Below are 112,301 nucleotides of genomic sequence, written 5' to 3' on the forward strand. Positions count from 1 at the left end.
CAGATAATTCTGCAATAAATAATCTTAGTGATTTAAATGAGGTTAATACTTGTGACATGCATGAACATTTTTATTTGGTTTTGCTATTGTCATGAAAAATATTTTTTGCATATCTTAATAACTTCAACACAGTAAAAATAACGTCAAGGCTGCCAAATGTCCTACTTTCTTAGTGTGTGGCTTTTAGGACTTTCTGAGAGCTTGACGTTGTTCCAAGTGTATTATTTTGGAAATGAAATATGACAAGTGCGGTCACGCTGTGAAAGTTATTTAATGTACTAATTGCTACGTTTACTCAGCCACTGCGAATCCCAAATGCAAACAGATGTAAAGATTCAGCGGAAGCACCTTGTAATAATGAGGCATGAAGAACCGCAGAGCAGAGACGCCTCATGCACCGAATCCCATCCAGCAGGTCAACATCCGATAACTGCGCCATGCTGTGTGAAGAAAGTGTGAAGAAAGAGAACAAAATTCACAGGACATTAAATATGTGTCTAATAAATCAAGATGTAAACTCTGCATGCGTGTCACCATGCTTCAAATCTACTGCTGTGGTCTAATCTAATACATTCCTTACTCTACACACATTAATCTTTGTCTGCAAGTAAGATCTTTGTTGTAAATTGAAAAAAAAAACATTTATTGCATTGCCTTTTATAGTGGGGTTTGAACCTGTGAATTTGTGTTTCTTACACACCTGTCATATCAATGACTCCCAACAGCAAAAAGAAAAAATATTGTTATGGGACCTTGGATGAGTTTAAAGTTTAGTGGTTTAAAAGACCATTAATTCAATTAGATGGGAGCGTTGATGAAATGTGGCACCTCTCCAAGAGCTGAGAATAGAGGAGGTGAAAGTAGAGGAGGAATGTGTGTGTGCGTGTGTGTATATATGTGTGTGTGTTGGTATGTCACATTTCCAGCCTCGGTAAAACCCCCCCGGCCAATTTCCCAGTTTTGACCCGTCTGCTTGTCAGTAAAATACCTGGATAGGCACCTGGGAACACGACGGTTTGTGTTTTTTTCAGGGTGGAGGGACTGCTTATAAGATGCTCACTCTTCATCTCGTCACTGCTCAGTGACGTGTGCACCGTGGTGAGAGGTGGGATGGGGTACAGCCTGTTCTCCTGGGAACTGCCTCACCTTTGGGGGACAGTGTCAGCGGTTCATGGCTCCCGGCGTGTTGACTTAAGAAGAGATAAATAGCGAATTATAAGACAAATCATCTGAGTCCTTTCCCATAATTTGTAAAGACAGGAGCAGCCCATCCACCCATCCGTCACCCACCAGCATGAGCACCAATACTCCAGAAGGTTCTCATTTTCACACTGACTAAAAAAAAAACTGTGCAATTAACAGCAGAACTTGTTGTTAATTGGGGGAAAACAGCTCATTGTAGACAGAAAACTATATTGGTTGAAGCATAGATCTAAAAAGTATGTATTCTATACAGTAATTGGATTAGTTAGTGTCACAGTGCTTTTGTGTGATATATTTTTTTACATTTTAATGTTAAATTGTATTTTATATATATATATATACACACACACACACACTGTTTAACATTAAAATGTAACAGGTAAATGTTAAGATTAATCTAGATTAAAATGGCTCATTTGAATTCTGCCAAAGGCATTCAGAATATGTGTGCTACCCAAATAATGACTAAAATTAAGTCTTTGAGAACGGGTTTCTCAAGCCAGGTGGCGCATTAGACCAGGGGCTCATCTCCTGTTTCCAAAAAGCATCACAAACTGCTTGAGAAAGCTGTTCTACTATGATAATTGGTGATGGAAATAAATTATGTTCAATAAGATGTACTTGTGTTTACCAAGTGTTTATTCAGTTAAATAGCTGCATCCATGTTCCCACGTCACGTTTGATGTGGTCATTTCACAGTTCGAAGACTTGTTCTCACCCCCTACAGTGCAATTCGGCTAGGTATACATCCGCGCTAAAATATCAAGGTGAAAGTCATCATAGTGTAGCGGTTCTTCTTCTGCGTTGTGTAACTTTTTGATTTCGTTTCTTGAACCACAAATGATGAGCGTCAGCTCATCACAGAAAATCAAGAGATTTTCTGTGCAAAGTGTATTCTGTACAAAAAGCAAGGTCGCGTCAGAACATCGCCTCTTTCTACACCTCTCTACTCACGCCATGTGTCCAAGAGAACTGAACATTAACATAAAGCATTCACAATTTACAATACTGCATACCTGTACAAAAAGCAAGGTCGCGTCATACATCGCGTCTTTCTGCACCTCTCTCTACAATATACAGTATTAAAAGAACATAAAAAAATATTCACAAAATAACACACATGCAAAATATTCCTAATATGTACATAAATTAAAATGAAAGAAATAACTTTTTGCTCACAAACCCCAAGCACCTCACAGCTCACGCCATGTGTCCAAGAGACCTGAACCGGGTCTCAAAAACAAAATAAAAGTCTTTAGGAAATAAGAAACTAAAAGACACAAGAAAGAATAAATATATTTATAAATCTAGTGTAACCATTTAACTCTGGCACAATAGCTTGCATAGTATAGACCCAGCTCCCAACCCAACTTTGTGAATAGATTAACGATATTTTTTTTATCGCCCGATAAGAGTCTCACGTTAACACAGCACGTTAACACCGATAACGGCCCACCACTAATATATATATGGTCATTTTTGTTTTGTGTGTGCATGGGTTTTATGTGAAAATTTATATATATATGTGTGTGTGTGTGTGTGTGTTTTTATATATATATATATATATATATACACACACACACACACACACACACACATATATATATATATATTTTTTTTTTTTTTTTTTGGGGTCATTTTTGTTTTGTGTGTGCATGGGTTTTATGTGAAAATTTTGCTTTGCAATCTCTTCCTAATCCCTGATTTCCCGTCATTATGGGAACAGGAAACTGAAAAGCTTGAATGAACCTCTTATCTCCGTAAACAAATCAGGAACATCCCAGCAGCTATTAGGTCAGAATGTACTGGAACATAAAGGCTAACTGTGATCTGCCGAGGGTGAAATGTCACTCCAAATATTTGGCACACTGAGGTGGGCGCAGGTGGGAGGAAAGTGCTGAACCGGGACGTCACTGGGAGAGCATGTAAACTCCGCACACACTTGGATTCAAATTCTTTTTCATTTGAAATAATATTACCTTCTACAAAACCTTTTTACTTTTTTGTTGTAGTTGTGTGCAATGCATCAGTTACAAAACTATATAACAATAAGTGCATTTCTGACAATCTACACATAGTGTGCCATACAGAATTCTCATCCACCCATCCCAGGCGTGGGACTTGTGGAGGTTAACAAGTGGGCAGCAGAGACAAGTAGCCCTGAATGACATACTCTCAAAGAGCAGAGGGGACATTCTTCAGCATTTGGCATGGTGGCTTATTCATTTATCATCTGTTATAAATAAACTCAGAGTCCATCGTTCCTCAGCACCTTGGTCATGACACATAGTCCGTAAATTTCAGAAATATATTAGGCTACATTTTATTCATAATATTTTATTTATAACAGTTTTTGCTAATCTTATGATCTTCACATCATATCATGTTCTCTGGTTGGTCCCGTTCTGATTTTGTTGCAATTTGGACTATTTAGTCCCGTTCATACATAAAAATGCATCAAAAACAAGAAAGCATAACAGTAACATACGAAATTTCTGATGTGATATTTGGAGGATCAGGTGGTTCCAGCAGTGGCGCCCTCTTTCAGTCCTGGTCTGCAGGCCAGTTTCAGCCCACACGTGGGATAGAGTTGCTCAGGGCTGTTTTAGGTCTGCAAAGAGTAGGGAAAAAAATCCCACAGCCAGTGAAAATTACACAGTGGTGCTTTCAGAAAGGCTTGTTACACAAATACACAAACAAACAAAGCCAAAGCACCGAAATTGCCATGTGTGTAACCAACAAATTACAAGGTAACATAATAGTTTATGCAGCCATAAAGGCCATAATTATGTATTGCGGCTTCATAAATCCATTTGATCTCCAATTTAAGTCGCTCTGGGGATGCTAAATACCTTCCTGTTAATTTGCACTGCGCCTAGCTGGGGTTTGATACGCTCGCTGTGTTGAGATTGAACGGTTAAAAATAACAGGGTTCCGGACGGAAACACTGGTCTAAAGCACACAGAGGAGAGGGGGGGAAAAACTGTGGTGATAGTAAAGATTTTGCTAATAGGAAAGGAAACTTGGGGAAAGCCATGATGGATTATGCAGCAGGGTCCTTCGGCCTCCAGCCTCGTTAAAAATCATTTCAGTGTTCGTGCTAACTTTTCAACTTTTTTCTGCCTTGCTGCCTGGTTTAGAGGCAGGAAAGTATGACGTCGCTCACATATAGAGACACTTTTATATAACATGTGCCAGCTATTCCTACAAGCCTAAAGCAAATTACTCATGAGGCCGAGGGTATGTGCCACAATGTGGTTGGGGCTTGAATTTGTTCATTTCCAGAGCGCTGCCAAGTCCAGGTGGTGAAAAAAAAAACTCATTTCAGTGGATATAAAAAGTGTGCAAACGCAAACTACAATTTACACATACAATTCAATCGCAAAACACATGCCTGGCATTATACAGTGCATCCGAAAAGTATTCACAGCACATCAATTCCAAAATGGAGTTTTTTTTCTCTCAAAAGGAAACACAACACCCCATTAAAGTTTACTTGAAATTTAATTAAAAATAAAAAAAGTAAGAAAGCGCATGAGTACGTATATTTAATGGTAGATTTAATTGAACCGTGAGAAACATAACGATTATTTAAAAAAAAAAAATCCAGAAAAATGCCATTCAAAATAGATTTGAATTCATTCGTATTTTCATGAATGAAATAAGTATTTGATCCCTGTTGCAAAATGTGCCTAAGTAATGGGTGGCAAAACAGAGGTTAGATGTTTCTTGTATTTGGCCACAGCATTCCTCTCCCTGCAAAGACGAGTTGGGTTGATGCCAAAAAGCTCAATTTTGGTCTCATCTCACCGCAACAATTTCACCCAGTCCACTTCTGAATCATTAAGATGCTCAGTGTGGTCACGTGACACTGGAAACGGCTTTGCATTCTTGAGCAGCGTGACAATGTGGCCTGCAGGATTTCAGACCTTCATGGTGTAGTGTGTTTCCAACTGTTTTCTTGGTGACTATGGTCCCAGCTGCCTTGAGATCATTCCGAGTAGTCCCACACCATTCCCCTTATCACGTAGAGGTGAGATCTTGCGTGGAGCTCCAGACCAAGGGAAACTGGTACCAGTAGTTCTTTTATGGATCTCCCATTTGTGAACGATTGCAGCATCTGTTGGCACCTTCTCTCCCAGCTGCTCGCCAAGGGTCTTGTAGTCCATTCCAGCCTCGTGTTGGTCCACAATCTTGTCCCTGATATCCTTGGAAAAATTTTCGGTCTTAGCCACGATGTTTGGAATCTGGATAGATGCTTTTTTTTATACAGGTTGAGAAGATTTCAATGTTAGCGCCTTACTTGTATAAAGTCTCAGCCAGAAATCTTGCTTATTGATAGGGGATCTAACACTTAATTCATTTATGAAAATGCTCATAAATTTTTTTAACTTGAATAAATTCATGAATTTAAATTCAAAGAAATAAGGACTGCAAATGTTGGTTTATTTTCCTCATCCATACTCCAGAAGAAGCACTTATTCTGTTTTTGAGTGGCTCTGTTTGTCTAGGTTAAAATTGGCCGTCTTAACATTTCCCACCCAACCCCTGATAACCGCAGCGCCGTGAAGTGAGAGCCGACTATTCCACACATGCAATCACACTGTGATCAATCGATCGCTGTGCAAATACACTTATATGCGCATATCTAATTTCGTTGTACTTGTTACAATGACAATAAAGATATTCTGACTCTGAATTCTGTGCCAGTAGGACAATGAATGTTGTCTGACTGAAACCCCATAGGCTTGTGTGGGAAGGTGTGTATGGTAAAAATTGAATGTTGCGGCCCATGTTCACTTCTGAGTGTGAGTGTGTGTGTGGGGAGGGTGAAGAGGATGAAGAGGATGAGGGAGAAGATGAAGAGTTTTAATGTGCCTGGCAGCTGACATCAGACAGCACAATAAAGCCGTCCTTCCTGTTGCACCCAGAACACATCACCTGTCAGGGCGTTGCTCTCCTCCTCCAGGCAGTGTGTGAGTGTGTGTGTGTGTGTGTGCGTGCGTGTCTGTGTGTGTGTATGAGACTGAACAAAACATTGAACATGATTCCAATACCAGTTCAATAACAGCTCTTGTCCACAGTGACATTGCAAATGAAAAGACGAAAAAAACGAAATAGAATCTTGACCGTTAAAATCTGGTCTCAGCACTGGTGGAGAGTTGCCCAATGAGAGCCGCGTAGACATGTTCATGAGTGTGATGTTGCCTCGCTGTATCAGAGTTGGATTTTATGTGGGAAGAATGAGTGAAAGTGTGTGTGTGTGTGTGTGTGAGAGAGAAAGAGAGAGAGAGAGAGAGAGAGAGAGAGAGAGAGAGAGGTGTAGTGCAAAATCCTGATGTGAGCAGTTGGAAAAACAGCGGTGATTTATGGACACACCTGTCCCGCTGCCGGTCCCACCCCCACCCCGGGCTGGGCGTGGTGCAGCACTTCATCTTGTCCTTCAACAGACCCGGAGGGGGTGGGGGTCGATTGGCTTATGAAGTTATTTCTCCGTCGGAACCGAGAGAGGGGGTCCGGAGGGCCTTCCCATCATTCCTTCTGTCTGGTAAACACGCGCAGCAGTCTTTCTGGGATGGGAACAGAAGGGACAGAAGGATTTGGGGAAGCCTACAGGCACAGCAGATCAGTGGTTAATTCTCCAAGATGTTCAGAACATCCTACCAGCAGAGTTCCTTCAAAAGCTACACCTTATTCATCTGTTCATAAGTAAACTATTAACACTAATAAATTTTGAAAGCATTCTTGATTTATAGCACTTTATAGTTTTGTCACAAAGTGACAAAAACATTTTTGCACAGTACTGTTTTTATAGACAACACTTCAACAGGAGCGTTACTCATAGTCAAAAAGCGAAATTATGTCTTATTCTACCTACTTTACACACGCATTCCTTACATTTTTTTTATTTACAAAGATCGTTCCCATTAAGTACAGTAATGACATCTCGGATACTGAGCCCTCCCAGCTTTGGAGAACGGCTCCAAGATCAACAGCCGCAGCGTAGCTCTGGACTGAGGGAGGGCGGAGTCGATCTCTCTCTGTCTTCCTCCAGGTTACTCAAGCTCTAGAGCAGAGGAGACCACACACAGCAGGCCCACAGAGAGGCAGAGCAGAACTGAAAGGAGAGGCACGCTGGCACGATCGTGGAAGGAGATGCGGACAAGAAGGCAGGTCAGGGAGAGAGTAGCCAAGTCCTCTGTAAGCCAACAGATTCTGAGAAGGTTTGTCTCAGGAGGTCAACTGCTCCTCAACTGTTCTCAATTTTGCTGAAGGTTCAAACTCAGTGGGGCAGGTTCTAAAGCTGATCCAAATCTAAAACAATTTTGACTTTTGAAGAAAAGTCTCTCTGTTCCTTCGGCTGTTCCTGTCAGGGGTCGCCACAGCGGATCAACCGGTCTGGCTGTCCAAATAATTGACTTGGCAAAAACGTATGTCCTTCCTGACACAACTCACCCCATTTACGTGGGCTTGGGACGGACACCAAGAAACACACTGGATTTAACCTTCAATAATTGGCAGGTTATTTTATTGTATTAGTGATGCCAAAATACTATAAAATAGACATTTCATCCACTTGAGGGTTACTTCTCCACCAGAGGAGCGTTCCCTATTGTTTAATCCATGTGTTTTTTTGTCCACCAGCGGCCAGTGAAGCTGCAGTTTTTTTACTCCAACACAAGATGGCGCTCTATAAAGGCAAGGGACGTTGTTCTAGTAGCCACCTTCCAAAAACCCCACCTCTCTCTTAACCAATAGAAGGGGGAATTGAAAAAAATGATTACAGCTCTTAGATGGTTAAATTTTAGAATTTTAAATTTAGTGTATGTGTGTGTGTGTGTGTGTGTGTGTGTGTGTGTGTGTGTGTACTTGGTGATTAAACACCCCACTGTTCAGCCACGATGTGATGGCTGACTCACTCAGCACCCACAACGGCTCTTAAGCACTTATTAAGACCCGAACCCTGCTGTCCGGTGGCTTTTATGCCACCTTATGGTGAGATGCACACACACACAGCACCTGCATTGCTAAGCAAACTAAATATTCTGATTTCATGTTTCATATTCATAAGTCGACTCATATATGTTTAATTGTAGTGGATCATTCACATCTGCAGAAATCCTGAAAGTGAAAGGGAAGTGATTGTCATTGTGAAACAGTGTGTGTGGGGACGGTGCTTTGCTCAGTGGCACCTTGGCAGATCGGGATTCAAACCGGCTAGGCCACCACTGCCTTCCACCAGGCCATCGTGTTCTTATTAACATAAAAAAGATTGAAACGATGTGAAAGGGCTGCAAATGTCCTACTGATATTTACATATATTGGTTGATTGTTGATTCTTCATTCTGTCCCCCTGCGTGTGTCTCGTCGGGACGATGAATAAGATCTACAGGGGACACTCCTGCTCCGCCACTGTACCCTGCATGTACACATTTTATCCACCAGGAGGCGCGCACACCAGGACGAACACCGACACCTGCCCCATCCACCAACGGACTGTTACATGCAGAAATTAATAAATGCCTGACACTCAGAATGTTTCCAATGCACAATAATTCTTAGATAAAAAAAAACATGGCTGCTAATAAATGGTTCACTTAATAATTATTTATAGAACACTATGAAACAATCTGCTAATGTGTTCATGGATTGTTCCCCATAGTATGCTTTAGATGTGCAAAGGTAAGAAGGTAAGAACTGATCTCGTAGAAGATATGTTGTTCAAATCGAAATCATTGTTCTCCAGTCTATTCAATGAATGCATTTCAAATGTTGCCACTTACCACATGCAGTGCTTTCAGTGTGGCATGCTTTATCTCGACAGAGAATGGAAAGATGGTCTTTATCCTTCTAGATTTACCTTGTCCCAAAGTAAATTTCCAGATTTTTCGTTTTTAATATTTTAATTTGTCGAGAATGAAGAATGGATTTGTGGTTATTGTGCTAATCTGGAGTCTACTATCCACAGGGGGAAAACAATACAGTAAATGTGTGTTCCCCTTTCCAAAATGTGTTTCTTACCTTAAGGGTGAACGTTTAAAACGCAAAAATAAAAAAGGAAAGTAAAAAGCAGTTCAGTGACCAGCCGCTGGGTGGCCCTAGACGCCGTCAAATGGTGATAAGACTGGCTTCGCTAAATTATTTCAATACCTTTGTCCAGCAGAATCGGAGAAGAACAAATTTTCAAGGAAATGTGTTTTGTTGTTGTTGTTGTTTTGTAATTTTAATAGATTTTATGTCCAGCACATTAAGAGAGTGACTCGTTCACTCGAATCGGCCTCGGCTCGTTCAGAAAAATGATCCGTTCGAAAGGAGCCGTTCATTGGCGAGCGACACACCAGCAGTCGGAAGTCTTCCTCCTCGTCCTCCGCCACACGTTGACAATTCTCGCTCCGCGGCGGCGGCAGTGGCAGCGGCACCGGGAGCGCGGCGACAGCAGCAGGGCGACGCCGTCGCCGGCCGTCGAGGTGGTTCTTCGCGCCGGGTGGGAGCCGAGCACCTGGACCGCGACCTGCGGAGACCTGCAGGTGCCTTTAACCCCCATTACCGACATTTCCCCCAGCTGCGGGCGGGGAGAGCGGATGTAGGGGGGGGACGCGCTCGTCCTTTCACAAGAAACGCCTTTCATTTTAAATTAAAACCAGGAGAAGAACGTACACCGGTTCCCGCTGCTTCGCCGGGCGGCAACGATATCGGGGAGAATCGGTGTTCGGTGCGGGGCTGAGGGCAAATGACAGGGTTGCCAAGACCGCATATAATAAGCAACTTTGCGTTTGTTTTCTCGTGACGTCTCACGTGGCTATTGTTACGAATCGCAGGTTGTTAGTTTGTGTATTTTTTTCAATAGCACCGATGTCGACTCATCCGTGATTAGATGCGTAAGGATTTTTTCTAGATATGTCTTCAAAATCCACGTTCTGCTATATATAAATACATTTTCGAATGGATTTGATTTCGTCGCGCTTTACACACGTGAAACACATTTAATTAAAGTATCATCTTTTTTTCTTGTTTTGTTTGCCTGCGCGTTTCTTTGTCGAGACCTGGCAACTACGCGACAGCGGCGCTTCGGAGTGGGATTCGCCGGTCTTCCTCCCTAAAAACCCCGAGCAGAAAGTCCCGGCCGCCCGAGGAGGAGTCGGAGGAGGGTGCGGGGGACTCTCACTAACGCGCCCGGCCTCTTTTCCTGTCGTAGAAACCAAGATGAGAGGCTTCCGCCGTAAACTGGCCAGCGGTTGACCGGGGATGGGCTGCTGACGGCGGATGCGCTCGGTTGGGAATCCCGGGGAGCAGGGACAGCGACAGCGACCGCAGCCATGACCGTCTTCAACCAGGAGAATGTGGAGGAGCACTACGAGATCGGGGAAGAGCTGGGCAGGTAAAGGTCGCGCTGCTCCGAGGAGCTGGGTTGCTGGAGCTGGGTGTGGTGTTAAAAGTGGAAATGCATGCATGCATGCATGCATGCAGGATGCGTGACAGGATGCATCCCCTGCTCACTGTGTTTGAAACGTTCTCCGCGAGTGACAGCGGCCGCAGACCAGCCGTCTTTGGGTGGTGGACCACTGATCCGCTCCCAGAGTCCCACCACCATCATCACATCTGTGCAGAATGTAATGCTTTTTATTCATTGCATGGGCTGTCTGGAACTTGGAGATGTTCCACGCATGGAATTCCGTGGAGGTGTCAGCTTCCTTCTATATTCTGATGTCCAGGAATCGGGTGTTTCGCGCCTCATGCCATACTCTTTCCAGGCCAAGCGTTAGGGAAACGTGAAACCGTGACTTTAAATGCAGCGAAAGTAACACTTTTGTGAATAAGGGTTGAGGAAAAGGTCACTCTTCACTTCACACTTCATAAGAATACTGATCAGACACCATCAAACCATCCCAAATTGACAAAATGCTAGAAGACCTTTTTTTTTTTTTTTTTACCTTTGAACCTTCAAAGGTGAAAATGAAAGCATTTTTTAGATGTTTCTGTACTGTGATGGTTTGATGTTGCATGTATGAAGGTAATTAAATTATTATTATTATTAGTAGTAGTATTATTATTATTGGCTGTATCTGTGAATTCACGTGCTCAATAGTTGACTCTGGAAGAGAGTATTCCGATTTCACCGATGTGACTAACCAGCGTCCTTTTCCCGCCTGCGGAGTAATTAATAACCCAAAATGCAATTACTTCTCCTGACGGAGCGTTGGCCGAGGTGTGCGATGGCTGATAATGGGGCACCATTTTTCCACCCGCCGCCAAGCGGCTGCGTGGGCGGCGCGTTCGGCCTGTGTTAAGTCTCCTTTCAGCAACGCGCTCCGGTGGGGACGGTTGTGAAAGCGGCTCCTCCAGGAGGATTTTTGCCGGTTGCCTAACGCGCGCTGGCAGGCCGCTGTCTGTCCGGAAGCCGCGGTTCCTGCGCCTGATTGCGAGAGAGCTCGTCTCGCCGCCCGCCGAGGCTCCTGGGATCGCGGCACGGCCGGCGTTATGCAGCGCTGGAGGGGGTGGAGCAGTGGGGAAACCATATTGAGTTGCACGGCGCACATGGCAGAAAGCCCGGCCAGGACCGGGTTACTTTACACCCGGGTGTCTGATTCTGCACATATTCAAATTGGCATTGATTCTGCATCGGCATTTCGGACTTCATTTGCATGTCGGTTATTGATCCCCGTGTCTCCTTTGTATCTCTCTTTACTCGTGGGGTTCCTTGATTTGAGCGAAATTATTGGCTATTTTGATTAAGGTTTTTAATTATCATTGATTAAGGTTTTGTATGTTGAGTGGTAGTAGCCTAGTGGGTAACACGCATGCCTATGAACCAGAAGACTCAGGTTCAAATCCCACTTACTACCATTGTGTCCCTGAGCAAGACACTTAACCCTGAGCATCTCCAGACGGACTGTCCCTGTAACTACTGATTGTAAGTCTCTCTGGATAAGGGCGTCTGATAAATGCTGTAAATGTTATTATTGTGGCTGATGAGAAGAAAACAGAGCTTTTTTTTTAATTTTTTTGCATCAGCATTTTTTTGGGTTTTTCTACCCATCTGTAATTCTTCTAGTCTTAAGACCATAAAGCCCCTGACCTGCTGGGTTTCTACCCAAGCGGGCCAGAGCCCATGCTGAGGGTGGTAGTAGCCTAGTGTGTAACACACTCACCTGTGAACCAGAAGACCCAGGTTCAAATCCCACTTACTACCATTGTGTCCCTGAGCAAGACACTTAACCCTAAGTGTCTCCAGGGGGACTGTCCCTGTAACTAGTGATTGTAAGTCACTCTGGGTAAGGGTGTCTTGTAAATGCTGTGAATGCTAAACTGGCCTGTTGGATGGAAACCTCCTTTTTGCTTTATGGAGGTTCTCAGGCCTGCAGAAACACCAGGATCTCCGTGTGAACTGACAGCTTCTCCAGCGCCTGGCGCGGTCATCATCTGCACTGATGGAGTCTTTCTTAAAACTGATTTGTTGATGGTCCGCGCGTGAATCTGAGAACAGAATTCTGCATTACGTGTTGTCTTTATTAGACACAGTGCTTGTGTGTGGAGTCTGTGATTGGGGACGCGTCGGAGCCCGCTGCATGATGGGAAGGTGTCCTCAGCATAGCTCTAGCCCCACCAAATCAGCATTCAGGTCTTCAGATGATAACAGGCGCGTTCGTTAGCGCTCAAGTCTGCAGCCGGAGAGGCTGTACGGGGACACAAGTGACGTGATTGTCATTGTCAAACGCTGCAGCGTAGGAACGTGTCCTCCGCATGTAGTGAGCAGTTGGCTCTTGGAGGTTTTTGAAAAGTGTGCGGACGGTGTTTTGCCTCAGTGGCACCTTGGCGGCTCGGAATTCGAACCGGCAACCTTACCCGCTGTGCCACCGCTGCCCCTTGTGGAGAATGCAGGCATCCCATCCAGTGAGAGGAGAGCGCAACGATTCAGCAGGAAACCATAAAGAGCTAACAGAAGATAAATATATAAACAAGCGCACGTTAAAATAGGGGCGTTGCCATTGGACGCCAAATCCGAAGCTGTGGTGCTTGCTGGGAATTGTCCTGTGTGAACGGATCAGTGGGAATTACACCTTTAGTAAATATGGCCGCGGTGAAAATGCGAGGGAAGGAAGTCACTTCATCTCCTGCAGGGTGCAGGATCACAGCTTCAAACCTTTCCTCCATTGGACGGAGCTGTCGGGGTCCCGGGCCCCGGAGGCTCCCGGTTGGTGAGACACGGAACATAAGTTGTTGTTGATGCCGGCATCCTGTTGGATCATTTCCCGAACCCTCCACGTATTTCTGGATCGACCTGTAAGACCGCAGTCCCAGAATCCGGTAAACAAGGCCAAGCTCCTCCTCCGTCTGGTGTCTGCTGAGATGATGTCATCAGACTGCGACCGCAGCCTGTTTATGTCAGCGCCTTACATGCGGCATGCCTCGAATCCGGGGTCCAGGCGCCCCACTGGACTCGGCCTGCATGATTCCATGCTCTACGATGCAATCCGTGCAATGCGTCATGGGATACGTTGGCCACAGCCTTATCTTGTTTTGAGGAATCTTCCCCCCATTCCCAGACGCACCCAGAACCTTCCCATCTGCCTGCTGTCCCATGTGGGAATTTTTACAGGTTTTACTTTAAAACCAAAAAAATGTACGTGGCACCTGTGGGCCGGCTTAAGGTTCCGCGCCGTACCGCATCTTGCGAAGTGTGAGAGGGCCGCGTTGTGGCGGTTGTTAGCGCTGGATGTTAGACGGGGGACTTCCCTGTGCCGTTTATTTATAGCCCGGGCTGGACCACACCGCACGCCGACCGGCCGCACGCGTGCATGCTGGGAGTCTTGGAATGTCACCACGTTGACCGTCACCCCCCCCCCCCGTACCTGTTACGTCTCTGGTTGCGATGACGCCAAGGTGACGGGTCGCAGCGAGTCAGTCAAGGTTGTTGCACATGAGGAGCTGGAGGATAAAGTTGTGTTATGATTACGGTGACCTTACGCAGCACCGTGCCCGCATAACTGCAGAAGAGGAAGGCGGTGCAGTGATTGATGTTACAAAAAACAAGATCTTTTCTCGTTTAAGACTTTTATTTTTTGTGCATTTTCTTGGAAAAGAAGAGCAGTTGGGATACAGAGAAGGACTTTTGGGTGGAATAGAATCCAAAAATTTGACAGAAATATTGTGCATTGAAATCAACTCAAACTCAACCAGAAGCTAAAGTTGATCGTGTGTGTGTGTGTGTGTGTCTGTGTGTGTGTGTGTGTGTGTGCTGCTGTGCATTAGTCAACCACTGGCCCAGTGTGAAGCGGTCAGTTGGACGCGCTGCTGCAGCTCGCTGCTCGGTGAAGATGCGCGGTTCCCACGGGTGCGAGTGGGATCTGTGCGCCAATCAGAGGGCTGCAGAACGTCTTCAGAGCTTCAACTCGCGTGTCTTTGATCGCGCAAGGCTGCCGACGAGAACCCCGTTTAGTGGCTTGGGAGTGTGGGTCTGGCTTTTGTGGAGCCTAATGAGATCGTTTCTGAAAAAGAGTCGAGTGAAGACTGTCTGCAGTTAGATGTTCTGTCTGGAGGGTGACGCGTCCACTCCTCCCTTTGTTACTGAATTGTGGGTCCCTCACTTTTGACGTGTGAGTGTACGTTAAGGAAAATGCAGCCGTGTTGACAAGTCAATTTATTTCGCCATGTTAAAGATTTATTATTAATCACTGTAATAATAAACGCATACATTTTTACAGCCCTAATGTTTACACCAACCAAACTCTCATCACATACAGTGCACCCGGAAAGTATTCACAGCACATCACTTTTGTTATTTACATTTACATTTACATTTACAACATTTACCAGACGCCCTTATCCAGAGTGACTTACAATCAGTAGTTACAGGGACAGTCCCCCCCTGGAGACACTCCGGGTTAAGTGTCTTGCTCAGGGACACAATGGTAGTAAGTGGGATTTGAACCTGCGTCTTCTGGTTCATAGGCGAGTGTGTTACCCACTAGGCTACTCCCACCCTGTTATGTTACAGCCTTATTCCAAAATGGATTTAAATGCATTTTTCTTCCTCGATAACACCACATAATGACAACGTGAAAAACGTTGAGGTATTTAATTTTGCAATAAGCCTGTAACAAAACTAAATGTGGAAAAAGTGACGCGCTGTGAATACTTTTCAGATGCACTGTACATCCCAGCATGCACTGCACCACACATCCGTATGTCTGGGTTTTTCTCAGTGTATGTGTATCGTTTTAATATCTAGTTGTCACATGGGGGGTCTGTATGGATCCATTTAGTAGATTTATTTATTTATTTATTTATTTCATTAATTTGATATAATAAGATACCTGGGATGGATATTTATGTCCACAAAAACATTGGAATCTGTAAAAGAGGTTGTATTACCTTTTTTGGGGAGTGATGTACATTATCCCCACACGCCCCACAATGGTGGCAGATCCACACTTCGTGTACATTTACATGAGATGTAATATAATAAGGTCGGGTGGAGGTGGGCGACTGAGGAACTCACTCCGCACCCCAAGCCCGGGTCTGGTCGCCATTGTCTGCGGCTCCAGTCTGCTGTGATTAATGGGGGCCGGGACGGCCACAAAGATGGGGTGACGGGACACAGCAGGGGGCCATGTGGGGGATGTGCCACGCATCCAGAGTGATCACCCCGCTTGCACAGTGACAGTGCCCGCCACTGGGCTGGCACCATTTTGTGATGTGGTTGGCGCACCCTGTTTGAACTTGCGGCTCCATTTCCTTATTTATTCATTTTAAAGTGAAATTTTAACCTGCGTTGTGAAATACTTTTCCAATCGTATGATAATAATCGTGAATCATTTTTCCAGAAGGCTTTTTTTCTTCTGGTCTGGGGGTCAGTGGTGCAGAGTTACACAACAACTCGGCCCATCTGCACGTGCCACGCTCCCTTCAGTGCCACCCAAAGCATACTGCCAAGAGCTGGCCGCCAAGGACAACCAGTCACTTCACACTCGGCCAGACCGAGGCCGCGTCCTGTCCAACGTGCCGCCGTCTCACTTCCTGTCTCTCGCGGTGGGGCTTCCAGGCTCTGAGATGAAACGAGGGTTTAACCTCCCCTCCTAAACGCAGAGGGGAGTGGCGTTCACACCTCATCTGTTCGATTAATTATTGAAGAGGGGATATTTGTGGGATTTGTCACCCGTATGCATTCAATTATAGTACACAGCCACACACACACACACGGTCATGCATCATTGTATGTTAATAACTGGAACTGTTGTTCAATTCTTACCTATTACTTGAATTGTATACACAGTTTTTGTCTGTCTTGGCATCAACAAAACCAAATCCAGTGAGCAATGTTGTAAAATCTGATGTGTTGTCACTGATCCATGATTTACTGCAACAAAGTTTGGCTTTTTAAACTGCTGATTATTACACCCAAACTTTAACTGGAGATCAAGGCCCTGACTTCACTGCTCTGGACCTGAAAATGAAATTGTTTGTGTTTTGTGCTTTTATGGTGTGCAGACGTTGAGGTGGAGAGGGGTGGTGAGCAAGGAGTTCGTTTATCAGCGGTGCAGCAGCTATTATTTTTGATGCAGTAAGGAGTGACGAGGACAGTGAAACCCGTCCTGTTTTGACAGGAAGCAGATTTCCTCGAAACCAGGTTAATGTCAGTTTCAGTCCACATAAGGGCCCTTTCAGGTCGGGGTTGGGGGCTGCAGGGTGGGGGCTGGGCCTCCTACCCTGCTCGTCGTTTATCTCTGCTTTGCACGTCCGGTGTCCTGTATATTACTCCATTAACCATGTCGTGGTTTTGATTGGCTGAGCCCGGCGCCGTCCTGATGCCTCAGTCTCATTGTTGACTTTTCCATTCATCAGAAGGACATGACTAATGATGGCGACCCTCGCTTGCCACCTTCCCCCGTTTTTATTTAAAACATTTCATTAAATAAATCTCCAGACTGACTGTTTAAATGACTATAGAGAAATTCAACTTATGTTATTCTAACCAAACGGAACTTCTTACAGACTAATTTGCACAGAATATCCTGCATGGACCCAAAACCAGACTAGGCACTCTTCACATGCTCCACAGTTCCCCTCTGGACGTTGACCCAAAAGCATCAGCCTACATCTCTTATGAAGAATAAGCAATTAAAATGAACAGATCTGCAAAGTTGTCCAGTTCACTAATCGACTGTTAAATTGTCTGTGATGTAATAGGTCAGCAGGAAAAAGCACAGTGCTTACAAGAAATTAATTGAAACTGGACATAAATCAGTCAATAAATTGATATTTCCGTCCAGTGCATGTACACTGGGACAAGGACAGAAGTCTGGTTTAATGGCCAAGTCAAGTTATAATTATGTATATTAAAAATATATATTAAAACAGAGCTACTATGTAGGGATTGGCGATTTGTCCTAAAAATAATATTACAATATTTTTCAGCTATGTCTCGATACACATTATATATCTTGATTAGTGGTTGCCCTAGCTGGTAAGGAAACAGACCCGTTATCGGAAGGTTGCCGGTTCAAATCCCGGTCCGTAAAGGTGCCACCGAGCAAAGCACCGTCCCCACACACTGCTCCCCGGGCACCTGTCATGGCTGCCCACTGCTCACCAAGGGTGATGGTTAAAAGCAGAGGACACATTTCACGGTGCTGTGCTGCGGTGTTTCACAATGACAATAACTTCACGTTCACTTTGAAGAGGTTAGTTGTTTTGCCATCCGATGTGCAAACCTTTTCTCTGCAGACTTTGCAAATAATGACTTTTTGTTCTTTATCGTTTGGATAAAAGCCGAACCATGTCACCGATGTAGAGACGGATGTAACTCATCCGTTACGTTTTCTCGTCCAGCCATTGCTTCCCACTTTGAATCAAACAGTGTGCGGTAATGAGAACTGTACTTCACCCTGGTTGGTTGAGCACAGTTTCTATATGGCAGGCATTAAGCAGACTAGCAAATGGTGCAATTTGGCTGAGAAAAATAAATAAATAAATATATATATATAAATAAATAGGTGGATAGATGATACTATAATCTCTCTGTTTTGGCAGATCATCAACACATAGATCATATCGCCCACCTCTAATCTTGATGTGATGAAATTCCCTTTAAATCACTGTATGCTAAATTTAGCCCCTTATTGCATACAGTGACAACAATGTTATGAATTTGAATAAAGTTTTTCTTCAGAACATTTACATTTACATTTATGGCATTTGGCAGACGCCCTTATCCAGAGCGACTTACAACGCGCTTAAGTTACCATCGATGAAGAGATCAATTCCGGTTCACTAGGACCCCAACTATGAATACATCTATTTTATTCACTCTGTTGTAGATTCTGTACACAAAGTTCGACACTTTGTTCGAACCAAGTTGCCCGCCTCTGTCTCCCATGGATATGTTTGACATCGCGTGGACTTGAACTTATTCGCTTCTCTCCACTGTTATGCCTATTGCAGACTGACTGATTATAGCAGTATTTGTTGTAATGATTTCATTCATCTGTGTCATCGTACCGCAACACCACAAGGAAAAACGCGCATGGGCCGGGGAGCGAGCATTCGGCTTCGACAGGGAGGAGATGCGAACTTTGGAAGGGAAGTACATGCGTTGCGTTTAACAAAAATGTTAGGATTTATTCTCAATGGTCCCGATATACCATTGTCATTTACTACATCGCGCGCGGAACATGCCGCGATACATCGAGGATATTCCGTATGTCGCCCACCCCTACTGCTGTGTGTATTTACTGTAAGTTATTGCTCGAGGGAGCCTGGCTACGACAGGCGTTGGACGTGCCACAGTCTGAGAACAAAGGTTCTAAATAATTGTGAAGGAAAGGACCATGTTGTGACAGTAGCTACCTTCTCTGCCGATCCGCGAAGCTCAAAATTAGAATTCTCGGAGAACCAGGGAACCACTGTTGCGTGGGCTTGTGTGTTAGACGGGCTGTAGGGATTGTGTAACGGCGGGATGATGTGGGTTCTGGCAACAGTGTTTCTTTGGGAAGGACAGGAATTGAAACTTGTCCATTTTTAATTCCTCACACCATCTCAAGGACTCACGCACGGGTCCCCCCGCTGCTCAAGTCCTGAGATGTGTTTTGCTTGGTGGCAGCGCCGTTTCCTTGGTTACGCCAGAGTGGCGCAATTGTGGAGTCGTTGCGCAACGTGCAGAGTTCGAGCGTTTGCGATTCGTGTTTGATCATCCCGAACCGCCCTCCTACACTTGTTTTCTCCTGATGAACGTGTGCAAGTGACAATCGCAGTGGAACGTTCTTCACACCGGCATGAGAGTGAGCCGTGTGTGTGTTCTGTGTGTGTGTTTGTCGTCACGTCACGACTCCAGGCTGAAATGTGTGTGTGTGTGTGTGGGGGGGGGGGGGGCTGTAGCTGAGATTGTTCATTTTTAAAGGGAAACTCTGTCTTAAATTTTTATTTTTTATTTATTTATTTATTTATTTCAAAAAAATTATGCTTGTGAGCACGTGAAATATGACAAGATTCTCTCGGCCTGAATCCCTTTTGAATGCGGCTAAGCTCTGTCAAGATGTGGAGCCTCTTCAGTATTCCTCTCCCCAATCTGCGCCCTGAAGTGCAGCCGCGCGGCGAGCCACCACGAGCAGAAAGACGAGAACGTCTGCGTCAGGCGTGGGCAGAGTTAAAGAAAGGAGGCCGGTAGCACCGCCAAGAGAGCCGGAGTGTCGTGTCCAATCCTGGTATTGACTCAACGGGGGTGCATTTTATCGGCCTGTTCGACCTTCTCTCGCAGCATTTATTCATTTACTGAACTCAACAGATAGATCTGTTTTCTGCAGAGGGGGCTGTGTGATAGTTTGTACCTCTCACATACGCATACTTCCCCTCCCAGTCAAACGTTTCTCCAACGCGTTTTAATGTTCTTCAGGAAGGAATAACGTGCTGGAAGTGTTGAGCGCAGTCGTGGAGATGCAGGGCGCTGCTGCTGAGGTGGGTGCAGCTTCTGGCGGCGCACAAAAGCTGTTTTGTCGCGGACCTCGCTGGGGATTACGGGGGGGGGGGTGTGGGGGGTGTCGTCCGCAGCCCTTCATGACGTATGGACTGGGTCCTGTCTGTATATCTGCTGCAGGCCGTGCTGCGGGGGTTTAACTCCGCCCCCTTTCACCTGTGAGGTGTCCCCAGAGAGCAGGCGGCTTTATCATGTGCACGGCTCCGGGCGGCTCCAAACTCTCTCAGCTGTGTGTGTGTGTGTGTGTGAGGCTGTGTACTGTAATTGAAGTTCAGACTCTTTGGTTGTGTGTTTTAGATAAAGCGACCTCGTTTTGGTGAACTAAATGGAAAGTGTGTGTGTGTGTGTGTGTGTGAACAAGAGAGAGAAGCAGTGAATCATTGTGGAAGTTTAAATGCACCATGTGAGAGGAAGGAATTGTGTTAATTTGTGTGTGTGTGTGTGTGTGTGTGTGTTTTTTATATATATATATATATTTTTTTTTTTTTTTTTGTGCGTACACGCTTGTTTGATTTCTGTACCAGCGGTGATGTCAGCATGTCCCAAGTTGAGATGTGAGTTGAGGGTGTAAATGGGGTAATGGTCCCCCCACACCAAACCCCCCCAAAAGCGCCATCACTCACCACACGTGTCACAACATGAAGTGCACGATGTTGTTGCAAGACTTTTTTTTTTGCCTAATTGTTCTGCATTGCATCCATCCATCCACCACAACACACACACGCACACGCACACACAGCCAACCCGCCCGCCCGCACGTTCTTTCCAATTACTCACATGAATGAGCTGCTGACGTCCTGTGAATCTAAATGTAGGCAGGAGGAGACTGTGCCCATTGCTACAAGAGAGGTGTGTGTTCACGTAATGATGATTATACAGGCCGAGTTTTGTTCTCCAGGATTGATTATCAACACAGTTTTCACTTTAAATTTTTTTACAATGTAAGAAATATGCAAATCATTACAAATTGCTTTTCTTTATTGTGATATGTCTTGCATTATTAATTTGTGTCATAATGGACTACAATGTTGTGAAGAATGGCGGAAATTGCTGAGAGCGGCCTGATATATAAAATACCAGACAGGAAGTGCAGTAATAAAAGCTTATTTAAACAGCTTGAAGTGACTCATTGCCCAAAGTGAGCGTATGCAGCAATAAATAATAATTATACCCGCTGTGGTGCCACAGATGTGACACGCTGACATTTTAGACAGCATTAATGCTTTCATGCTGCCACCATTCGCACCGTGCTGGATTATAGCAGCTGGATTGAGGGCGAAGATTAGAAGGATGGGTGTCTGACCCGCCATTATAGTGCAGCCCCCCCTCCCAAGCCTCAGATTGGCCAGAGTCGTCCTCTAACGAAGACCCCCACCCTGCCACCCATGGGCCACTGTTCTCGGATCAGCGATGGCTCACTTTTGTTCAGTAGGCTTCCTGCCGCTGAGTCAGTGACTGCGGTGAAAAATCCAAAAAAATCTTAAAAAAATAAAATTAGATTTGAATAAAAACCTGAATTTTTCATCTTATGGGTCATGTGGATTTTGCACATTTAATTTAATTTTGAATTGGAAATTATGGATACTTGTTAATGGTTGGATGTATTTTGTTTTAATCGCTGCAGCTGAAGGGAACTTCACTTGCATGTATCTGTGTATCAGTGATTTGTTCTTAGCAGGGAAATTGGGAGGCTCCTCCGAATGTGTTGTATCTCATGCATGGAATCTTCAGCATCTCTATGCATCCCTTATCTATCCCATATATTTCTTGCCAGGGGAACAATAGCTGCGGTTGACAAACTAATGGTCTTTCTGAAAAAAGCTCTAAAACAGAATAAAAATGAATTTTATTCTCCATTAAAAATGTAATAGATGCCGAACACTGTGGTCCGCAAAGTCTAGACATTTCATAATGTAGTGTTAGACACTTTATTCACTAATGTATCTAAAAAGCATTTAACCAAGAGCATCTCTGGAATGAGGAACTCTTTGCTGCATCAACTCCTGTGTTCGAACCGGTTCCAAATTTCCAAGAACCATGGCTCCAGCAAGACTCATGCATTTCATCACTGGCATTTTCACATTTTATTTCTTCTTTCACTGACTCAGAAGCGTACTTTCTGTTTGGGCCCTTTTGAACAACTTTAATTTAGGCCTTAGTTCACCTTTTTTGAGCCATTTTGAGTCATGCGGTGCTGAGTGAGTGTCCTTCTTAGGCACAAGTGGCAGAAATACGGCTGTTTTCACAAACGTGAACTCCTGCACGTCGTTTCATTCTCCAGTGAACATAAACAGAACTCCCAAATCCCTGCTCACTGGTTTGGGAATGTCAGATTAGGGATCTTTCCTCAACACAATTGCTCCACAGTGGAAAGTGGGACTTCCTCCTTCCTTCCTTTTTTTTTTTTTTTTTTTTTTACTTTGCCTAAATGCACCAAGTATTTTGGTCTTCAAGATTTTTGTTCTTGAAATATTTCTCCAAAAATATTGGAAAAGAAATCATTATTTGATTTTTTTTTTTCCTTCCTGCTGAATGAGCCCGTCTCCTCGCCTGAGGGAGGTTTTCTTGCTGGAGAGATTTCCCAGAACCGCTCTCGAGCGCTCCTGGACTGTTTGTTGGAGGTGGATGGAGGAGACGCTGTGAATGTTAATGGCTGCCTGATGCAGCAAAGCAGGTTGAGCCACAGATAAGAAGCCAGTAACTGGCAGTACACAACATTACCAGCAGCAGAAAGCCGCGATCTTGCTCCCTCTGCACAGCGACAACAGGTTGTGTGTGTGTGTGTGTGTGTGTGTGTGTGTGTGTGTGTGTGTGTGTGTGCATGCGTGTGCATGCGTGTGCTCTTTTCTGCCTTAATCCTAATTTCCGGCAGGACTGTGAGGATTTGGCTCCATCAGCAGCAGGGATTGAAGCAGGAATCTGCTTTTCACCTGTACCTGGACCAATGAATTCATACGTTATTAGCAGGAAGTGAACGCACATGTTCTGGCTGACCAGTAATCTTTGCACAAGAGTTTTGAATCACGGATAACAAATCTGATGTTGTAGGGCCATGTTTCGTACACCCCTCACATTTCTGTAAATGTTTTATTATATATTTCCTTGCGATAACACTTACTGCTTTCCAATGTGTCAAAGGGTAATATCTTCAGTCTACAGCTTGTATAACAGTGTACATTTGCTGTCCCCTCAAAATAACACAGCCATTAATGTCTAAACCACTGGCAACCAAATTCCATCATCTTGGGGGTTCTGTTTGGTGTCGTTATCATCTTGGAATCCTTCGCTCTGGCCCAGTTTCCCAATGGACACAGATCATGCTCTGCTCCCACCACCATGCTGGACTGAAGACTGTAGTTTTCATCCTGTCCTGTTAAACCGCTGTACTGCCTCCATGCTGCAGATCAGTTTCAGGGTGTGGCAATCTTCTTATAGCCTTGGCCAGCTTTATGTAGAGCAACAATTCTCCCCAAATCCTCAGAGAGTTCTGCCATGAGGAGCCATGTTAAGGTGTCCAGTATGAGCGAGTGGAAGAGCAACCTGCTCACCATTCACCCCTGAGACAAGTCACATGACACCCACTAATTGGGCACAATCTGGCCATTTTCACATAGGGTTTTACTCACTTTCGTTGCCAGCGGATAAGACATTAAGTTGTGACAAAAGGCCGATAGACCATCCGCGTTCTGCACCCTGCGATTTTTCGGTAAAGTTGAACAGCATTCCTGTTGCATGGTCCCTTTCCACGCATACACAGCAGCGTCAGTACGGCCTTACGACCGCCCAGTAAGGCCAGTGAATATCGGCAGCCATTATAAGGAAAAGAGACACACAACAATAGTTTATCCCCACTTTCGTGCCAAACTCTTTTGAGACTGTTGTGCATGATCTGTGGTGGAAATGAGCAGCATTCCTGTCACACTTCTCTGCATGTTTGGTAACATGAAAGTAAAACTGATTATGTTTGAGTGTAGGAAGGGCTGAGAGAGGTCAAAATTGGCAAAAAAGTTTTGATTCAACAAAAGTGAGAAACACAAATTATTCGCACTGATTGGCTGAATTTGCCTTAATTGTTGCGTTCATAACTTTGTGAATTCCTGGAGGGACATATTAATGGCTCTGTAGCTGATACACTGTTATCTGTAGCAGTCGCAAAAAAGCATTTCAATGCATATCATAGCGTGTATGACTATGTATGTATTGGGTGGTAGTAGCCTAGTGGGTAACACACTCGCCTTTGAACCAGGAGACCCAGGTTCAAATCCCCCTTTCTACCATTGTGTCCCTGAGCAAGACACTTAACCCTAAGTTGCTCCAGGGGGACTGTCCCTGTAACTGCTGATTGTAAGTCGCTCTGGATAAGGGCGTCTCATAAATGTGACATAAAATTTGAATACAAGCTGTACACTACACTGATACATAGTATTGTCCCATGGAAATATAAAAATCTACTGTAAATAAGACAGGAGAGTCTCATTCACAACTGCACCCTTCAGAATGCTTGAATAAAATGCTTAGAATCTGTGGGTCGGAAGTCATTGGTTTCATCATTGTGAGACTGCAGCACAGTGCGTGGTGCACACACCAAAATGTACTTTGCTCAAGGGGACCTCAGTGGAACCTGGACTGTTCGGGATTTGAACCCGCCACTCTATTTGGATATGACCCACCATGTCTGAGATCATGTCTGTGACGTCCACTGACATACCCTGTGTACAAGGGGTACTAGTGTAGAAAGTGGAGTGTGGAAGTTGGGTGTGTGATAGCTGTCAGTCATGCCTATAGACTCCTCCCCTTTTAAACCTTGTTTATAAAAACCTAATTAAATTACAATTTCTGTGTGTCAGAAATAATTACACGCCAGCAAAATGGGCCCAGTGAATAATTAGAAGCTGTTTGAAATATGTAAATGAGGAGCTGTCCAGCATCCTTGGCAGAAGCCAGGCATTTTTAGCATTTGACATCACTAACCTGCGTTCCGGTTAGAGTGACTGATTACGGCGCCGTTGCATTTCTGACCCCCCCTCATAATAAGAACTTTCCCTTGGACAGGAGCCACAAAGCCATAAATATCTCAGCCCCTGCAGGGTTGAATGAAGAACACACACATGGTGTGTCTATATTTACACTTTCTTTGATGACACGCCCTCCCAGCAGCCACTTACGCTGTGTGATGCAAATCGGCGGTTTTCACTTATTGCCGGGTCTGAGGAGCTCTTCAGTAAGAGACTCAGTTTCATACAAAGGAAACATGGAGAACAAGGGAACCCCAGGCCACGGGCGTCTCGTGTTGCAGCCCCACCCCCCCTGCGGCTTGGCTCCGGTTCCCTCTGCCTGGGTGTCCCGCCCTCATACAGGTGACCGAGGGCAACGTGGCTCTGTCAGAAGTGACCAAGCCCAACCGTGTTTAAACTGGTGTCAAAACAGCCATCTCTGCACAGCCCTGAGAAATGTAAATGCTCCAGTGCATGATGGGAATGGAATTAGGTTTTCTGGGGGATCATCTGCGTATTTGCTGCAGTGCAGGAGAATAGGGTAATAATATTGGCGGCGGCGGTGGTGTCATCACATTCACCCTGTGATTAATCAGTAAGAATCTGGCGAGCTGCCGGTGGTTGTTTATGCCAACTCCAGGAGACGTTACCCAGGGCTCCCAGGCAACGCGCCACTGTGGAGGTCATGTGACCTGCTAAGAGAGCCTTTACGCTTGGCTGGTGGCATTTCTTGAGGCTTTGTCATGTTGGATCATGGTTGTGGTGGTATAAGTGGATAAGGGTGGTAGAAGCCTGGAGGGTAACACACAGCCGCCTATGAACCAGAAGACCCAGGTTCAATCCCAGGTACTTCTAACCCTGAGGGTCTCCGGAGGGACTGTCCCTGTAACTACAAGTCTGATAAATGCCGTAATGTAACTATGTGGCCATAATGAGGAAGCAAGTCTTCCACGTAAGTGGAAAATGTCAACCACAGGCAACATTACAGACATTTCCAGCATTTCCACATCGATTTTTGATAATTTGATAAACATACTCCCTCCAAAAATCCAACAGCACTCCAAATGATTTGCTTACTATATGGGGAAAATTGACATACATATGTATGTTTATGTATAAATTGAACACAGTGCTAAAAGAGGGAGGAGCCATCAGAACCTCCAGAAGCTGGGAGTCTGTCCATCACTTTGGTTGAGAGTGGGTGGTTAATGAAGAAGTCAGAAATTTTCATCTGGCCTGCCTACGCAGTTCTGAAATCAGCCAATCAAATCACTCCATGACCCAAAAATTCTAGCCAGTGCACTTAAACGACCTTATGAACTTTTGAGGGGAAAATTTCACAACACATAGTTCTTCTTCTGATTACGGGCCCGCTTCCTTAACCGCTAGGCCACCACTGCCTCTTTTTGATGCTAATATGAAATCAAATGAAGCATCAGTGTCTAATGTGATTTACAACATGCATTGTTTTGACAAAAGGAATGATGGGTAAAAGTAAAATGAATGTAGGAAAAACAGAAATGACAGAACAGCCAACTTCATCTTCGTCTCATTGTCACCAATCGGGTTGACTACAAGCAATGGCCCAGCGTCCTGCATCTAAAAAGCGTCCTTGCTTTAAAAAAAAAAAAAAAAAGAAACTGGGGCAGTGGTTGGCCTAGTGGGTAAGGAAACAGACTCATTGGAAGGTTGCTGGTTCAAATCCCAAACGAGCCACCACACACCGCTCCCTGGGCACCTTTCATGGCTGCCCACTGCTCACCGAGGCTGATGGTTAAATGCAGAGACCGCACGCCATGCTGTGGTGTGTCACATGTGACTGCTAGTCACTTTCACCATTCTGTGGAGCTGTGGAACTGCAGGGTCTGTTTGGGGTGGGGGCTGGGGGGGGGTTACTGCCATGGAAACGGGCACAGCTGACCACCCACCGCTCATTTAGAGGAGCTGCAGATGTGTTCCCGGTTGCCTGAGGCCGCTTGTGTGTCCGTACCGACCAGGGTCTACAGCGACCATGTCAGCACGTCTCTCCTTGGGACCTGGTCTCTCGCTCTCTCTTTCATCTGCAGAGTCTCGCTGCGCTGCTTCTGTCTCTGCGGCCTCTGATTGGTGTCTTTGTGACAAAAGCCGGAGGCGGCATGAATAGCGGCCCTGGAGCTGCCATTAGCATGAGAAAACACTTCAGCAAGGGCCGCTTCCTTCCTGGAGAAGCTTCTTGCGCCGCTTAGCTGACTGCTGCTTCCTCTAAAGTCACGATGCGTCCGTCCCCCGTCTCGGTGTGGCTAAGGACGTTAGCAACCAACAATAAACTTGATTCACCGATCAGATTCGTGCACCAGAATCAGTGTAGCCCACTACCTACTCAACTCAGCCTCCAGTACTGCTCGCCTGGTCCCCCCCTCTCTGAAGGTAAAAGGAAGACACTCATCTAGACTCTTCTCCGTCTTGACCCCTCGGTGGTGGAATGAACTTTCCCCTCGAGGTCAGAACAGCTCAGTCACTGAGCACCTTCAAACGGCAGCTCAAGACCTTCCTCTTTAAAGAATATTTAGATGAACTTGTAACCTTCTTATTATCTGATTTATGTATAGAAACTACAACAGAGTGAATAAAAAGATTGTATTCATAGTTGGGGGTCCTAGTGAACCAGAATTGATCACTTCATTGATGGTAACATGGTTGTAAGTCGCTCTGGATAAGGGCGTCTGCCAAATGCCTAAAATGTAAATGTGAACCCCATTTTGTTAGTGGGTAATTATTTAATTAAGTTAAAAGGGGGAGGAGCCTCTAGACATTTACTGCGTTTATATGTCCCCACTTCTGCCATTCTGGACAATCCTTATTAACATGATTTCTAGCATTTGTGATAGTGTAAGCTATGGGAAAAGTGCAAAAAATGTATGCTGGTTTTGTATGCGGTTTTAATTATGAAGTCATATTATGCAGCGTGGAAGATTTCTTTAGGCCACCTCGGTGTGTGTGGAGTTTAAATGCTCTCCCTGCGATGCCGTTATTCCGGATTCTTCCATTTCCCCCCCACCAAAGCCATAAAGGTGGTTTGGTGGCTCTAACCTGGCTGTAGTTGTGAGTGGTGGGTGTGTACACTCAATGCATTGGGCTGGTGAGCAAGTGAATTTTTTTTTATTTTTCTCCTTCTTGCTCCGCGCGCCATCTTGTGTTTTTATTTACATGCTGCTAAACCAGAATCGAATGCAGTTGCCTCTCTTCGGCGTCCTGTGGCGCTCGCGCCGAGGTTCCTGCAGGCCGAGAGCTCGTTTAGCACGATGTCGGCATGTTGTGTTCCACTGCGGCGTCCTGGCGTCGGCAGAGCGGCTTGGATGCCTCTCAGCTGCAGAGTCGTGACTCACAGAGAGTGTGTGTGTGTGTGTGTGTGTGTGTGTTTTAAAGGAACACAGAGTGCTGCCTGCGTCTAACAGGCTTTAGGGATGCTGCTTATTTGGCATTTCCATGCACAGACGTCTCCACACATCTCACACCAGAATCAGCTGATGAGTCGTTTGGTTTGTGAAATTTGCACTGAATTTGATTGGCTGACAGTTTGTAGGTGATTTGAGCAACACACCGGATGCGCATGTCTTTGTTCCTAATTTTCAGTGTCTTGAATTATTTTTTTATTTTTTTTTTTGTGCAGCGGTCAGTTTGCCGTTGTGAGAAAATGCCGGAAGAAAAGCACGGGCGTGGAGTACGCCGCCAAGTTCATCAAGAAGAGGCGGAGCAAGTCCAGCCGCCGCGGCGTCAGCAAAGACGACATTGAGAGGGAGGTCAGCATCCTGAAGGAGATCCAGCATCCCAACGTCATCACGCTGCACGACGTGTTTGAGAACAAAAACGAGGTCATCCTCATCCTGGAGCTGTGAGTCCACAATGCTCTTTATTCATTTCAAAAAGGTTGTCGGTTCGAATCCCGATCCGCCAAGGTGCCACAGAGGTGTCACTGATCGAGGTACCGTCCCCACACACTGCTCCCCGGCTGCCTGTCATGGCTGCCCACTGCTCACCAAGGGTGATGGTTAAAGGCAGAGGACACATTTTATTGAGTCACCGTGTGCTGTGCTGCACTGCACTGTTTCAAAATAACAATCACTTCACTTTCACTTCATTTGAAAGTGATTGTGATGCACAGCACATAGTGACACAACGAAATGTGTCCTCTGCTTTTAACCATGGTGAGCAGTGGGCAGCCATGACAGGCGCCCGGGGAGCAGTGTGTGGGGACGGTGCTTTGCTCAGTGACACCTCAGTGGCACCTTGGCAGTTCGGGATTCAAACCAGGAAACTTCAGATTACGGGTCCGCTTCCTTACCCGCTAGGCCACCACTGCCCGCCCATTTCCGCTTGTTTCTCTCTGCTTTGCTGCGGTTTCACCGCTTGGTTTGTAATTGGTTTGCTGCGTGTTGCATGCAGGGGATCCTCCGGAATGTTCCGTGGAGCTCAGAAGTTTTTGCTTCAATTCCCAAATGTGTTTGATAACATAATCTGATTTGCTTTCTTCTCGCTGGGAACGTTGTAATCGGTGACTGATCCAAAGTTTATCCGAAACAGACCTGCTCACACGGACTGTATCCCACAAATCTTGGCAAACCTGGAAAACTGATGAAATTTCTACTCCTGGAAATACAGTGTGGGTGGATAAAATTTTTTTTTAAATTCCACTGTTTACAGTCAGTTTTCCAGAGATTTTTTACTTCTGGTTTAAGAAGGTTATTGTGCAATACTGCTAACTGTAGGTAGCATTACTCCAAACTTTTGTGGTAGAACTGAGCAGGGCCGAGATTCTGCCCTCCCATTCGCGCCAGACGGCAGCTCCGTAGTCAAGTCAGCGCCGGTCCGCATCCGTCGCTCCCTTTCTCCCAAATGAATGGCAGAATTGTGCGAGGTTACCTGCGCCGCTCGGGAGCTTCTGGCGCCGCTGTGGTTAGACCAGTCCGGCCAGTTCGCTCGGTTTCTCGCGCCTTTATCGGCACATCGACGCGGAGCTCGGCTAATCCAGGCATATTCCCGGCCGCAGCGCTCCGGGACGACGTGAGGGAGAAGTGGTCCGAATTAAATCACGTTGCTCGGTCAATATTTGCATGGCGATCACGCGTTGGCTCTCGGGGTGTTTTGAAAGTTCGCACCCGAGATAAACCTGAGCGAAAAACAAGGAGCATTTTGGTTCACGAAGAGGGCAGACGAATACGAGCATCAGGATTATATCAGTAATAACCGTGGTGCTTTCTATATTAGCACATGGCAGCAGTAAAACAAAAAAGGAGGAACTGACTACTTGGCAACACTTTCATATTCATTCCCGTCGCATGCGTTCATGTTATCAAATGGCAGAAATAACTTTTTATTCTGGAAGTTTGATACTTGTAATGTACTATATGTACATTGAAAAGTTGGTCAGAGTGTAATTTTTTGGGACAGATTTGAACCTGAGAATGTTCACACACGCGAGCGCACACACACACACACGCGCACACACACACACACACACAAACTCGGCCCACGGCTGTCATGGTTACTATTAAACAGAGCTGCTCATTACCCATTAACACAGTCAAGCCAGAGTTCCACCAGTTCAGGTTCCGTCCCTGGCATCTCTGTCTGGCACTTAGCTTTGTTCTGTAGCATGTAGTGTGTGTGTGTGTGTGTGTGTGTGTGTGTTTGGCAGCTCATTGTTTTTGCAGCTGTTTGGCCAGTAACGGCACAGCTCTTTCTCTCACCCCCCCGCCGCCCCGTCCTCTGTAATCTGCTCTTTTTTTTTTTTTTTTTTTTTTTTTTTTTGATATACACCGGCTGCTCCGCTGCCTCCTCTGCTGTTGAATGAGCTCCGGCTGCGCGAGGAAACCCGTGATTTTTCAGCCGGCTTCAGAACAGCGCACGCTGGAAATCACCCGCCCAGCGTATCCGATCACATACTAACGCTTTTTGTCATCGGCCCAGGATTTTTTCAGGACTTTTGGGGGGGATTGTTGCCGTGTCCACTCTTCGGTGGACCATGCCCCATCGTCAAACATTTATACGATCAGTTTCCTATTCATGGAATAAGCCTGAAGTTCTCCATTCAGAAACGCTATTAGTCGAGGGCCAGGCATAATCCATGAATGGGAAATTGAGCTGGAGATTTCATGTTTAATAACTTATTGTTTTATTATAAAAGAATACATACACAATCACGTGATTATTTCAGTAAAAAAAAATCAGGTTTTTGGCAGAATGGAGGTAGTGACCTCAGCTGCTGTCTGATTTTCATCCAATAAAACTGGGTGTGGCCATTTGCCTGTTTATAATTTGCTTATTATTCAGGTCCGGGCCTGGAGGGCTGATCTCCTCATTTAACGCCTCATTACCAGTTCTTGAGCAAAATCCAGTTTGTTGGAACAGTGGGGGAACTAAACCCGTGTTTCCTTTTTTGCATCAGCACAGGAAAAGCCAGAACGATTAGAGCTGTTATTAAAAAATGTGAAGAACGACGTGGAATGTGTGTTTTGATGATCCTGCGCCTGTTGTCGCTCTGCAGAGTGGCGGGCGGTGAACTCTTCGACTTCTTGGCGGAAAAGGAGTCCCTGAGCGAGGAGGAGGCCACGGAGTTCCTCAAGCAAATCCTGAACGGCGTCTTCTACCTGCACTCCAGACGCATCGCCCACTTTGACCTGAAGGTAGGCAGGAAAAATAGACCCCGCCCCTGCAGACACCGCGGCCACCGAGGTCAGCCGGCATGTCGTGGAAACAGGAAGTGGAACCCGCCATTATTTTTTTATTTTTTTTTTTTTTCTGATCGCGCTGGTGTCCGTTTCCGTCCCAAGGATTATTTAAACTGCCGCCTGGTTTGTTTAAAGTCTGCAAAGTTTTTAATTTTTTTATATATGAGTAGCCGCTGGGCACCCGGAGGCAGGCAATCACAGTGCTTTCGAGAGAAAAGGCCACTTCCTCGAGTTTGCATGTGATTTACATGTGTGGTGACTTGGTCTCCTGACCTCTCTCTCTCGCTCTCTCTGTCTTTCTTTCTTGGTCTTTTTCTGCAGCCAGAGAATATCATGCTGCTGAACCGGACAGCGCCTCACCCGCGCATTAAGATCATCGACTTTGGCCTGGCACACAAGATCGATTTTGGCAACGATTTCAAAAACATCTTTGGCACTCCTGAGTTTGTAGGTCAGTGGATTTGGCGTCGTGCAGGCCACATAAGGCAGAAGGCCACGCCCCTCATCTGGCCGGCTTTGACTCCCTGTAAACCGGCTCTGCTGGCACCGCAGCTGGCGCTCGCTGGGCACCAGCCAGCGACGGCGGGATAATAGACTGGGTAGAAACTAGTCAAGCTGTCCAGATGAGAGCCGCTGGTGGCCACTGCTCCCGTTATTTATGCCGAGCATATGCCCATATGGCACCCTGCCCCACACCACACCCTCCTGCTATCAAAAAACAAAGCAGATGGGCTGTTCTGCTATTTACCAAAATGTATTTTCTATGAAGATTTGAGAATGATGTGTGTACCCTACATTTTCTTTTGGTATCAGTAAAGTATACATTTATCTGATATATGATAATATAAATAAATATGATTTTATTTTACTGCATTTGAAAAAATCTCCTTTGCACACAATTAAGATGCCTTTTCATCAGTCAATATTGAACTATAATAGTAAAAAAAATACAATTTTAGCCTAAAGTTTAAAATTTTGAGTAAATTTTAGTAAGTTTAGTAGTTTAATATTATTAACTCACAGAATCCCGTAACCTGGACACAAGAACCTACTAATTATTTTTAATCAAAAATACAATGAGAAGCAGAGTTTTGAAAATTGTCTTTATGTGTGTGTATTTAGCTCCAGAGGTGGTGAACTATGAACCTCTGGGCCTGGAGGCTGACATGTGGTGAGTATAAAGCCCTGACCTTCCGCACCACACTCTGCACTGCTCCACACCTCTGAACTGTGCTCCACATTCTATGAACCAGAAGATCACAAAGTCACAGGTTCGAATCCCATTGTGTCCCTGAGCAAGAAACTTAACCCAGAGTGTCTCCAGGGGGGACTGTCCCTGTCACTGATTTTAAGTCACTTTGGACAAGAGTGTCTGATAAATGCCACAAATGTAAGTTAATGAACAAAAACCCTGCCTCCCACCTCAAAGGCCTAACTCATCCTCTCCTCTGCTCTCCCATTTCAGGAGTGTGGGGGTGATAACGTACATTCTGTAAGTATTCATTTGATAAATGTTTTCCTCATTTTTTTTTTTTTTTTATTACCTGGTCTATTGGAATGGTGTGTGAGACAGACTGCTGCAGTTGACTGCATTGATTACTGCATCAGTCACATGGCGCTCTGCTCACATAGGGGGCAGCGGTGGCCTAGCGGGTAAGGAAGCGGACCCGTAATTGGAAGGTTGCCTGTTCAAATCCCGAACCGCCAAGATGCCACTGAGCAAAGCACCACTGACCAAAGAATGGCTGCCCACTGCTCACAAAGGTTGATGGTTAAAAGCAGAGGACACATTTCATTGTGTGCACCGTGTGCTGTGCTTCACTTCACTTTCATCTTATTGTGTGAATGCAGACTTCTACTACACACACATAAGACAAACACGCGGCATATAAACCTTTTACCACAACAATCAAACAAGACCAGAGTTTATGAAGCTCTAGCCTTTATTAAGTTTATTATGTATCTACTTTATGTAACCCAGCTTAAAATACATCACATGATTGGAAATCAGAAACTCTTCAATTCCAAAATTCTAAAAAGTTTGTGTGTGCACAGTGTACAAACATTTAGAAATGACACTTTTTAGCTGGTATTTCACAAGGATGTATAAGAACATGTAAATGTTAAAGGGGCGGTGGTGGCCTAGCGGGTAAGGAAACAGACTCATAATCAGAAGGTTGCCGGTTCGAATCCCAAACCACTAAGGTGCCACTGAGCAAAGCACCGTCCCCACACACTGCTCCCCGGGAGCAGAGGACACACTTAACCATGTCACCGTGTGCTGTGCAGCAGTGTTTTACAATGACAATCACTTCACTTTCACTTATTCTTATTACGAACAAATGTGTTTGTTTTGTTTATTTTCTGTACATTTCAGCTATGAAAAGTATAACCCAAACACACACCTTGCCATATACACACATCTTCATATTTCCATGTCCATTTCCCTGTTCCAGTACAGAGACATCTTATGCTAAAATCTATTTGAATCATAATTACAGAAACGAGCCACATAACCCTGGTAGGTCAGCGTTTGTTAATTAGCAGGACTCCACCAGCCTCTGGGACAGTCATGCTGCGGCGTGTTATAAAAATGAGCACAAGAGATCCTTTTAATAAACCAGGATGCTTGTCAGAACACTTCAAGAGTGAAAGTTTTATGTAGTTAAAAAAAAAAAAAAAAAAACTCAACCCCCTTTGTTCCCAGTCTGAGCGGCGCATCCCCGTTCCTCGGAGACAACAAGCAGGAGACCCTGGCCAACGTGTCCGCGGTGGACTACGATTTCGATGAGGAGTTCTTCAGCAGCACCAGCGCCCTGGCCAAAGACTTCATCAGACGCCTCCTGATCAAAGACCCAAAGTGAGACTCCTGACATCCAGACTGAATCCAAATAGACCTGCCCATGTTCATGTATTACCAACACGATTATTCGTTCTGTGTTCGGTCTAGAGGCTTCTCGTGAAAAGCTGTGCCAGTTGGTGGTGGTTATTTATTTCTTTTTTCCGCGTGTTTCCTTCTGCAGAAAGCGAATGACGATCCAGGACAGCCTTCATCACCCCTGGATAAAGGTTTGTACGGTCTCTCTGTACGTGTTGACAAACCCGAGTTGTCAGGCAGATGCGTCGACTGACCGCTGGTTGCCTCCTCTCCAGCCAAAGGACACACAGCAGGCCCTCAGCCGGAAGGAGTCCGCAGTCAACATGGAGAAGTTCAAGAAGTTTGCCGCCCGTAGGAAGTGGAAGGTTTGTTCTGTATGCTGAGGTGTGACTACTGACTGGAGATGTGTGACACCACAGTTGACCCGTTCATATTTGTGTTTTTCTTTAGAATTTTTGTGTGATTTAAATAGTAAAATCGCCTACCCAGCTGTTCCTAAGCATAGGCATCCAGCAGCGGCTGGTCATGTGACCTAGTGACAATGTCTAAGGTAGAATGATATTTAAAGGGTTGCAATGACAGGTGATTATCATGATAGTTTCTAGGCCCATTGAGAACTAACTGTAGACGTTATTCCCTTTTATGCTATGTGATGATGCTTTTTGTATGTCATATTATGTCATGTTATGTAATGCCTGTAAGTTATTTTGTATGCTCTATGCATGTTTTCTGGACTTCGGGACCCCAAAATAGTCAGAAGCTGTTGTCTGGTGGACAAACTCATGTAAGGGATTTAAGGGACATTCTGCATGGATGAAGTGTGACTGAGTCACATTGGTTTTGGTTTCATCAGAATGGATCCGCCCAGGTTTTAACTGGACTCAGATGTGTGTGTTGCGTTGCTCCACAGTGTTGAGAAAGCCCTCCTGTAGATCCTTGTGAAGTCACATGCGTCATTATTTTCTGCACTTGAATTTGTTTGTATTGCAAATGGCCCCACTTACAATAGTTGAGATGATAATTATGTATGAGTTCATATTAAAAAGTGTCTCGCTCCCCTCCCTCTCTGCAGCAATCGGTCCGCCTCGTCTCCCTGTGCAACCGCCTCTCCCGGTCCTTCCTGTCCAGGAGCAACATGAGCATGGCGCGCAGTGATGACACGCTGGTGAGCTTTCAACTTTGACCACATGAAGGGCATCTGTGCATTAATCTGGTTTTAATCTGTTTTTGTTGCAGCACATTAATCTGTGCTGCAGTGCATCACAATGACAATCACTTCACTTCAAGTGAAGCAACCTCAGCCCACAAGAGAATGTTCTTTTATACTCTGCATTTGAGTCCCAAATTTGAGTTGCCACAGACTAATCAGGATTGTCCGACAAGGACTTTCTCGTCATGACACCTCAAGCCATTTGCTGGCTTTTGACACCTCTTGCTTGTGGGAGGCCTCAGCTTGACAAAGATACAAGCGGGGGACAAAAGCACAAAATGTCATGGACCTGGAATTTCCCATCTTAGAGTCAATACACCGGAAGCATTCAGAAGTGACCAGAACATCAGCCAAAAAGCATAGGAACTGAGACGTGGCCTGTGGTCACCACGTGCAGGACCACGCCTTTATTGGGGACATCTTGCTAATCGCCTATAATTTCCACCTGTTGTCTATTCCATTTGCACAACAGCATGTGAAATTGATAGTCAATCAGTGTTGCTTCCTAAGTGGACCGTTTTATTTCACAGAAGTGTTCCCTTTATTTTTTTGAACAGTGTATATATATATATTTTTTTGCAAAAACTTGTTGAATTACTGTATTGATAAGGAAATATTTAGTTTTTGGGTAGGGCATGTTCCATGGGTGTCTCTTGTGATACATCGCAGACAGACACTAGCAGGAAACAGGAAAGGGCGCCACCACAACTGCTCTTCCGATGCATAACTGTCACGCTGCACGTCTAATTTATTTATATTTCATTTTTAAATCCGAAACATTTGCACTACTGTGTCTTATCAGCTCTTTGAATATTAAAAATATAAAAGCTTATTAACACAGCACCATGTTGATGTGAATTTTTCTTATTAATAATTTTCAAAGCTCTGAGCAGAAAGTGTTCTGCTGTGTGTGTGTGTGTGTGTGTGTGTGTGTCTGTCAGAGCTGTCAGGTTGGGTTTGGAGGTTATCAGGTCACATCCTCGATTAACTAGAACAGGAAGATGAAAGAAGATACTGTTCTGTGATTGGTTCATTCTTTAACAGGATTAGTTGAACAGTTAACTGAATGTGTCAAAAACATTTATTCCCTCAAACTACAAGACAATGTGTACAAAAATCCCACACATCCATATCATAATATACGTAATGAAATCTGGACATTTATCTGTGCTTTTATAAGTACTGGGAATTTAGTTATCAGAACATCTGCATTTTGAAAGAAAAAGACAGCAACAGATTTATTTATTATTTTTTTTTTTTAATCAAATTAATTTGTCAATGTTTTTGTTATTGAGGCTGATAAAGATGATGTTTGTGTCATCTGCAGGACGAGGAGGACTCCTTTGTGATGAAGGCCATCATCCACGCCATCAATGATGACAACGTCCCCGGCCTGCAGCACCTCCTTGGCTCACTGACCAGCTATGATGTCAACCAGCCCAACAAGGTTGGACATGAGGGACTTTTTCACATGAGGACACTAGTGACATGTTGCATAGTCCCATTTTTCTTCCTTAAAGCAGAAAAGTATCACATTCAGCATGGCCTGAGCAAAAACCCATGAAACCGTATTGTTCATTCATGTAATTTGAACGAGAGAGCAGTGCTGCCTGATTGGGCGACCGCAGTTAGGCTTTATAAACTCTATAAATATATAAATGTGAAGTGTAGACATGTGTTCATCTGTCTGTCTATCTGTCTGTCCGTCAGCATGGAACTCCCCCGCTGCTTATTGCTGCTGGCTGTGGAAATATCCAGATTATCGATGTTCTGATGAGGAAGGGGGCGGAGATTCGGGCCCACGACAAGGTCTCGGCTCTCACACACTCTCACTGTGATGCAATGCTACACAAACACTCTTGAGAATGACGTCCAGTTTTGTGTTAAACATTCAGTTTTATCCTCACTTCTGTGTGTGTTGGTTATCTCAGTCTGGAGCGAACGCAGTGTATTATGCTGCCAGACACGGACACGTGGACACACTGAAGTTCCTGTACGAGAGGAAGTGCCCGCTGGACGTCCAAGATAAGGTCACATCATCAATCTACACAGACACACATCCTCCCCTTACATTGACCCATCCAATGCGCACACACACACACACACACACACACACACACACACACTTACTTACTCCTCAATTGCACACGCGCCTGCACCCTCGTCTGGAGGGTCTCTTTGATGTGCAGTTCTGTCTGGCTGCATAGTTCAACGCTCTGTGTCCATCTCGCTCGGGTGCAGTTTCCATGACGACGGAGCAGAGCTGCAGCGTGCGGCTTAGCCAGTGTGTGGAGTGTGTGGGTTTGCGTGAGTGTATGTTTTGTGAAACCCGTGTGTTATTTAAGTGGGGTGTGCAGTGTGCGTGCCATGCCTTATTCATTGCTGCATCATTATTCAGCTGAACCTCACATCATTCCCTCCCGCAGTCAGCGTGCCTCAGTCTGTTCTGAAATAGCAGGAAATGCCCATGAGGCATTGAATGAATTTATGAGGAGATACTCACCTGTCCCCTGTCCTCTTGCAGTCAGGAGAGACGGCGTTGCACGTGGCCGCCCGCTACGGGAACGTCGACGTGGTCCTGTACCTGTGTCGTGTCTACGCCAACCCAAACCTGGTGGACAAGGTAGGTCCTCTAAAACACACCATGTCCAGCATATCCCCAACCACAATTCATGATAAAGGATAGTATTCATGATCGAAATCGTAAAGTGTCTTTCAAAATCCCACTTCTGAATTTGAATACATTTTAAATTAGAAAAACATCTCCAGTTGAGGGGCGGCACAGCGTGCACCTCCACCCATCAAGTGTGTGTGTGTGAGTGTGTGTGTGTGAGTGTGTGTGTAGGAAGAGGATTTTCACCCACGTTGGATAACTCTTTTATTGTGTGCATCCAAAATCTGATGGGTTGAATGCAGAGGACAAATTTCACTGTGTGCTGTCACGTTCCTAAGTCTAGGGGTCTCAGAAACGCAACAAGGGTGTGGAGAGGAGGAGGTCCCTGTTACACATGCAACCAAACAAACGATACAAACAGTGCTTTTATTTACAGTGTGCTAACAGGTTTAATAAGACAGAGGACTCAGGACAGCTAACCAACATCAAAACAGCTTAATGGAAGGGATGGGATAACAGCAGGGATAACTAAAACACGTACAAGTTCCCAAAACGGCACATGACAAGCTAACAGCTAACAGGCTAACAACAAAGGGTCTATCACACAAAGAAACAAGAAACACGAATGAGATCCCCAACGGAGCTCTATGCAGATCTCCGTGGACCCTGGGGACCTCCCAAAAGCATAAGGGCCTAGCAGACCCTGGGGACCTCCTGAACACCATCTGAAGTCTCTTTAAATAGGTGGAGGTGACCAATTGCAGATGGAGCTGGTAGGCCTCAACTCCTCCCACGAAGTCAACCTAAAAAGGGACAGGACGCAAAAAACACTGCCAGACACACAGAACACGTGGGAGCATACGTCCAGGGACGTAACACCCCCACCACCAAATATCAACCATTCGGTTGATCCAAGAGAGCACAAGATAAAGCATTGTCCCTCAAATACAATATCTGCACTATTCAACGAATCTCACAATTTTTTCGAAGGTCCAAAAACAAGCAGTGGACAACAAATTTGTATACTCAAAATCAAAAATGGTGGTGGTTGTAAAATAGGGCAAAACTTAAGCAAACTATGATCCAATGAAATATTTCCCCCACTTCCACAGAAATACAAAAATGGCAGTGATTGGGAAAAATAATAGGGTGCTGCGCTGCTGTGTATCACATGTGACAATCACTTCACTTCACAAATCTCGTTTGGCTCCAAGATGATCACTTGCATGTTTCGGTGGCTTCTAGGTACTCAGTGTTCTCCACATTGCTTGTATCGCGCACAGTCACAGACGTTTTAGTTGTCTGGTTATGTTACTGATTAAATATAAACATGCTCATGTTACACACTGTCTTAAAGCAGTGTTTGCTTTCCTAAAAACACATAACTGGTTGGAAATTAGCTGTTGCCGGGTTGGAAAGAGCAGAAGCTCTTCACTGCATTTACAACCTGATCCCAACACACAGATGTGTTCCTGCATGCATCTAATATACAACACGTGACCACTATGTGACTTTCTAAGATGAGTATTAAATATTCATACACAAGCCATGTATTATTACAACTTGAAACACACACACACACTGCATTACATAACGGTTCCACACACATTACCACCTACACACACGCACACACACACACACACACACACACTCCCGCCTGAGGTCTGTGTGTGTGGACGGAACAGAGTGATTCAGCCGCCTGTCCAGAAGCCGATTCCCTCGACTTTTCTGTCTGTGAGGACTTTGCTGGGACGCGCTGGTTATTAAAATGTGTCTGTGAATAGAAATGAGCTGAAATATCAGTTCTGCAGGGAGGGAAGCATCAGTTTCGCACATTGATGTGTGTGTATGTGTGTGAGAGAGAGAGAGAGAGAGAGAGAGAGACAGCCTCAGTATATGTTTAATACAGAGTAGAACACCATGGATGTTACGAATTGGTTATGACATTGTCCCAGTTCTTGACACATTTCGCCTTGTTTGGAGGGACATGGTTACAATTGTAACCTACATGTTTGTTTTAGTTACACTTAACATTTAATAAGAACTTTCTAAACCAAGCCTTCACACATATTGTGTCACTCACTCTGCAAATGATGGACAGTTTTAATGTTTCTGTCTTACATTCATTTCTTTCATCTAATAATCTATAGAGGATAATTTTCAAATCCAAATGTCTCTTCGTGTTTCTCAGGAGCACGAGACTCCCCTGCACTGCGCAGCGTGGCATGGGTACTCCCCGGTGGCACGGGCCCTATGCGAGGCAGGATGCGACGTCAACGTGAAGAACCGCGAGGGTGAGAGCCCCCTGCTAACAGCCGCCGCCCGCGGCTTCAGAGAGATCGTGGAATGTCTGGTGGAGCACAGAGCCAACATGGATTCCACCGACAAGGTGACCACCATGCACCGTGCACACAAGCACAATCAATATTCTGATTTCATTTCAGAAGGTAAGGGTGGTACGAGCAAGACACTTAACCCTGAGTATCTCCAGGGGTGACTGTCCCTGTAACTACTAATTGTAAAGCGCTCTTGATAAGGGCGTCTGATAAATGTCAAAAATATATCATGTAAATGTAGGTAAATCTTCATATATGCTATATATGTACTATATATTGTATTTGTTTTATTTTGATCATAATAGCTCTTTAAAATAAAAAAATCCAGAATCTCTAATGATAAGGATATCCAAAAAATTGATTCACAATGCAGTAATATACAATTTCTGAAAAGTATAGTCATTTATACAGTGGATAAAGACCTGAAGGGCTGAGTTAAATTCTAAAAACAAAATACCTTCATATACAAATGACTCTCATAACATGCAATAATTAACAATTTTGTGTATTTTGTGTGAGAAGGATAGTCACAATGCTCTGCACCTGGCTGTGCGACGTTGCCAAGTTGAGGTGGTCAAGTGCCTCCTCAGCCACCGCTGCAACGCTGACCACCAGGATCGGCACGGCAACACGCCCCTCCACATCGCCTGCAAGGACGGCAACCTGTCCCTTGTAATGCTGCTCTGTTCTGCCAAAGCCAATCTGGACATTCCCAACAAGGTGAGCACACACACGCGCAACACACACACTTCCCTTCCACATGCAGATAGGATTCCAGCGGAATTCCAATCTAATTCTCTCTGTCACAAAACGCAGTCTTCAGGAAAAAGATCTTTCAGTCAGCTCATTTTCAGGTAAATTTAGATGTTTGCCGTGAGCGAGTGAAGAGTTGTTTCATTAACGCTGCAGTTCTAAGCCGTGGAAGAAAAAAAAAAAAACGTGTTTCCTCACTTGTTTTGCACCTGACTTAGAGCTCACATTTATCCAGTGCCGCCTCCCAAGACAGATGTGCGGGTTGCAAACTGCATTCACACGGCGCTGAAGCTTTTTTTTTTTTTTTTTTTTTAACAATTCTGGGTGATTTTTCATTTCTCGGCATTTCTCTGACAGAGGGGTAATCTGTGTGTGTTTCTCCTCTGCAGTTTGGGAGAACTCCGTTGCACATAGCAGCCAACATTGGTGCTCTGGAGGTGGTGCGGCACCTTTGTGTTGCCGGGGCCAACATAGACTCGGTCTCCGTCGTAAGTCCCGCTGTTTTCTGTCCACCACATTCAAATGCAGAAACATGCAGCATGCAGCACTCAACATGGCAACAACGATCTTGTTATGTATAATGACACATTTTTCATTTACAGCATTTATGTATCTTATGTAGTTGTTTCAAATGAAGTACTATATAAATATATAAAGAGCAACAGTCAAAGTGGTGGCTGAAATTGGACATGTGGTTATTTCTGGGATAGAGAGGGGTTTTTTTTTATGTGTGAACACATTTAAAACGGCCCCCTGGAGGTTAAACACAGAGTCGCTGGCAGCCCTGATGTGTGTGGAAAATCGCTACCGAGTAAGAGCTGTTAAAACATTGATCAGCCAGCTCACGGTCAGAAGAGCACATGGGGTCTGTGTGTGTTTCTGTACTCCACAGGCTCCCTTCTCTTCTGCACAGTTCCCAAGGCGATCACGCCAGGCTAGAGTGAGTGTGTGTTGAGTGGGTTACTTTTTTTTTCCCAGCTGGTGTGGAAAGCGTCTCTTAAATTAGACGGGGGTGCTTATTTTGCAGGAAAGGATCTCCAGAATCTAGTTCCAAACTGAGCGACTTCTAAAACACAGAAGTCAATGAAAAAGTAAAAAGAAACGTCTTCATGAACAAAACTGCATGATTATGTTTCAAGGAGGGGAATTATTGTGATCTCTAAGAAATCCTTAGAAAGTCCCGCTTTGAGAGCTACTGGTTTCTATAATACTACAGATGGCAGGAACCAGATCCTGGTTTGTGTTTGCCCTAAGGCAAATTCACTGTGTGTGTGTGTGTGTGTGTGTGTGTGTGTGTGTGTCTGTCTGTCTGTTTTCTCTCTCTCTGCTCACCTGAGACTCAGAAACATTCCCCACTCCATGTTTCATAATGTTAATATTGTATGATGCTTGATGCACAGGCATTGTAAGTTACAGGGGGTTGGTGGGGATGTATAATTCATCGCCACGGCCACAGGTCATCAGCATCGTTGCCATGGTCACTGTGTGAAATCTGGCAATTTAAATATATGAGACTGTGCCCCGGTGCATCGTATTTGTCTTTTTTTTTTTTCTTCCTTCATGTCATTCAATTCACAGACAGCCAAGACCTAAAAGAACCTAAAGAAGCTCAAAGTCACAAGATCACATGATCTTCCACATCTCTGCCAATGCAAACATTTCACGCTCACTTCCTTTTTTTTCTATTCTCTGTCACACGTTCAGTTAGAACAGGCATCCTTTCACTGTTTAGATGCAAGATGCTATAAAAGTGATATTTATAAAACTGTAAAATATGACCCAGTTTCTTTCCCTCATGAGGCCTGGTATAATAATAAACGACATGATAAATGCCTTGTTGGTCCAGGTCCATTTTAAAATTGTTCTCTTTTTAGTTTTAAGCTAAAGTCTGTAGCTCATCTGTAGTGTAGTACCCAGCGTGTCCAAGTGCCATGTTTTCAGTCCACTTGCCGTATCACAGGGTTATTATTTTTCATCGTGCAGTCTAATGGCCTTCACACTTCAGTGATTCTTATTGATTTTCACGCCATAATGATGCGCCGCATGGCTCTGGCAGCTGGACTCGGCCGAAGGCGGCTAGTCATTATCTTTGTGTCTGATGCGGCTCATGAGATGATAACACAGTCAGCTCCATCGGACAAGTGGAGTGGCTGTACGGGCCTGAACACTCTGCACCCATCCTACCTGTCCCTACCCATGATCCACCTCTGTTTTTAATCTGACTACCACAGGATGGAAAGACGGCGGAGGACCTGGCCAACACCGAGCAACACGAACACGTCTCCCTGCTCCTGAGCAAACTGAAGAAGGTGAGTCTTCTTAACTTCCTAGCTGATCCTGTGCGAGGACTTGTGCACCATTTGTGCAGATTTTGCAGAATCTTGCCGCCTGTTGCCTACTAAACCGATGTGAATCTCTCAGGATGCCCACAAGAGCAGCTACATCCAGCAGCTAAGGCCCTCGGCCACGCCGCAGCCCCGCATTAAGCTCAAGCTGTTCGGGCACACGGGGGCGGGGAAGAGCACCCTGCTGGACTCCCTCAAGTGCGGCATCCTGCGCAGCTTCTTCAGGAGGCGGAGACCCCGACTGAACAACCCCGCCCGCCACCCTGCCTCCCCCATCACTTCTAAACCAGCAGGTTGAACCTCACATTTACCGCAAATAATCAGAAATCCTAAAGCGAATTCAAATCCATAAACGTATACCAAAAACATTGTAAATGTTCTATCATTTAAAAACTCATTAAAAACATACAAAAATAAACATATAACACGACACATGAATGTTTATCGAAGTACATAATTCCTGTAAGACTTTGCGAGAAACATTTTTCAATGTTTACAACTGCAACGTTTAAAACCAGGGCAGGTCTATAGTATCTTAGCTGGCTTTACATGGTGAACTACGTCACATGGTACTGCGTACCTTGCTTCCATATTCCAGCACCTCTGCAGCCGTGCGTCTTCTTTTAAAAGTCTTGTAAATTACAGATGATGATGATGATGATGATGATGATACTCAGGAGGAATTGGAGGAAGAAACACTGCCACATTTTCAGGGTTGTCATAAGTTTAGTTAAACAACTTTCTGGTAAATTTCTCATTAGTACAGAGATTTCAGAGAACATATGGTCATGAAAATTTGAAAAGTAATGGAAAATCTTTTGGAGAAATGTGTTAGAGCCCTGTCTATTATATACAGCTTGTGTCATTTACCAATATATGTAAATGATGATGGAATTATAATACTAATTTACATATTTTCTTGAAGCAGGATATAGTTTAAAGCTTAGAATACTGTTTTGACTGTACATCACATTTTAGATCTAAGAGTTTCTTTCCCCCAAATCATGCAGGCCTGAGAAATGTCTGCCCAGTAAAAGGTCCAGCAGAAAGCACCTGCGCTTCAGACGTGATTGAAAGGCCTCGGCGGTTAATGCTCTTGCCTCCGGCTCTGTGTTCCGAGGGCGCCAGCGCTGTCAGAGTGGGCGTTTTAAACACTCTGACGTTCGGAGGGCAGCCGAGGGCTGGAAACTTCCAGAGAGAGGAGAGGCGCAGCCTCCACTCAGCGTGGGGATGGGGCCGGTGGCAAAAGCAATCAAATCGCTGCTATAAGTACACGTTGTACAGCATACACATATATACAAAAATGATTTATAGATTTATTTTTAAAAAAGGTTAATAATTTGTGGGCATTCAGCCACCTGATCAATATCTAACAGCGAGTAGCAAGGAGCGTGTGCGTCTGTCTCTGTACTGAATTTGTGACAGAATGGGACGTTTATGTAACGATCTGCCAATATCACCATGGCTGCCATGAAAAAGAACCTCCCGGTCTGTGCTGTTTACAAGGTTGGAAGCTATAATAGTGAAATATTATTGTATATCATTTTTAGTAAATCTTCCTTCCTTCACCAAACACTTTAAAACTAAATTCTTTTGTTGGTCAGAGAACCACATGAGCTCCCTGCATGTTCACAAGCTTTACCTTTCGGTGAAAGCCGTCACCGTGGCAGCGGCTTCTGCTGGAACAGTGAGACTTTTACATTAGGACATATCTCCCCCTAGTGGCTCCAATTTGAGCGGTTCAGCTCGGCCATGTTCTAGAAGAATCCATTCTTTCAGAAGCATTGTTTCCTACTGGTGTTCATTCTTAATACAGCGTAACACAGCAATGCTAAAAAATTGTCCACAATGCAGCAGTGCGCCGTACAGCGTAGGGCTCCGTCCTGCGAGCTGATAAATGAGACTTCAAAGAAGGCATCGGCTTACACGCGGAACACGCAAGCCAAGATCATTTTGATAAGGTTATGCATGTTACACAAGATGCGCAAAATTGCAGGCAATTGAATTTGTCTGGGACCAAACAGGAAAACGATGTAGAAAACGTGGAATGGACTGCAACAAATCTGTTCCATCCGTCTGCCTGCAGTGTCGGTGAGCATTTCCAACCTGTACCCGGGCTGCGAGAACGTCAGCGTGCGGAGCCGCAGCATGATGTTCGAACCCAGCCTGACTAAAGGGGTGCTGGAGGTCTTCAACCCCATGCACAGTTCGCTGTCCACTGGAGATGACCAGGCCACCCGGGCCATCGATATCCAGAACTCCACCGTCAACGGTGAGCAAGGTCCTCGTTATGAAAGAATGTTGAATTAGAAGGGTGTGTGACCTTTCACCCTTCACTCTATATTCGGATGAAATGAGTCGGTGTCTCTGACAGGCGTTGGGGACTTCAGCGTGTGGGAGTTCTCTGGAAACTCGGTCTATTACTGTTCCTATGACTACTTTGCGGCGAACGACAGCACGGCCATCCACCTGGTGCTCTTCAGCCTGGAGGAGCCGTACGAGACGCAGCTCAACCACGTCACCTACTGGCTCAGCTTCCTCAAGTCGCTGACCGTGCCCGAGGAGAACATAGGTGACTCCTGCCTTTTACCATCACACCTTCTCTCTCTCTCTCTCTCTTTTATTCAAGTGAAAGTATTGGTTTGTATATGTCCAATGCTTGTTTCTTCCTCTTTCCCACTCACACACTATTAATTCCAGCCTGTTTTTCCTCTTAGTTGCTGGTTTGCTGGTGTAAACACTAGAACCCGGTTCCTTACAGCTGCTGAAGTGAACAGCCTAAAAACTCAAGACTGACAATTTGAGCTTGTGCTCTCATTTTCAGCTTTTGGGGGGAAGATTAAACAGCCGCTGCAGGTGGTCTTGGTGGCGACACACGGGGACCTGGTGAACCTGCCTCGCTCGTTTGGAGGGGAATTCAGCTACGACAAGGAGCGCTCCTTACTCAAGGAAGTCCGCAGCAGGTAGGCAGCATGAACTATGTAACGTTTTCTCTGATATAAACTATGTAAAGTTTATATCAGATATCAGGCATAAACTATGTAAAGTTTTTCACTGCCAAAAATAGTTTAGTTGTGGGTCTTTGGTCAAAATCACAGTTTGAATAAATAGCAGTTTGGACATGTATGTATTGTGAAAGGTATGTGGTTATGTTAATGAAAAGTGAAAATCTATTGCGCAGGTTTGGGAATGACCTACATATAACGGAGAAGATATTCATCATGGACGCCGGAGCCTCCAACTCCAGAGAGATGAAGCTTCTGCGGAACCTGTTGTTGGAGCTCCGCAACAACATCATTGCTGTGAGTCCATCTCTGGTCGCCTCCACATGCTGAAACCCTCACACTCACCCCTTAACCATCCTTTCATATATACCATACGAATTCTGATCCGTATCCACATACCCCGTGACCTGATCATGTATGGACACGTGGCTGTCTTTGTAGATCAGCCTGGCCTTTTAATTTCTTTTAAAATTCTCTTTAAAATTCTGCTTTTCCCCATGCCCGTCTGTCCTAGTCTTGCTCGCCCATGACTCAGCTGTCTGAGAAGATCGTGTCCACGCTCCCGTTATGGAGGAGGATGACCGGGCCCAACCAGCTTATGTCCTGGCAGCAGTTTGTTGTGGACGTCCAGGACCAGATCAACCCTCTGGCCAGTGAGGAGGACCTGAGAGAGATCTCCTTGCAGCTGCACAGTATGGGGGAGGTGTGTCTGTATATATATTTTTTATTTGTTTATTTTTTCAGATGTCCGTTATCAGCCACCAGGTGTCACTGTTGCCTTTAGTTTTGCTGAAGTTAAAAGTTAAAAAGTTTTTAATTTAAAGTGAGGTGATTGTTATTGTGAAACACTGCACATGGTGCACACAACAAAATGTGTCCTTTGCTTTTAACCATCACTTATGATTTACGGGTCTGTTTTCTTACCCGCTAGGCTACCACTGCCCCAGTAATCTGGCCCACTTATCTTTGCTGTTGACAAACTAGAAGATGCTAGTCACTGCTTGCATGAAACACATCTTACGCAAATCAGCACTGAATACCTCGTGAACCATTGAGCCTTGTGTGCAGCAAATACATCTATTACAATACTGTGTGTCTCTTGTCTCTTTCATGAGAGAAATAAGATCCACTCTCTGTGTTCTTGTGTTCACAGCATTGCCTGAATCATGTTGTTATTCTCAGCGTTGCCAGTTCAGAATCTTCTGAGTGTTAATGGAACAAGTTGATGGATCGCATTCATTAGTCCTCTCAGTCACTATGGTAGCAGTAATATGGATATTTTGGCCTTCATGGCTAAAGGGTAGATCCAAAATAAGGAAGTAGGATGTATGTGAGCTTTTTGGTTTTGTATCTCTTCATTTGACAATTTTTGACATTAGCGAACTTGTTTCATGTGATAACTCTTTACGGACCACTGAGTGACGCACTGGTTTTAGCACTGTAGTTTAAATACTTTTGCATACCGAGCACCAGGTTCATTGTACCCTTTTCTGTCCTCCCAGATTAACATTATGCAGAGTGAGACTGTACAGGATGTGGTTCTTCTGGACCCTCGCTGGTTGTGCAGTACAGTATTGGGCCGGATTTTGTCACTGGAGACGCCCAAAGCTATCCACCACTACAGAGGGCGCTACAGGCTGGAGGAACTGCAGAGCCTGGTGGCTGAAGGAGACATAGATGAGCTGCTGCAGGTGCTGGACGCTATGGACGTGTGCGCACGGGACCTCAGCACACCCAGCATGGTTGACATCCCAGCGCTTATCCGCACCAACGGCATGCACCGTTCCTGGACAGAAGAGGACGAGGAGGACACGCTGGTGTACGGGGGCGTCCGTCTTGTCCCTGCCGAGCATCTCACGCCCTTCCCCTGTGGCATCTTCCACAAGCTGCAGGTCAACCTGTGCCGTTGGAGCCACCAACAGAAGCCAGAGGGTGATGACATTCGCTTGTGGACCAATGGTGCCAAGATCTCCCATGACGTGGCTGAGGTGATGGTGCTGCTGGTCAACCATGGCCAAGGTATAGAAGTGCAGCTACGGGGCCAAGATTCAGAAAGGACCAAGTGCTACTCCCTGCTGGACACTATCTGCAGCATCACTGAAAACCTGCTGGCCACCACTCTACCTGGTCTGCTCACCGCCAAATACTACCTGAGCCCCCAGCAGCTGCGAGAGCACCATGGCCCCGTCATGCTCTACCAGCCCAAGGACTTCTACAGAGCCCAGATGCAGCGAGACACCTCCCTCACCAACACCATGGGCGGCTACAAGGAGAGTTTCAGTAGCATCCTGGCATTCGGCTGCGCGGAGGTGTACCAGCGCGGGAGTCTGGGTGTGGACGTTCACATCTCTGAGGTGTCTCTCCTCACCCGTAGGAAGCTCTGCCGCCTGCTGGACCCTCCCGATGCTCTGGGCAAAGATTGGTGCCTTCTGGCCATGAACCTTGGCCTGAGTGAGCTGGTGGCCAAATACAGCGGCTGTGCGGCTAACGGAACAGCTAACGGAACGCCGGCCCCACCCAGTCCCACCGCTGCCCTGCTGCAGGAGTGGAGCCGCAGACCCGACAGCACACTGGGCGTCCTCATGGCCAGGCTGCGTGAGCTGGGCCGCCGGGACGCAGCCGACTTCCTGCTCAAGGCCGCGCCCATCTTCCGGGTGAACCTGGAAGCCTTGGCCACGCCCACAGACAACTACGGACCCACCTGCAACGGAGGAACCTCCTATAACTCCATCAGCTCAGTCATATCCCGGTAGTGATGGGCAACGTGCAATTAACCTGGGACCCCCACTGGCCCTCGCTTTATTACTGAGTGTTTTCGGAATTCATGCTTACGTCGCTGCCCCGCCTTCTGAATGTTTTCATGCACCTCTGAGACGGAGGAGACGTGTGACCGTCGCTCCCTTCCACCACCCACATTCTCCGCTCTAAAGTTAGTCCACAACCAAATGAAATCGGATGAACTCCGCGCTATACCAGAGGGCTTTTTAAGAAAAAATAATGACACATTCGATTATTTTATATGTGTATATTTGGAGAGAAAAAAAAGTCAGTAATTTCTAAGTACTTTCTTACGACTGCATTCTTAAGAGGAACTCAGTGTCGCTTGTTGGTTTTAACGGCGCTATTTGACCTTAAAGAACATAAGAGTGCCTTTGCGGTGGTACGCTATCGTCAAAGAACCATCTCTTAATTTAGACTTGATTACACCAGTCCTCTGCCATCCTAAATCCTGGGTGGCCATGTGTACTGAGACGGCATCCGGTACTGGTGTTCATTAGGCGACTTGCGGTTAGAACCCAGGCCAGTCGTGTTATGGCAGCTTTTAAAAGAATAGGGTTGGCAAATAGAATGAAGAAGCCTGGTTTCTCTGTGCATAGACTGTATCAGTCCTTAGCATTACCGACAAAAGCCCGCCCACCAAATGGGTTTTGAGGTTTTTTAAAGCACCCAGACACGATCCTAGAAGCGAGGAGCACACTGCGCACCGCATATTCCGCACCAGTAACGAGATTAACGGGAGACCACCATTCACATCCCCACCCTGCTGCATATTTTTTATTACTGATTTGTACCTTTTTTTTGCCAAATAGTGAATCTTGAAACAAAGAAAATAGATTGACAAGGTCGACTTGAAAGCACTTTCTTGACTCTTCACTACTTTCTTTTACGTCCGCACCACGTTTTAAACCGAGAGTGCAAGTTTTGTATTCTCTCTATGACTTCTGCTTGGGATTAATAAAAAAAAAATCTTAATTTTGAGTTTGCCTTCGTCAACGGGGGGAAATTTAAGAAGAATCTGAACTTTACAGTGTCTCCAGAAGCAAGACTTGAGTATTACTGCCGTCCACGCTAGAATGGAGCCGCCATTGTATATACTGCACAGCTGAACAGTGGAAGAAGGGCCAAAAGGTTCGACTCATTCAGAGAGGTCGCTGTATGCTTTCTACACTTTATGAGCATATCCGGAGTTGGGTGTATTATTATTATTATTATTATTATTATTATTATTATTTGGTGCAAACAGTTGGCGGCCTGTCGACGTCGTCTCAGAGCCCGCAGAGGCGCATGCTTTTAGCCGTGTTGTTAGTGAATCAGTTGTGGCCTTCTCTGTCCTTCCGCCATCGCTCCATTGACTCAATCATCCCAAAAGTCTTTACAAAAGGAAAAAAAATGAATGTACTTTGCCTGGTTTGGTGAAGGACTCTTCGAAATGTTGCCTTGCAGCCAAGCTGGACTCGCAAAAAGGGAAAACTGAACTTTGAAAGGTGTTCCTCATTCCAAAAGGCACGTTTTTTTATATTGTGGTTTGACTTTGAACGTGTATTATTTGTCTTTTTTTTTTTTTTTTTTTTTTTTTTTTTTCTTTTTGTGTCCCCCTCTCTTCCCCAATATGTTTTTATTTTCTCGTCCTTTTCTCCAGCCTGGCTGTGGTTCTCACTTTCTCCCCAGATTCCGGGGCTTGTACTACACAGGAAAAAGGAGTGGTGTGTATTTAAGACTTTGTACAGTTGTTCCCTTATGTTCATACAGCATGTCGCAGTGTCATGTCCTCGTTACTTCCTCGAATGTGTAGTGCAATTTTTTTTTTATAATAAACTGTTTACTTGATAAGACCGTCTCTCTTTACTGACCCCACATGTTATTTTAAGGCAGCAAATATGAGATTAATCTTATCATTAGAGTGCAGTGCAGTTCAGTGCAACTCGTAAACTACTGCAGCGTAGCCTGGTGGGTAAGACACTCACATATGAACCAAAAGACCCCAAAGTCACAGGTTCAGACCCCACTTACTAGCATTGTGTAGCATTGAGTGTCTCAAGGGGGACTATAACTACTGATTATAAGTCACTCTGAATAAGGAGATCTAATAAATGCATTTCAGAGGGCCAGTGTCCAGAAGAAGGCATTTGTGTGGATTTCTGTTGTGGATTGATTTTGTTTACCTCGTGTAATTTCCATAGCTGGAAACTTGATAGAGCAACGATACGGCAATAGACGTGAGACTGATGGAAAAGAACTCGATCTGAAAACAGCACCCAGACGGACAGAGGGGGAGTTACAGTACATCAGAACTCTCACTTCTCTGTGGTGAGCTGTGGCTCAGCATACCAGCCAACAACGGGCAGGATGTGAGGCTGAGACTGGCCAACTTCAGCCTCTGGCCTGACAAAAGATGACCGCTATTGATCGTTTCTGCAGGCTGTTCATTCCATTGGCTTACAAAATCATGACTTTTTGTATGTGTGTGTGCATTCTTGCTGTGGTAGGCTGATTACGACACACGTCATACACAAAGTTCTTGGAAGACGGATGCAAGATCTGCAGTTTTGGTGTTTTGCACCCGTGCCACATGTGCATTGTAATGAGTGTGGAAACCTGTATAAGTCAACATGGCTTTAAACAAAAGTGATTACATTTTTGTCTCTGTAACATTTAGGCCTTTGCTCTGATTTAATTCACGTTTGCATAACCCTATCAAGTGCCATTGTTTTAATCTGTCTGGTCTACAGGTTTCACACTTGGATGAGATGAGCGCTAATCTCCCACCATCAGTGCTTCTGAAATTGGCTCTGATGGGACTGATTGGCCTTCTGTCCTGCAGGATCTTATCAGCAGTGCTGTTAAATTCCCTTTCAGCGGCCGATAGGATTACCTGCTGACCTTTAATAGTGAGAACCCAGCCACTGGTGATCAAAATGAAACACATCAGTGAGTAAGCGGATCTCGTTTTTTTCTGGGTGACTGTATAGCCATGTAGTTTCACATCTGAAAATCTGTTCTTCGTGTGTAAGAAGAGCAGTGGAATGAGTTGGTCTGCACCACTGAGGATCAATTGGATAGATTTTCAGGCTGAGATGAGATTGATCCACATAGTTCTGAGCAGGCCAGACACTTGATTAAAGCCGGAGAATCAACATTATAATCAATTTTTTTATGTTACAAATAAATAAATAAATACATACATACATGCTCACATCGGGAGCATATAAAAAAAGGAGGGAAAATGTAGGATTTATGTTTCCTGACACAAGCCCTTCCTTTTGCAAGTAGTTCTTTAAAATACAAATCCTGAAATCAAAATAATTCTGTTCTGATTTTAATCAATTTCAATTGATGAAACATCTCTGATGGCTGTTGGTGAGATTTGTAAGAACACAGTATAAAAAATTATCTATCTTTTTTTTCCCAAAAAAATCTACAGTTTTATGTTTTAATAGGTTTATTCGTTTGAGAGACTGTCAGTGTGGTGGGATGCTGATAAACCTACCTACAATGCCTGATTCCTGAATTACTACTTCCTTAAATGTTTCACGCTTTAACATGAAGCAATAATTGTATTAGAAAAATATGTGATTTCTATATTAACATAAAGAGGAAAAATTACAAATGAGCACATTGGCACATCGTGCCAGATGAAGTTTTGCATTCGCATAATCTCACGCTTGCAGATTTGTAATTAGGTTTAACGTTCTGGAAAACCAAATTCTATCGGACTGGAGATCTTGGTTTTAAACATGTGTTTATTTTGTCTGTTGGATTATTATTTTTCCCCAATTCAAAGCGCATCACGTGCCGGCCGATCACATGCTTGGATGACGTCACGCCTGGGGCGGGCCCAAGCGACCAATGGCAACCAATCAGACGTTCTCGCAGTCGTACGTGCGCGAGGGCCCTTTATAAATCCGCGTCTTTCGGCCTCCTGAGGTATTCTGCTCGTCCTGGCTCAGGTACGAGTCCTCCTCGGAGTTTACTGTGAAACCCACCGCCGGTTAACCCCGCTCTGTGTGGTTCTTCACGCAGTGTGTCTTCCAGGCTCTGTTTTTCAAGCGGTTCACTTTTATTTTTCGTTGTATGGAGCCTGTGTAGTCGTGTGTTTATGCGTTTTGTTATTATTGTTATTGTTGTTGTTTCGCCGTTGCATGCGTCGTATTCGGGGGAAAAAAAGGAAATTCCACCGAATTCCCGGTTCGTGGCACGGGGCCGGGAGCCGCTCTTTCCTTCGGGAACCGAAACGAAAAGCGGCGTTTTCGATGAGCTGCCGTCCGCTCCTGTCGCTTCTGTTTTCGTTTTCCCGGAGCAGAGTTTCGGCTTCGTCACCGACGGGGGGGAAAATCCGCCCGGATCCGCCCGCGTCGCGTGACTGGATCGCCGTGACAGACGGAACAAAGGCCCGACGTGGCGCTTTTATTCCGTCTTTATATTCCTGTCGCATCTGACGAATCTGCGGCGAATCTGGAGCTCTTTCCTCCCGTCTGTGTGTTGTTTTTAGCGCGGAGGGTTCTGGCCCGACGGTGGACATTTTGTTCCCAGTTCAGCTGGAACCCTTTTCTCCGCCGAACTTCGTCTCTTAGTTAAACGTTGTAATTTTTTTTTTTATTATTATTATTCTTTCGTGTGAAAATGTGTGCGAGGAACCTGTCTAACAGTGTTGTGAACCGCCGCAGCTCCTGCACCATGAGGATGTTCCTGGCCGCCTTCGCCCTGTGCCTCGCCGCCGCCGCCGCGGCGCCCACTCTGGACGCCCGGCTGGACCCGCACTGGGACCAGTACAAGAGCTTCCACAGTAAAAAGTACCAGGAGGTAAAATCTCTCTCTTCCTCTCTCTCTCTGTCTGGTTTCTACCGTTCCTGACTGGAAAGGTGATGTTGGAATATGTGTTGTGCTTCGCAGAAGGAAGAGGGCTGGAGGAGGATGGTGTGGGAGAAGAATCTGAAGAAGATCGAGATGCATAATCTTGAGCACTCCATGGGGAAACACACCTACCGCCTGGAAATGAATCACTTTGGTGACATGGTAGGAGTAGTTTTTTTTTCCCCTCCCCTTTATGGTGCAATTTTTTTTTTCCAATCACAACCTGTTTCTCTCACCACAGACCAGCGAGGAATTCAGGCAGGTCATGTATGGCTACAAGCAGAGGAAAGACAGGAGAGTTCAGGGGTCCACGTTCCTGGAGCCCAACTTTGTGGATCTGCCCAAAAGCATCGACTACAGAGATCTGGGATACGTCACTCCAGTCAAAGATCAGGTGGGGATCGTGCAAAAGCAGCCATGCATGTTCAGTCTGGAACCATCTTTGATGAATGTGTAGTGCCCTGTAGTACTTGTTAAGAAGGTAAATTATTAAAAAAAATTTTTTTTTTTTTTGGTAGGGCGAGTGCGGGTCGTGCTGGGCCTTCAGCACCACTGGAGCCATGGAGGGTCAGCTCTTCAAAAAGACTGGGACTTTGGTGTCCCTGAGCGAGCAGAACCTGGTGGACTGCTCCCGGCCAGAGGGTAACGAGGGCTGCAATGGAGGTCTGATGGACCAGGCCTTCCAGTACATCAAGGACAACGGCGGCATCGACTCAGAGGAGTCTTATCCCTACCTTGGCACTGTGAGTTTAAATCCTCTGGCAAGTTTTATGGGCCTGGTGCCTTCACACTTCTAAAAAAAAAAAAATCCAACTTGTTCTCCTGCTACAGGATGACCAGCCCTGTCACTACGACCCCAAATACAAGGCTGCTAATGACACCGGCTTTGTGGACATCCCCAGCGGTAAGGAGCGCGCTCTGATGAAGGCTGTGGCTACTGTGGGCCCGGTTTCTGTAGCCATTGATGCAGGACATGAATCTTTCCAGTTCTACCAGTCTGGTAAGATACTTATTTTTAAATTTTTTTTTTTTTTTTTTTTTTTTTTGTGAAATATATTATACTTTAAGTTTAGTGTGTGTGTGATCACCTCAAACCTCTCTCCAGGAATCTACTACGAGAAAGACTGCAGCAGTGAAGAATTGGACCACGGTGTGCTGGTGGTGGGTTATGGCTTTGAAGGACAAGACGTTGATGGCAAGAAATACTGGATTGTCAAGAACAGGTATGTCCCTTGTGGTAAATTATTTATATATTTTGTCGTCTTTGTGTGTAGTTTAGCCTAATTTTTTTTTTTTTTTTTTTTTTTTCTCCCTGAATTTGTCTTCCAGCTGGAGCGAGAAGTGGGGCGACAAAGGCTACATCTACATGGCCAAGGACCGGAAGAACCACTGCGGTATCGCCACCGCTGCCAGCTACCCTCTGATGTAGAGCAGTTTACAAAGTCACTTTTTTATTTTTATTTTTCATCCACTGGTTGACCCCATGCTGGTTAGTCAGCAGTGGTCACCTTTTGCTCCGGGGAGTTTCTTCTAGACTTGAAGTCCACGCCTTAGGGACCCAGGAGCAATTTGTGACATGAGCCATGTCTGTATTACAGCCCAGGCCGGGCTGAAGTGTGTCCGTGTATCCCTGGCCACGCACCCCTGTCTGCAGGCTGAGAGAAACACTCTAATGAGGGAAATGAGAAACTGATTTTTAAACTTGTAAATATGTATGCTGTGTTCTGAACTAGTGTCAATGGTTTTATTTTAGTTTTTAATTTTTTTTTTTTTTTTAAATTTTTTTTTTCTACCTCCAACACAAATCAAATAAAATTTTAAAGACCTCAGTGCTCTAGTCAATCTTGTTATTCAATCCTTGTGCCCTGTAAAGATCCTCAGTGTCCCCATTTATTTATTTATTTAATCTGAATACACACTGGTTGTCCCTACCACCCTCACATGATCATGTATGCTTGTAAAGCACTGGCTTTGTGAGCTCAACGGCGTCCAAATATATGTTCTGTAACTGGGAACAGTGTCGTGTTACTTGTTTGTCTTCAGTACCAGCTCCAGGCAGAGAAATGAGAGCGGCTGGGGGACCCGTGTTTCCTGGACCTTGCGCGTGTCCCGCCAGGCGGCCTGGTGACTCAGCAACTTTCACGATCACAACAAGCCAGATCTGGCGGGGTCAGGGAGGGGCCTTGACTGCACTCTGTTCCCTGGTACATTACAACACACACTGACTGGAGAAAACCACTTCTACTGCAAGGGGGACTTACATAGTAAAAAATCGAAGACAAAAATCTACATATTTTTAATTGAAAAACACCAAAGACGGGAATGAGAGCTATTTCTGGTGCTTCTTGACGAAGGACAAATACTCCTCCACGTCGTCGGGCGAGCCGACCACAAAGGGCACGCGCTGGTGCAGGGCCTCCGGCTGGACGTCCAGCACACTCTGGGTCCCGGTGGTGGCCAGACCCCCGGCCTGCTCTATGATGAAGGCGATGGGGTTACATTCGTACAGCAGCCTCAGCTGCGAGAACAGAGCACAAAGAGCAGGCCGAGTGTGACGATGTGTCCAAGAGACAGGACATATGATAGCAACAGCCACCCAAACACAGACACACGCTACACAGGTTGAGAAATAGTGCGAGTTGAAAAGAATCAGCACTTTTGCTATGAACCAGAGCAAAAAGGGCTTTGCACTCTAATAATAATTATTATGCATATACTTGTTATAATACTGATTACTACAATCTTTACTGATATTAATCATATTATTTTCATTGTCATTTACAATAAAAAAAAAAAAAATAATTAGCCCAGTCGCTACCATTCTGTCCCCATGCTGCACATGTATCTGTTCTCTCCTTTTGGTTTAGGATAAAATGCTCGAATCAGGCATTTATTAGTACCATTGTAAAAAAAAAAAGGACTATGATAACCTAGTCTGCTTGTAAACGTTTAATGGGTGGTGGTGAAATGCACAGTTACCATAAAATACGGGTTTAACAGCAGAGTCGGTCTGATATCGGTCGCTAAGGTCTGGTGCCGTGCCTGAGAAAATGGTTCATTTTTCTATAAAAGATACAAAGCGGTTGCTAAGTGGGGCATTTGAAACAAAAGTGTGTCACTCTGAGGTGACAGAATGAGCCAGTCAGGTATACCTTTGCAGGCTGACCTTTGACCCAGGTGAACACAAAGTTGCGCCCACCAATCACAAACACTGGGTTGGAATAAACCCCAGGGGCGGGAAAGTAACCACAATGGACAGATACAGCTGATTTTACCAATCTTTTCTGCTGCCAATTCTGTTTTTCAGCAGTGACAACTCATACCAGTGTGACAGAGAATTAGCTGTTGCGTTAGACGTGAATTTCACGCATCCTCAAATAAAAACGTATCAGCATTTCTCTCCTGGGAAGAATCTCCAGTGCGTCTTGGAGGCAAATTTCAGAATTTCTTTATATCTGTTTCCTGATGTCTGAATGGAGGACAATGGCCTAAAATGGCCTAATAACAGTAGCTAGGGTGGTAGTAGCCTAGTGTGTGAGGCACAAGACCAAGTCACATGTTCAAACCCCACTTACCTTCATTGTGTCCCTGAGCAAGACAATTAACCATAAGTGTCTACATTTACATTTTCTAAATTTACAGCATTTATGGTTCATAGGCGAGTGTGTCTACTAGTCTACAACCACCCGTGTCTCCAAGTGGGACTGTCCCTGTAACTACTGGTTGTAAGGCCATCTACAGAAAGGTGCATGTTTTTAAAAACCATAATAAGTAGAAAGAACAGACATTAAAATGAAATGTCTGTGTACTGATACCCAGATAAAGTACAGTAGGCTACATGCATCCTTTTATGTTTTTTTATGTTTTTACCTAAAAAATGGTAAAGTTTGTGCCCACCCACCTTCCCTTTGGGACTCTTCTCGTTTGCAGGGTACATGAAGATTCCACCGTAGGCGATGGTGCGGTGGATGTCAGACACCATAGACCCCACGTATCTGGCGCCATATGGGGCGCTGCCGTCCTGCAGGGTGGTGACATAAAGAAAGTGGCCAGTGGTCATCTGAGTGAAAACATCCCTGCAGGACGTTTCAACACATTAAGACTTCAGAAGATCGCTAGACGTCCCATAACGAATGAAATTGCGGCTCATTGAAGTACAGTGTACACAGCGCAGTGCTGTTTAAAGTCTTAATTACTCCTGGGCTTGTAAATGACACCAGTAAAAAACGATAAGAGGGAGTCAGGAACAGCAACGGGGTCAAAGTTCAGAGGAACTGCTCATAAAAACAGACGCGGAAAACCGCTGTGCTGTATTATGCCTATAGGAGAATCTGTATTGGAGCTGTGTGTGTGTGTGTGTGTGGCAGCTGAAAGGGAGTCTAAGGATATGTGGAAAGTAGGGGTGTGTGTGTATAAGAACAGTTAACAGTTGGAGTCACGCGCTGCTTAGTCATGATTAAAGCACTGTGAGTGTGTGTGTGTGTGTGTGTGTGACTCCATTCTACAAAGGATTAAAAACAAGTCAACGATTAACCGAGCATCACGACATTAGACAGCTGCACAGTAAAACGCAAACTGGCTGTTTTTGGCCATTTTAAGGTCCTTGGAATTCATCCGACTTGACAGGTTTTCAGCTGTGGCCTCCAGCCTTAATCTGCATGTGACTTGGGGACTTGTGCAACACGGGGCAGAAAGCGCTGAACGTAAACACTCTATATGAGCAGGGAACCTGCGCCAGCACTTCCTCACCGAGCCGGACTGGTTCGAACATGTCACCAGCACCGCCCGAATTCATGTGACGCGGGTCACGTTTGTCTGTTCCTGCATGAATGAACGTGTCATTTCCCTTCGCTCATATGGTCAAGTGTCAGACAACACTGTACTTCGGCATCTACAAAAAGGTCATTTATTTTCATAATTGAATCCTAAAAAAAAACAGAAATCCAGTATCTGAAATGATTAGAATAATGAAAAATCCAAAACCAGAGAACAGTGAACTTCCCTCTTCAACCTCCTGAGCAGGAATTAAAGCAGCGTTTCCGCACAGGAAACATCATGAGGAGGACAAGAGCTCAGAACTCAGAGGAGCACATGAGCAGCGGGTGGCGGCCCACCGCGTGGACGCCTCAGCCTGGCCTCGAGTGTCTGACGTACCTCCGGGTATTTCTTGTGCTTTATGTACTCGTTCAGGGCCGGGTCGAAGTACTTGGCGTAGCCTTCATTTATGCTGTAGATCTTCCCCTTCTTCTTTATCTTAACGTTCCTCTCTGTGAGGATGAACTCCCCTATTGCCTGGGAATCATCATTAAAAAAAAGACCGTATCAAAGGAACATTCATCATAAAATGTGTTATGAAATTGTCACGTTATTAATAGATTTTAGCCTTATTTTCAATACTGTAATTCACCATTGAAACTTGATCTGTTTTAGTTGGTTAATTAAACGGTAAAGTAAAAGATTCACTCCACCAACGGCAGCAAACTTCACTGCAATTCCCACTTACTGGGTCCAGCATGAAGAAGTTGACCCCTGACCCGGTGCTGAGGGCCACCAGCGTGGCGCTGCCATACAGCGCATACCCGGCACACACTATCTGATTGCCCGGCTGCAGGGCGTCCTTCTCGCTGGGCTCCCCGTCAGACGTCTGCAAGTGGAACAAGGTAAGAAATCCCAGGAATCATATCTGAGGAATCATGTCCTGTCTCATGAGTCACAAAGTTGCACTCTGTGCAGTGCTTTAGCGCCCCCTGCTTTTAACTACAATTAGTAATGCTAGTAAGTGGGATTTGAACCTGGGTCTTCTGGTTCATAGGCAAGTGTGTTACACACTAGGCTACCACCACCCCTATTTATTTTCTTGCGAATAAATAAAAAAAAAATTGCAATGGAGAGGGTAACAAAACTAAATGAAAAAAATCTGTCTTATTATTTATACCCTGAAAGCTGTTCTAAGAAACGGTTCTACTTTGAATGTGGGAACTTTTTATTTTATTTAAGATATCAGGCTTTTTTTAGGCAGCTTTAAGTGAATTCACAATACTAATGCAGTCATGATGATAATAGTCATATTTGGTCATTTTAGACAGGCAAATGTTTTGTGAGATGAGGTATGAATGTTAAGTGCACATCCTTTTAAAGTATTTTTCATGCATTAGCTTCATGACAATTTTAGTACTGAAGTATACAAAGAAAATTATTTTGCACAGATAAAGAGAACACTCACACGTTTGTAGATGGCAAAAATCGTGCCAATAGAGGCCAAACAGTCGATGTTAGACGATCCGTCCAAGGGGTCGAAGCAGACCACATATTTACCCTGGTTGGGAGAGAAGGCTTCAGCTCAGATTAGCTTGAAACAGTGGCACTTTCCCAGGATTCCATGCAACGTACTCTCTTCTCGGCCGGGGTGATGACGGCGTCCTTGTTCTCCTCGCTGACCAGCACAGAGGTGCTGTAGGAGGCCTGCAGCATGTTGATGACCAGGTCGTTGGACAGCACGTCCAGCTTCTTCACCTCGTCCCCCGTAACGTTCGTTTGGCCGGCGATGCCTTGCCTGCGCTCATTCAGAGTCAAAGGGACGTTCAGCACTGCGCTTGGTTTTTTTACCCACTGCTCTGTGTGAATCTGTGAATGTGCACCAATTAATAATACCTGAATTCTTTCAAATATTCTAGTGTACCTACCCAGATTCGACTCCCAGTACGGTCACTAATCGCTTACTGGGGCAACTACGGCCTAGCTGGTAAGGAAGCGGACTGTTAATTGAAGGGTCGTGGGTTCAATTCCTGAATCGTCAACGTGACACTGAGGTCCCCTTGAGCAAGGTACCACCCTGGGCGCCTTTCATGGCTGCTCACTGCTCAGTAAGGGCGATGGTTAAAAGCAGAGGACACATGTGCTGTGCTGCAGTGTCTCACAATAACAATCACTTCACCTTCACTTTCTTAGATAAATCTGGAAGGGTTATTTGATTTGGTCATTTAATTCCGAAATTTCATGAGACATCAGCCATAATCAACACTCCCTTCTGTTACTCAGGTTTGCGGCTGCCCAGGACATCCCAGGAGGGTGGGGCACCAGCCCGCCACAGGACACACACACATACACACACCTACAGACAATTCAGACTCGCCAATGCGCACCTTTGGATAGTGGGATTCTACCCGGGACTCAAACCGTGTGGCCACAAGATATATTTCACTTGAACCAGTGCAGAATATAGACTACAGGAAGGTTTGCCTTTCTGAATTAAAATCTAAAAAGACACTCTCCTTTAATAAAGACCGACAGAAGACTTCAAAATGAACAGAATTTACTGATTAGAAGCAGTAAAGAGCTGAGAACGGTGTCAGACGTATGTGAATCTAAAATAACCTGCAGTGCAGACATTAAAATGGCATAGGTCATAGGTCATCACACAAGACTTGCAGGGGGTTTCCTGCTCTGCTCCTCTGCAGAGTTTAGTGACGAGTGTAAAAAACATGTATAAATCCACTCCTACTGGGAGTGCAGTCACACACACACACACACACACACACACACACACAGAGGCATATAGAGACGTACAGGTGGGCGAGTCCTGCCTTCCTCACTGCAGACGAAATGGCTTTGATGGCCGTCAGCATGGAGTTGATCAGCTGGGTCAGCTCGCCCGTCGCCCCCTTTGCCTGCCGGCCCGTCTCCATGACGAACCGGGTCAGGGTCCATACGTCCACGTCGAAGTGTGACTGGTCTGTCATCGCGGTTTCACGGCCCTGCAGCGCGTGTGCTGTGCAGAGCTGGTTCTGTCGGGCAGGCTGCCTTCATACCAGCACCAGCCAAGGGTTATATTCGTGTGGCGAAGGTTGAGGGTCTCGGGTTGCAGACACGAGTGACGACTTCAGTCAGAGCAGCCGAGAGAGAGTGAGAGGATCACACAAGGTACAGTAGTAGAACACAGGTGACAGTAGGGGCAGGAAGTATCACCTGGTAACCTGGAGTTATACTAGAACAACTGGGTTTATAATAAAAGTTATTGGTCTACAATACTAATAAAAATTTAACAGATACTAGATATGAAACTGGAGATGGACGCAGTTTTTCTAGTTATGTGTCTTTTTATTTGGACTTTTTATTTTATTTTTTATTTGGACTTTTTCTTGTTCTGACACTCCAAGAGCTCCTCAAATGTCAGCGGCTCTCTCCTGTGACCTTTTGAGTAAAGGTCAGATCCTCCAAACTTATTCCTCCACACTCCACTTTGCTAATTGCATTGATCAAACTTAGTATCTTTGATTTTGAATTTTGAGAATACCCTAATGACCAGATTATTACTGGAATATCGGAATATTTAATATACAATGTGTGTGTGTGTGTGTGTGTAGCATATGTAAGCATGTTTCCTCTGGGTCTCTCCAGGTTCCTCCTTTCTGACAAAGTCACGTACACAAGGTGGATTGGCGTCTCATCATTGCCCAGTTGTGTGATTGGTGTGTGGTGCCCTGCCCAGTACGAGTCCCTGCCCTAAACCCAAAATCTGTTCTGGAAACCCAGTTCCGGATTCTGTGGTTATGGACAGACTGAGCTACAAGAAAGTTCGCTTTTGCTTTGAAGTGTATGAATATCATGTAAACTGGGTGGTGGGAGCCTGGCGGGTAACACACTAATCTACAGACCAGAAGATCACAAACTCACAGGTTCAATCCCCACCTACTACCATTGCACTACCATTGTCTCCAGGGGGACTGTTCCTCTACCTACTGATTGTACGTCGCTCTGCATAAGGGCGTCTGATAAATGCCGTGATGTTGAATCCTCCGTTGTGAAAGGCTTTTTATCAGCGTATGACCTTATTCTTCTGACCCAGTTTATTTCACAATTGAATAAAGTATTCTGAAATCTGCGGCTTTAAGACATTGAATACATTTTCACAAAGTTGTAATGAACATGACAAATATTTCTGGATATCTGAATTTATTTGCAGCTTTGCCCTGAACAGAAACCAGAACATATTAATTAATGCAAATTATTTCGTCCATTCTGACAACCCCTTTGGACACCCCTTTAAATAAAAACTTGCCAACTTGGTGCTTTTGGGGCTTAAAAAGTGTTTCATTTGGACCGAAATGGAATGGCAGGAACATTTTGGTCTCCAGCGTAAAGGATTCGAGGTACAGAGTGCGGTGGTCTTTTTTTTCATTTTTTATTTTTTAACTCCTTGGTCTCACTTGAAGTGCTTCTGGTAGATGGAGATGTACTCCTTCACGTCATCGGGGGAGCCCAGCACCACGGGGGCCCGCTGGTGGATGTTCTCCGGCTGGATGTCCAGCACATCCACGGCCCCGGTGGTGGCCATCCCTCCAGCCTGCTCTACGATGAAGGCCATGGGGTTACATTCATACAGCAGCCGCAGCTGAGGACACAGAGGGGGGAGATCTTTAGTGGGTGTCGCAGTGCCCCCTGCTGGTGAACTGAGGGAACATCTCAAATGTCAGCTTGTTTTAAAAGATTTTCACCCATTAAATCACGACAGTAAGGTTCACCTTGATGCCAAAAATTGCACCCAAATCTACATCTACCAGATCAAGGCTTTTGCATTTGCACTGAAACATTTGCATTCCCTGCCTTCTGTACACATCAACTCCTATTTACATTCAGGGCTCCACTGCCACCAGGTCCAGGTTTTTACTCTTTACTCACAAGTCATATGGATGACGGAACGAAACTTGATTTCCACAGTCAGTGTTAATCAACAATGCGTCTCTTTACAAGGCCAGCAAAGCATGCAAGGGGATATTCTGAGACACTCACGATGAAAAGGGGAAAAATGAAAGAGCCCTTGTTCTTCTGAGCCTCTATAAAACCAGTTAAACTGCAATCTACTCTTCCTCATGCTTCATACCTTCCCTTTTGGACTCTTCACATTGGCAGGGTACAAGAAGATTCCTCCATACACCAGCGTCCGATGCACATCTGCAACCATGGAGCCAACGTACCGGGCCCCGTACGGGGCGCTTCCGTCCTAAACAGCAAAGCCAAAGGATTGCAATCAATTTATTACAATATCAGGATTTTTTGTGGCATAACTAAATCTTGAAAAGGTCTGACAGTGCAATGACCTCTGGGAATTTTTTCTTCTGCAAATATTCAGTGACAGCCGGGTCAAAGTACTGGGCGTATCCTTCGTTCAGACTGTATATCTTCCCTTTCTTCTTAATCTTCACATTACGGTCCACCAGGATGAACTCGCCAATGGCCTAGAAAGAGGCACGACAATAAATGCCTGGACGCCTACATGGCTGATCGGGCTACATGGAAGCCCACTCACTGGATCCAGCATGAAGCAGTTGACTCCCTGCCCGGTGGAGAGCACCAGCATGGTGGCGCTGCCGTAGAGCGCGTACCCCGCTGCCACGATGCGCCTGCCCGGCTGCAGGGCGTCCGTCTCAGAAGGCTCGCTGTCGGTTTTCTGAAAGGGTGAAGGGATTTTCTGAAGGGACTCAGAGTTTCTCCAGTGCAGAAGAAATTCTGTCATTAGTGCAGCACATTTAACTGGTTATGCTGGCAAGACTCATCACTTTCAGATCCATGTCGTCTATACTACCTTTCTGTAGATGGCAAAGATTGTGCCAATCGAAGCAAGGCAGTCAATGTTGGAGGAGCCGTCAAGGGGATCGAAGCAGACCACGTATTTACCCTAGAAACCCAGCTGACCAGTTAATTCACAGGACGTCGCCAGACAAACATCTATCACGAGAGTCCACCGAGAAGCCCCACCCGTCTCTCCGGCTCCACGATGATGGCCTTCTCGTTCTCCTCGGTCACCAGGACACAGGAGGTGAAGGAGGACTTGATCATGTTGATGACCAGGTCATTGGACAGGACGTCCAGCTTCTTCACCTGGTCCCCTGTCACGTTGGTGCTCCCATCAATACCATATCTACCAAAGTTAAATAAAAAAAAAAAGAAAAGAAAAAAAGTCTTAACAGGTTGAGATGCTGATGTAGATGATTTGAGCCACACGCCTTACAGTTGGGCAATCCCAGCCTTCCTGACTGCGCTGGAAATGGCCTTGATTGCCGTGCACAGCGCGTTGAGCAGCGTGGTGAACTCGCCCGTGCCTTTGGCTTTCCTGCCCTCCTCCAGCACGAAGCGGGTGATGGTCACCACGTTGGTGTCAAAAGCGCCCCGGTCCGACATGTCCAGGCGACGCAGAGTGCGCACAAACCACCGACGTTGTCACGAAAGTTTTTTAACGCGGAACTTGTTGGCAGAACTGGGTGTGCGGAGCGCCCAGCCAATTAGGGCCCAGAGTAGAGATGAGGGGGCGGGTTCACGATGGCCGCAGCCAATAGCAAAGCGTTCTGGATCTTTTGAGCGGTCCGAATCTTTTGGCACAGCTCACCTAAAAGATTCGGTTCATTAGAATTCGAATTTAACATTTTGTCAAGAATTGATTATCATATTAATGTAGCACATGGAATTATATTAACTGTATTACCTCCCTATTCTTTTGACCCAGATTATTTCATATTTAATACACATTAAATATGGTGTTAAATTAATACTGCAGTGTTAAAACAAAAAAACCTACCTTTGAGGTATGAAATCAATATAATTATCTATACTTTAGTAAATATGTTTGAGTGCAACCTTTGAGCTATATTTATTTAAATACAAATGAAAAACAAATTTTACTACAATGAAAAACAATAAAACTGTATTAACTTCATATGTTTCTGGTTTAATTTCTCCTAAATATTATAGGATAACATAGATCTTTGTAAAAAAATGTGACCATGGCTGTGTTGAGAATCAGGAGCAGGCTGGACATTACAATTCTCATGCCTGATCGGAAAGTAACCAGGAAAAGCTGCCGTGCATAGCGATGCATTTGGGGCACGAATAAAATCAGTCACGATTCATTTAGCTTCTCATTACTCATCAGCAGAACTTCCACCAGTTCTGTCAAACGTCCCCCTCCATACAGGGTAAAAAACAGCTTTGAACTCGATAAAAACTTTTATTGCTGAAGCATCTGGATGGTGTGGTGCGGACCTGCCGCCCAACATGAGCAGGAATAACAGAATAAAGGGAACAAAAATGAATCACAGACCAATAATGATGATTACAAACAGAGATACCACAGATAAATACATGCAATATAAAGATGAATTTCATTTTACTTTAAGCAGCAACATTTTTTTTTGCTAAAAAATAATGACTAACTCTTCATAAACTATAATAACACTTTTAATGTAACCTAACCATATTTTCATGTAGCATATTAATCCTAAAAGCAGAAAAAGACCAACGCATATACATATATATGAGCAGAAGTTTCAAAACATTTCAGTTCTATTTTAAATAAAATTGCTCCCTCCCAGAGAATCTCCTCTGCTGGACACATCGCTTACACTTGTGCTTTTCTATACAATTATGTTTAAAATATATATCATTATATAAAAATATATATTTCATACTTCAGACAACAATGTTTGTATAATCCCAACCCAAATCTAATAATCTGTGATAAATTCATTTTGCTATGTATGAAAGTAATGTGATCATCATCCCTCACTAGCTCACTGTCCGTATGTCCTCGGTCTATATGAGGAGCCCACGTCTCGTCCCTCCATCCGGGGAATCCAGAGTGTGGCGATTTCGCCGAGTCCCAGTAGCTCACGTGCGGCGTCCACGTCAGGCCATCAGCTTCCTGTACTGGCTGCTCACGCTGTTCCTCAGCGTCTCCATCCTGCTGGTCCGGGTGCTGCTGCCGGACTGCGAGCTGCGCTCCGGCTTCGCCGCTCTGCGGCACCGCAGCAGGGCCGCCACCTGCCTCTGGCACTGCGACGAGCCGAAGTAGTAGATGAGGGGGTCCAGGCAGCAGCTGACGCTGCCCAGGCACGTGGCCAGCAGGTAGGCGGCGTAGGAGCCCTCGCTGTGCTTGTGGATGAACTGGACGTAGTGGGCCAGCAGGATGACGTTGGTGGGCGTGAAGCAGGCCACGAAGACGGTCAGCACGGTCCCGGCCATGAAGATGGCGCGGGTCTTCTTGGCGCGGTTCTCCACGTTGGCGGCGCAGAGGGCCTGGATGATGCGCAAGTAGCAGACGCTGGTGAATACGAAGGGGATGAAGAAGAAGAGGGCGCAGAAGACGGGGAAGAAGTAGAGGTAGTAGCTGCGCAGCTTGTGGACGTCCAGCACGTCGTGGCAGGTGGTGATCTGCAGGTCGGCCAGGTGGATGCTTTGCTCGGACAGCAGCAGCGGCATCACGCCGCCCACCGACAGGAACCACATGGCGCCGCAGGCCACGCTGGCGGTCTGCGTGGTGCGCCACGCCAGCGAGTCCATGGGGTAGACCACCGCCATGAAGCGGTCGACGCTGATGCACATCATGAGCAGGACGGAGCAGTACATGTTGCAGTAGAACGCCGCGGTCACCACGCGGCACAGCCCCGAGCCGAACGGCCAGTTGTTTCCCTGGAAGTGGTAGGAGATGCGGAACGGGAGAAGCAGGACGAAGAGCAGGTCGGCCAAGGCCAGGTTCAGCATGTAGATGACCGCCGGCTTCTTGGGCCGCACGCGGAACGAGAACATGGCCACCGCCAGCAGGTTCAAGGGGACGCTGACCAGGAAGACCATGGTGTACACGGTGGGGATGAAGACGGTCACCATGGGCCCGGTCAGATACTCCGAGGCCTCTTGTGTGACGTAGTAATGCTTCTTCACCTCAGGGTGGCGATGTTCCCTTCTAGGCACCGAAGGGGCCCCCGAGCTGCTGCCCTCCAACACGTCCAGGTAGTCGATGGGCTCATCGGTCACGGCCAGAAAACGTGCGGAGAAAGTCCTGAGGATGCTCTTAGTCCCTGTTTACATTCAAAACAAAAAATTCTTCATTCCATTCATTTAAAAAAAAGCATCCTCAATCACGGACAGAAACAAAGTTAGTGCAATTTGATTTGGTCCCTAAGTACTACATTTACAGCATTTATCAGACACCCTTATCCAGAGCGACTTACAATCAGTAGTTACAGGGACAGTCTCCCTGGAGAAACTTAGGGTTAAGTGTCTTGCTCAGGGACACAATGGTAGTAAGTGGGATTTGAACCCGGGTCTTCTGGTTCATGGGCGAGTGTGTTACCCACTAGGCTACTAACACCCTGTAGCTTTTTCTGTTTATCTCTAATTCTTTTTTGTATTATTATTATTATTATTTTACATCCACTTCAGTTCAAAGTCAAATATTACACTTTTTAAGTTTTATGTTTGTTCCTGGCTTTTTGGTAACCCCACTTACTACCATCATGTCCCTGAGCAAGACACTTAACCCTGAGTGTCTCCAGGGGGACTGTCCCTGTAACTACTGATTGTAAGTCGATCTGATAAATGTTGTAAATATAAAATGTAAATGTAAGTTTGAGACTAAATAATAGAGACGTTTCATCTGAATAAGCAAAACGTGATAAAAAAAAGGACACTAGAGGCATTAGAAACGACTTTACTGTTCATTTGCAGCCAAGTTAACTTCTGCAAGTTGAAACTGAGTAAAAGTTTAGCTCGCTTTACCAGTGTAAACGGAGTAACTTTACTCGGTTCTCTCACCGTTGCCCGGCAGGGCGGCGCAGCCGTGCAGCAGGAGCGCTGCCGACGCGGCGAGGACCGCCGCGGCGCCGCGGCGCCCGTCCATCGTTTCCGAGTGGTCCTGGAAGGCGGCCCGGCTGCTGAGGTCGAGGGGGGTTCGGCTCGCGAGTCGCTCCGTTCGGACTGGGATCGGTCGCCGCCCGGGTCCTACTGCGTTAGCAGGACGCGCACACGCAGTATAGACGAGGGAACTGTATTATTATCTAGCCTGAATGTACGTTTCGACTCGACGTCGCGGTCTCCCTGACCACGCCCCTTTTAGTTTATGCCACGCCCACGTGTCTTATTAAGGACAAAATTCTGGACTTTATTAAGGACTGACAGCAAACAGAAATAATTTGTTTAAAATAATTCTAGAATTTAGTTGAAACATTTTTAATTTGAATACAAGTTCAAGAATAATGCATTAATTGCATAAATTATATAAATTCAAAACATTAGCCAATACTCAGTTTGCTTACATTTACATTTAATGCATTTGTCAGACGGCCTTATCCAGAGCGACTTACAACCTGCTTTCAAGTTACCATCGATGAAGAGATCAATTCCGGTTCACTAGGACCCTCAACTATGAATACAATATTTTTATTCACTTTTAGATTCTGTACATAAGTCATACAATAAGAACGTTACACGTTAATATAACTATTCTCTAAAGAGGAAGGTCTTGAGCTGCTTGACACACACACACAAGATGCAAAAACAGTTTACAACGGCATTGACTTTAATAATTAATTAGAATTTTAAAAGGACACATTTACATCGTCAGAAAGAACAGAAGACATTAAAAAGAAACAGAACTCGAATGCCCAGAAATATTCTCAGCTCAGTGGAAGGCACCGGTCAGCACCTGTACAGGAGGCAGTAGTGCATTGTGCATTTTCATTCAGATCAACATTTTCTTTTCTCTTGAACAAGTGACCAGAACTGTGCTGTGAACAGCATCATTAAAAAACAAACAAAAAAAAAACAACTAGCTTGCATATTTCATTTACAATCATCTAGTCAAACATAAAAACGTTTTTTTTTGGTGGAAGTTTTGGTGATGACCATTAAAATACGTGAAGAAACTTCACCACGAATGAATGTCGCACCCATTTGGGTTTCGCAACTGCATTAGTGAAGAACCCAACAAAATCCAACCTGAATCTCTGCGGTGACTGAACACACCTCAGCTTAAAAGCATCACAGAGCGTCTGGAATTAAGACCTCTTTGGCGTTTCTACTGCATAAGCTTACAAGACACACACACACACACACACACGTGAGCACACTTCACTTTCCATAAAACTTCTTGTTGAGCAGGAAGATCAGCAAGTTGACGTTGACCTTGGCACGGTCGAACATCTTCATCACGGCAACTCCCTCGTACTGCAGCTGCAGCAGGTCCTGTGGAAAGAACCAGGCCAATGAGAGATGAATGCTGCACCTTCATTCATCTTATCATAGCAGAAAACAAGCTTGGAGACATTTTATAGCTGTGTAGGGGGTGTAGGCCAAGTTTGATAAATCTCGTTGATCGCCTTAATCTGCCAAAAGCACACAGGCTTAACAGCAAGGCTTTCCACTGAACCAGCCTCACATCAAAACTTACACATTTTTATTTAGGTTCTTACTCCATTTCATGACATCTTATTCTAGTTAACAAACAAAGCAAAGTGAAGTGATTGTCACATGTGATACACAGCAGCACAGCACACAGTGCACACAGTGAAATTTGTCCTCTGCATTTAACCCATCACCCTGAGTGAGCAGTGGGCAGCCATGACCGGCGCCCGGGGAGCAGTGTGTGGGGATGGTGCTTTGCTCAGTGGCACCTCAGTGGTACCTTGGCAGATCGGGATTCGAACCGGCAACCTTCTGATTACGGGGCCGCTTCCTTAACCGCTAGGCCACCACTGCCCCGAGTTTTCAACCATTAGCTTGTTTTGTATAGTAAATGAGTACTGACTTATGAAAAATGTTAATTCATTTAAAGGAAATAAGGAAAATAACAGCCTAAAATAACACAATAATGGATGAATTAAACGTGCAGGGATGAATTTGGAAGAGAATGTAGTTGCATGCTGAAGAAATATACAGCCGGACTGGATGCTTTACCTACATTAATCGAATTTACTGAATTTCCAGCCCAAGAACAAAAACATTCAGTTTCTCGTCAACGGAAGTTCACAATATATTACCCTTAATATCATTCATCATTGCAAATTATGTTTTTGTCCCCTCCGGGAAACTGCTTTTGTTCTAACATTTCCCGTTAAATGGTTCGCAGATGGGGTCAAAGTGTGAACCAGGATGCAATCAATCAGCAGAAGGAGTGTGAGCCGACCCGGATTGCAAACCTCGTCTGCTCAGAGCTTAGACAAGTAGGTTTGAGCGAAAGGGGAGGGGCCAAACACAAAGGGGTGGGGCCGTAGACCATTTTACCTGGAAATGCAGCTGAACTTTTTCAACCTCCACTCCGAGGAACTTTGCCTTCACCTCAAAGTCTCCGACTTCCTCAGTAGGCGAGATGTCAAACATGACGTTCTTCAGCCTGGAGGAGGGGAAACACAGTTACTTTATATGATATTATGCATATGCTATTTTATGATGTTTTTTTGTACTGCTTGACCTCATCAGCCGTAGTCACAATAGTCCTGTTACTATTCAATTATTTGCACATCCAGTGCAAACACACATCTGTACACTTTACAGTTAGTGTTGTTTCTTGTGCGTTTTGCTTTTGTATTGCACCATGATCCAGGAGGAATCAAGGTCAATCAGTGTGGGGGGTGTCTATTAAAGTCCATTGAGACATACCGTATGTAATTATGGGCTATATAAGAAATAAATCATGTTGTTGTTGAATATTTCGATTCATTGTGGGGCCATTAGTTTTAAAGGGACACATTAATATAAACAATGTTAGGACACAGACCCAGATAACATCATAACTTTTTCAGTCCTCCCATCTGTGAAGGTTTACAGCAGGAGATGAGGACAGTGGAAAGCCCCGGCACATGACTTCAGTCTGCAGGGACCACTCCAGTGTGCTGATGCTGTATCCCGCACATTTCCCCGCCCAGAGGAACCATGTGCGCCTTTACTTCAACAGCACACACACACAACAGGACGGACGTTTCCCGTCTCAGAGGGACTGGACTGACACTTGTGCTCTGGTTGGTGACCTTTTCCCATGATGCAGAGCGCAAGGGACTTACTGATTGGACTGCACGCCCTCGATCTCCAGGATAACGCCCTTCTCGTGCAGGCGGGCTGCTGTGTACTTCAGAGAGGACTGTTTGGATTTCCGGCTGCCCTTCTCCTCTCCCTTTTTATCCAGTTTAATGGAACGTCGAGCATTCCTGAGGAAGTGTGCAGACGCAGCAGTTTTTTACCGGTTTAAGCACCATTCGTCGCTCTCGTTGTCATAAATCACTAAAATGCATACACACGCATGTTAAAGAACAGCACAAATGCAGAAATGATTGTAGTGAATGCACCAATAGGGAGTTAGACAAGGACATTGCAACATAAAATACTTCAGAGAGTCCATGAATAAGGAATATCATTAAAGGACACTGGACTAACTGTGCAATGCTGCTTACTTCCTGTCCAGGTTGTCCAAGCAGGTCTTGATGTACATGTCGTAGTAGTTGATCTGCTCCTGGAAGAAAGCTGCCTTGGAGTTGAGGGCGTTCAGAGTCTGCTGGAGCTTGACCAACTCTGCCTTCCTTCTCTGCCTGTAGCGCCTCTGGTACCGAATGTCCTATGGCAACAAGGAGGTTAAAAGGCACTGGGTGAATAATGGCTTAAAACAAGATATTTCAAATCACAAGGGCTTAGGGTGGTAGTCGCCTAGTGGGTAACAGACTCGCCTATGAACCAGAAGTCCCAGGTTCAAATCCCACTTACTACCATTGTGTCCCTGAGCAAGACACTTAACCCTGAGAGTCTCCAGGGGGGTCTGTCCCTGTAACTACTGATTGTCGCTCTGGATAAGGGCGTCTGATAAATGCTGTAAATGCATATCAGCGTTATGGGTCATACAAGGAATCACCACCAGATGGGGCTGTCTGCATCTCGAAAACCTGCCGTAATTGTATTTAAAGAATTGATGTTATTTATGTACTATGTGTGACATAAATGATCTATTTTTTGTGAAATTAGTCAATTAAGTGAAACAAATGACACCACATTAGCAGAAATACTAGTGTGATTCTGCTATCTCTTTATCTCTCAGCACTTATTTAGATGGAACGGAATATTCCCCAGCAGAAACCTTGGAGATGTCGTTGATGATGTCCTGGTACTGGTTGGCGCTGCTGACGAGTCCGGCCTGCTCCAGCGTGCGGAGGTTCCGGGTAATCTTCCTCTTTTTCTGCTCCAGGGGCAGCTGTCGGTCTTCCATCGCCGCCGGGCTGCTCTTCAGGCCTTCAGGGGCCTGAGCGTCCTGCACCACACCGCGCTCCACCAGCCTGCGGTGTTCCACCTCCTGCAACCGGTGCAAAAACGTCTACCACGCCACTTCTATCCTTGTACTAGTTCATGGCAACGTGGCTCTAGCTGTTTTTTTTAATGGAGGCTGCGTGTGATGCGGACATTCTTAACCTGATGCTGGGTGGCCGCGGCCTCCAGAGTCTCGAGCAGCGTCTCCCCCGGCTGGATTCTCACCACGTCAACGATCAGCTTCTTTGTTCTGTGCAGAAGTCGAAGTGAGTCTCAGCTACACACTCTTTCCAAACTCCAGAAAAGTCTCAAAAACAACAAAAGAACAACGAAAGAACCTAATCTGGGATTCTGGGTTTTGTTCTAGATCGCACAAGGCTCTAGGAGAGACAACATGGAAGCGGCCCTCTCTGATCGCTCTGGAATGTGGGAGTCTTGACTACATGAGTCACTCTTCCTGTTTACCCAAATCCAGCAGATCCTCACGATAGACCCCGAATAAACGGAAACTTGGGCTTTCCATGACAGCAGAGGTACAGAGAACAGCATGAAGAGGAGGCAGAAACGGCATGAAGGGCTCGGACCTAGATAACCCTGACTATCACCCACCACTTCCCGCTGCATAAAGGAAGAGACAGCAGTTCACAGCAGGACCACACAGACCTGCCGGTGGGAGATAAACGCAGGAAGCATGCAAGTGGAAGGGAATTGTGGGAATTAAAACCCTCTTCCATGTAAATAACAGTGTCAGCCAAAACTTCACTGTTAAAGAGAGATGTGTCGACACAAAGAGGTGAAGAGGTCGTTCTAAACAATTTCTTAGTGTGGGGATTGAAAAGATTCAGTGTTGGTGCACAGCAACAGATGGCGGAAGGGGACAGTAGCTGCTGACGGTCCTTTATTAACTTGCTGTGTCATAGATCCACCTAATGTGTGGTCTGGCCATATATTTGTGTGTTGGGTTATCTCAGTGCTGGGAAAGTTACTTTAATGCTGTGATGTTAAAGTACTAGTTGCTGGAGAAGGTGATACACTGATCTCGTGGGTGTATAACAAACACAACTTCTTGTCTCTGTAACTGATTAACCCATTTGCAGCTCACGTACTTCATCATCAGCCCCTTCATGTCCTTGTCATCTCCCTCCGGAAGCTCGAACTTGTTAGTGAGGGTGAGGGAGACCTCAGTCTTGGCCAGTTGGGCCAGTGTGTTCTCTTTGCTGGGGTCACTCGGATCCACAGTGTCCTCACCTGATTGGTCATTAGACACAAGGACAAGATCAAACAGGTTGAGCAGTCTGTAGCTAGCATTTCTGAAGTTCGGAAGTTATTAAGATGGAGTTATTAAGGTATTAAGATACTATCCGATCATGCACACTTAACGACATTTCTGTTGCAGTGATGAAAACAACAGGAAATTGTATTCATACCAAGCAGCGATTCAACATCAGGCACGTCTCCAAGGTCATCAAGGAGCTCGTGCAGAGGGTCATTCTGATCTGGAGAAATTGCCTCTTTGTGTTCTAAAACAAGCTGAAACGCAAACGCACACACACACACACACACACACACACACACATACAGTCTCAACATGATCTGAATTAAAGCAGTGATAGAAACGTCAGATCACTCGGTTCTCAGAGAGAAAAACGTTTCTTGCCCAGTCTTATGGGAGCTATGAACATCATTATACATTCATGTGTTAATCCAATTTCAATGACTTTTACATAACTTTATATGTTTATTTCATATTCCAAACCTTTTCTAGGCCTGAAAAAATTATCTTTTCAAATTCCATGACATTTTCAGGTCTTTACTGACTGAACCAATGACATTTCGTTCAAGTCATTTTATAATCATGACCATATCAATTTGAAAAAAACCAAGACAGACACAGGGCGAGGACTTCCCGGAACAGCCGGCACAAGTGAGAAACCGGGACACGACGGAGCGCCACACCAGACTTTCCCAGATGTTTCAGATCATGTTGGACAGAAACAGACACCAAAATATGCAGACAGAGGGAAATGATGTCACAACGCCCTATGCTTTGGGGGTTGACCATGTATTGGACATGTTAAGTTTACGGTATGTCTGTGTGGGGTGGTGGGCCTTGCTGGATAAGGGGGCGTGGTTACAACACACTATGTCAACAGTCGGACAGGATGCAAAGAGGAACGAATGCTGATCCCTAATTGACTGGCCTGCATTGTATACTTGTGCACACACACACACACACACACACACACAGTCTGCCTCACCGAGTGTGTGTTGATGATCTCCTCTATAGAGATGTAGATGATGGGCTTGCTGAGGGTCACCATATCAGAGTACTCGTCCACGTTAAACTTATCCTCAGGAGCAGGAACATCACAGGCCGACTGGAAGAAAAGCCTGGAACACAAAGAGAACACAGTGAACACACACACATATACATACATACCAGTAAGCAGTGAGTCATGGCCGTATTGGAGGGGAAGAGTCTTCCCCATTCAGCTGATGGCGCACTTGCACACAAATTCGTTTCCTGTCCATCATTCCTCGTTTACCTGACTCAACGATTTCCCTCCAAAACTCGCCAGCCCATCCTGAAAAACTGGTTGGCGGTGACCTCTGTCACAGAGGGCTTACGTCAACAGCAGACTCCCTGGCGGTCTGTTATCTCCTGTTTTCAATCTCTGCTGAGGTCAAGCAGCTTCAGGAATTCAAACAGAGATCCATGCAAAACAAACGGCGGCAGCGGCACCAGCCCTGACTGTTTGCAATCCGGCGTGGTAAAAGTACAGTGGCCCAGAAGGGTCAACACAAATGCAAATGCCACAGCATGAATACAAAAGGCACACACCTTCTCATTCAATGTGTTTTCTTTATTTTCATGACATTTACGTTGGTAGATTCTCACTGAAGGCATCAAAACTATGAATGAACACATGTGGAGTTATGTACTTAACAAAAAGTGGAGACCTGACCTCCACAGTCACCGGACCTGAACCCAGTCAAGATGGTTTGGGGTGAGCTGGACCGCAGAGTGAAGGCAAAGGGGCCAACAAGTGCTAAACACCTTTGGGAACTCCTTCAAGACTGTTGGAAAAGCATTTCAGGTGACGACCTCTTGAAGCTCATTGAGAGAATGGCAAGAGTGTGCAAAGCATTAATCAGAGCAAATAAACTATAATAAAAAACATGTTTTCAGTTATTTCACCTTTTTTTTGTTAAGTACATAACTCCACATGTGTTCATTCATAGTTTTGTTGCCTTCAGTGAGAATCTACCAACGTAAATGGTCATGAAAATAAAGAAAACACACAAATGAGAAGTGTGTCCACATTTTTGGCCTGTACTGTATGTGTCCGCAACTTCTGTTGTGCGTAACTTTCACTGTGTGTAACCTCTGTTGGTGCTTTTGCATTTGTGTTGATCCTTCTGGGCCACCGTATACAAGCCTTCTCATGCCCACACACAAGACTCACAAAAAAAAACAAATCAACAACATGCAGTGTTGTAGACCCACCCCCAAGTACAACAAATGGTTGAGTTCAAATCTAAACAGGAGCAAAACACACACACACACACCTAAACTTGTTGTAGGTCTGGGAGATGTAGCTGTTCATGGACGCCAGGTGCTCACTCTCATCCTCAAACAGCTTATTAGCAGCCGCGTGCTGCAGCATCTTGGCGACGGAGCCGAGGTTCCTGCGCTGGTCCGAGTGCAGCTGCCCGCCAGCCGTCATGTCAATGATATCGAAGCCGTCCGGGGCCACGATGGCCGGGTTCATGTAGCGGTAGTACAGCAGGTTCCCCACGACCTGCGCAGATAAAACGTCACATAGACAGAGCATTCCAAAAGGCGCTGGAGAACGCTACGGAACCGGACAGAGAAAAGGGTGGAGAACACGATGGGGAACAAATGCTGCTGAAGTACCAGGAAATCTAATCAACTTCTAACCTTCAGGAGTTCATCCTCTGTTGCGTCTGGGAATTTCTCGTGGAGGGTGTTCTTCAGAATTTTTGCAATGTACCTCATACCATAACTGTACACAAAAGCAAGCACACAAAGAAAGCATGGAGTGATGCACCAGATGGTCCACAAACCTGGAGATGAATGTTTCTGGATATGAAATGTTGAAATTATGAAGCTATGAATGAAAATGGAGCCCTGGAGCCATGTTACCACGAATCAAACAGTCTGTAGAGATTCAGCTGTGGAGGTTCCATGCTGGGCTGCAGTAGACACCAGCTGAGCCACATCACATACAAAACTACAAAACGCAGCAAAAATCTTCAACGTCTGTGTGGACGAGGTCAAAGTCCTATCTGAAACGGTGCTGTACTCAGATCAGTACAACTTTTTAATGAGAGCTTTTATGCTGAAGACAGAAAATCATTATGAAATAAGCGATTATGTTCTGCTCTGCATTGATTATAAGATTAATTTCAACACCCCTAGTACACACTCACCTGGCCTCTCCAGTAGCCATCTCCAGTTGGTTGACCCATGCTTTGTAAATGTCCACAGGGTTGGTGTTGATGCCGAGACTCTTGTCCTCGATGATCTCTTTCACCACGGGGGCCAGCAGCTGGCGGAGGGCGTTCTGGCCCCGAGCGCCGCGGTTAAAGCTCACCACCATCTTTATCACCGTGGGGTTCCCTGTCACAATGTCCTGGATCTGGTCCACTTTGGACCTGCGCACAAACAAAGAGACCAGAAAAAAACTAAATCGCTCACGTTTCCAGGAATTGTGTCATGGTTCTGTTTCATTTCTCTTTGTTCTACAGGATATCTTTTTCTGGACCATCCTCTGTGGAAGACGTTCTCTCCAACATTCTCTCCCTTTTTTCCCATTTATTACTCTATTGTTCGTTATCCTCTTACATCTTCCGACTTTTATCCATGTGTTGTCATTTATGAATGATTACTGGCACCATGATTCCCTTCTAGTTCTTTTGCACAAAATAGGAAGACAGTGTTCATATTTTATAGATTTAAAAAAAAAATAAATACATTTGTCATGTACTGCTGATCATTCAGTGATTTCGCTCCTGTAAAGCAGCGCCCTCTGGTGGTCTGATACACTGGGCAGTTACCCAGTTTGTCCAGTCTTTCCACAGCCCCTGACTGTAGTAATCTGCTGGTAGCATGGTATAAACTGTTGTATGAGCTGCTTATAAACCCCTAGCTGTGACCCACTTGATCTCCTCCTGCAGCGCTGACTCAAACAGCTTGAGAAGCAGGTACTCCTCCCTCTGGTTGGAAGCGTAGTTGTACAGGGTGAAGATCACCGTGTCCATGAACTTGGTGGATTTGTTCTGGGGCATCTGGAAGATGAGCTTTGCCAGATAGGATGGGTTGGTCTGTGTGGGGACAAGTCAGAGGTTGAATTCTGAATTCTGTGCACTATCCTGCATTTTGAACACTGTCCTCATTTTAGAAGTTCATTGAAATACATTTGTGAAATGCATTATGGGATTTTTTAAACCCTTGCATCATATCTGGCTTTGAAAGGAGAAGCATGCAAATGTTACAGATGTTCTTCAAGGTCTAAAAAACGTCAATTTTGAAGTTGATGTGAATGCAAAAGTTATTCATTTTCCAGGATGGATTCTTCAGCTCAGAAGATGCATTCTAAGCACAGCAATGTTGATGGAAGGGACTTTTCATCTGACCCCGCCCCCCTCACCTGCAGAAGGTAGAAGAGGTGCTGGTAGGCCTCCAGTCTGCGGCGCTTGTCTTTGCTCAGGCCCTTGATGCCCTGCTTGTCACCAGCAGACAGGTCTTCTCTGCTCACCTTGTTCTTCTTGCTCGTCATCTTCTTGCTGTGTGACACCACGTCCTGGCAACACAGCAGAAATGCCAGTCAGCCCACTGAGAGCAATGATTCTGATCTGAGATCAGTACAGAGACTCTTAGCCCTACTGCGCAAAACTAGCAAAAAGTAAATAATCGTCAATTATTTTTATTTAATTGAGACTGTTAGCTGCCAACTAATTGAAATGCATGCTGGGAAAGCATTTTGATGCAGACACCAACCTGCAGCGTGATCCTGTTCTTCACCAGCAGCCCGATCTTGATGTCCATCACGTTCAGGTCCTTCTCCATCTGCTGGTTGGAGCGGATCTTGGTAACCACTTCCTCCCTGAGCCGAGTCACTTCCTGTTCCTCCTGCAGGTCCAGGCTGCTCTGCTCCAGCAGGTGGACAAATTTACGGACGACTGAGAGCGGAGGGTGCTGTTCACCAGCTGGACACACACATTTAGCATTAGGGCTTATGATCCATGATGCTCCTGTACTTCATAAGGGGGTTGCCAACTCACTCAGGGTCTTGTAGTCATCTCTTGCCTTGTTGGCCTTCCAAAAAGCCTGGATCTTCACAATCTCCTTCTCCTGAACACATTCAACACATTCACAATCCAATGCAGGAGAACACAGCCTGACCATGCACAAATTCAACATGAAGCTTGAGGGTCTCACGTGGTCTTTGAAGTACTGCAGCCTCTTGCGATATCTTTTCTGGGCCATCCACATCTTCACCACAGTCTGGATCTGGAGGGACGCAAACATAGATGAAGCCCTCATCATTTTGTATCTTGCGCAGCCCAAGGCGTTCCTTTTAAGTGTGTGTTTACCTTCACAATGGAGGCTTCGTTGTTCTTCATCATGTTCGTCCACTCTGTATAGGCCCTCCTCTGTTTACAACCCTTCCAGGCAGCCTGCAAACCAAACCAAGAATCACTTTCTGAGGCCTCTGCAACATTCATAGGATTTCTGTAAATATTTCCATTCATGACATTTAAGGAAATATAATAAAGAACCAGTATGGCTATAGCACGTCATTTGGGGTGTTCTCCTGAAACATTTATCCAATACTAGAAAACTACAAAAGCAAAACAAATGAGATGGAGATGGTTCTACACCTTCATTAGAGTTCAGCTGTGATTGGAAAGCCACACACTGTCTATATAAGACCTTATAGCTCACAATGCATGTCAGAGCAGAGTTTAGGACAACCTGAACCCTTCATACAGCTGGCCGTCTGGCCAAACTGAGCTTTCGGGGGAGAAGAGCATTGGTGAGAAAGAACCCAAAGATCACTGTGGCTGAGCTTCAGAGATGCAGTCTGCAGATGGGAGAAAGTTGTAGAAAATCAACCATCACTGCAGCCCTCCACCAGTCGGGGATTTATGGCAGAGTGGTCCGAAATGAAAGCCTGAAAGCCTGCATGAAGTGAAAGCCTGCATGGAGTTTGCTAAAAACACTTGAAGGACTCCAAAATGCTGAGAAATAAGATACTCTGGTCTGATGAGACCAAGATAGAACTTTTTCCTATGTTGCTCCAGGGGGGGGGGCTGTCTTACTACAGGGACAGGACGACTGGTTGCAATCAAGGGAAAGATGAATGTGGCCAAGTACAAGGATATCCTTTATGAAAAGCTTTTCCAGAGCGCTCAGGACCTCAGACTGTTACCTTCCAACAAGACAATGACCCTGAGACCAGCTAAAATAATGAAGGAGTGGCTTCTCTTTAATGGCCCAGCCAGAGACCTGACTTGAAAGCGAAGTGATTGTCATTGTGATACACTGAAGCATGGCACACAATGTGTGTCCTCTGCTTTTAACCATCACCCTTGATGAGCAGTGGGCAGCCATGACAGGTGCCCAGGGAGCAGAGTGTGGGGACGGTGCTTTGCTCAGTGGCACCTCGGCAACCTTCTGATTACGGGGCCGATTCCTTAACCGCTAAACCCAATATAGCATCTCTGGAGAGACGTAAGTATGGCTTTCCACCAATGTTTACCATCCAACATGGCAGAACTATAGAGAATCTGCAAAGAGGAATGGTAGAGGATCCCCAAAATCCAGGTGTGAAAAAGCTGTTGCATGTTTCCCAAAAAGACTCAAAAAAGATCAAAATGGCGCTTCTACTAAATATGCAGCAAAGGGTCTGAATACTTAGGACCATGTGATATTTCAGTTTTTCTTTGTTTATAAATCAGAAAAAATGTCAACAATTCTGTGTTTTTCTGTCAATATGGGGTGCTGTGTGTACATTAATGAGGAAAAATTGTTTTTTTTTTAGCAAACGGCTGCAATATAACAAAGAGTGAAAAATTCAAGGGTGTCTGAATACTTTCCGTACCCACTGTGTGTTTATATGTATATACCACACCACACTCACATAGCTTGCTATCATGTAATTTCCTACAATTTTGACAAATATTGCAAAAACGTTAAGTTTTTTCTGCTAATATTACATATTCAGTCATTTCATGTGGTTTAGTTTAAGAACATCATGGACTTGTTCTATGATACCGTTATTCTACTGCCTGTGGGAGATGTATGGTATCTTCCACAATTGAGCAACAAACTAGTACCTGTAGCTTGACCACACTGGGCTCCTGTTGCCGTAGAAACTCCAGTCTCTCTATGTAGGCTTTCCTCACCAGATATCCACGTATCAGAGCCTGCAGCTGCATGACAAGTGGCTCGTTGGCCAACCAGAGCTGTTCTCGGTTGTATTCGGCTGTCACGCCCGCCACTGTGCTCTGCAGAAGTTGGGGTGATTTGTTCATTGTATTCATCATGACCAAGACAGATGGGGTTTCAGGCTTATGACCCATACCTGGATCTCTTCCCTGCTGAGCTGGGAGCTGTTGTGCTCAAAACCTTCCGGTTGCTTCCACACTCCCTCCTTGGTGTCCAGGTTGTAAAAGTAGTCATACTTGTCCTTTATCCGGTGCTTCACCCAGACCACATCAACACCACCTGCAGGAACATTATGACATTTACGCCCTTATCCAGAGCAACTTACAATCAGTAGTTTCAGGGACAGTCCTGGGGTTTGAACCTGCGAATTTGTGAGTGTCTTAGTGACTAGGCTACTACCACCCTCAAGTGTCACATTATGTCAATAAGATATCATATTGTGTTTTTTTATCATTGTATGCTGATGTAGCCATAATGAACAGTTCTAAAGTGCTACTTTTACACTAATTCCACAAGTCTGGTGTTGGTGGCATTTATTATTATATTAGGTCGTCTGAATAAAAACTATTAATAAAACAATTTAGTCAACATATTTACTAAAATGTTTTATTGGAAAATACTGGGATCAAATTTGTTATTAATAAAGTCTCAGATCCAATATTTTTCCAGACTACTCATAACTTTATGAACATATAATAAACATATTTCGTATAATAAATAAGGAATGAATGATTGAGTGAATCTGGCAGGGTTTTCATAACCCATGCTTTATTTACATTATGTATTTATTTTGTACAAAACTGGTACTATACTGTTGTAATGTGATATGTAGTTTATATCGTCACCGTCATCACCCTTTCATGTGACAATACAGTGATTTGACTGTAAAAAATAAAATGGTGTATTTCACAATTACTGCCAATTTTACCTTGAGCGGCGTTAAGCGCCTGCTGCTTTGAGAGCTCAGACTGGTAGACATCGGCACATTCAGACAACACCCCCCGCAGACCAACGTGTGGAGACTGAAGAGCATGCAGTGCATTCTGGGTATTTCCTTCTGACACCTCCCAGTTGATGTTGGCCACTACTCCTGCCACTGCAGAGCAGAGAGAACATGTCAGATTAACCTCACGTAAAGGATGTTTTTGTTGTATGACTCCAAAAGTGCAAGAAAATGTTGGTCGCTTTCAAACTAAGGGATTAGGGAGAACATCATGGTGATAAAACATTTGTTAATAATTCTAGGGAATGTAAACTGGATGAAAAGTTACACAAGTCCATTTTTTCACCATTGAATGATGGTAGAAATGACATTTAATGCTTGCTTACATATTGTTTTTCATGAATACTGCAGATTTAGACATATCTGGAGCTGTTTAACTAGAACTGTAAAATGAAAAAGTGAGAAAACATGGAAGAAACTGATTTCACGCACAACTCAGGGCGTCTCGATCATCCTGATTGGCCGAATAAATGGCTTCCTGGATCTGGTCCAACCACAAGACGGCCGACTCGTCCCCGGAGCTCTGGGGGACAGAGGAGCAAAGCTGTGATTCACACTGCCCCAATCGGAAAAGCCATTCGCTCACTCGCACTACTACAGCCCTGAAAATGGTGTCAAAGGTCATCTGAACATCTACATTGATCTGAGGGAGGACACAAACACAGAATATCAGAAGCCCGTTGATTTGGACAAAATGAGTACTGTTTGGTCTGAGTGCAGGGGACAGACCTGAGGGAACGAGGAGACAGATTCAGATTAGGATTCAGATGGCTGCACATTCAGCAACATTTTGACGCTTCACCATCCAGAACAACATTACGAATTTTGCTGGAGTTTTTGTAAAGGAATCATGACTGCTGAATTTTCTCCACTTTAAGATCAGTTCAATCATTACCGTTTTTAAAAACCCGTTTCTTTTTTTCCCTTGAGCAGAAAGAGACGTGGACGTGGTCACCACCCAACTATCTCCAGCACCAAACAGGAAGAGGTGGGTGCAGCGGCGTCTGGTCTTTATTTACGCATAGCTGCTCCTGTTTCTGCTCCGCTCTTCTAAAGTTTCTCCCTTTGAGCGTTTCCACCAAGAGCATGATGGGAAATCATCTCAAATGACCTGACTTTGCAAGGTCCGGTTCACGCTTTCCGATCCAGATAAAGAGCCAAGACCTCAGTGCCAATCAGAGGAAATGGAGAAAAAAGGCAGCCTGAATCTGCATTAAACAGGCACTTCCTTTCCCCCTTTACACACACACACACACACACACACACACACACAAATAAACATTACGCACAATCAAGCTATTTATGGAACAGCCTGACAAGCTGGGAAGATAAATCTGTGGTGACTGGTCCTGTTTTACTTATTTACTACAATTACAACTTATTTATTCACACCCATGACTGCACCAAATGCTTTTTCTATGATCAATAAATTAATGAAATGTTCAGTAATCTACTCTGACCAGCAGATCATAACTGAGTGACAAATGATTTTAGCAAATGGCTGCAATTTAATGAAGAGTGAAAAAATCAAGGGGGTCTGAATACTTTCCATACCCACTGAATGGAACATTTGGAAATTTTTGACTGAAATCGTGTTTTTATTTTCTTGAATGTTGACGCATGAATCACATCCGTGTGACGCGCTGATGACCTCTTCACCACCAAGCGGTGAGCAAACATCCTCCTGCATGACAAGGACAGGCTGGCTGGAGGCTCCTCCCCCTCGACTGCTCAGCCACTGATGAGAGTCGGAGGAATTCTGAGCACCCATTTCCACAAGTCTCCACAGGACTCGCAGAGCTCGCTGGACACGGTGGTAAAACACACACAAACACACACACACACACACACACACAAACTGCTGACCGGCAGCTCGGACACTCACGAGAGGAAGTTAACAAACGACCAAGTGAGAAGGAAAAAGTCCTGGGATGGCTGTGGACAAAAAGAGATCCCTGAGATACTGAGATCCAACCGCGAGGAGAACATGAGGAACGTGCTGCTGATCTCCACGGTCGCCGTGACATTCGTCTGCCACTCGCTGCAGGAAGCTGCCGGTGAGAGATGCACTTATTCTTTTCTCTCCTGTTTTAAACCCCTAGCTTCAGCCAAATACTGAGTGTATAAATGAAGAGACTTGGAAAAGTAATTAATGTGATCATATGTGATTTTCTAATCATTCAGATGACTGGATTTCTGATTTTCATGAGCTATGAGCGATAATCACTATAGAACAAAACATATTTAACACATATGGAGGTTCAGCTTCATAAATGAAATTACGAAAACAAATGTCACCTTTTTTTATATTTACATTTATGGCATTTATCAGACGCCCTTATCCAGAGCGACTTATAATCAGTAGTTACAGGGACAGTCCCCCCTGGAGCAACTTAGGGTTAAGTGTCTTGCTCAGGGACACAATGGTAGTAAGCGGGATTTGAACCCGGGTCTTCTGGTTCATAGGCGAGTGTGTTACCCACTAGGCTACTACCACCCTACCACCACCTTTTCTCCATCGCATGGAGAATTTTAATGCTTCTATTTTTTAATGCTTCTACAGCACTGCCTAAATAGTCATTTATTAACATTAATTTGTTAATAAATGAAATGTATTGAAGAAATGCATTAATGTATTTGTATTAATGTGATGTATTAAATGTATTAAAGCGAACATTTCTGAATTAACATACAATTTTTTTTACAACTGAAAGTAAAAGAACGTGTTGCTGCTAATGCTCATTTGCTGGGCCTGTGGGACCCTTGTGGCGTCTGAGGCAGGAAATGGCTGTTTATGCTGCTGGTTAGGGCTGAAATTTACTCAGTTCCCGGTTCCCTGTCCAGGTGAGGATGTGAGCCGGATGCCAGCGTCCAACTGCACCTTTAACCCCAGGACCTTCCAAGGTAGAAGGATGGCCGTGCCGAAGGAGACGGCCAACTGTACAAACGGAACTGTGGCACCGCCGGGCCTGGAGCTGCTCCATGACAACATCGAGGAGTTCCTCACAGGCTTCCTGAGCACCCGCCTCATCCCCGCCGCCCACCTGCTGGCCATGGCAGTGGGCATCCCATCCAATGCCGCCATCTTGCTTTGCCTGAGCAGCCGCACCAGGGTCTGTTCAGCCACCATCCTCTACCTCAGCCTGGCCACCTCCGACCTGCTGCTGCTGCTGGCGCTGGCCTTCAGGGTCCACTACAATCTCCACGGCAACGACTGGGTCTTCGGTGAGGCAGCCTGCAAGCTGGTGACGGCCTGTTTCTACGGCAACATCTACTGCTCCATCCACGCCATCATGTGCATTAGCGGCATGCGCTACATGGCTGTAGTCCACCCATTCTTCTACAGAGGCCTGTCCAAGCACATCTGCACCACGCTGGCCAGCCTGGCCGTGTGGGTGGTGTTCGCTGTCGCCATGGTACCCGAGTTCCTCATCCAACAGACTTACAGGATAGAAACTTTGGGCATAACAACCTGCCACGATGTGCTGCCCTATGATTCTGAGTCTTACAGGTTCCTGATGCCGTACCGCCTGACTCTGATAGTTCTGGGCTTCATCGTCCCCGCTGCAGTCATTGCCCTTTCCTACGGTTCCATCATTCGGCAGCTCGGCAGGTCCAGCTGCGACTGGACGCTCTACATCAGGGCCAGCAGCCTGGTGTTCGTCATCTTTGTCCTCTGCTTCACTCCCAGCAGTGTCATGTACATAACCCACTACATCAGCCTGGCCAGCAGGGGGCAGGACCACTTCTACTCCTACTACAGTGTGGCCGTCTGCCTCTGCTGCTTCCACAGCTGCCTGGACCCCTTCCTGTCCTACAGCATGGCCAAGACCACCAGCTCCAACCTGCACCTGGTCACCTTCAAGAGGAAACCACTGGGTGTCACAGTTTCTATATGATGTGCAGCGCGGCGATTCAACTGGGAATGCTGGGAGATACACAAACACCCCATGGCCATAATAACCATTCTTCATAAAATTACTCAATGATTCAAGGAACATTTGGAAATGATTATTTTGGTACGATTTACGATGAACTCCACGCCCACTCCTTTATTTTGTAGTGCAACGTCAGCCTCAGATTAATTTTGTAATTATTATAAATAAAGTACAGGCCAAAAGTTTGGACACACCTTCTCAATCAATGTGTGTTCTTTACTTTCATGACCATTTACATTGGTAGATTCAAAACTATGAATGAACACGTGGAGTTATGTACTTAACAAAAAGTGGAGACCTGACCTCCACAGTCACCGGACCTGAACCCAATCCAGATGGACCGCAGAGTGAAGGCAAAGGGGCCAACAAGTGCTAAACACCTCTGGAAACTCCTTCAAGACGCATTCATTTCAGGTGACGACCTCTTGAAGCTCATTGAGAGAATGCCAAGAGTGTGCAAAGCAATAACCAGAGCAAAGGGTGGATATTTAGAAGAAACTAGAATATAAAACATATTTTCAGTTATTTCACCTTTTTTTGTTAAGTACATAACTCCACATGTGTTCATTCATAGTTTTAATGCCTTCAGTGAGAATGTAAATGGTCATGAAAATAAAGAAAATATGTTGAATGAGAAGGTGTGTCCAAACTTTTGGCTATACAACTAACTCCGTCTCATATAATAAACCAGTTAATGATTGTATTTTGCCCTAATTCCCCAACTGGGCATTCAATTGCCCACTTGCTCAGGACTCTCTGAACGTGAAATGTCTGCCTATACTCATAAACTATGTTCTTATAAACACGTCTGTGAATAATGTCTGTCTTAACACGTTTTTTATATTTTTACCCTGTGTACCATTTCTGAACAGTCATAATGTATTTTATAGTTTTCAGTTTAGGGAAATATTAGAGCTGGATATGATAATATGACATATTTTAATTAGTGGTGGGCCGTTATCGGCGTTAACGTGCTGCGTTAACGTGAGACTCTTATCGGGCGATAAAAAAAATATCGCCGTTAATCTATTCACAAAGTTGGGTTGGGAGCTGGGTCTATACTATGCAAGCTATTGTGCCAGAGTTAAATGGTTACACTAGATTTATAAGTATATTTATTCTTTCTTGTGTCTTTTATTTTTCTTATTTCCTAAAGACTTTTATTTTGTTTTTGAGACCCGGTTCAGGTCTCTTGGACACATGGCGTGAGCTGTGAGAGGTGCGTGGGGTTTGTGTGCAAAAAGTTATTTCTTTCATTTTAATTTATGTACATATTAGGAATATTTTGCATGTGTGTTATTTTGTGAATATTTTTTTATGTTCTTTTAATACTGTATATTGTAGAGAGAGGTTCAGAAAGACGCGAAGTGTGACGCGTGGTTCTGACGCGACCTTGCTTTTTGTACAGAATACACTTTGCACAGAAAATCTCTTGGGTGTCATCTTATCATTTGTGGTTCAAGAAACGAAATCAAAAAGTTACACAACGCAGAAGAAGAACCGCTACACTATGATGACTTTCACCTTGATATTTTAGCGCGGATGTATACCTGGCCGAATTGCACTGTAGGGGGCGAGAACGAGTCTTCGAACTGTGAAATTACCACATTAAACGTGACGTGGTAACATGGATGCAGCTATTTAACTGAATAAACACTTGGTAAACACAAGTACATCTTATTGAACATAATTTATTTTCATCACCAATTATCCCAGTAGAACAGCTTTCTCAAGCAGTTTGTGATGCATTTTGGAAACAGGAGATGAGCCCCTGGTCTAATGCGCCACCTGGCTTGAGAAACCCGTTCTCAAAGACTTAATTTTAGTCATTATTTGGGTAGCACACATATTCTGAATGCCTTCGGCAGAATTCAAATGAGCCATTTTAAACTAGATTAATGTAGATTCATGTAGACTAATCTAGAATCTAATTTGTTTACTCTAGATTAATCTAGATTAATTACAAAATTAATCTAGATTAAGAAAATTAATCTATGACCACCTCTAATTTTAATATTCAAATAATTTAATATTCATGTGATTTTATCTACTGATGTTTTTTTGTTTTATTTAATTTCCAGGCATCAAACCCTAATTTACATGTCACCAAATGCCATCAAATACTGCTTAAACACCGCAGAAGCGGTTCTCTACCTTGCATATGAGCACTCTGGTGTGCAGCAGGACATCGTGGTAGTGTTGGGCGATGGCCGGGTCCACGTCCTGCAGTTTGGCCGTGGGTAGCAGCAGTGCTGCCAGCGTCTTCTCAGGGTCGTCAGAGTTCAGGGCCTCGTTGATCTCGGCGATGGCTATGACCCCTGAGGTAGAGCACAGCTTTTTCTGAGCAGAGCGATCAGTGCTGGTTTCCCTTCTTAATCCCTTTTGCGGAATTAGTAGAATACTTATTAATGAAATTACGTTCATGCTCCTCGTTGACCTGTCGGTTGACCTGGTCGACGGTTTTCTGTATATCGTTCCAAGTGAGGAACTCCTGGCCCTGCGCTAGAGACTCGGATCTGAGTGTCACCAGGGTGTCGGCATACCTGAGGGAGAATAACAGCAGCAGGCGTCCAGACTGGTCATATTCATTTCATACTCCAATCATTTCAATCAGACTGATCCTGGTCCGAGACTAAACTCTCTCTTTAAGGGCCACTCTGGAGATAAATGAGAATAATCTGATCGATCGTGCTGCAGCAGACCACCTCTGCATGTTCTCGTGCTCCATGTTGCTGAAGCCCAGAGGAGAGTCACACAGCTGCTCGGTCACCGCCGTGGGGTCTTTGGTGTCCAGCACCTCGTTGAGCACGGCCACGGCAGACAGCATCTCCACCCCGACACACAGCTCTTCGTGAGAAAGATCCGGGGAGATCTGAAACGTCAATAATCGAGAACTTATCTGAGACACTTGCGTAAACTGTAACAGGAATATACTTATTTTGCCCTGAATTAGATAACAAAATTGGCATGTAATATTTAACCATTTGTTTCCAATAAAATATTAACCGCAATTTAATTTGGTTGGCCAATAGAGGGCAAAGTTGCTCCTCATTTGCATAAACGTCCACTTATATATCAGGGTTCTTCTCTTAATTGCAGTCACTGTGAATCACATAATTCCATGCACAAAATGATACCTGTTCTCCACAGAAGTAATGCCAATATCAAAATGCGCAACTTCCTACTGAAAGTCATGGAGAGGCGGGGCTTACTCTGCTCCTCTGCTTCTGCAGGCTGTCCAGTTCGGACTGGTACAGGTTGGCAGCATTCTGGTAGACGATGGGCAGCTGGGCCTCTGGGTTCTGGAGCTCTTCAACCGTTTCGTCAGCGTTGCCACGGCGAATGGCTGTGTTAATGGCAGCGACCGCCTCCAGCTCTGCGAGAATGTGTTCACAATCATACATCACCAAATGTTAATTAATGTCCCCAAAATGGACAATAAAGTTAATAGTTACAAAAGGAATAAATGTGTCATGTAACAGAAATCTCACGCACTTCTGTTCTCGGCCTCTGTGAAGCTGTTGCTGGAGCTCACGACCTGCTGAACCTCCTCCTTCTCCAGCTGCACGGGGAATCCAGCGTCCTGTTGGGATGGAAGGAGGGTCAAACCGCTGAACATCTGCATTTTTTCAGCATCAGCAGGACAACCACCGCATGTTAAAAACAGAACTATAGGAGTCACAATCGTGATAACTAATAATACCACACTGCTCACCAAGGTTAAAAGCAGAGGACACATTTCGTTGTGTCAACGTGTGCTGTGCTGCTGTGTATCACAATGACAATCACTTCACTTTCACTTTCAATGTTCGGCACAGACAGGAAATCCAGAAAAAAATGAATTAACCCACTGGTCTTGTGTGACTGGATTAAAAAATGTTTACATCCAATCACAGAGCCACTGCAATGCTTCGCATGTTTGGATGCCATGATGGACGGTGGAGTTCCTTTTTTAGGGGACGGGTGGGAAATTTTCTTGCCGGAAAAAGCATGAGAAACGGGAGGTAACCTTTCCCCTTTTGATGACATAAGGGGACATAAATCCCAGATCAAACTGTCTGAGCTGCCGCTCTCTGAATGGCAAAGCAGGATGACCAAAGCAATCTTTATACCGGTCACCATTTCCAGCCACTGCACGACCATAGCTAGGGGAAGTCGTATTATTTTTAAATAGTCTCACAAAGTGAAAATTTCATGATAGCAGATCTTTAATGTCAAAACTTCTGTAACTTCTGCAACGTAAATGTTACTAAACTCATATGGTTCTCAGACCTCAAAATACCTTCATTTCATTAATGATATAAGTCCAACGTCCTACATTGAATACATTTGGAGTCTGCTGTAGGCACCTTATCTCTTTGCTCCTTGTGCGATATAAAATGTTCCAGGTAACAGCTGGCATTGGTGTCCAGAACTCCCAGCAGCCTCAGGGCTGGGAGATGCAGGGCAGACAGGAGCCCGGCCTCGTCCTGGGCAACGACCGCCTGGTTCACTTGCCGGAGGGCCGTCTGAACTACAGAGGGACAAACAAACGAGGGACAACATTTTATTTTATGTAATTCATTACATAAACAATCAGCTGGTTTTAAAAAATTTAAATCCAAAAGGTACACAGTAACGAAGAGAAAATTAATAATGAAGATGATGGCCATGTCGACCGGTGTAAAGGTTGGATAAGGACTCACTGTTCACCAGGTCGATGCCGCTCTGTATCTCCTGCTGAGTCAGCAGCTCCTCGTAAACGTCCCTCTCCTCCGTCGCCACGGACAACCGCTGAGAAGGCGGAGAGTCAGTATGAACCACCTACGCGGACTCTTCCACGATGAGCAAGTTTCGTCCTATACATGCTTGGATATTTGCCTCATAGATGGTTGCGTCCAAAGAAATTCCTACCTGCAAGTATTCTGGATTCTGATATGGACTCGCTGGCTGAGTCTACAGGGTTGGCCATGCAGAGTTCAGACAAGGTGAAAGTTCTTCCTCGATTCATTGGTCCACATTGGAGGGCAGAGGTGATTAGCAGCTAGCTGACTACACATTATTGTTTTTATATTAACCCCAGAGCCCTTGCACAGGTTATGTGCAATTCATGTCAATATAGGCTATATGCTATATAAAAAAATACTTGCTTTTTTCGACCAGAAAACATGACTTGTAATTAATTGGATGATGAAATTACGAGATAGGACAGATTGTCCTGAACAGTCAGGACAAGAGCAACATTATGGTGAAATCTGAATTTGCACTTTATTAACAGAATTAAATCATTTTTTCTAAAGCCAACATTGTGTGCAATATTATCCTGGCTACACATTCACTCCCAGGAGGCACAGAGGGAGGAAAAATCCCTGACAGTGCAACACGGAAAGCTCTGGAATGCTGGGCGGCTTTAAAGTGTCAGATGGGAGTGATCAGGATCAGCTGAAATGAGCCGTTTCCTGTTCCAGCTCATTTATCCATACAGCAGCAGTCATTCCAGGAAAGTCATTTCCCTACACTCCCTGGAGTCAAAATCAAACTCCTAAATCCCGACAAGGAGGCGGCTCGGTTAACCCTCACAGCCCGGAGCCCAGGACCTACCCGTCCAGATGCCTGAACCTCCTTGGCTTGTTTTGCCCAGCTGAGCGTGTCCTGGTAGTTCTGTCCCAGCCGCTGGTTGGTGTTCCTCAGCATGGCGTTGGGGTTGGTCAGGGCCCGAAGGGTTCCCTCTGCGTGACCTTTATCTATGGCCTCATTGATGGCAAAGACCGCGGCGTGCACTAGGATACAGAGTTATGCTGAGAGGTTAGTGCAGCCCTCGCTGACATAATCATAACCATAATAATCACATTCATCAAAAAAGGTTTAATTCTTTAATTATTAAATTGTATTCGTATTCTTATTCTATTTTTGCACACAAGTCTGACTGATTTGATTCAAACTCCTGATTCAAGGTTTACAACAGACAGTAGTCATATTTATATATATACATAGATAGAGAGATAGAGAGAAACGGCTCATTTACATGCTGCCTCATCCACCGACAGCTCATTGGCCAGGATGCCGCCGATCTTGCTAAAGGCAGGCATTTGGATGCCGTACTTCTCCAACTCCAGGCGCATGTTGCTGATTTCCTCCTCTGCATTAAATTAAACACAATCACACATACACTGCCGTTAGCATGCGTTACATTTTGTACTTCATGAGTGTTTTATGGTCCGGCATTATGAATAAATGCAGACATTTCAGTGACATCAATGTTAAACGTACTATTCAATAACAGGTGGTTATAAATAATCAGATACACTCAAACTGGCGTTGAAATCAAATGTAAAATGTTATCAGTATCTCACCAACCCCTTACAGTAACTCCCTGTATAATAACTTACTGCTGATTAACAAAGACATGAACATGTCAAGTCACCTGTAAAGTCCACTTTTCCCAGCAGGTCCTGGATCAGTGGTGCGATTCCCAACTTGTACAGGTATAAACTGTAACAAAACAGCTTCCGGTCAAAGAAAAAGTTTTCACAACAGGACGTTCTACCTAGCATGATGTTCTCCAGCACCTCCTCTTCATGTCCAAACCCCACTTATGGTTCTGTATAGGGGCAGGTGTTCTAGTTCTGCTGGTTCTCTCGCTGCACCGAGCTTGTTCCTCCACTGGAGGTCACCAGGCAGCAGCCAGACGCATCGTGGACTCGGCCCGCCGAGTTAAACCTGATTCAGGTGGCTGGAGCCGCATTAAACTTTCATTGCCGCGCTTTTGCCAGGTAAGTGGCCATAAATTATGGAGGAGCTCCGCATCACATGACAGTGCCAGTGACCGTTAGAAATCCATGCTTCGGTCACTTCCTTTACCTCCTGCCCTAGTGGACAACTCGTGAGGGACGAGTGTGTTAATGACAGGAAGGGCCAAAGGATAAACTTTTCAACCTCTTAAAAGCACCCAGAGATTGCAACAAAGCCTTAAGAGGCTGATCTGTCTCACCCATGCACACACACACACACACACACGCAAGGTGAACTTGTCACAATAGATGTGTATTCTTGGTACACACTGTATTCTAAACCAATCAGAGATTGTGAAGGGCGGGGCCTGCCTATAATTGGCCATGGTCCAGATATTTCTGTAGGTTTGAAGATGCAGAGAGAGGTGAGTAGCCTGGTCCAGTCAGGTAGACAGAGTAAAAAAGTGAGACCCGAGCCTGTAGCGGCGGATATCGGCCAACATGACTGTACCAACATGCTTAGCTTTGTTAATGAAACATTTATACATTTTTAATGGTCAAAGTTTTTTCCACACCTCGGACTCTGCTTTCGTAATTGCCAGAAGCTGGTCTCCTGTTCAGCGGCTCAACATCCATTTTGGCACTAATCGAAATGCTCACCTGACTGCTCATTTACCGCCCGAGCTCAAATAAAAACCTGAAAAAGCACAATGCATCTATAAAACACATTACTTGCAGCGATAAATGTACTCTATCCCTGCTGCTTTTTAGCAACAGGTCATCACGGCAAAATAATAATCAAGTTCAAGCTCTTAAAACGCTTCCATATTTAATTAAAATTTTGTTTTTTACTGCAGAATTAAACACAGAACATAAGCAGATCAACCTCAGGTATGGTTGCCAACTGACTCAACAGATGCAATGCAACCACGTTGCAATGCAGGACGTTCTCACACAGTGATGCCGTCTAAATGAACAAATGAAACGGCAACTGGCAGATGCGGAAACCGCTGAGGCTCTGGCCGAGTTGGGTGCCACCCTCCTGCTCCCTAAAATACGCTCCACCGAAGGCTAACAGACCAGCGGCGGGTATAAATTATTCATCATATATATCCGGGGGGGGTGGGCGTACAAATAGTGTCCCTTTCACGTGGGACAACGCTGTCATCGACGGCACTTCCTGCAACACAGCACATCAAAAGCAGGGCGAGATAAATAAAGCCACCAATCAACACACCGCCTGACCAGCAGATGCTTCAGACACAACTGCACAGGATCATGAAAGGATAGTGGGCGGCCACGTAGAAAACGGTGACAGGAAACAGTGACAGGAAGTCACCCTGCAGCATGGAGGATTTAAAAAGAAAGCAAGAGACAGAAACCACACACACACACACACACACACACCTCCCTCACAGTGTGTTTCATAACTTTATTGCCTAAATCTGACTTATGACCTTCTGTGATACACTCGGTTTTAAAATCATCTTTTTGTCTTTTGCCACATACATATTTTATAAATATATTGCTTTAAAGGACAGTTAGTATATTAAGTAGGTGCAGATTAAAAGCACACCCCATTAGTTAGAAACATACTGCTGCTGTTCCATAGAGAAGCGTGAAATTATGGGGATTATGAATATTAAGTCCTCAATGAAGTGAAAGTGAAGTGATTGTTATTGTGAAACACTGCAGCACAGCGCACTGTGACACAGCGAAATGTGTCCTCTGCATTTAATTCATCACCCTTGGTGAGCAGTGGTCAGCCACAACAGGCGCCTGGGGAGCAGCGTGTGGGGACGGTGCTTTTGCTCAGTGGCACCGGCAACCTTCTGATTACCACAAAAGCAGATCAAGCTCAGGTATGGTGGCCAACTGACTCAACAGATGCAATGCAACCACGTTGCAATGCAGGACATTCTCACACAGTGATGCCGTCTAAATGAACAAATGAAACGGCAACTGGCAGATGCGGAAACCGCTGAGGCTCTGGCCGAGTTGGGAGCCACCCTCCTGCTCCCTAAAATACGCTCCACCGAAGGCTAACAGACCAGCGGCGGGTGTAAATTATTCATCATTTATATCCGGGCCGGTTCACCCCTCCCAAGCTCCCCCAGGAGCACCATATCGAACACCCGATCGGCATAGTCCGCTGCAGCTAAGAACTCCTGAGCTGAAATGAGCCGCAATATCAGCAAATAAATTGGTATAATGTGAGGTAATTGCTTAGAACTGCTCTGGATGACTTGATTCTGATTGGCTGGTGTGTGTGTGTGTGTGTGTGTGTGTGTTACTGAGCTAAACGTTAATGAACAAATCTATGTTAATCAATGTGAAAACGCACAAAGAAACAGACAAACATTCAGCTCAGAATCAAACGATGGGCCTTTTTTATTTTCCGACTGTAACACGCCCCGTGGTTGCATCTCATTTACCATCACGGCCTAAAGTGAACCGAGTGGGAACAGCAACGTGTTTAACAGTCACACTTCTGGCAGTGGGAAAAACTCAAGTCTGAGCTCAACTCTTCCACGACAGCACCGGCGTGCTGGTGCCTTTATCCCAACTCCTCCTCGTGCACCATTGTGTCAATGTCGGTGCATGGGAATAAAATTGCCTTGTGTGCGGCCTGCAGATTTACGTCCAGCGCGGCTTGCTCCAAACCACATGCGGTGGGCAACGGGTGAGAGATTTACTCCAAGGGAATAAATCCCGCCACCGAACGCGCCTTACCTCAGTGCATGGATGCAGTAGATCACTTTGGGCATGTTCTTTCGGTCGTACACGTCTGTGGTCTCGGGGTAGAATATCTGAAAGGTGAAACCAGCAGGGGAGACGGAGTCATCACTCTTTGTGTTGGTGGTACCACACAAGACCCGCCAATGGCGAGTTCCAGCGTCCCCACTGGTGCTCCCCTGTCATCGTGTTCATAATTTTGCACGTTCAGTAAGTATATAAGCGCTGAGTGAGCAGATCGCAGCAGACCTTGGTGCACCACGCGGCACTGAGGAAATCGCTACTAGTGCAACAACGTCATGAGATCAAACACCCCCACAATTTCTAACCCCATTCACAACAGGAGCCAGGCATCAATAATTCAGCTCAGTTTGGCTGACGGGTCTCTGAGGTCACACTGACGGTGGCACTCATGCCGTCACCCTGTGTGTGCGAATGTGTGCGCTGTGGGTGTGAAGATATGGTGACAACCAAGTAAAAGTTAATATTAAGGTGTGAGTGTCAGAGAGAGAGTCGGATTGGGGATCGGCTGGCCTCACCTTTGGCAAACCGACCGACTCCATGGACCTGAGCCACTGCACCGTGTTGTCTGTGTGTCTGAAGTGAAGGCCGGACCGCTGCAACAAGAGACAGCACACGTCAGAACATGCACAGCGAGTCTGGGTTTAGCAAAATTTTTAAATGATCTTTTTCCAGTTCTTCGACCCACGACTGACCAATAACATAAAGTAAAATATTGGCCAAAATACAAGACCAAAAAAAAACATAATATTTCTAGATGGTGCAACATAGTATAATACATCTTGTAAAAAGGGTGCTGTCATGTACTTGGGCCAATACATTATCATTGTTACCAATTACACACTAATGTCAACTTAGAATGGAGACTTTTATTCATAAGTGTACATGTGCATCTGGCAGGTTGTAAAAAAATCTATATTATGTCAGATGTTACTAAAACAGTGAAAGAGTCAGACCGAATTGTTATTTTTGTACCACAAGGAAAGTGTGGGCGATGTGGGTGGAGTTAGACTTTGATGAAAATGGGTTCATTTTCATTGCAACTTGATTGAATATATTAACCTTGTTTTGAAGTAATCTGCCCAAACAACTCATGGCAGAGATCGTTTTTTTACATTCTTGTGTCTTTAGAAAAGGAACCCAGTGTGATGGGGGATGTTGGCCTTGCACTGTGTGTAGGGGTGACATTTTCATTTACAGGCTGTCAGAACGTCCATGTTCATCTACACACACTCCTACGTTTTAGAAAAACACTCATCATCTCACATAAACACTTAAGCTTGACATTCTGAACCGCAGGCTAACTGATAAGACCACAAACCCTCAATCAGGGCTGTGCAATCTCAATCTGAACCCTGGAATCGGTTTCTTATTCACTACAGAAGACATATGTGCATATTTTGGAATACTTTGCTGGAGAATCCAGCATGCCACCTGTGTTCTAAAACTTGCATATGAGCCCAGGGAACACATAAAGAACCGCCAGGGCCGCTGTGTTCTGTGGTCGTACTCTGTATCGGGCCTGGTCTCTGTCATAGATCTTCTTTTCAGACACCATCTTCGGGGCAAAGAATTTGGCGAGTTTTCCGAAGTAAACGCCGTTCCTCAAGCTCTCCTCCAGCTCGGTGGTGGGCGGCAGCTCCTCCTCCAGACAGGCCTCCATCCACCTGCCAGAAGAAGCAGACATTTAACGTTTAATCCTGACCTGTCTGAGTATAATATGTGAAATACATGGGCTCCAGAGCAGAAATACGGTCTCACTGTTTTCACGTCCCTCTCGATGTTGGAAATCCCAAAATAAGGCTCGCTCTAGCAGAACCGCTCCACTTCAGACAAAAAAGCCAACATTTCTGGCCAATACTGGATTTTGTTCACCCTGTGGCCAGGGCCTCATCAAGGTCAAAGTGGAGGCCTTCCTCCAAATCACTAGTGGGCGGCAGTGGGGAAAACCTGCTGGCTTTAGGACATTACATGTCCACTTCCTTCCTGTAGTAACAAGTATCTGAACAAAAGGAACCGGAGACTAACACACACACAGGATCACCTGAAGCTTCTCTCTTTCATTAAAAACACTCATTAGAGCTTCCAAACTACAGTCTTCAGCGTGATAACACTGTGTTTTCATGCCGTGTATTGTATTAACGGTGTGCCATGTACAGTGTTGACGGTGTGCTACGTACGGTGTTACCGGTGTATTTTCATGTTGTGCCCTGTACAGTGTTAACAGGGTGGCACGTACGGTGATACGGGTGTGTTTTCATGGCGTGCCGTTTACTGTGTTAACAGTGTGTTTTCATGGCGTGCCGTGTACAGCGTTAACAGGGTGGCACGTACGGTGATACGGGTGTGTTTTCATGGCGTGCCGTTTACTGTGTTAACAGTGTGTTTTCATGGCGTGCCGTGTACAGCGTTAACAGGGTGGCACGTACGGTGATACGGGTGTTTTCATGTTGTGCCCTGTACAGTGTTAACAGGGTGGCACGTACGGTGATACGGGTGTGTTTTCATGGCGTGCCGTTTACTGTGTTAACAGTGTGTTTTCATGGCGTGCCGTGTACAGCGTTAACAGGGTGGCACGTACGGTGATACGGGTGTGTTTTCATGGCGTGCCGTTTACTGTGTTAACAGTGTGTTTTCATGGTGTGCCCTGTACAGTGTTAACAGGGTGCCACGTCAGGTAATACGGGTGTGTTTTCATGGTGTGCCGCGTACAGCGTTAACAGGGTGGCACGTACGGTAATACGGGTGTGTATAATATCATGATTTCTTTTTACTTTACATTTACAGCATTTATCAGACGTCCTTATCCAGAGCGACTTACAATCAGTAGTTACAAGGACAGTCCCCCCTGGAGCAACTTTGGGTTAAGTGTCTTCTGGTTCATAGGCGAGTGTGTTACCCACTAGGCTACTACCACCCATTTCTATAAGTCTGGATTTGTGAAGTAACTGTGTGAACAACCATTATTTTAACAGAAATAGCTTACAGAATCAGGTTAAAAATAATATCATCCTGTCAGGGATTCTGGGAATTGTGTCCATCATTGCACTTCCTGTCCAGCTGAAGAGGGTGGGATGAGTCAAGGCCTGCGCAAGGGGACATCACCCACATGGGAAACCCCATTATGAACCTTTCTTATGAGGATGGGTCACAGATTATCAAATCAACAAACAGGAAATTCAACAAGACACTTAACTCCCAATAAAGGGATTCCAACGGGATTCCTGCCTTCCTCAGGATGCTGAACGGTTGACACTCAGCTGAACAACAAAGCCATATTCTCACAGCACCAACATTCCTGCTCTTTCCCATATACCAGTGCAAGGGGGCAGTGATAACATCAGCCAGAACTCACTACATGTATCTCAAACACACACACACACACACACACACACACACACACACACACACACACACACACAGATCAAACTGTGCTGGAGACTAAAATGCTATAATGCACAACCAGGAGTACAATTCTGTTACACATTAATCATGAGTGTGTGTGTGTGTTTGAAGGCATTTGGTCACTGTATACTGCTGCTGTCTCTCCACCGCTGGTTAATAATTGGACAGTGAGCTTTTCAGCTGGAGTGCAGGAGACGATTAAATCGGGCAGCCAACCCTCCTCCAAAAAAAGACTCCCAGCTTGGAACAGCCAAAGGGCAATTTAGAGAGGTCAGAGTTGAAAGTGACGGTAAACTCTGCAACCAGTGAAACATTCCGTAAACTTCCAGTTTAGAGCAGGAGGTGGGGTGGGACGAGGCGGCAACCTCCAGTAAGTCCCAGTTTCTATCCTTTAGATTGTTAGTTTTTTTCCATGAATTGATTGATTCAATCAATTAAAAATATGCAAATTAATAAAATGCTCTGTAAAAGTAAAAATATTTTAACCAAAGCTGATCTTCCCCACTCACACCATCTCCGAACCATGACTCCTGAAACCAGCATTTTTCCTAAGTACAGAAAAAATGGAATTAAATGTCAAGTCAGTATAACATGATTTAGGCCAGAGAAAGAGCAAACAAAATGGTTTAAATTCTGTCTCTGCTGCTTCAGACCAACCACTGGACAGAAAAGTGAAAGTGATTAGTCACGTAACACAGCACAGCACCCAGTGCACACAGTGAAATGTGGTCTCTGCATTTAACTCATCCCCTGAGTGAGCAGTGGGCAGCCATGACAGGACGGTACTTTGCTCAGTGGCGCCTCAGTGGCACCTTGGCAGATCGGGATTCGAACCAGCAACCTTCTGATTACGGATACGTTTCCTTACCCGCTAGGCCACTGCCCAAAGGAAAAGGAGTCAAAAGTGAAATTGGTCTGAAATGTCACCTCCTTGAATTTGGAATTTGTCGGCAGTGAAGGATCCATCCAGACAGAGATTCATGCCCTAAACAGACCCAGAAAGTGAGGGAGTAACGTTTCTCGCTGGGCCTGCACAGACAAGGTCCTTTCTGGCATCAGTGATAAAATGCACTAAAGCCGTTTCCAGGTTTATTACACAACATGTTGCAGACGGTGAAGATAAGGAACGCTCAAAGAACCCATCAAAGCAAACAAAAGGGGATTGAGTCTCGTCTGCTTCACGTCTCCCTCAGGCGACGATCTGAGCTTTCACATCGAGCTATGTACTGCTGGACTGGTTGTGTTGCTGCATATCGCATCCCTGGCGTCGCATTGCAGACCATGCAGATCATAGCAGATCAGGATCTATATCATCAAGATATATATATCAGCATTTTCATGCAATTACTTTAAGCATTTATTCATCTTTTATTCTTTTAGCCTTGAATCCAATTTATTACTAACTGCAGCAAATCTACTGTCCTTTGTTACCAGGGGCAGTAATGAGCGCTATTCAGCACCCAGCCGCCCAAGGGTGTGTTCCCATTCACTTTAGATGGTTAATTATCAAACGCGGTGGAATAACACCTCACTCTTTATCGCAGGAATACAAATGTTTGACCTCCAGCAGCCCCACCCGTTTTTTATTCGCCTTTAAACAAACGGGCACCGGCGCTGACAGACACAGACGGAGACAGTAGGTCCTTTCATGGAGATCAGAGGATCAGTCACACGGTGTGTGTGTGTGTGTGTGTGTTCTCACAGTGTTCTCACCTTGCCAGGTCTCACCCTACAGGACCTGCTGGGCAGCCAGTGGCATCTGCGTCTCCTCAGCACCGCAAGTCAATTACGGCACAACATAGTCATCTCAGATCAACATAGAAAATATGGTGATGGATGGGTACAGGAGACCATGACCAACCAGAACACAGAAACATCTCAGTGCTGAATAGACGCTGACCAATCAGAATACAGAAGATCACTTCACGAAGTGCTGAATAGAATGTATCCAGAGAGTCCCAAAAAGAGTGAAGAAGGTGTGTTACGTGGGGATTGGAGGTGATCATTTGACCTCATTGTACCTTATTGCAACCAAGCAAGGTGGAATTGAGCTCCCCCCACATGCACGTGGTTTTGTGAAGTTGTGGGGGAATTTTTCACAAGTAAAAATATTTTAACCAAAGCTGATCATCCTCACCCACACCATCTCAGAACCGTGACTCCTGAAACCAGCATTTTTCCTAACTACAGAATTTTTTTTCATCAAATGTCAAGTCAGTATAACATGATTTAGGCCAGAGAAGGAGAAAACAAAATGGTTTAAATCCGAGCTGGTCGACCACTTGCTGAGTTGACTCAGAACGGTCTTTCGTTCTCTGCTGCTTCAGACCAACCACTGGACAGAAAAGGAGCCAAAAGTGAAATTGGTCTGAAATGTCACCTCCTTCAATTTGGAATCTGTCGGCAGTGAAGGATCCATCCAGACAGAGATTCGTGCCCTAAACAAACCCAGAAGGTGAGGGAGTAACATTTCTCGCTGGGCCTGCACAGACAAGGTCCTTTCTGGCATTACGTGGGGATCAGAGGTGATCATTTGACCTCATTGTACCTTATTGCAACCAAGCAAGGTGGAATTTAGCTCCCCCCCCCACATGCAAGTGGTTTTGTGTAGTTTCGGGGGAATTTGCAAGCAAGTCATTTCCCAAAAAAAAAAGCACACTAACAGGGGGTGTCGACTTGTGCCTCAACGATGACAAACCAGTTTTTCTACTTCGTCTTTTCACTTATTTTATTGTTTGCCATATTATGTGATGCCAAGGTGCCCCTGAATCACCAGGTGGCACCCATTGTCATGTGTCCTGGGTCCTGATCACCCTCATTTGCTTTGGGTTAGAAGCAGAGTGATTAGGACCCTTTATCGTGCTTTTGTTTAACATGTGTGCTAACATGTGCTATTTTTGTGTTATAAATGTATTTTCATTTATTAAAACTATCACCTTTTCCACGATCACTTCACTAAATGGCATGACAGTAGTGAGTTACATAAACTTTCTCATAATGAACAATTGCTTTTCTATTTCAGATCTTGGACCCCTATGGGGACTCTGGTCTGGAAATTTGTGAGAATGGCAATTACTGAGATGGTAAGAAAACAGAAAAAAAAAAAGTCCAATTTGGAGTGAACTGGTCAATAACAACCCCACTCAACTTGTCACTGGAGCAAGAGAACTGACGAGTCACGACAGCGGTAAGAATAGCCCGACCAGACTGGACATCCTGCCAGATCCTAACCTCTCTCCCGCTGAGCGTCCCTTCCTGCAGTTTAACAATACGCCAACTGCAGTGTCCAGCATCCACTCCTGTTTATACCCCCGCATGCTCCGCTTCCTGCCATTGTTCTTCCTGCCACACCACCCCCTCAGAGAGAGAACCTGACTCAGGAAATCAAATCACAGCGGCGCTGAGACACTGGACATTTACACCTGAGTAATCTGCTGAATATTCCCATTCATTTCAAATAACAAATCATGTGACAGTTAGGGGTGAAACGGTTTGTGTATTGGTTGAGCGTCAATGCGCAGAGGTCAGAGTTCATCAACACTGAGCTTTGGCCTTGGTGTCTACAGAGGCTCACTGGGCGCAGTGAAAGATTGCTCTTCAGGCGCTATTTCACTGGCCCAGAGTTTAACATTGACGAAGATGGGATTCGAACCCAGTTGATATAAGACTGACAACAAAAGCAATAGGCTGCGGCAGCTTCTTTGTGTAAACTGAGCAGAAATGCACTTTATATGCCATGATGCATTTAACAATGCATCAAACAATACATTAAACATTAAACAAACAAACTTAAGTCTGGGATCATTTCACCCTAAATAAGGCAAAGAAACAACATATTTGCACCATCAAAATGGTGAGAAATGAAGTTAAGATGTTCTTTACAGAACCGGCATTATTATCTAGAAAGCTATTTTTGTCTTTATTCATTCAAATAGAATCACGCTAAATGTAAAAGCTGGTATGTAAGTGTCAGGATTAAGTGTCTTGCTCAGGGACACAATGGTGGTAAGTGGGGTTTGAACCTGGGTCTTCCACCCTAATTATACAATTTAAAATCAGACTAGTTGATTACTAATTAATTATAGGCCACCACCAGTTGACAATAACAATAGACGCAGCTTTAGTGACAATCATCAACAAACATTGGACTAAATGTGACTTGTGATCTCAGGATGACAGTGGCCTGTTATGGACTGGCACGCTGCTACTAGCACACAGGTTAGTGAACCACCAGTTCTGACGTTCTGAAGATCAGTCACCTGACGACCCCTGACTCTGACACAGCGTCTGACATCTGGCATGATGTCACAAACACATGCTAGAGAATCTCCACTGGTAATGGATTAAAAAGCAGCTCCGTTATGCTCCGGGTGCCAATGCTGCACAAGAAGTCAGACTCTGGGAAGAAATGAATAGGCCGAGTGGTGTAACCACATGAAACGGGATCTCGTATCACAAAAAAAAGCCTCCAATATTTACCCAGAGTCAGCAGGTCCAAAGTCTGGTAGTTTAAGAGCATGGTGGTGGTGAGGCAGTGTGGGAAAAGTGTGTGTGCATGTCAGCTGATGTGCTGAGCACTCTTTCCATGACTGAGGAGGCACATCGGTTACTCATGAAACAATGTCTGATTTGTGAGGCCTCCGGATTGGCAAAAGAAAAAAAAAAAAAACATGATCAAGATAAAGATTACATCCTGACACAGACATAATGTACTATGCAAAGACAGAAACAATCGATTCTTTCTAGACTAACTTTGCCTGCACAACAGCGACTGGCTCTTTTACTGTTGGAAAGAGGAGGGTTTGGCTACAGCGCCTCCACCAACATGGTACACAAAGTAAGTCACAGGTTCAAACCCCACTTACTACCAATGTGTCCCCGAGCAGAACGTCCCTGTAACTAGGTAAATGCTGTAAATGCCATCATGCAATTTGTTGGTCAGAAATTGTGTCAAACTAGAGGCAGAAGTCTGGTTTGTAGTAGCCTAGTTTGGTAACACACTCGCCTATGAACCAGAAGACCCGGGTTCAAATCCCACTTACCACCATAGTGTCCCTGAGCAAGTCACTTAACCCCTTAATTGCTCCGGGGGGGACTGTGCCTGTAACTACTGATTGTAAGTTGCTCTGGATAAGGGCATCTGATAAATGCTGTAAATGTGAATGTGAATATGTAGTTTTGACTTCAGATCACAGTCATGGTCAACATAAACCTCAGAAAACAGGCAGATTTGGCACTTCTTTGGATAGGACACCACATGCAGCATTACAGTCTTAGCATGAAGATAGTTTGCTATGGTTGGCATTGTGTATAATTACACAAAAAAGTTATGTTCTGGGCTAGTTATAGTGTTGGTCCTACTGCCAGTTTGGAAATAGTGCTTTATGTGTGAATTCATTTGTAAATTCCAGATTCACACCTTTATTTGTAATTGCAATATCAATGACAGTCACCATGTTTTATGCTGATCTAATGGCGACCATGATATTTGTTCAGCAGGGAGAAAACGAACAGGAATCTCATACACTGTGGGTGGAATTGTAAAGAAAACCCCAGTCAGCAACAGGGTCATCCCGTCTTTCACGGAAGCTCAAACAGACGTCGCGACAATCCTCATTAACCGGCAGCTTAGTGGCCAGCATCCCGGTGGTAATCCGGCACGGCAGGCTTCCCTGAACACAGGCTTCTAGCAGACTAAGAAATGAATCATGAATTCTGGAGGACAGGATCAGAAACAGATCTCACTAACAGGGCGATTCTCTGGAAAACGAAACCAAAATGTCTGTAATATTTGCACTTTTACTTGTCCTAGTATTTAAGATGGGTACATTGTTTAATTTCAATGTATTTTTAAAAAAATAATAAGGTTTTGCAGACACCTGAAATAGGGTTACATCACATGATGTAAAATTTTACTAATTAAAATGAAAGGAAAATATTATCATAACCCAGACATTAGTACTGGCTATCAAAAGTTAAATTTAACAGCACTCGTGCAGTGATTGTTGTCCCTTGCACCACATCCCGTGTCATTTTAGTGTGACCCATGTGTCATTTTAGTTGCATATATTGGTATTGCATAAACATTATTTTATTGAAGTGTTGCACAGTTTTGACAACATTTACATTTGAAATATTTGGTGCAATAGTTTTGTCTCACAGTTTTTAACAAGTGAGACTAGTTTTCTGTCCCATGCATCACATGGCAAGTTTTCAAACTTGTATGGCTTTTATCATAACTTTATATTGAAGTACCGAGTAATAAAGCAAGACGAGTGCTACATACATGTCACACTTGTTCATAGGGGATAAAGTAACTTGTCTTATCAAAACTTGTCCCATGCATCACATAGAGAATTGTCAGACAGAAAAAAAAAGTAAAAGATTTTATTCAATAAATAATCAAATATCACTGTTAACATCCTTAACACCATTACATTCAGAAGGCCCACATCTTCTCCAAAAGTGTGGGAAGAAAGACTGTAATGCCAGTAGCTTGGATGCCGAGAGTTTTGCTCAACCCCTTGTGTTTCAGGAACTGAAACAATGTCATTTTCCAGGCACCTAAACACCTAAAACTTCATTTGTCACATGACTCATGAGTTCCTGACAAGAGTTTCAAGACTAAATCTGTCCTTAGTCCTAGTCAGTCACAGACACTCACAGAGCCTGGACTTTTTTTACAGCATTTATCAGAGCGCCTTACAGTCAGTAGTCACAGGGACAGTCCCCTCTGGAGACACTCAGGGTTAAGTGTCTTGCTCAGGGACACAATGGGGTTTGAACCTATGACTTTGTGGTCTTCTGGGTGTGTTACCCATTAGGCTACTACCACCCCGTGCAACCAGGTTATTATACGTGACACAGAAACTATAACTCGGTGTCCCTGGACCACCTGAAATGTAAAAGAGCAACACTCAGGTCCAGCACTCACCGTTTGGCCTCTTCTAGGTGACACAGGTACTCATATGCAATGTTCTGGCGTCTCCTCTCATCCATCTCTTCAGCCGTGAGCCTCTCATCGTCCACAATGGCTATAAGACGGAAAACACAAGTGAAAGCGTGAACGAAAAAGCAGCAAGAACTGTTAGCAAAGTGAGTAATTATTTATTGAAACCTCTAGGGTCAAGATTTTTTCACGGACCACACTGCCCACATGGTCAGCATCACAAAGAAAAGAACTAAAAGAAAAGTTAACTAGAACCAATCCAATTAGAAAAGATTGTTTTTAGAAAATATTTTTTAAAGAACTTTGTACTTAATACTGCATTTCAAATAATTAGAGTTTCACATTATCTTTTCACATTTATTGCTGTGTCTAGTTCACATATCCAAAGCTTATCATCAATACTTTGATTTTATCTCGATTCCATATGGAGAAAAAGACCGTATGCTTTTACTTGAGTGGTGAATTTGTGCATTTTTGCCACCTTTGGGGTGTAATAAAGCTTCAGGAACTACAAGCCTGTGACTGTCATTACATCAAAAGATATTCAATAATTTACACAGCAACCAATTTCTAAAAGAGACACACTATATTGAGTAATTTTATCTATTGTTGCACTATTCCATTTTGTACAGCAGCATCTTCACTTGTTTACTTTGCACATTTATTATTCACTTCACCAGTTTGGAAACTGTCCGTCTCATCGTTGTCTACATGGTTTTTATTAAATGCTATTCTTGCATCCAGTTTGCACTTTATGTGAGTACGTAACTTTGTTTAAGTGTTTAAACGTTACATGTAGCGGCAGCCCAGGTTACTGAAGAACACCTCCTCCTCCACCCGCCCTCACGCCAAGAGCTCAGTCCCAAGAAAATCCCACCCTACACCCGGAGCCTAAAACATGGGGCAGAACACCAATTTTTGACATCAAATTGAGTTTAATTATTTTGTCATTCTACAATTTGGTTATTAAAACTTTGTATTTCCAATTGAATATTAATAACAATGTTGTTCTAATGTGGTGGTGTTATTATTATTATGGGGCAGTGGCGGCCTAGCAGGTAAGGAAGCGGACCCGTAATCGGAAGGTCCCGAACCGCCACTGAGCAAAGTACCGTCCCCCCACACTGTCATGGCTGCCCACTGCTCACCAAGGGTGATTGTTTCATTATGTCACCGTGTACTGTGCTGCAGTGTTTGAACAACAACATTTGTTTCTTATATAGCCCAAAATCACATAAAGAATGTCTCAATGGGCTCACAGTTGACACCCCCCACACTTGACCCTTCTGCACACAAGGAAAAACTCCACAGAAAAAAACTCTAGGAGAGAGAAAAAAAAGGTTGGAAGAAACGTTGGGAAGGAGTGATACAGAGAGGGACCCCCTTCCAGGGTAGAGTGAGCCTGCAAATGGTGTCAGTGCAGGGCTGGTGATGATTTGTACAATACAATAATAAGTCCTACAGTTGTAGGGTTGGAGAAGTCCAGGATGTAGTCCAGTGTCATGGTCTAGATTATGTGTCCATAATGATGTTACTGGTCCACTTGAAGATGCCTGAAGCTGTAGTTGTAACGTCGGTGGTGGCTGTGGTGACCCTCTGGTTCGTTGCATGCTATGTCCTCGTTTAGCAGTTGTCAGGAACCAGGATTTATCTGCTGGTCTCTTCACTGGAGTCAATTTCACAATGACAATCGCTTCACTTTCACTTTTAGTATGGTTGTTATTATGACAAATTAAAATTAATAGTCCTACATGAATGCCTACGGGATGTCTGAGTAAATGCCTAGTTAAATATTTGATTCCAACTTTTACAATTCTTGAAAGTGGATGTAAAAATATGCCATTCATCCATTTGGCTTTTCAAGGACTCTCCTTGCAATGTTTCTCTCATGAATAATACAAAAGAAGGATTTTATTTTTGGTGAACGACAACATCTTCGTCCGACTGGGTCTGAAAAAGGGGGAGAAAAGGTCATCGCGAGGTCCACCTCAGCTTATTTACCCCCGACTGTACCAGGTTAACTTGTAACTCATACATGCAGTGAAGAATTGTGCATGTGGAGTGTTGCCCTACACTCACCCACACGCGAGAAACACACACCGCGTTCCCTGGAAAGCTTGATTTCGACATGACGTCAGGAATCGTTCAAACTTCCCAAGTTCAGGAGGGCAGAAATCAGACAGTTCCAAATTCAGACTGCCACCCAGATTCAACGAGCCCAATAACCTCAGATGAAAATATAGCAATTAGGCTAACGTCATTTCATAATATTTGAATGCAGCATATTGGCCAAATGTGTCAACACTAGACTTGTGCGATCTGGGGCAAAAATATCGCATTGCATAATTAATATTGCATTGCATAACATATTGCGTAACACTCGTTCGCGAAGGGAACGAGTGGCGAATCTGCACCCGTCCCTAGCCGAGGGCGTCAGTGTACCAAGGCGTGCAACTTGACCACAACACTAAAGAGTTGGGCACATTGAGGGGGCGGGGTCCACTCTACACCGCCCTTCCCTTCAGGAGGCGTGTCCAGGAACGCTCAAACCCTCCAACTAATGGCAGGAGATGATGCTTTTTCCAACTGGTTTGGGTTTGCACTCGAAACCTTCACTCCACGAAGAGGGGGCGACGGGGGACCCCGTCTCCACGCCCGCCTCGGCATGGCACTCCAATAAAAGACGAAGGCGTTTCTCCTGAGCGGAGTTCTCGTAAAGGAGTGCCATCAGGGCGTAGTTCTGCGACGCAGATCATGCCTGATCATACAGGCCCTGAGGGACGTGCTGCGATCGGGTAGGGGGGTGAACGCCCCATCCTATGTGGGCGGTAGTAGCCTAGTGGGTAACACACTCACCTATGAACCAGAAGACCCGGGTTCGAATCCCATTTACTACCATTGTGTCCCTGAGCAAGACACTTAACCCTAAGTTGCTCCAGGGGGGGGACTGTCCCTGTAACTACTGATTGTAAGTCGCTCTGGATAAGGGCGTCTGATAAATGCTGTAAATGTAAAATCCTATGTCCCACCCGTCTCTGGTGTCCCGCTCGCCCTTAATGCTGCAGAGTATTTATCGCGTTATTCTACCACGCCATAGCTGGCAAAATACCAGACCAGTGAACGTTCCTGTCAAGGTCACACGTGGCCACATTTCAACCTCTCCACCAACCCGGTGACGCCCCGTGCCGGGTCCCTGCTCCGCATTCACGCGCTATTGCCGTCGGAGCAGGCCGCGACTTGCCACCAAACCCCAGCAGAGCCCCATCGCTGCGCCGCCCTTTGTTGTGCATTAGCAACGCTATCCATCCCATAATCAGCTGCTGGCCCCCGCCACCACGGACGCGTCAGAAGCCATAATTAACGTGCAGACAAACGAAGACACGGCCAAATGACTGTTTGCCGACAGCCGAATGTGGCACTCGTTAATTATGGGCCGTGCCGTCACCGAATCGCGGCCCTGCTGAAGGGTCCCACTGCAAACAGAGCAACTTGTGAACACACACACACACACACACACACTTGTGATGCCATGCAGCGTCTTCCTGACCCAACAGGACATTACACAACATCATCCATCAACGGCGCGATTGTTAACGATGTCACAGGAGCCGGGAGCCACGTCAGGGCTGCTTCCAACCTGCATCTCCAATATTATCTTATCTAATCATGGAGACGCGCTCTGGCCCCTTTACATGAACAACAGCCATTAATCACGAAGCAAGACCTGTTAATGAACGGCTCCTCTGTGTGCAGGCAGAAGTGAATCATTGCAAACGTGAAAAAAAAAAAAGCGTGGATGCGTGCGGGTAAACGTCAGCGTTGGAAGTTCTAATGCTCATTTGTGCTGCTGTGAGGCTCGGGTGCAAACATCACAGCGGGGGCTGCAGCAACAGAGCAAACGGGCCAGAGCGTTTGATCTCATGAGTTGCACGTTAATGTTAAACCAGAAAACAATGACTCAGGTACAAACAGCGCCTTGTGTGTGTGTGTGTGTGTGTGATGATAGGCCAATCAGCCAGGGCTGACGCCGCTGCACATTTTGCATTTCACAACTCTGCATTGATCAGTGCTCACTTGTTGAAGTGCTGACGTCACAGCCGTGATTGACATGTCCGGCCAATATTAATTAATGAATGAATAAATAAAGTCCTGCGTAGCCCACACAGCACAATCTTGAGGAAAGGAAGTGAATGGGCGAGAGCGATGGAAAAAAAAAAAAGAAAAGAAAAGAAAAGAAATGAAAGTAAAGCGCGAGCAACCTGGCCGCGATTAAAAAAAAATATATATATATATATTAATTACAACATTAATTCGTGCAAAGTCGTGCACGCAGCTCGAACGCGAGAATGAAAAACTACTTACATCCATAGCGTGGCCTGGGTTTATTGGCGCTGTCTTCATAGTACATCCTGCTTATGAACTGCAGTTGTATCGCCGGGAGTGCGGGACCTCTCTCAAAAAGTGTTTCTTCATTTATAATATAAACTCGAACTGCGGACGAATCCGAATCCGACTCCCGGCTCCGCTCGGCTCCGCTCGGCTCAACTCCTCCGGAACTCCTGTCTCCCGTCCTGAGCGCAGGGTTCAGCTCGTCCAGCCCACCACCCACCACAGCCGCCGCCACCACCGCCGCGCACCGCCAAACGGAGCCCCGCAGCTGCGCTCTGATCCGCCGTCCGAGGACCGCGCCGACACCCGCGCGGCCGGCGCCCCCTGGCGGCTCGTCCGTATTACTGCACCAGGATCGATGTGCCTGTGGTGCCTGCACTTTTAAAGTTTTTAAAGTGAAGTGATTGTCACATGAGATATACAGAGCAGCACAGCACACGGTGCACACAGTGAAATTTGTCCTCTGCATTTAACCCATCACCCTGAGTGAGCAGTGGGCAGCCATGACAGGCGCCCGGGGAGCAGTGTGTGGGGACGGTGCTTTGCTCAGTGGCGCCTCAGTGGCAGCTTGGCAGATCGGGATTCGAACCGGCAACCTTCTGATTACCTTCTCAACCTTTCTCAAAAATTCATTTTGTAGTTGACAATTCAATATCCAATCTGAGCACGTGATTTGAAATTGCAAAATTACATTGCAGTTGGCAATTCAATGTGGAAAGTGCTGATGCAATCCGTAATTCGTTAAAAAAATGAATAATAAATAGAATAACAAGGCTTTTCTGAAAGGCCAGCACAGCACTTGAAGTAAACCTCTATATAATATTTTGACAAAATACTGAATTGCCAATTACGAAAGGAATTGCCGTTTGAATTTTTTTGTGCACGTAATCTTCACACTTGGTGTCTGACTTGGAATGATTTGTTTCATTCACCCCTGTCCTTGCATGTACATCCCTGGGTAGTGCCACCCT

General features: G+C 45.1%; 6 protein-coding genes and 1 long non-coding RNA gene across 8 annotated transcripts; 3 read left to right on the top strand and 4 right to left on the bottom strand.

Moving 5' to 3' along the window:
* The first annotated feature begins 9,519 nt into the window (after positions 1-9,519).
* dapk1 (death-associated protein kinase 1) lies at positions 9,520-51,626 on the top strand. 2 transcript variants are annotated; one of them, XM_028995748.1, is made up of 26 exons: positions 9,520-9,731; positions 10,400-10,582; positions 28,817-29,038; positions 31,691-31,829; positions 32,196-32,325; positions 32,997-33,045; positions 33,340-33,366; positions 34,582-34,734; positions 34,898-34,943; positions 35,028-35,117; positions 35,825-35,917; positions 37,290-37,409; positions 37,673-37,771; positions 37,894-37,992; positions 38,487-38,585; positions 40,768-40,965; positions 41,435-41,632; positions 42,055-42,153; positions 43,897-43,974; positions 44,087-44,303; positions 46,097-46,282; positions 46,385-46,582; positions 46,835-46,973; positions 47,192-47,312; positions 47,530-47,718; positions 48,518-51,626. In XM_028995748.1, the coding sequence occupies exons 2-26, from the start codon at positions 10,521-10,523 to the stop codon at positions 49,766-49,768; spliced, it is 4,302 nt and encodes a 1,433-aa protein (XP_028851581.1). In that variant the 5' UTR covers positions 9,520-9,731; positions 10,400-10,520; the 3' UTR covers positions 49,769-51,626. The 2 variants fall into 2 exon arrangements, with proteins under 2 accessions (XP_028851581.1, XP_028851582.1); XM_028995749.1 differs by lacking the exon at positions 9,520-9,731 and adding an exon at positions 9,852-10,082 and having other exon boundaries at positions 48,518-49,768.
* Positions 51,627-53,704: 2,078 nt separating this feature from the next.
* On the top strand, positions 53,705-56,476 carry ctsla (cathepsin La). Its single transcript, XM_028995792.1, has 8 exons — positions 53,705-53,743; positions 54,461-54,596; positions 54,687-54,809; positions 54,889-55,041; positions 55,166-55,390; positions 55,479-55,647; positions 55,753-55,870; positions 55,977-56,476. The coding sequence occupies exons 2-8, from the start codon at positions 54,471-54,473 to the stop codon at positions 56,074-56,076; spliced, it is 1,014 nt and encodes a 337-aa protein (XP_028851625.1). The 5' UTR covers positions 53,705-53,743; positions 54,461-54,470; the 3' UTR covers positions 56,077-56,476.
* Positions 56,477-56,928: 452 nt separating this feature from the next.
* fbp2 (fructose-1,6-bisphosphatase 2) lies at positions 56,929-62,465 on the bottom strand. Its single transcript, XM_028995791.1, has 7 exons — positions 62,214-62,465; positions 61,038-61,200; positions 60,871-60,963; positions 60,151-60,291; positions 59,802-59,939; positions 58,549-58,668; positions 56,929-57,165 (listed from the first exon to the last, which is right to left on the bottom strand). The coding sequence occupies exons 1-7, from the start codon at positions 62,384-62,386 to the stop codon at positions 56,977-56,979; spliced, it is 1,017 nt and encodes a 338-aa protein (XP_028851624.1). The 5' UTR covers positions 62,387-62,465; the 3' UTR covers positions 56,929-56,976.
* Positions 62,466-62,544: 79 nt separating this feature from the next.
* LOC114799289 (uncharacterized) lies at positions 62,545-63,124 on the top strand. Its single transcript, XR_003751211.1, has 3 exons — positions 62,545-62,567; positions 62,804-62,850; positions 63,045-63,124. It is a non-coding gene; the product is annotated as an uncharacterized LOC114799289 (long non-coding RNA).
* Positions 63,125-63,582: 458 nt separating this feature from the next.
* On the bottom strand, positions 63,583-65,895 carry fbp1a (fructose-1,6-bisphosphatase 1a). The gene is made up of 7 exons (XM_028995793.1): positions 65,656-65,895; positions 65,403-65,565; positions 65,230-65,322; positions 64,954-65,094; positions 64,745-64,882; positions 64,528-64,647; positions 63,583-64,038 (listed from the first exon to the last, which is right to left on the bottom strand). Exons 1-7 carry the CDS (start codon positions 65,823-65,825, stop codon positions 63,850-63,852), a joined length of 1,014 nt encoding a protein of 337 aa, XP_028851626.1. The 5' UTR covers positions 65,826-65,895; the 3' UTR covers positions 63,583-63,849.
* A 747-nt stretch (positions 65,896-66,642) lies between these two features.
* Positions 66,643-69,512, bottom strand: f2r (coagulation factor II (thrombin) receptor). Its single transcript, XM_028995790.1, has 2 exons — positions 69,231-69,512; positions 66,643-68,494 (listed from the first exon to the last, which is right to left on the bottom strand). Exons 1-2 carry the CDS (start codon positions 69,313-69,315, stop codon positions 67,326-67,328), a joined length of 1,254 nt encoding a protein of 417 aa, XP_028851623.1. The 5' UTR covers positions 69,316-69,512; the 3' UTR covers positions 66,643-67,325.
* A 458-nt stretch (positions 69,513-69,970) lies between these two features.
* iqgap2 (IQ motif containing GTPase activating protein 2) lies at positions 69,971-111,557 on the bottom strand. Its single transcript, XM_028995747.1, has 37 exons — positions 111,304-111,557; positions 106,927-107,026; positions 98,098-98,254; positions 97,106-97,183; positions 96,564-96,640; positions 93,524-93,591; positions 93,125-93,238; positions 92,701-92,879; positions 91,806-91,893; positions 91,470-91,633; positions 90,616-90,703; positions 90,333-90,496; positions 89,826-89,992; positions 89,539-89,663; positions 89,275-89,438; positions 83,615-83,705; positions 83,108-83,275; positions 82,316-82,458; positions 82,068-82,238; positions 80,322-80,405; positions 80,167-80,238; positions 80,010-80,079; positions 79,726-79,934; positions 79,376-79,528; positions 78,886-79,049; positions 78,156-78,380; positions 77,644-77,728; positions 77,271-77,503; positions 75,959-76,091; positions 75,128-75,230; positions 74,807-74,948; positions 73,863-73,950; positions 73,534-73,746; positions 72,860-73,020; positions 72,473-72,616; positions 71,697-71,805; positions 69,971-70,658 (listed from the first exon to the last, which is right to left on the bottom strand). The coding sequence occupies exons 1-37, from the start codon at positions 111,347-111,349 to the stop codon at positions 70,545-70,547; spliced, it is 4,854 nt and encodes a 1,617-aa protein (XP_028851580.1). The 5' UTR covers positions 111,350-111,557; the 3' UTR covers positions 69,971-70,544.
* Between the last annotated feature and the right edge of the window lie 744 nt (positions 111,558-112,301).

The sequence above is a fragment of the Denticeps clupeoides genome, chromosome 11 (assembly GCF_900700375.1).
Source record: "Denticeps clupeoides chromosome 11, fDenClu1.1, whole genome shotgun sequence".
Classification (NCBI taxonomy): domain Eukaryota; kingdom Metazoa; phylum Chordata; class Actinopteri; order Clupeiformes; family Denticipitidae; genus Denticeps; species Denticeps clupeoides.

Excerpts from the sequence above, each read along its gene's own strand:
- dapk1 (XM_028995748.1), top strand. The coding sequence starts at position 10,521 with ATGACCGTCTTCAACCAGGAGAATGTGGAGGAGCACTACGAGATCGGG. Across the intron at positions 10,583-28,816 it reads ATCGGGGAAGAGCTGGGCAG|CGGTCAGTTTGCCGTTGTGA; the intron begins GTAAAGGTCGCG and ends TTTTTTGTGCAG. Across the intron at positions 47,313-47,529 it reads TCCGCAACAACATCATTGCT|TCTTGCTCGCCCATGACTCA; the intron begins GTGAGTCCATCT and ends CGTCTGTCCTAG.
- ctsla (XM_028995792.1), top strand. The coding sequence starts at position 54,471 with ATGAGGATGTTCCTGGCCGCCTTCGCCCTGTGCCTCGCCGCCGCCGCC. Across the intron at positions 54,810-54,888 it reads TGAATCACTTTGGTGACATG|ACCAGCGAGGAATTCAGGCA; the intron begins GTAGGAGTAGTT and ends CTCTCACCACAG. Across the intron at positions 55,042-55,165 it reads TCACTCCAGTCAAAGATCAG|GGCGAGTGCGGGTCGTGCTG; the intron begins GTGGGGATCGTG and ends TTTTTTTGGTAG.
- fbp2 (XM_028995791.1), bottom strand. The coding sequence starts at position 62,386 with ATGACAGACCAGTCACACTTCGACGTGGACGTATGGACCCTGACCCGG. Across the intron at positions 61,201-62,213 it reads AAGGCAGGACTCGCCCACCT|GCAAGGCATCGCCGGCCAAA; the intron begins GTACGTCTCTAT and ends GAATGAGCGCAG. Across the intron at positions 58,669-59,801 it reads AGCACAAGAAATACCCGGAG|GACGGCAGCGCCCCATATGG; the intron begins GTACGTCAGACA and ends ACCACCCTGCAG.
- fbp1a (XM_028995793.1), bottom strand. The coding sequence starts at position 65,825 with ATGTCGGACCGGGGCGCTTTTGACACCAACGTGGTGACCATCACCCGC. Across the intron at positions 64,648-64,744 it reads AGAAGAAAAAATTCCCAGAG|GACGGAAGCGCCCCGTACGG; the intron begins GTCATTGCACTG and ends TTTGCTGTTTAG. Across the intron at positions 64,039-64,527 it reads TGAAGAGTCCAAAAGGGAAG|CTGCGGCTGCTGTATGAATG; the intron begins GTATGAAGCATG and ends CTGTGTCCTCAG.
- f2r (XM_028995790.1), bottom strand. The coding sequence starts at position 69,315 with ATGGACGGGCGCCGCGGCGCCGCGGCGGTCCTCGCCGCGTCGGCAGCG. Across the intron at positions 68,495-69,230 it reads CGCCGCCCTGCCGGGCAACG|GGACTAAGAGCATCCTCAGG; the intron begins GTGAGAGAACCG and ends GAATGTAAACAG.
- iqgap2 (XM_028995747.1), bottom strand. The coding sequence starts at position 111,349 with ATGTACTATGAAGACAGCGCCAATAAACCCAGGCCACGCTATGGAT. Across the intron at positions 89,993-90,332 it reads TGCAGAAGCAGAGGAGCAGA|ATCTCCCCGGATCTTTCTCA; the intron begins GTAAGCCCCGCC and ends TTGACGTTTCAG. Across the intron at positions 79,050-79,375 it reads ACCTCTTCTACCTTCTGCAG|ACCAACCCATCCTATCTGGC; the intron begins GTGAGGGGGGCG and ends GTCCCCACACAG.